This window comes from Cygnus olor, chromosome 24, assembly GCF_009769625.2.
Source record: "Cygnus olor isolate bCygOlo1 chromosome 24, bCygOlo1.pri.v2, whole genome shotgun sequence".
In the NCBI taxonomy this organism is placed as follows: Eukaryota; Metazoa; Chordata; class Aves; order Anseriformes; family Anatidae; genus Cygnus; species Cygnus olor.
In genome coordinates, this window is record NC_049192.1 from 6,735,792 (window position 1) to 6,861,445 (window position 125,654).

The window sequence follows — 125,654 nt, forward strand, 5'->3', positions numbered from 1 at the left end:
GTCAACATCCTGCTCCATCTGCTACACGGGCTGTGAACAGGATTTCAAACTCATTTTCCATCTCTACAGTGGTAAAGAAACTCGGACAGCCTCACGGGGCATGAGCAGTGTTTACAGACAGCGCAGCTGCCGCTTGGGAGCAGGACGGGCAGCGCTCACCCCAGGGTACTCTGATCCTTCATGCACCCGCAATAAAAACCAGAAGAATGATGGAGCCACAGAGGAAAACGTTAAACTCCTGAGAGAGGGAAGATCACAACCCAGGACTGGGTTTTGGGATGACACAGCAATGCTTTTGGATCCTTCTGCCCAGGAATGCTCTTGAACATGGCTGAAACGAGGAGAAATTAAACTGGGGGAAGAGGGCTGTTTCATTAAATATTCATACAAAAAAAGCACTACTCTCCTTAATAAATAACAGAAATGTATTCCTCCTCAATTAATATGCATCACTACTTACTTCTCTAAGGAAGCCAAGCTCTATCCCAGGGACTGAACACTAATGCTTTCTGTCAGCAACCCGTAGCAGCACTTTGAGATTATTTTTCAGTCTTTTTTTCCACTTGTCCTCACAAGGTGATAGTTCTCAGCCTGCATTTTTTCTGAACAGCACAAGCTAAAGACTCATAGGTACAATATTTAAGAAAGAGCATCATGCTAGGAACACAGAAGCAATTTTGCTGCACCAGGTAGTGCTACCCATCCCTGGTGGGCTGTTTGTTTTTGTGTTTTTTGTTTTTGTTTTTGTTTTCTTATCTGGAAGTATAAGCAATACCTCTTGCTGATCTATATTTGGACTGAGATGTTTAAAACCTTGAAAAGAAGAAGACACAGAAACCCCCCTGTAGAAGGAGGTAGGTATCATGAATGTAAGATGAAGACTGGGGGGAAGCAACACAATTTGTACGCCGTATTGCCAGTTTGACAGTTCCCAGGGGATGCTGAGCAGGTGATGATGCTGAGGTCCAAGCCCAGGAGCACTGTAACCTACCCCAAGGCAGAGCCCACACCCAGCTCTCCAGACCCTCACAGATGGGGTCTCAGGATGTTCCTGGGGAAGTCACAGCTGTACCTGAATACGGATCGATGATGTGGGTTACGGTTCAGCTGAGACTCGGTTGCACGTCTCCCCACAGGTCCTTCAGAAAAGGTCTTTGACCGGTTGCTTGCTTGAGCCTTTTACTTTGTGTCTCCTAAATAAGCTACACTGGCTCTCTCCAAATCCTCTCTGATTGCCTGGATCTGCCCTTTCACAAAAGGCCAGCATGCTGCTGCCTGCAACAGCTCTCTGCCCTGACACACATCTGGCAGCTCCGTCTCTCACCTCCCCAGCTACTGTATGGCACTGCCCAACTTCAGTCACTGCTGTTCACAGCTTATGCTAACGGGGCAGGCTGTGAAATGAAGCAGGGGGTGCAGACACACGAGCACTAAGCTGGCTCTGCTGTGTGGACAGTCACGCTCAGGCAGCCAGAGAGGTAACTCCTTCCACAGCACCAGCAAGGTTCAGAGTCTTCATGCCCCGGAAATCAGAGCTGCTTCACATTCACTGATTTCTCCTTAAACCATGCCAAAAACTCTATGAGTGCAACTTGTAGTGCAGCATCATTCCTGCTGGTCACAAATCCCCATCGCTTTGGTCGCAGAGAGTTGACTCTGGTAAACATCAAGCTGGTAAGCCATGTCCAGCAGCACAGGACCATCACAACAAGGTCATTTGCTTGGAACATTAGGAACAAGGGAACATTACAAATAAACAAAACCAAAATGACTTAAAACCTTCTTGAACAGGTCCTGCTCAGGAGTACCTGGAATTGATGGATCCCAAATTTTCACTTCACTGAGCTGCCAAAACCTTGCATCTACTTGAGAGTATGCAATATTACAAAGTCAGAGAACCAAGAGCAATTGTTCTAATCCTGCATTAACAAACATGACTCACCCATTTATTTTCACTGGTATGTTCATGGTTATTTTAAGCTTTGTCTAAAGAATGCCAGCTACTATATAATAACTGGAATAAAAGATGGCAGTGTTTTTATTTTGCTTTACAACTAAAGATTTATTTTTTTCCCTATTAAAAATAAAAAAAATAAAAAAAAAAATTAAATTGGCCTGTAAATTATTGTAAATGCTCTGGCACTGATTTGGTAAAGTAGAACCACGTGAGGAAGTCCCGCCCCCGGGCCAGAGCCACTGATGGGAAAATTGGTGGCCCAGCTGCCACCAGCTCTAAATCTGCCTTTGCACTTCCCCAGGAGTCAGCCTGGCTACTGGAACACCCCAAGCAAATCCCATCTCACAAATGAGGGCTTCCGAGAGAAGGCTTTGGCTTGCAGGATATTTAGTTCACACCCAGCCCCAAAAGCCCTGATGAGCTTCCCCAACCTCACCCTGGCAGGCCATCTGCACAATGCAGAACCTGCTGGTTACACAAATATAGCATCAATTTCAGGGAGGCTTCTGAGTGTAAATATCATATGAGGAATTATCACAGAATCACAGAATGTTAGGGATTGGAAGGGACCTTGAACGGTCATCTAGTCCAATCCCCCTTCCAAAGCAGAAACACCTAGATCAGGTCACACAGGAATGCGTCCAGGTGGGTTTTGAATGTCTGCAGAGAAGGAGACCCCACAACCCCCCTGGGCAGCCCGTTCTGGTGTTCTGTCACCTTCACTGTGAAGAAGTTTTGTCTCATATTTAAGCAGAACCTCCTGTGTTCCAGCTTGCACCCACTGCCCCTTGTCCTATCATTGGGTGTCACCGAGAAGAGCCTGGCTCTGTCCTCCTGACGCTCACCCTTTCCATATTTATACACATTAATGAGGTCACCCCTCAGTTTTCTTCAAGCCAGAGAGACCCAACTCCCCCAGCCTTTCCTCGTGAGGGAGATGCTCCACTCCGTTAATCATCCTTGTGGCTCTGCACTGGACTCTCTGAAGCAGTTCCCTGTCCTTAATTATACACAGTATCCTTGTCTCTCACAGTATCATTCTGGACAAAATGACCACAATACCATTAGATAAAAGCATAAGATGGGTGAACAATTGGCTGACGGGTTGGACCCAAAGGGTTCTTGTAAATGGGCTTACATCAGGATGGTGACCTGTCACTAGCGGGGTTCCCCAGGGCTCCAGTTTAGGACAAGTCCTCTTCAATATTTTCATAAATGATTTGGATGTAGGACTTGAAGGTTTTCTGAGCAAGTTTGTGGACAATACCAAACTGAGTGGAGCTGTTGAGTCCATCGAGGGTGGTGAGGCCTTGCAGAGAGATCTAGACAAATCGGAGAGCTGGACAATCACCAAAAATATGTAGTTTAATAAGAGCAAGTGCCGGATTCTGCACCTGGGAAGGGGCAACCCTGGTTATATGTACAGACTGAGGGACAAGATGCTGGGGAGCGGCCCTGCAGAGGGGGATCTGGGTGGGGGTTTTAGTTGATAGCAAGCTGAATATGAGACAGCTGTGTGCCCTGGCAGCCAGGAGGGCCAACCGTATCCTGGGTTGCATCAAGCACAGCTTCGCTAGTCGGGCAAGGGAAGTCCCACACTGCTCTGCGCTGGTGTGGCCTCACCTCAAGTACTGCACGTGGTTTTGGGCACCACACTATAAGAAAGATATAAAACTGTCAGAGTGTCCAAAGGAGGGCAACAAAAATGGTGAAGAGTCTGGAGGGGAAGATGTAGGAGGAGTGGCTGAAGCCACTTGGTTTGTTCAGCCTGGAGGAGACTGAGGGGAGACCTCATCGTGGTCTACAGCTTCCTCACGAGGGGCGAGGAGGGGCAGGCGCTGATCTCTTCTCTCTGGCGACCAGCAATAGGACCCAAGGGAACAGCCTGAGGCTGCGACAGGGGTGGTTCAGGATGGATATCAGGAAAAGGTTCTTCACCAAGAGGGTGGTTGGGCACAGAACAGGTTCCCCAGGGCAGTGGTCAGGGCACAGAGCCTGCCAGAGTTCAAAAAGTGTTTGGACAATGCTCTCAGACACATGGTCTGATTTTTAGGCTGTTCTTTGGGGACCCAGGATTTGGATTCGATGATCCTCATGGGTTCCTTCCAACTCAGGACACGCTGTGATTCTATGAACAGCATGTGCAGGCTATCTGGGTCCCCATTTCTGTCTGTTCCTAAAAAGAACGCAGTGCTGCTCAGCCCTGGGCCACACCAAGCTGCAAAACCCCTTTTGGTACAATGTCTCCTGCTGCAGCACAGCCGCTGATGCTGTCCCCAGGTCCAGCTGATGCCGGTCTCACCAGGCTCCAGGGGGGTAAGACGAATCCTTGGTGCACTGGATCCATCCTTGCTCAGCTTCCCATTGTGCCAGCCTGTGACCTGGAGCTGATACTTTGCATTGGGCTCGTGTCTGGCCCTGCACTTCCCCATCCCCTCCCATGGTGAGTGAGAGGGTGCAACCGGGGGGTACAACAAAATGGGAAGCTCCTCGGTACACTCTGCCATTTACCCCTGCTGATCAGTGATGGTTTGAATGTCCCAGGACTGCAAGGCAGGATATAGCTCTGCTCCCTCTGTCACAGCATTTTCCAGGACAGTGCAGTGGTGTAAACCACGGTCCCTGCTTGGGAGCTGCTGGAAGCAGGAGACGCAGCACGTTCAGGACAAGAGGGGCTGCACTGCAGGCAAGCAAGGGAACAGCTAGCCACACTACTGTGCCCACCCATCCCTTCTCCACCATCCCGCAAACCTGAGCAAACACCCTCACATCTTCCGCAGCTTTGAGACAGAGAAGATAAAGGATGTTGATTCCTAGGTCTTAGCTAGCACAGTTGTATGTTAACGACCCGAAGATAAGGGAGTAAAAGACTGCATGCATAGATGATGGAACCAGCAAGAACTGGCTTGACTGCTGAAGTCTGTCAAAGACAGGAAAGGTCAGAAGATAAGCAGCGAAGAAGACTTCTGGCTTTCAACAAAAGACCACCAGAGTATCCCGGAGGACCACCCAAGGACTCCAGTACACAGACGAATAGAGGCAGAACCTACTTTAATGATTCTTCGGAGACCTGGTGAATATGCAAGACACTTACGGGAAATGAAATGAATAGGTATTTGTCCCACTAATAGAAGCATACTGACAGTAACACTTGGTGCGCAAGTTAGGTGGAGCTATCCCCCTTGCGCCCGGCGTGTGTGCGCAGCGCTGAAAAAACATACCTGCTTTATAACTATTCCGAGGTTATAAAGTCTGATTTCTGCAAATCAGCTTCATTTCTCCTTCCCCTTCTCCCCCTGCTTGTATCTAGAACAAATCCCCTCTTGTGAGCGGGGATGGAACCCGGTGTCCTCCCCAGGAGACAGGGATGAGGGCAGCTGTTCCTCTGCTCACACAAAATGCACTTTTCATACCGGGGTGCTCACAGCAGGGCTGCTTCAGTTGTTTTTTCTTTCTGCTACATGTTTATGCCAGCTCTTCTGGTGAATCCACAATACACTTCTGCCTCAGAGCAGACCAGAAGGTCCCCAAGAATTTTCCATCAAAGTCGCTGTCAGGCTCCCAGAGCCACATGCGTTCCTCAGCCATTTTCTGCCCTCTTGTGAAGGTCTGCAGAAATCCAGGGCTACAGCAGCACTTGCAGCTCTTGCAAACCCACGCTGCCATGCTAGCTTGTTTCCAGGGCAGAGAGCTGAAGAGGCTGTGTCAGTTGCTAACTCACATCACTAGAGATTTCCTGAGCATGAATGAAGGGTTTCAAGGACCACTATCTCTCCTAAACAAAGAGCCTGGATACCAGTTCTGCAACAGCCTGCACTGTGCTCAACTCTATTTTATTCCATAATTGACCACTTTTTAAAGCCCTGAGCCAGGAGATTCATTCCCCCTTGCACAGCTGGCCTTGTCTGGCACAAAGCTCTCGCTCTCTCCATCCAGCCTAGCCCAGGGCTTCCCAGATATCCTGCGGGAGGAAAGGCTGATCCATCTATTGGCTATAAAGAGTCCAAATGTAGCCATGTGCTCTTCCTACCAACAGCTCCCTGGGCTCACTGGCCAGCACATTGCAGGGTTCATCCCTTCTACCTCTTTTCATGACCTTATTTTGTGTACTGCCTCCACAAGACTCTGGGACTTGGTGGTTTAACCCCAGGTTTAACTTGGAGATGTGGTTGGGAAAGAACAGGGGTGTAGTAAGCAACCTGGTCTCTGCATGTTCCTGCTTACTGAAGATAAAACACTTTGTCCAGAAGGAGCAGGAAACTTTGGCTCTAATACACATTTTGTGCCAGGCTGGGCCACACCAGCATGGCCCAAGTTTCCATTTCAATCCCATATCTCTCACCTTGGCTTGTGTAGGAACAAAAGGGATGTGACTGATCCAGGAACGAGACAGACCATGGGGAGAAAGGGAGGTCTGGTGCCCTGCTGCACACACCCCCTTCCATCCACCTGAAACCTCGCTGCCCCACCATCTGATCTACAAGTGATTTTCTTGTTCAGAGAAAATGCTTTCTTGCACCAACCCTCTGTAAATCTGTATCTGCAACTCCTCCTGCACCTACAGCAGCACTGCCTCTGCTTTACAACAGAGGAAACTGAGGCACAGAGAGGGCTGTGACTGGAAAATACCAATCCCCATTACAGACTACTGCATTAATCCACATGTGCCATCTACAAAAGCCACCCTGAGGCAAACTCCGCACAGCAACTGGTATTCTCCTTCCCAAATGTGTCAGTGACAGATGCCAACAGCTCCCCAGGGCCCCCTTCATCTTCCCTCATACATTTAATGCTCTCATAGATTGTTACCAGTCCCATCAATTACTCAGCTTTGGCATGATGACGCAATATGAGACACAGCACAATCCATTGGCTTTTAAATGCCACAGACGTAAGGAGAACAAACTATTTGGTCTTCTCCAGTTATTTGTCACAGCCATAGCAATACTGTTGCTTCAAATGAAAGGTTTTATTATGGACTGCATGATCGTATGCAATGACAATGACAACACCATGCAAAAGACTTTTTCCTTCCAAGATTCAATTTTATCACTTTTTTTTTTTTTTTTTTTAATCAGAGCCTTAGGCTCTGAACCACAGGTGCTGCCAAAGAGCTGCTTGTATCGACACCGGCACCATCCCAAAAAATGACAATCAGCATGATTCAGTGTGACCAGAGCCATGAGCCAGATGGCACGGCCACCCCACTCCACTCCCCGATGAACACTCATCACCTCACCACCCAACCAGCTCTGACAAGCAAGGCAGGAGGAAGGTCAAACCATCTGCTTGTTCGGAGCTCAGTGCCATATTTTAGTGCGAAACATTTAGAGACTGGAAAGCGGATCTTAGACTTCCTCATTATGTAATTGCTTTAGTCTTGCTTCTACCCAAATTTCCATGAGCTTACAATCACTTTGAGTGATAAAGCTGAACAGCCAAAACAGGAACAGGAAAGCACCCAACACTCATGAGAAGCAGCAGGGCAGTTGTCCCTCCTGGGCTGACGCTTCCTCGGTAAAACATTACGCTACAAGACAAAGCCAGAACTGACTGTATGCCTGGCACAAGAAAAGTACCTGTTTTTCATTATTTAAGTTTCTGAAACCTCTATTGCTAAAATATTTTGAATTCTTCCTACTGTTGCCATCCCCTCCCAATGCAAAGCAGCTGGTGCCTTTCCTTACAAGCAGCTGTATTTCATAAGACTGCAATTACTGCCAAATGTTTGGGGGAACCCTGAGACACACGGGCCCATCTAGTCACGTTTATTAATTCCTCCTGCAAAGCAGGCTTCTTTTTGAAGCCAGCTCTCCCACAGACCTAAGGCTCAGCTTGAGCACTTGACCTGATCCCATGGCTGATACTGCTTAGAGCAGCACAAGTGGACATGACCTTCCAAGCTCTCCCTCATTCTGAGCTTTCCTGCTACCTAAGAAGATTGTCACGGCTAACAGGGAACTAGCGATAGGACTACAGGGAATGGCCTCAAGCTGCGCCGGGGGAAGTTCAGGTGGGAAATGAGGAGACATTTCTTCTCAGAAAGAGCGGTCAGGCGTTGGCACGGGTTGTCCAGGGAGGTGGTGGAGTCACCGTCCCTAGGGGTATTCAAGGAAAGGTTGGGCCTGGTGCTTAGGGACACGGTTTAGTGGGTGACATTGGTGGTGGGAGCAGATGATCTTGGAGGGCTTTTCCAACCTTACCGATTCTGCGATTAGGTACAATTAACTCTGAGAATCGATCTGCAAATCTGCTTGTTCTTTGCCTTCAAGGCAAGCCACTACAAAATCCAGAAAGCAACTACGTGAGAAGGTGGCTTCATTCGCTGCTCAGGCCCTCCAAGCCCCTTGGTGCAGCTGGGAGCCCCCAAGACCCCGCTAACGCCCCGGGCCTGCTGCAGGGCACGTCACTGCCTTCGTTTCCACGGCAACGCGCGCACCCGGCGCCGCTCCAGAGCGAGACCCGGCGCGCGGCGCTGAGCGCGTACAAGAGGCCCCGCCCCCAGCACAAGCCCCGCCCCCTCCCCGTGGCCCCGCAGGTCGCGTCGCTCCCTGACGTCCTTTCGGACGCGCCCGAGGGGGCGGGGCCTTTAGCGCTTCCTTTTGCCCTTTTCCAATATGGCGGGCACGGGCAAAATCCGCCGCACGCATGCGCAGCTCGGGCTCTTTTAAACGCGCGGGGGCGTCGCGTCCCGTCGCGCGCCGGGGCTCGCCACGGGCGTGCTTCCGGCGGCGGGGCCGAGGCGGGGCCTTCCCCCGCCGCCCGCTGTGGCGCCGCGGCCCTGCGGGGCCCTCTGCTTGGTTAAGCCGCGTCGTTTAAAGGTGCTCGGACCCTCCCCCAGGACCTGCAGGCTTCCGCACCTTTGCGCTGGCAGCGCTCTGGAAATTTTAATCGGCGACATCTGACTTCTGGCTGGGCGTTTCTCTTTCCGAAATACGTTACGCGGCTGCGTGCTTGCTGCCCTGGTGGCAAGAGCTGTCCTTGCGGCCGTGGGGCGGGCACATGCGCCGGAGAGGCTGGCTGGCTGCCGCCTTTGTGCGACGGGGCCGGGGCTCTGCCCAGGTGTTCGCTCCTGCCTCGGGAAAGGGGATGGTGTAACTTGACCCTGGCGTTATGCCGTGTCTGGTGCTAAGCTGGCTTGGTGTTGTAGCAGGGTGGTCTGACAGCTCTGGTAAAGCTAAAGAGTCTCTGCTAGCCTGAAGTGGAGTAGTGTTTGCCCTAATTCCCCTTAGGCTGCAGGTAGCGATCTGCTACAAATATACCTGGGCGCTCTCCTTGAAGTCTTCGGTGAACAGCTGTGAGCAGGAAAGCATCTACAGTAGGGAAGACCCCGTATCACCCATGGCAGCGGGCTGTTTTGGCTACACGCATCATGGCCTTTGCCTGTAGCTGTAGGACATCTGTGAAGTCAGTGGTTTTCATCACAATCAGCACGGTTCATCTGTGCCAGCACCCCTGGCTGCTGTAGACAGTGACATCATATCATGTGCCTGGATGAGGTGCTTGTCACATGAGCAAGGGAAGGGTTTCTGTAGCTGATGCTAAATATAGTATAGGCTGGAGTTTTGTATATGACGTTCCTGTTACAAGAAAAAAAAAAAGTATGATGTGGCACCTTCTGGGAGCTGCCAAAGTCACAGAAATAACTGCGGTTTGCAGATGAATGATTGATCTTTTTTCCTTATAATAAAGATCGTCAGTGAACTCTGGCAAAAATGTTGATCACGTCAACTCAAGTAAAATTATGTTTTTGGAAGGAAGATGAGCAGATGGGAGCGTAGTCTCTGGGGCTGGTGTTGGCCTTTTCTGGTGAGTAGGTGGTGTTTCCAGGTCGCCACTGTGTGCTGATACAACACCTGAGCTGGCTGAGAGGTAGGCAAGGTGTATGGGGTGAGCACAGCACGCTCCAGTGAACTGGGAGAAACAATATTTTCCTTCCATTGGCTGATCCAGACCACTGTGAGAGCCGTGTCATTCTATCAAGCTCCTGTCGAGTGTGCTTAGCCAGGGAGGTGCCAAGGAAACTCCTTGATTAATCATTTTTACAGACTTTAGACAAAAAAAAAAGAAAAAAGCCTTCCAGAAAGACTGTCAATTGACTTTTGTCCAGATTTATTTGGCTTTTACATGAGAAGATTTCAACCCAAAATAAAGATATTATCTTGAATTTCTACAGTGATTCCACCCCTACCCCCTTTGCTTTTATCTCCCTTGTATCTGTTGGGAATGTCCAGTTTTCCTGTTCTGGATCCGGCAGCACCACAGATTGCTTCTGATCATTCACAGAAGCAGCAGGGCGATGAGGTTAGGCTTGTTGCGTGTGGAAAAGCAGAGCATAGACCACAGGCAAGACTAATGAATCCTTTGGTGTTGGGACAGTCTCGCTAATGTAAATGGGAATCCAAAGCAAGAATTTGTACCCTTTTGTTCCAGGAACCCTGACCAGAGGATACAGCCTAAACCAATCCCTGCTGACCCCGAGAGAGGAAACGTGCTCCAGACAGCAAGGAGCAGTCTGTCTCTGCTCTGGAGATCTCAGAGTAGCTTTGCTTTTCTGGAAAGCCACATGCCCTCTGCAGCTCATCTTGCAGTCTAAGTTCTTTTTTTCAAGTGCCTGTTGCATCAGCAGCTTCAGGGTTCAAAATGCTCCCAGATCATCCTCCACAGTGTTTGTCCCTTCCAGGGGTCTTCCAACTGTCATGGGGGTTTTTAGATCAGTGATGGGCACTGCTGCAAGTATAGCTTGGTTAGGAAATTTTGGGGGGCGATTTGGCACAGCTTGTCTGAGCTCAGCCCTTCCTAACCTTTGCCTTTTGCCCTGAACATCCTGACCAGCTAAAAGCTTCATTGTCCAGGATGATGAATTTAAAGTAGCTGGACACTGCTGTCTAAGGAGAGTGAATATGTGTCATATATGGCCTACTGAAAAAACATTCAGGATACGGCTTTTCTGTTTTTTCTCAGTGGCAGTCAATGTTTCAGGACATCCAATGGTCTGTGTGGGAAGCAATGCACCTACAGCTCACAGCTAGTTAAATCCTGCAAGGTACAGCAGTACAGGCTCATCTGCTGTGCATTTAATGTATTTGACAAATCATGTGCTAATGCTTAAAGTCTGACAAAGCGCACATCCGATTCAAGTGCTTCGCTGGCCCTCAGAAATGTACAGAAATTACTTCCTCAAAATCTCCTTCCTGAAATGACTTGCACATCAGAAACGATGTATGGGTTAGGAACACCACTGGATTCCCAGAACAGTGCAGCCACAAAGTTACAAGTTTTCGTTACAGAAGATCCGTGAAAGAAACATTTTGCTCTGGCTTCAGTTCCAAAACATGCCACCTTTGGGAGCCAAGATAACATCTTGGCACTCGTCAGCCTGTTCCCTGCTGTGTCCTGACTATAGGTAGGCTGTTGGGTGGGCTTCTAATTAGTTTTAACACCATAGGAAAAAATCCTACTTTGTGTATTGCCACTGTCATTCATGTCATGAATGCACGTTTGTGTCTTCTCCATTTGTCTACCTGAAGAGGAGCTTCAAACTGGCACACCCTGGATGGCTGCTTTGCTCAATGCCAAGCTTGGCTTTGTCCCCAGAGCTGGGATGAAGAGGCAAAGGAGCAAGTTTCGTCTGCTAGGAGCTGTTTCTCACCCCATGCTGAAGACATGGCATGTGCCAAGCAGCGTGAGGGCGTTTGGCCTGGTAAAATACAATGGGCCTAAAACTCAGGAAATCACACAGAGATGTACACAGTTTGCATCCTGTCCTGTTGCCAGGCAAAGAGTGGCCGTGAAGTACCTTCTGCAGTTCCACAGCAGGACTTCTCAATTACCATCAGTCATGTAACAGTAATTCTATCTGGGTCACTGCTATTTATAGGTTACGTGGATTTCGCCTACGTTGACAGCCCCACTGATGAGGTCTGGGTACCTTGCACTCTGACACCCAGGGCTGCGTAAACAGTCTTGAATTTTTCTTTTTACTAATTCTTGCTCTTTTCAAAAGCTACCAATGACAGTCTGAGGTTCTGAAAGACAAGGAGAGGTGGCGGTACCTGCTATTGATGGAGTAAAAAGGTGGAGACTTGACTTTCCTCTACTTTTCCATTGTAAACACTGTTTACTTTGTTCTACAAGACTGGATAGAAGTTAAATGGATCTACAAGATTTCTCAATAATGCAGAAATGCAATTGAGTAAAATGTGGTCTGTGTGGCCTGATTTGTGCATTTGGCTTGTGATTTGAGCAATATACTTGTCTAGCTGTGTTTGTAAAGTAGTGTGGTAATCTATCATATTTCTAGCTCCCTATCCATGCTGCTGACTTAGGGGAGGAGGGCTTGTACCCAGGTCTGGAAGCAATGGCAATGTTAGTGCTTTTGCAAGGCTGGAGCTATTCCCCCACCCTCCACCCTGTCCTAAAGTTGTATGTCACTTTTTCTTAATCTCAGAAGCTTTCTTCACATGGCTCACCAGTGGATTTCAAACTCCAAATCCCTCTTGCATGTGATAAACAGCACCGTCTGGAACTGACTCTTCTCATGGAGGTTACGCTAAAGGGTAGACAGACAATTATTTCCCATACTTTTTTTTTCTCTTTGACTAGGCGTAGAATATATTCCTGTCATCCTGAATTTTCCATTTTTCTTCACTCTTTCCCCTTTGCAGTTCAACACTGGGATCTGCAATGCTCATAAAGGTGTGTACAAGGAGCTTAGTGGCTTGGCTGCTGGGTGGAGCTGGGTGGTGACACACACAGCTCCCATGTGGAATTGAGGCTGGATTAACGCTGTGCCAATGGTGCTCAGACAGGAGTTAAGGGTTTAGTGGAGACAACAGCCCTGTTAGCACCAGCATGACCAGCACAGCTGCTATGCTGACACGAGGGTTGCTTTGCAGTCCCCTTACATAGATCAGGTCTGCACCCAGACACAAAACTAAAAGTACTACATCAACACACAGCAAAAGGAAAACAAACCTCTCCTAGGTGGTTTTGGAAGCTTTTTCACAAAGACATTGGATAGATCTTCATGCATCTTGCGGAGAAACATGTCCAAATTTTGTTATTTGTTGGACAGCTGCCTCTGCTCTTGCCCAGCTTTCAGTGCTGCTTTTCCACACAGTAGTTTCCCAACATGTCACCAAGCTGCAAGACTAAGAAGGCCTTGGTGGATTATTCCTGGGTGGATAATCAATAGATCACCATGTTTGTTGGACTTTTTCACCCTTTTTACTTTCTTATTGACTTACTGCTCTACTGAAACCTCAGCCATTTAGGAGGCAGATTAAGCCAGGACTCATTACATGTACTCTGAATTTTTACCATTTGTGAGCAAACTCAAACCCTAAAATTGTGGAACTAGGAAAACAACTTGAATTGTGATTTATTTCATAATCCAATCACCTTCTGCAAGTTCTCTACTCCATAGGACAGGGTTTGGTAACCTGTGACAAATGGGACAAGACAGTTTTGAGTAGCATCTTGCAAGACACTTGTATACCAGGGAATATTTGCTGCTTCCTACCTACCAATAGTCTGGAAACTTAGGCCAGGACCCCATGGTACCACTCATGCCATTCACCATTTTAGGGAGTCAGCTTTTCTCTCTGGAGGGCTCAGAAATGAGCCTCTGTTGACCCCCGGGCTGCTGCGCTGGAGACATGTGGCCCTCCATACTGCCTGGGGCTTTTACCCGGCAGCTCAGTGCACACCTTTCTTAGAAACGTATTGCAACACAGTTCATTTATTTTAATGAGTGGCCTTAGGTATTAAAAGACATCATCACGTCACACGTTTCTGCCCACTTTTGTTGTTTCAATAGACATTTGTCTTTGAGATCTCTGTCATATATAGAGATAAAAAGACACCAAGAGTGTGGCCAGAAACAGCCAGAAACAGGAGCAGGCTGGGAACAGCCAAGCATCGTCTGGCTTTAGGAGAGACTTGTGAGCCTATCCTGTGCAGCTGCTCTCTTGTGACTTGAGCATTTTGTGTCAGAAGCGGTAATGAAGATAAAGAGAAATGAGAGATCTTTCTCTTTACTGCTGAGAGGCTGCAGTTTCATGCAAGTGTATGAAGCTGGAGTGTTAAAGGCTTTGCAGGAATTGTCACCTGAGATACTGAAATCTGCATCCAAGATCTATGGGGCATCTTCAGGATCGATTTTAGCTGCATCGGTATTGTGCGAGTGTGATATGGGTAAGGGCTATGCGCTTCTATTTATTCTCTGTGTAGAGAGATCAAATGTCTAGATATGCTGGAGCTGCAAAAGATCTTTTTTAGTTGTTATCCTTAATCAGCAATTAATTCCTCAGACTTTTACAGTAGTTAATTCCTCAGAATTTTACTTTGTTTACATCTTTAAGATTGAAAGACATGGAAAAATTAACCAGCACAGAGAAAATACGCAAGGTATAGTTATCAAATAAGTTGTTGAGTCTTATTAATTTGAATTAATGATAAGTCTACCTAATATAAGAAATAAAAATGTCCTGTGTAATGTTTGGGGGTTTTGGTAGATTCATAAAACAGAAGGGAAAGAAAATATTGAATGTGGAGAGGATCAGTATTACTGTCCCATGAATTAAAAATAAATTTATAGTCACAGCTCAGAAATACACTAAGACGTAGAGCAAACAAGATTTTCTTCCATATCTCCAAATTTTATTTTAAGATGGAGGAAATAGAGAGATGGGGTTAGAAAACAAAATACTTCTGCTTTTTGCAATGTTGAAGTTATTGGAAAATCTGGGTCCACACATGAGAGCTTCAGCCCTACTGAAGACAATGGCTCTTTATCAGTATTTAACAGCATGGTGAAATGCCCTTTTTCCAGGTGGAAATACACCTGAGAAAATACATAACTAATAATTGCTTTGTCTTGGCTTTAGATGAGTTGCAGAAGCAGTTCATCAGTGGTGATATATACTGTTTCAAAGGGCTTTTATCCACTCGAGGGAAAATCCTTCACGTCCTAAAGGATGCCTTAAATAAATTTCTGCCTGTGAATGCCCACCAGCTGGTATCTGGGAAACTGCATGTTATCCTCACCCGCGTGCATGACTGGAGAAGCGTGACAGTTTCAGAGTTTGCCACAAAGGAGGACCTCATTCAGGTGAGAGCCTCCCAGGTCCCCCAGGGGAGAGAGGAGGCTGAGTGCGATTTATCTTTGCCCCGCGGGCATCCACGAGGGAAGCCTGGCTCTTTGCTGTGATTTGTCCTCACTGCCCTCTGAAGCTGTGGTGATTTTGCTCAACTGGGCAGCTGAGCTCCACCACAACCGCTGTCTCATTTCCCCTCCTCAAAGAGAAAGGGGGAGCAAATGCAATGAAAAGGGCTCAAGGATTGAGATAAGGACAGGGAGATGACTCAGCAATTATAATTACGGGCAAAACAGACTCATCATAGGGAGATTAATGTAATTTATTACCTACTACTAACAAGCTAGAGCAGTGAGAAATTAAAAACAAATTAAAAACACCTTCCCCCCATCCACTGTCTTTTATATGCTCCCCTTGAGCAGCTCAGGGGAACGGGGAATGGGGCTGCGGTCAGTCCCTAGCACTTCGTTTCTGCCTCTCCTTCTTGGTCCCCTTGCTCCACGTGGGGTCCCTCCCACAGGATGCCATCCTTCCTGAACTGAGCCTGTGGGGGCTGCCCTCAGACAGCAGCTCTTCAAGAACTTCTCCCATATGGATCCGTATCATGGGGTCCATCCCTCAGGAGCAAACTGCTCCAGCACAGGTCCAGCATAGGTGGCCGCTCCCTCCAGATCACCTGCTCCTGCATGGGCTCCTCTCCACGGGCTGCAGCGTGGAGATCTGCTCCGTGTGGGACCCATGGTTGCAGGGGGACAGCCTGCTCCACCAGGGGCCTCTCCACAGGCTGCAGGGGAACTTGCGCTGCGTGCCTGGAGCACCTCCTGCCCTCCTGCTGCACTCACCTTGGTGTCTGCAGGGCTGCTTCTCACTCCTTGCTCTCCCAGCTGCTGTGGTGCAGCAGGTCGTTTTTTTGTTTGGTTGGTTTTGTTTTTGTGTGTGTGTGTGTGTGTGTGTGGTTTTTTTCCCCTTCCTTAAATCTGCTCTCACAGAGGCACAAACAACATCGCTTATTGGCCTGGCTCTGGCCTGCGGGCGGGTCCCTTTGGAGCTGGCTGGAGCAGGCCCTTATCTAACATGAGACAACTTCTGGATTCTTCTCACAGAGGCCACCCCTGCAGCCCCCCACTACCAAAACCTTGCTACATAAACCCAATACAGAAACCAGACAGGGCGGCAAGCTGAAAAAAAATCAAAAATGATCCCTTTTGATTCCTGGCTGAATTATATACAGGCCTGCGTACATGGGAAGCATAGTAAGGTGTTTCACAGGTTACCTTCCTCCTTCTCTGCCCCTGGCTGTGGATATCCTCTGTGGTCTGGTTTGCAACAGCCAGTGGTGCCCAGTGACCAAGCAATGGGTCCCATTTCAGTATCCACAGATGAGCCACTGTCTCCAAAGGCAAGACATTTTCATGGCTCTTTGCCCACCAATGCACTTGTTTTCTCTCCCGTAGGCCCTGTTATGCAGCTGCTTCATCCCTTTGTGTTTTGGCTTTCTCCCTCCTCTGTACCATGGGGTGGTGAGTACTCCAGTGGTCCTGAGATCATGTCCTAGGTCAGGCCAAGGGCCCATCTTGCCTGTGTCCTTCCTCCATTGGTGGCATTAGGTGTGTTTGTACCCGTGTTTGCCACCAAAGTTGCTGAGTGCTGTGCAGAGGGAAGAGCTGAACCCAGGTGCCCCACTGCCTGACTACAGTACAGACCCAAGGGACCTCCTCACAAAAGCAGCTACCCTTAGTCTTTAGGGTTTGTGGTGTCTTTCTGCTACATTTTCCCACTAATCTGTTAAAGAATAAATGTTCAACAGGGAGACAGGATGTGGTGGTTGTAGACCTGGAGCACGTGAAAAGGACAGTGCTCAGGGCTGCTCCCTGGGAGACCTCCACAGCCCCCATCCCTCAGGCCTATTTGTGACTGGGTGGGGAAGAAACGCCATATGCACGTATGTGACACAGCTCTCCCCTCTTGGAGAAGGTGGCTCAGGGTTCCTTCTTTTCTCTCCTAGCGTTACGTTGATGGGGAACTCGGCATGTGGAAGGCCAACTTCACATCCCAGACCATGATCACCGTGTCTGCTTTCGCTGGCGAATATGACATCTGTCCCAAAGATTGCCCAGCTGCCTTCTTCAATTTCCAAATCTCTGATTGTATTTTACAGATATCAAAAAAAAACATCTACCGTTTCCTGTGTATTTTCCAGTGTCCCACAAAGCAAGTGAGCTACTTCTACAGGTACCCAGAGCCATGAGGCCCCTAGAGCTAGCTCATCTGTCCTGACTGCTACCTCCCTCCTGCAGGTTTGTGACCAGTTTTATGACGATGGCTACCAGGACACAGTCAACTTCTTAAAAAACCTGAGTAAGTGGTTGGGAATGAGGAGCAGGTAGGTCAGGTGATTCTCTTACAGTGCTGGTTTTCTGACAGAGGGTAAGGGATATGCTGCTGGCACATATAAAGTGACCGGAAGAGAGACTCCAGCATTTCTGACATTGACAGGATTACTTGAGTCCCATCCTTCTTGTGTCCAATGCTGAAGCTCCCTGTTTACTCCTTCCCCTCTGAAGGTGTTAGGTCACCTCTCTTCTTATGACATGCTGGGAATGGTAGAGTTTTCCAGGGAACAGACATGAGAAGCATGGGCTCTGGTGCCTTGTGTGATGTTAGACTTATCATCCACTGATGCACAAAGCTGATGCAAACAAAAATGTTTGGTGGTCCCTAACCCAGAAACCCAACTCAGATTAGCTATGCACTGTGGTCATCAGTCCTCTTGTTTTCCAGTTGCCTGTGGTCATGCCTCGCATTGCTGAAGTTGACCCATAACCTGTGAGAACTGTCTTCTCTTCCTCCAGGTTTATTTGGTATAAATTATCTTGCTGAGGACTTTACGCTTCCATTGGACAAGGAATTGTGTCAGAAAGGTGAAGGGACCCTGCACAGGAAGCCAGAAGCAAGAATACTTCACTCCAGGGCCACAGACCCTGAGGACATCACCAAAGAGAACATACTAAGCATCCAGACAGCACATGAAGTGGAGGAGGAAGACCCACACCACCCTTTGCAACCATCAGAAAGGTAGAGGACCAACCCTTTTTTTATCCCATCAATTTTCATTAGCTATGTGACACTTGCCCTGGTCTGAAAGGTTATTTGGGTTTTTACAGGCTCCATGAGCTGAAAACATCTGGAAAGGGAGAGATTCCCCTCAGTGGTTATTAGCGAAGCCTTGTACTGAGCTTGTTTTGGGTGATGTTTGAGGGCAGGTACATTTCCCCTGCTTCTCCCTGGCAGACTTCTGACAAATAGCACCTGAACTCCCAGCTGCCCACATTATCATTTCCCCCACAGATGAAGTACAGATCTTAGTCCGTGGCTAGCTCAGAAAGGCCCTTTGGAGGAGTAGCTCTTTCTTATCAGAAAGTGACTTACATTGTGAGGTAATAACTGGTTCTGCCCACACATCATTTAATTAAGGGTAAGGGAAGGAGCAGTATGTCTCAATAGTTAGGGCTGGCTTTGCTATGCCAGTCAAACCAAAATTTCTACTTAGTTATTCCAGCGTGCAAGAAAAGATTTTTAGAGCTGCAGATAAACCTCTGCCTGAGTTGGTTTTAAGCAAAATAAGCCAAGTTTAAACCCAGAACTTCTAGTTTTCTGAAATCCTGTGCAAAAATAATGCTCAATCCCACTTCAGTTTTGACAGGGAAAACTGTTGAACTCTAAACATTTCAAATTCCAGTTTGTATTTTTGTTACTAGCAGAATACAATGAAGTACATGCTAGGGTGCATCATTGCTTTTCCCTTTATTATTTCTTTTGTTTTTTGGAGTCTTCCAGCATTTCCAAGTTTGTCAGTTTAGGGGAAATTACACAGCTTTTCCAACATGGTGGTGATTTAAAATGTTACCACATACACTGAAGAAAAAAATGAAAAAAGATACAAATATAGTGGCTTCTACACCTAGGAGGACCACACCAGATGAGAAATACAGAGGCGGGAAACAGGGCCCTCACCATTCCATATCTAAAAATAAAACCTTGGAAAATGAATGCAAAACCTTAAATGAAAGCAAAAAAGACATTTCATTTGAAAACCAGTGTAAAGTACTGACAACTCAACCTGTGGAAAGAGACCTACTGTGAAAATGCATAATAGTTTGCATGCTTGCTTGTTTATCTCAATCAGCCTGATCTACATGTAGCTTTTGAAAGCAGCAGAGTAGGAAACAGGTTTATTTGGATGTTGGACAGGGTCTGGACAATCAGGGGTTCCTTTGTCTCTAGTTTTGAGGGTAGGAATTAAAATGAGCTTTCCCTAAGCCAGCAGCTGGGCTATAACAGTTTTCACTAACCTAAGATCACCTGTGGTAGGAATCAAGACTTATTTGTTAGGCCAGATAACAACCAAGACATCAGTAAGGGCTCAGTCTCCTGGGGAGAAGTGCCTCAGATTTTTCATGGCTGGGAAGGAAAAGCCCTGATTTAGGTCAGAAAAAGGCTATTTCATTGTCTACGTGTACAACGCTGTAAGGTCATTGGTGTAACTAAATAAGTAAGGGTATAAACCTGCACACAACTCTCAACTGTGCTGATTAAGCCAGAATAGCTCCAAAAGGACTATTGTTTGTGTAAGGCTTGCACAGGAGCAAAGTTCAGGCTAGATTAGTGAGTTAATCACAAACATTTGCCTCTTTATCCATCTGCCCAGCAGGACATTTTGCAAGCCCTTAGTATCTAACATAGAAACAGAGTCAGTCCAAGATAAAACATCTGCAGCAAAAACCCTGAGACACAGGATAGGACACATTTGTTTTGTTTTCGCTCAGTTGCATGGATCAGGCCCCAAGACTTCCCTCCCACTGGATCTAGGGTGGGATCTAGCTTCAGAGAAAGTGCCTACTGCTTGGATTGTGTCCAAACCTTCATCACAGCTACCTTGGGCTTCATATCTCTACGGGATTCAGTGTAGACTAATCCAAGCATCAGAACAGCAATATGGGGACATTATTTTAAGGATTTCAAAACATGCTTATCCTATTACATTGGAGATAACAGGAGGGAAGGAAGCAGCCCTATCAGGTATTTGAATCCAGTTTGTCACAGAAGGGTCAGAAGAGTCAGTCAAATTGACCAATGTGGTTTTACTCCCTTTAGGGATTTGCCAGCTACAGAAGATTGTTCCTAATACATCTGCTACCTTTGACCCCGGTTTATGTTTTAAAGAGAAAAGTGCAACTTGCAACCCAGCCTGCTGACACACACCCAGATGCATTGAAGAGCACACTGGCAACAATGTCACCAGCACAGGCTGGGCCACAGCACTCTTCCTATAGCCCCAGGCCTCATTACCCTACCTTAACAGAGCTGTTTGAGGAGAAATACATAATCTACTGCATGGTTTGAAGGGGGTGCATCTGGCTTTCCCAGCTTGTATTGCCAGGGTCGAAACAAGCTCCTGCATGAGATGATTCAAAGAAATGTCAAACTTTGCCTCTGCCCCTTGCAAAGATTCCTTTGTGCCATTAGCCCCAAGCTTGTGCAGAGCAGACAGCACCAGATGTGCTTGCTTGAAAAGATGAAGGCTTAATAAAGCGTAAAGCAGCTGATATGTATGATGAGTCACTAAATACTTAGGTCCTAACACACCTCTGCAGGCTTGTGGTATGGGAGTTCTGTTTTAGGTGTTCCCTGTAGGCTGTTTTTTGTTAAAAGAAAATTCCTGAAGTTTTGCTAGCTTTGTTTGATGAAGCACCATACCACGTAACTGGGGCAGGTGAGATGCACTTGGTAGTTCAAGCTATGCTCCTGTTCTGTGGCTGAGATTTGCAGACAAACTTAGTGGATTTGGATATCCAGTTCTTGTATGACAGTTTTCTTTGGGGGATTTTAATTCCCATTTGAGAGATACTGTAACTGTCTGAGGCTGACTGAAATGGCCCTATCCTGCTAAAGGGTGGTGGTACTTGCTAGAGAGACCAGGAGCCTGGTAGAAAAGCTGTTGCACAGTGGGGCTGTCTGCCTGCAAGGGAAGGCAGAAGTGCAGTATAAGGTAAAGCAGATGACAGGTTGACCAGCCCTGCTCCTGCCTGAGAGTGGTGTGTGTCTCTGTCCCACCTCCACTTTGACCTGTGGCAGGGTAGATAGTCATAGTTCATGAGCTGGTTTTGAGCATCCCAGCTTTAGCTGAGGGGCTTGAGTTATATAAATCTGTCCAGTATGGAAGGGAGATAGGAACAGGTTTTGATGGATCCAACGAAAACAAGCACCAAGGTTTCTTTTAGCAAGCTCAAAGGTGCACATTGCAGAGAGAGTATTTCCAGGTCATTGATTTCAAGCAGAGATAGCAGAATGTAATTATATTAATCTTTGACTGAGCAGTCATAGTTAGCTTTGAATCTGTTTATATCAGTGCAGCTTTCAGCTATCCCACTCTCAAGCATGCAGTCCCCAGAGCTATTTGTATGAAACTTCCATCTATACTATTTCCCTTTGTGCAATTAAACAAGCTGTTTATTCAAATAAACAGCTTGTGCTGTTGTGCTGTTTACTGCCCATCAGGAACCAACAAATGCGGGAGACTTGGTTGGGGATACAGCCAATCCATCAGCATCTGATGAGCAAAAGGTGTTTGGAATAAGAGTGCTGCCATTTTTTTCTACTTACAGATGAGCAACAAGAGGTGTGTTTGCCTAGATTGTACACTGCTTGTATCAGCAAATGACAGAATGATGAAAAGAACTAATGTATTTGTGAAATGTCAGCTCTCCCTGTGTAATAGATACAGTCTCCAGGACTGCAATGCTTTGAAGAAGGAGAAGGGTTAATCTTTAGGCTTCTCCATCCTTCCTTCTTAATTGATGCAAATTCAGTGTGGTCCAAAGGTGCCCCTACATCCACTGGCAGGAAAAGCAGGCCTCCAAGTGCATTTGGAGCTCAAGAGTAGGTAGTTGGTAAAATAATTTCAGGAAGCGAGATAAAAATGAATTCATGCCCAGTGCTATGCTCCCTAATGCCTTCCCATCTGTGTTTCACTTTGAAAGTTTTTGACACGTTTAAAATGTAACATTTCCTGGCAAATGCCTGTCCTGCAATCTGGATTAAAGAAGGGAGAGGGATGCTTCTGGTGGTCAGTGGCTAGGTAAAACAGTGGCTGGGTCATACATGCATGCAAGTAAAGATGCTGGATCCCTCCTGTGCAGCCTGTGGTTTGGCTGCAGATGCAGCACTGCGGTGCTTTTCCTTGGCCATCATGTTAAAGCTGGTCAGGCCTGGATGGGGAGACTGCAGCAATAACTCTAGAAACAAAATCAGCCCATTTCCCCAAGTGAAAAAGCCATTCCTGTAAAACTCCACAGACAGCAGCCACGCAGCCGTGTGAAATGATCTCTGGTGTCACCCACTGCTTCCTGGGATGGAAAACTACTTGGCGTTGGAAAACCCCAGGGCCCATCCGGGATGGTTACCTATGGGAACAAGTGGGTGGTTAATTGAGCCAGGGTCAGTTAACCAGTATGGACAAAAAACATAAAATAAAAAAATAAAAAACAGGGATGTCTGACATTGAAGGACTGTTTCTTGGATGAGGAATTGCACAGCAATAGCTGCCTGCAGGATAAAATCTTTCTGTGCCAGTCCCTTTCCAGCTGCCTGCAAAGTAACTTGAAAGCAGGCTTTGGGTAGGCACGGCTAAAAAGTCTCTGGCAAGTTAACTGCCTTGAATACTTGAGAGTTCAGTACTAAAATGCCACTTGGGATTTTGGTGGACATGCCTCACGTGTCCTCCTAGGACAGAGCCCAGCATATAAATGTTCTGGAATACATTGTCATAGGGAAGTGGCGCTAGGCTGTTTTGTAGCTTTTTTCAGATGTTACTGAATAAATAGTACAACATCCCAGGGTAAAAAATAGTTACTTTAAAGATGAAGTACCCCAGATTGGAATTTTTAGCAAAACTCAGCTTCAGTGATCTATGGGTGAGCTCCCCTGGGGTTTCCCTGCTCTGCACCCTGCCCTCCCTCTGCCCAGGCATCTCACCCCCTGGCCATGGCTCTCTTAGGCAAGCCAGGCACCACAGTTTGGAGGAGCTTCTGGAACTGTTTTGCCAGGGAGACGATGTCTTCCAGCAGCTTCCACAGCTGCTTCAACCTGCAAAAGCAAAATAAGCAGGTGGAGTTTAAGGTCTGGTAAGTACAGCAAAAGGGGGAGAGTCAACAGCAAATGCACGTGGTGATGCTCTTTTCCATACCCAAGTAATCCTATGCTTGCTGCACCCACTCTCTCAGGGCTTGGCGTCAGAGAATACCAAATCTTCCTGCAGAGGAAGGAGCTGCTGCTAAGTTTACCTTGCAAAGGCAGTGGGTGTGCATCAGCTTGCCCTGGTTCATAGTAAAACAGGGACTTGCTGCCAGCGTGCACTGCCCCAGAGGCTGCTCTTGGTGTTTCCTGTAGAGCTGCCACCTGAAGGATACTACAGCCTGTTACACACCCCAGCACCAGGCTTGTAGGGGTGCCTGTCTGCCCAGAGCTAACCTGGCACTATGTCGCTTCAGCCTCTCTTGCCACTGCTGAAGGCACAACCAGTTGTTTCTCTATCAGTCTCAGCTTTGATGCCTTTATCAAGATGGTCTTACCCCTTCTTGACAAAAGCCGGCAGCTTGTATGGCTGCAAGAGGACCTTTGACAGTGGATCCTGCAGTCTGAACATCTCCTGCTTCTTCCACCGAGCCAGGCCTGCTCCCATGGGTGACAACACCAAAGTAAATAAAGACCAGTCATTAGAAATAACCCAATAAAGGCAACAATTCCTCCCGTCCAGCCACTCTTGCTGCAGCTCAGTCCATATGTACCGAGCCCATGCCGGGATCCAGCTTGAGCCACTCTTACAAAGCCTCTTTGCAATGGCTACTGCAGCTATAGACATATTTACCCTAATAAGAATCTCAGTAATGCCTTAAATATAATATTGAACCCCTTAAAGCGTTTAGTGGCCTCAGCTACCCCCAAAACCCAAGGTCAGCAACCTGAATCCTCTACCTGGAAGGAAGTGTGGCGCCAGGTACTGTGGCACCCATTTGCCCAGGCTGTTCAACATCCCGTTGGGCTGCGGAAAGTCGCTCTTCCCACACATGCTGGCAAAGCGGAAATTGCCGTCAACGTAGTTAAAGCCAAAGGCATCTGTGAGCCATGAAAAGAAAGGGCTGATGTTTGGCCAACCGCATTGGCTATGCGCTGCTGAGCAGGTCGTGCTTCTAGGCTGCCCTTCGGGTCCTGGGGTAATACTTACTGTTCCTGCACAGGAAAAGGGCAGTGTCCTGGTACCCTTGGGAAAAAATGTCGTTCAAGATCTGCAAAGAGAAACACTAGAGGTCACTAAAGAGCTCTCCATTCAGGAGAGAGAGGCAGAATGGATGCAAAGCTGTTTTGCTGTGGAGGGTTGGGAGTGACAATTTGGGACGGAATTTGGGTGGTTTCCAGCCACCAACACACTGGTCCTTTGCAGGCTGTCAAACAAGGCGGGACCCTATCCCAGGCTGGTCACCCATCAGCAGTGTCCACTAAAAATACACTGCAAAAGGAGTGGGGACTGCCCCAAGGCAGTCAGCGTCTGACTCCTTCCCATGAAATCCAATTAATTAATGATGGAGACTGATGTGAACCCTAAAGCTTGGGAAGGCAGATCCAGCACTAATTTGTTTTAACCAAATCAAAGGTAGGACGAGGGCCTGGTGTGCTTACCATGGTGCTAGGCGGAAAGAGGGCATAGCTGATCCTGCACAGGTTTTCTACCGAGATCTGAATGCTGCCATTAAAGATCTGGAAACAGTAGAAGATGGCGGGACAGTCCCGTGGACAGATATCGAGCTCTCCCGTGAATGGGGACACAGTGATCACGGCTTCCTCCAAGCTGGAGACAGGCTGCAGACCTGTGAATCCTCCATCAACGTATCGCTGAAGGGGAAGAGCAGAGGCAGGATTTGCTCCAAGGGTTGCTACAAAGCACGTGTGAGGGCAGCATCACCTCGCCTAGATGCCAGCATCTGCCAGCTCCTTCTGCTGGGTGCCCTGCCCGCAGCACCCAGATGGCTCCCCAGCCAGGTGCTGTATAATCCACAGCACTTCTTAAAATGGAAAAATTATTATTTTAGTTCATAAAGCTTTATAAAGTTGTTAAGAAGTCATACAGGGTCATATAGATTTAAAGTCTTGAATCTCAGGTTTGGTCTTTTTCTGTTGTTACTGTGAGCCCAATCAGTAGGGTGCCCACATTTAATAAGTGTCTGCAAATCCCTGGAGAATTACTCACTGGGCAAGGAAAATGTTATTCATTGTATTCCAAAAGGAACTGGAATTTAATGCTCAGCTTGGTGGGATTTGAGGTTACAAGGACTGCAGCATATCAAATTATAGGCTAGTGAAATACCAGTTCAGAGGAGTCTCATGGAATCATAGAAACACAAGGTTGGAAAGGACCTACAAGATCATCTAGTCCAACCGTCAAGTAGCAACATCACCAGGCTCTGGGCCCTGCACACACTGTACGCTTTGTGTAAAAGCTCTGCAGCATGGGTCAGCTCTGGAGGCCTGGCCACAGGCAGCCATGGACACCCGAGGACTGAGCAGGGCCCATCAGTGCAGATCAACAAGAGCTGAGGAAAGGCCCTGGCTTAAAACCAACTGCAGACCGAGTATCATGGCTTCATGGGCTTTGACACACAAATGGGTCGTGATGCATTAACTGCTCTGTGGTCTGCTGCCACGCTGCATGGAGAACGCGAGGTGCTGTGCTCCTCCTTCACTGAGGCTTAGCAGGAAGCCAGACCAAATCTGTTGACTTCACTGCAGTGTTTCATAGCAAATGAATGCGCACATGGTTGAGGGAGGATCCTCCCACAAACTTTTGATGTTTCATCCATGCAAGTCTGCACTTGAGTGAATGGAGACATCTGTGCTGCAGACAGATCCTGCCCGGGGTGACCGGATTGCGCGTCAAAGTCCCGAGTGTGGGCGTCCTCTCATCCCACTCTGGAGACCTGTGAGGCAAGAAGTAGTTATCCAGGCTCTGTCCATAGGCAAAACATCAGGGGGCTCACCAGATGGCCATTCACCCTAGATAATCATGGGATGGTATGAAGAGCATGCTAAAAGGCTTTATCATCTTCCATTAACAAAAGAAGGTGCCTAGACAGGTACTAGACAACCTCCCTGCTGAGGGGAACATACGGTTTAAACCCAGGAACATACTGCTCCAAGCATATGTTTTCTTGAAAATATCACTCACCACACCTCGGTAGGATGGAGGGATGAACCCACAGTAGATAGGAAGAAAGCAGCTGCAGATGAGAGCCTGGGGGAGGAGACGAATTGCAGAAGTAAATGTTCTTATCAAAGTTGCCCTGAACAAAGGCTGCTCAGCTGGGTGCCTGCAAATTCAGGCTTGACAAACCATCTGGAGCCGGGCTGTCAGCACCACCTGGGCTTTGCATGTGACTGTGCCCAGAAGAAATGTTTCAAGAAGGCCAAAACATCTAATTTCAACAAAGCTTCTCTGGATAAGGGCATACCACTTCACTTCTTATTTTGTAGCTGCCAGCAACATTAAAGTTGTATATCCATATATCACTGTCCAAATGCTGCTACTAGCAGTGGCAAGGTGAAACTTTGGGGTCATTTTTCAGACTTGAGGTTTTTGGACAAAACCAAAACATCCTCACAATGCATTTTCATTCTGCTGGGTGTATAACCATTTTTTACCAATCTCATCAGCTGGGAATGAGTATCTCAGGCTCCTGGGTTCCTCTGGGGCACGCACCACAGGGTGAACACCAGCAGTTCTGCTGTCCTCCACTGGGACAAGCAAGTCCATGATCTCATGGTCAGCTTCATTAAGGTTTTACCCTGGGATTCTTTCCCTGGCAGCCAATTTGCTGGCTAATTAGCTATTTGTGGTTCAGCAACAGAGGCACTTTGTCCAGATATTTCCTCCCAGGAAAGTACTGAGGAAGTTAGAAAAATTACTGCCAACAGGACTTGGCCAAGAAGAGACCTGTTCAGGAAGCCGGGAGGTCTTGTTAGCATTAACAGCACTCTTTGCAAAAGGTCATTAGCACTTAAAGCTGGCCAACATGCCAGCATCAGTTTTTTGAGGCTGGAAATAAACCTTCTTCTCTATAACAGCATGATTTATTCCTGGCTGGCTTTGGACCTAACAGCATCCTTCTCCCTCTCCTCCCTCCCTCCAAGCCTGTTGGAGCTGATGGTGATGGGACCATGGCTTTGGCAGAGCTTCCTGACACTCTTCCTATCTTGGGTAGAAAATAGTGCAGTTAACAGCATCGATGTTTAGGTACTTCCACCCTAAGAGGTGGGTAGAAGTCTTCCTATGGGCATCAGAGGAGGGTCCCGTTACCTGAATGAGCTCCTCCTTCGAGCTGAACTCAGAGACCATGACGTTTTGGCCGTCCACTACCCGCGTGAGTGAGATGTGCAGCCGCCCCGAAGCCACCTGGTAGGAGTCCTCTGGCAGCCTCCGCTGCAAAACAGCCCTGATATTTGCCAGCAAGCTGCACTTGGGAGAGAGAGGGCCCAGGATGGTTTTCCTGGCTTCCTTGGCAGTTGCAAAGAAAAATTCCTTTAGGTCATCTGATACGGGGCGGGGGGGGGGAGGAGGGAAAGACAGAGAAACAGTCAGTATTGCCGCTGCCCCTAGAGTTATATTTTCAATCCTATTTTTAACACTGCACACAGTTTAAGTATTTTATGGATCTGAGCACTATACCCTGGGATGACACTGCTGCTCTAACTGGGGACATGGTGATGAGGTGGAAAGAGGAACTTCACCCCCATGGTGTCCTCAAAGGACAACATGCTACTGAGCACAACCCCATTGGTGACATCCTCATGAGTGCTGAAGAGTGCCTGTCAAGGGTTAGGGACAGGCTCCAAAGTGCCCCAGAAAGGGGGAGGCAGCACAGATGTGGGGTTGTCAGTGCCAGTGTGACTTGCACAACATATCCCTGCTCTGTGCAGGACTTTCCTGCAAGCTGGGCATCCTGTCTGCAGTGTGCTGGGCCTCCCCACCCATCTGAGCCCTGGCGACCTCCCAGCTGGTGTTAAAAGTCGTTGCAGACATTTGCACATCCCAGACGCTGGATCAAAGGAGGAGAACTGCAGAGCCCCAGATGAGGGGGCAGCAGCCAGAGGTTTTGGAAGTAGTGGGAGGAAGAGAGTTTCAGTAAACCCCGTGGTCAGCACTGCTGGACTGATCCTTGGTCTGTTTGATGAAATGGAGAGGTTACCTGGGGGAATAGCCCACCTCAGGCAGCTAAGCTGTGGCCTTGTAAAGCTTTTCCAGCTCCCCAATCCTGCAAAGAATGATCCTTATGCCTGGGCAGGCTCACCAGGACTCTACACTAGCTTTTGTAGGGGCAGAGGTGCTGTCTTGGGAGATTGCTTTAAAAGCACAGACAGACAGACGGTGTCCTGAAGGCAACCGGAGCAACACAGGTATTAAGAGGTGTTATAACAGTTTGAGCGGATGTTTAGGCCATGTGGTGCGATGATTAACTCTCAGTGGGTTCATGTAGGGTCCTCAGGGACAATGAAAGAGCTGGAGACACCCCAGGCACTGCCTGGCTGCTCTGCTCCCTGGCAATGGGGAAAACCTGAACAACCAACCTGTGAGCTGCTGGGCAGGCAGTGATAGCTGGCTGCAGCTCCAGGGGCTCTGGCCAAGGGCATGAGGTTGGTTGGGCTGACCCCCACATGCAGTGCCATCACTGTCCCGCTGCATCAGCTTGCTGGTGACAACCGCGTGTCCAAGAGGTGACTGGTGGGATGGCAGGGGACAGCCTGGCTTGGGGAGCGCTGAGCTCCTCACCCAGCCCAGGCATGCAACTGCATCCACCCCATGAGACACCTCTCCAGGGGCTGAGCACGCCCTTAACCCTCGTTCTGCCCCTCTTCTTGGCTAGAAACTTGGCTACGTTTGGGCCTCATTGCATTTCCCTTATTAGAAACCCAACCAGATACATCACTACTCAAAAGATCTTTTCTTCTTCTGGAGAAGGTGCTTCGGATACAAGATCATCTGAGCATCTCCACTAAGGGGCCAGTGCCCAGCCAGCCCAGTGCAGCAGCCCCCTGTTCCAATGCTGATGCCACTGGTGAGAGCAGCTGGACCGACCTGCACTTGTGGGAGCCCCAGCTCCATCCCATTGCACCAGAGAGGAGAGCACTAGGGCCCTTGCTGATTTGTAGGGAAGTTCATCCCCACATGGGCAGAAAGGTTTCTGACAGAACATAGCCTGTTGTTTTGTCTAAATTTATTTGCCAAGTTCTGAATTATTTTTAGCTCCAGCTGAGTGACTCTAGTGCCCATCAGAGGTTATAAGTGTTTTACATTTCCTCCTTGCTTTCTCTTTTATTATTTTGACCCTAAGAAGAGTGCCTGGACCCTGATCCTCCTGAACATCCATATCGCTTGATGCAGAGGCTGGATCAGCATTCAAAGGTACATCTTGCATACACTAGTTTATATACAGACTGCAATTAGAAACACGGTAAGATGTGATTATTAAAGTGGATTAACTGCTCTGAATTAATTCTACGTGCAGATTTATTGCTAAGGGGGCCTATTTCCACATTGTCTAAAGTGGTTCAGAGTAAAAACCTCTTCTGCAGCAATAAGAGCTCCAGCCAGGAGTGAGGACCGCCGTTCCCCTGGTACATCCTGTCCCACAGATGAGCCTTGGTGCTTTTGCCAGCAGGAAAGCTTCTCTGCTATCTAGAAACAGGCATTGAGCGACATCTTCCCTTGTGCTGGATCAGTTGGTTGGGCTGACCCAAGCAGCATGCAAGTGGGGCTGTTAACCCTACAGACACCCATGTGGCTGCCACTCACATCCCTAAGGATGCTAAGGGGTCTGACCCATGGGGAAAAGGGGGGATATTATGTGGGCATAAGCACGTTATATGTGCATATTATAATATGGCATAAGCTCAGCTGAACTTGCTTTGGGACACTTCTCGGCACTCCCTGGAACTGGCAGCAGAAGGGAAGGAGATCTGCTCCTTCAGCAGGAGCAGGTGGATGAGCCAATGCAATATACAGGTATGTCCAGATTTGCACATGTGGTATCTACCCAACCATCTGAGACAACATTCAGACAGCAATAACTGGCTTTTTCAGCTGACACCACCCAAAATTGCTTCAGGGTGACTGCCAAAAGTGACATCACCTGAGGATTTCTTTTATGCCTTATAAGTGATATGAGTTGCACCAGTAACACATCCCACCTCCCAACAGTGCTTAAGACATCATCACCTCCCGTTCCATTCTGAAATAAAAATTCTGTAGCAAAGAAACCTAGGCGGTCATTGCCTTACCGAGGCTGATGCCACACACAACAGCGGCAGCGATGAGTGAGCCGGCGGATGAGCCATAGACCTTGCAGGCGGATTTGAGCAGCTTGGGAGCCAGCTCCAGGAGGGACTGCACCACCCCAACCTGGTACAGGGCAAGAAAGCCACTGCCTGAAAAGGATAGCGAGAAAGGGGTGCCCGAAGCCCGCAGATCCTCCACAGTCATCTTGAGGTCAAATTTCTAGTTCAATGTCACAAGCCGTCCTTCACCATGTAAACGTCAAGCTCTTATCTCCTCTGCTTTCCTCAGGCTCCTCTCTAGCTGCAGCGGAGTTCAGAAGATGGATTTTTTGCCTTTTTTAATGATAGATCCCAAGGTGTTTACATTCACAAGCTACTTCAGTTGCCTCCTGTGCTAAAACCAGATTTTCCCTGGTCTAAACAGCTCCTGCAATCCTCAAGGATGGCCAGCTCCACTGCTCAGGGCGGAGTCAAGACTTCCCTTTTATAACGAGTGATCCTAAGTCCCGTCAGCGGCCACCTGGAGATGGTCCCCACACTGCTGTGCCACCATGCATCAAAGCAGCCACGCAAATTTTCCTCTTTGCTTCATGCCTTGTTCATCAGGGGTGTTTTTCTAAATTGGATTCACCTTCAATCCTGGCTTAGGCACAGCTCAGTACTGAGTGAGTAAAGGCTTGTATAAGACACTTAAAGCCAGAGGGTGTTACACAAGGAGTGGATGTGGGGTGTTACACAGAGTGCTGTGATAGGTTTGGAAATATCTCTTGTAATTGCTCCCTGTCAGAAACTTTTTGTCTCCGCCTGACTTCTGGATATTCTTTGGCAAGAAACCCAAGGAGCTGGATTTTCTTTTCTCTCCCCCCTGGCTCTGTGCTTTGTAAGGCCCCAGGAGGATCCCTGCAGCAGCGCTGTGCTCCCCAGATCCTGGGATACCGACCCAAAGTGCAACTGCCTTCAGGCTGCCTCCATTAAAAATTAAAAACAGGGAAAAAATGAATAGATTTCTAGTGCCTTTTTTTGCCTTAATAACCTAATGCTGCTGTCAACATGCAGAATAAAAATTGTCATTTTAAATAGATTTATTAAATATTACTAAATAATGCGTCACTTATGTTGTCGAAACACATATGCATAGTGTTTAACGAATAGTACATACGCTACCTTCAAGGTTGTGCGTTTATTATACCCATATGCATAATATGGACATGTACTTAACAGGCATGCTTCAGGAGAGACTTCTCATTCCCTGGGCTGGTGTGAAAGCCTGGCCAAGACACTGCAAGGAAACGGGACTGTCCCAGCATCCAGAGGAGACCTTTGCAATGCTGTTCCCCCCTGAATCTCAAGAACTTTCCTTGTCCTCTCCAGCCACGGCTGAGTCCCCTCTGCCCCACTGGGGGCTGTATGCTGTGTGGTGGTAGCAGAAGCTCTGACCTCAATGTGTAAAATGCTTCTGGATTGGAGTTTTGTTGGTAGCTGCCATCAGCAGATGAGCATCAATTGCAAGTACCCCTGGATCAGTGTCACTGCATGGCCAGGGATGGCCTGGGCCACAGGACAAGAAGCAGCAAGCCACCAGCTCATAAACCTATTGCAACATGATCTGGCCTGTCCCAGCAGTGAACAACTGCTTTGCAAGAGGGTGTTTGCATGTGACCACTTCCTACTGCAGATATACAGTCTTACTGGATTCAGTCTTCTACATCCATTCATTGTCTTTTCTGTGCTTGATTTTTAGCCCCTCGACAAGTGAGTGTCCCACCTGCATGCCCCATCCCATCCTTCCTGCCAGCTCATTCAGCCGTACCATGGCTTTGATCTGTGTGATTCGTGCCTCCAGATCTTGGGAAAGGCAATTTGTTCACTAAAAGGCACTGGCAAATATCTGCCAATAGAAGAAAGGTAAAAAGCATCAGCTCTCACTGCAACTGATCTGAGCACACAAGTGCATCAGAAGTACATAAGTGTTTGCACACTGAAAGAAATTGTTTCCGTATGCTCTGTGAATTAAATCTGACTCTTATGTGCATCAGGCCCCCAGGGAATTAAGCAGGCATCAAACAGGAGAAGCGTGGGATGTTCCTGCTTTGCTCAGTGCTTGCAACTCTTCAGCTGCCAAGCTGTGGAAAGCTGCAAATGATCCCATGCAACATGCAGGAATGTCCAGCACATGGCACAAGGCCAATTTTCCTGTAGGAACTGCACGTGATACAAAATCTCCGGGAGCTCCTCAGGAGTTCAAACGCAGACCCAGCTGACCAGGAGATGTGCTTCCCCCAGGCTCTCCTTTGGGCACCTTGTAATGGTTTCTTCCCTTGTAGCTGCAATGAAGCAACATATTAAATGTCTACATTTTTTCCATTCTGGATGATGAAGGATCTTGAGCCGGATGATGAAGGACCTTGCAGTAGTCACAAAAAAAGTATCTATCTCTGCAAGAAGACATTTCTCCCATATATCTCTCCATGGGGAGATATACAGTGAGTGTGAGAAGGTCCCCAGCAGAGAAAAGGAGTACAGCCTCACACCGAGCCAGGGCCAGTCCAGGAGAGGGGCAGAGGACACGCGGCAGGATGGAAAAGAGGATGAGGGTCCACGCGCAGGGAGGACAGGAGACACCTAGCCTGGCAGGGCAAAGGCAGCCCCCTGAAAGCTGATGGCTCAGACCTGCAAGGACTTCATGCCCAAATGCCCTGGGCTCCCTTTGGCTCAGGAGGAGCCAGGCTTTGGGGGCGCACCTTGGGGTCTGCAGACAAGGGGTGCACAGCCACATCCCAGCATTTCCCACCCCCCCAAGCCTGCAATGAATTATAAGGAAGATCCTCTGGGGGATGGGGGGGGGGAGGCAGGGAGGCATGCAAAATCTGCCCTTACCCATTGCAAATGCTGAGGCCCCAGAAAGCATCCCGGTGGACAGAAGCCTACTTGGCTGGCTGCCATGCTCCCGTGAGATGAAGCCTTGTCATCATCCTCTTAGTGACAGCGAATTTTGTATTAATTGCCTCCTTAAGTGCTAGGCTGATTTTCTAAGCCACCCTCCCCCTCCCAGCACCTGGCAAAGCAGGATTAGCAGGGCCTAACTACTTGGGACAGCGGGGTTCGGGCGTGCTTTCAGGAGAACCCTGTGTGCATGGAGCACCAAAGCCAGCATTTGCCTGGGCAGGATCAGTGCCCAGATGGCCAATGCCCATGATCCCAGGGATTTTCAGGAAAAGCAAATGCCTTAGCTTTTTGAGACCATAGCAGGGAGTTCAGGGTAGGATGAACGTAATACCCAGAATTGGAAACTGTTCAAAACTCCAGGGGTAATAACTTGTCCTGCTCTAATACCTTCTTTAATATCTTCAGTGGCCACAGGCAAGCAGCGTCTGTAATTTTTAACCAAGAGATTAACCAAAGATACCGAAGTCACTTGGGAGAAGAGACCTGGGCTACACAAGCCACTCCTGTCTTTATTCTGCCTTGTCCTTGGTTGGGATTTGGTTATTTGGGACCACAAGCCCGTTGTGCTTGGGGCTGAGAAGGTTTCACTCCTTGTTTGCCTGGCACCACAGCCCCAGCAACCCCAGGAGGAGGAGATTTGGTTCATCTGACATCAGGAAAAGCACAGGAAAAGCGAACGGGAGAGGGAATTCATTTTTCTTGCTGGCATTTTGCCTGGTGGGCACATCCCACATGCAGAGGTGATGTCCTCTGGGAAGCCAGAGTGGATACGAAACCCACTCCTGCTCCACGCAAATACAAACCACACCCGGCCGCGGGTGCAAAGCAAACAGGGGCACTGCAGCTCTTCCCGCCAGCCCCACTGCGTCCCTGATACCAGCTCACCCCAGGCACAGCCTCGGCACCGCCTCAGGTGCTGGGTGCCAGGCAGGTGACAGTCTGCAAACAGGCGAGAGCAGTTTCGGTTTCTCCGGCAGTAAATGTCACCCCAGGCTGGTTCCTGGCCAAAAGGAAACACGGCGCTGGCAACACTGGGCAGCGGGATTTGGCTGCTCTTTGAGATGTTTCCTTCAAAGCTTTGCAAGCAGGGGAATGGGACATGCAAGGCAGAGGGCTGCTTCCCTCTTGCAAGGACTCTGCTTCCCCAGATAGTTCTAGCTGGGGTTTTACAAGGACGGAGAAGAGCAGCTTCCCCAGGAGAGGAGGGTAAGTGGGGGGTGCTGGTGGGAGCCCATGCAGGACCATCCCCCAGCATGGCACTGACCCCAGCCATGGCTATCACCTTCAACCCACCAGAGTGTCCCACCCCTTGCACACTGCCAGCCCCCAAATTTTGTTCCCTTCACCCCAGGATGGGTCTGACCCTAGCATGGAGATGCTGCTGCCATTCCCACCACCCAGAGTACCAGCACTCCTGGCTCCAAGCCAAGTGCACTGCCTTAATCCAGGTTCCTGCTTAGGAGTCTGGGCAAAGATTAACTGGGAACATTCCCCCTGATTAGGGTTTAATCTCTTAGACATTTCACATCTTCTTAGACATCATAGGTGAGACCCCAGCAGCTGTAAATCCCTTAGTCCTCAAGGGAGCTACAATGAGTGCAGTTTCTGGGCCACTTGGAACAAGCTTTACCCAGGTCCTGGTGTCAGATCAATCTGCTTTTGTAATTAAATCCCCTTTTTCTGGAAAGGGAATGGCCACAAATAAACAAAAGGGGAGGAGCACACCATGTATCTGCTGTAAAACTCAAATTATGTCACTCTGAGTGGCTTGAAAGAAGCAGCTCACAACAGCTATAGCAAAGCAAACTTTATTTCATGTATAGCACATCTCCCACAGCCTTTAGACAAGCCTGGCTGTCACATGGGGACCAATTTATTTGCATTCTATGTTTTTGTTTCCTGAACAGGACCCATGGCAGAAGCTACAGAAATTATATTGTACATTCACAGATACGTATAGAAAAGTAGGTAAATAAATACACATACACACACATGAACAAACCACGAGGTTCAACACGTGCATTTATGAGGGCCAAAATGGAAATATAGGGCAATCTCAGACATTTGGGCTTGACAGACTAGGTTGCCCTCAGATCGGCTGGTTTAATCACTTCATGCTACGGTGGCTATTGCCGTGGTTTTCCTTCACAGATTTTAATTTCATGGCTCATGAAATCATACCACATCCAGGCCACCCACAGGGACTGTCCCCCGTCATTAATGTGCACCCTTCGGTTCACAGGCACAGCCGATGTCAGTCCGGGCTCTCGCAATTGTCTGTGCTGAACTTTGTTCTGTCCTGCTGAGACAGAAGGAAACGTCTGTGAGGTCCCATCCCAAACCAAGCCCATGCTACTGTTCTCCTCTATGGGTCAAGGAGGAATTTTCCCTGCACAGTCAAGGAGGAAAGTTGTGGTTATACCAGATCACAGCAATGTTGTGCACTATAGGCACCCCCTGGCTGCAGAGATGCAGCAGGCAGAGAGCAAATCATAGCCTCATAGACCAGCCCAGGTTGGAAGGGACCTCAAAAGATCACTGGATCCAACCTTCTGTGGGGAAAGGAAGCCTCGATGAGATTATCCAGCACCCTGTCCAACAGCACCTTGAAACCCATCAATGACGAGGCCTCCACTACGTCCCTGTGGAGGCTGTGCCACTGACTGGTTGTTCTCACTGAAAATTACTAAATTACTAAAAATTACTTTCGTATAAAAATACAAAACTTCTTCCAGTGCAACTTATACTCATCACCCCTTGTCTTCTCCATGTGACTGCTTGTCAAAAGAGAGCCATCCTACAAAGGTAGTTACATTTCAAGTATTGACATACAGTGATGAGCCCCCCTCACAAGCCTTCTCTTCTCTGGGGTGAAAAGACCCAACTCCTTCATGCTTTCCTCTCAGGGCAGGTTCTCCAGCCCTTTGATCCTCTCCATGGGCCACATTGAAGAAAGACTGTCCTGCAGGACTTCCAGCCTCCAGGAGCCTGTCCCAAAGCCCCTCCACCCCTGCATGGGGCACACGCTGTCCCCACAACCACACTAGCAGCACAGGGCAAAAACCAGCACCCTGTCACCCCCAACAAAATCCATTTTGCCTGCCACCCACTTGCTTTGTCCATCACATTCAAATCCCAGCCCTTGTCCTAACTTGTTGCTGGCAGTTCAACCCCAGCCTCACTTCTCCTCCTTACCTGGAGGATCTTGCTGTAGGACAGGGGTGCAAATGAGTCTTCCAGATAGCGGGTGCCAAAGCCCATGATCCTGTTCACTGCCTGGTTACAGATGCCGGCCACCTTGGCGGTGAGGTGTACTGCAAAGGCAAACTGGATTTCTTGGGGGTTGACGTTGGGCCTGGTGGCTGTCATCTCCTTGCGGACGTAGGCATCAGCCAGGTTCTTGAAGGAGCTGTAGGACATGTCTCTGAAGAACATCTGCAGCCGTGCATCTTCCTTTACCTGTTTAAGAAGCAAACAAATGCACACATTAAGAACAAATAACCTGGTGTGTCATTAGGTTGATGCCTTCACATCTCACTAAGACTGCAGATGGGAGAGGACAGACGGGCAGACACGATCACACCCAGTCGGGGAATTAAGAGGTGCCATTTCCTTGATTTTACTGAGCATTTCCCTGCACCAGGGAAATGTTGCACCATTTTAGAGCAGTGATCAGCCCAAATTCTCCCAGTTCTATCCAGCTGACTGCAGTTCCCCTCTCACCTTCCTGTCCAGCTCATCTCCGGCACTCTGGAGCAGGGCCACGATTTTCCTGATGGCTTCATCTGTAGAAAGAACACGATCACTCCCTTGTTACCTCCAGACCTGTGGCTGATCACCATGCCTGGATGTTCTCAGGGCAGTGCAGCTTTTTAGCCCCTCTGAAAAAACTTCCCAAGCAAAGCGTATCATCCTCCAGCCCTGGAAAACCCATTTCAGCCTATAGCTGAATGCCTTGCTTTCCTCAGTCAGGAAAAACACCCCCCTGCCTTTGAATCTTTCCCTCCCCAGATCAAACCCTGCTGCTGAAAATCCCCACAGTGGGTTCATATGACTCTTTGGGTTGTATTAACTGCTGAGGCGAGACTGAAGCAGGGCTTGGGTCCCATTCAGGCTCCTCATGGGGACAAATCCCATGTTAGTGTTTTCTGTACGTGCAAGGGGCAGCACTCACCAACCCCATCGGCACCGCCCGACCTCGGCAGCTGCTCGCCCCCGCGCTCCCTGCTGCTCTGGCTCTCGCTGCCTTGCACGATCAGCCCAATCTCCTCTGAGACGCGCGTGTAGTAACCATCCGGCTGCTCTGCCTCTGCTGGAAGAAGAACACCTGTTCAGAATCAGGGATTTTTCTTGGCCAAGTCACTAACTGATGGAAAGGGGAACACAGATGCTGCTGGCGTGGTGCCTATGTCCACGCCAGGTCAGCACACGCTACTGTGAACCATGCGCTGTGTTCCCTGAACTGTAGCCGAGCTTCTGCAATGGCCCCAAACCAATCAGGCTTTCACAAAGATTCCCTGGCCAGCTTTTTGGGAAGGGCTCAGCATGGGGATGAGGGTGTCACTGCCACAGCAGCTCCCACCCTTCCCTGCAGCAAAGCAAAAGCAACAGGTGATAGCCCTTAGGTGGTTTCAGATTCGATCTCTGGTTTCAAATGCAGATTTAAACTAAATCACGATATCCCTCATTTGCTACAGGGGGAAAACCTGTGCACAGATAAAAACTGTGTATGGATAAAACCTGCATACAGATAATCACTATGGAGCAGGTTGCAGTAACTGGCTGCACTGATGAGTCCCAGTAATGATGCAAGCTGGTGCACCTCACCCAGGGTGATCTTCAACATGGGCAAATTTGACCTATTCCTGGGGCAGCAAGTCAAGAGTGGAGCCCTGCAAATCCAGCCCCAATGCCCCATAAAGCAACATGTGGGCAATGCTTAGTAAGGATTAGGAACTAGCACTCCACACGCACTGTTGCTTTCCCCCCCCAAAAAAAACTGCTGAGGTCCCATTGGTGAGGGCAAGGGTGGGGGTCCCACCTGGGGGCGCTGGTCCCTGGACATGCCGCAGGGGCAGGCAGCTGGGGCGCTTGGCCCTCGCCCCTGCTTCACCCCGCTCCTCCTCTGCGTGCTTCTTAAAGGAGAAAACCCTCTTGAGGCTGGGTCTCCTCCTGGGGGCTTTGCCCAGTGGTGGGGACAGGCTTGAGTCGGCTCTGGGTCTCCTGGCTCCTTCTGTTTTACTGCTGTAAGGAGTTTTGGCATCTTTTTCCTTTGCTTTCTGTCCTGCATTTTCCTTCTGGTCCTCAGGGCTCTTCTTAAAGAGGAAATTTAAGAAGATTTTGAACCAGGTGCGCTGGGTTTTGCCCTGGGAGGAGATTTTTGTGCTTTTCTTCTTGGTCTCCAGTTCCTCCTTAGAAGCCTCCCCAGGAGCTGACGCTTCACTCTCCTCAAACAGAGCCTGTTCCAGCTCCATCACCTTGGGTGCCTCTTCCTGGTCCTTCTTCAGGCTGAGCTTGGCACATGAATACTTGCAGAAGTCGCTCTCTGACCTTTGCAGCCCGACTGCCTTCCTCCCTCGCCCTCTGGCTCCCTCTTGAAGCCTTTCTTTTGCTGCCTGTGAGTTCTCGCAGCAGCTCAACGAGCGCCTCACATAAATCTCCAGCACCTTCTTGGCCCCCTGCCTGTCCAGTGAGAGGATGGTCCTCGACGGCTGTTGCCCTGCGTCCCATGGCTGCTGCTCTGCAGCCAGAGCCTGCACCTTGCTGTGAAGGAAAACAACATTTTCAGCCTGGTTTTGCGGTCAGGTTGAACATGATGGAAATCATCACTGTTTTGGCTAGGACTGCAATCCAAGAGTGCTTTGGGTGTCCAAGGGTTCTTCTGTTCCACGTAAATGATCAACCCCTTTTATAGTTGTTATCTAAGTGCTCTGCACACTTGAGGTTTTATGATGGGCTATAGACACTGCTAATCAAGGAAGTGAAACTGCATGGAGGGAAGGATAAGCTTAGCAGGTCCCAGAGGGGCTGCCAGGTTTGCATGGGTGTAATCCAGATACCATGCTGCTGCATCTTCCCATTGCAACATATCACCATACTATAACAAAAAAATTAAACAACCTCTAAGCCCAGATCTTTGAGCATCTCCCTTTGAAGCAAGGGCTGCTAAAAAAATAAAACAGGACCAGCCACTCCCATGCTTTGCGCTGGTTCTGCACCCTTCAGAGAACCAGACTCAAACCAGACTTTCCCCTGCTGAGTGGCACACGGAAATCCCACATGCTCAGCCATACAAACGGCCCAGAGCTGGTCAGTGCAGATGAGCACGCATAATTCACAAGCACACCTGCCCACCGCAGGTTGGCCATTTTTTTGGATCAAGAAGACAATTTTCATTAATCCAAGGCAACACCAGAGCCAACCAACCACCCAAGCTAGCACCAGTGATAAATCATTCAAATAGATTTAATCACAGCAGAGCAACAACCCTGTTCTGCTTCGACTGATTCCAGCCCCTTGGCCACATCATTCTTTATTTGCTCTTTTGGTATTTACCTTTCCATCAGTATTTCTGTCCTTCTAGACATATGTCAAGACAAGCTCCGCAGCAGTGGGCACTAAGGGTGTTCAGGCTCCCTTGGGAGCTGCCTATTTTATAGCCAGGCTGGTGACCGGCTGACTCAACCCTATTTTTAGCAGCCACTCAGGAGTGCGGCCAGCACTTCCAGGTGCGTGAGTTTCACCGGAGAGGAAAACAATTTCCTTCTGATAACCAGCAGCAAAACAGCATAAAACATTCATGTCACCTGGCATAAGCACTGGCCTTTGAAACCAGCTATCTGAGCCAGCTGTTTGGTGGATTTCACTTGTTTATTGCTTTTATTTTTCTTGTGTGTGATGGCCTATAAGGGCTTTTCCAGGTTGTTTCTGTAAGGAGAAGCCACAGCTTTTTCAGGGAAATGGAGGCTTAATACAGCAACCAGATCTCCCCACTCACACCCCAGGGAAGCGGACGTCATGGGCTCATGCATGAGTGCAGACACACTGGGGCACAATGCCAACAGGATGTCTCCGAATGCCAACCACGACCAGGCTGCAGTGTCCTTGAAACCCACCCTGGGGTTCTTCAGACAGCCTGCTTGCCTACCCTAAAAAATGAAACAGGATCTGCTTTGTGATCCAAACACTTCACACCCACCTCACTCCCTGTCAGCCTTGTCCAGGGACAGAGCATCTCCTGGGGTGAAGCTGCAAGGCACAGCTCTGCACCTCCAGTATCCACCAGCCCCCAGGACAAAAAAAAATCTTCAGTCTTGGTTGCACCAGATTCACCTGTGCCCGTTGCTCCCTCCTGCAGGCTGCTGCCTGCCATTCTCACTGCTATTTTGCCATCTGATGGCAATATTTCACACTGCAGCTTACAGCAATGGTGCCACACGTGGATGCATTTGCTGGGAGGTGGCAGTGACCTGCGTGACTGCTAGCACTTTGACTTTGGAAAATCCCACGGTGAGATTTCCGTGTGAGCAATGCTTTGTTTTCTCCAACTTTCAGCTAGAGTAATATGCTGTCCTGGTCTAACAGTCTCAATGGTCTTTTTGATAACTGATTCAGCTTGAAATCCAATGGGTCCAGGATTATTCTCCTTAGTTTTCTTTCTACAGACTTTCTGGGCCATAATTTCTTATTGCTTGAAGAGACGCAGCCCACTTCCCTCCTTTTCTCCTTAGCCTACACTGATGATTCAGCCTGACATTCATTAGGAAATACCCGGCTCTATTTTTCAGCATCAACATCTACTGCTGATAAATAATTAATCTGCGCACCAGGAACCCCATGGCATATGACCACAATGGCTGAGAAGGACTTTCACAACCAATTTAGTTTGCTTTTTCTCTGCAACATCCCCATAACAAACAGCCACATCTACTCTGGCAATGGAGCACAGTTTGGCCATCTTCTTTTTGGAGCTGCTGGAGATCATCCAAGGCTGAATCTAAATGCTGGCCCCATTCATAGAGGACTTCTCATGACTAAATGGGGAATCATCACTGACTTACGACCTCTTACAAGCTTTTCGTCTTTGTACCTGCATTCCTGAACACATCCTGGAGATGGGCCACCCAAAGCAACTTTAGGGAAAATATGGACCTGAACTGTGATTCAGGAACCAGACCTTTATGTAAGTTCAGGCCCCTTCTGAGACTTAGGACATGCTCAAAACAAATGGGACAGAGGCATATGAAAGAGATGTTTGCAAGAAATGTGAGACAAATCAAAAGCCCATTCCCAGAATTGACAGGAAAAATCTTAACGTCTGGATCCAAATTTGTCCACTTTTCTCACCAAAACCAGGAGAGAATTATGAATGGTCACATCATGGAGTGTGCAATGCTGGGGTTGGTATGGAGATACAGCAGGAAGGAAACTGGATTATTTACTAGACTAGGATAGGATAGGATAGGATAGGATAGGATAGGAAACAGAACAGAACAGAACAGAACAGAATAGTTCAGCTGGAAGGGACCTACGAAGATCATCTGGTCCAACTGCCTGACCTCTTCAGGGCTAACCAAAAGTTAAAGCATGTTATTAAGGGCACTACCAAAATGCCTCTCAAACACTGTCTGGCATGGGGCATCAACTGCCTTGCCAAGAAGCCTGCTCCGGTGTTTGACTGCCCTCATAGTATAGAAATTTCTCCCAATGTCCAGTCTGAACCTCTCCTGGCACAGCTCTGTGCTGTTCCCCTGCATCCCGCCAGCGCCGACCAGGGAGCAGGGACCGGCGCCTCCCTCTGCGCCTCCCCTCCTCAGGGAGAGGCAGAGAGCACTGAGACTGCCTCTTGGCCTCGTTTTCTCCAGACCAGACAACCCGAATGCCCTCAGCCTCTCGTCACAGCACATGCCTTCCAGCCCTTGTACCAGCCTCATTGCTCTCCCCTGGACACTTTCAAGGACCTTAACATCCTTTCTGTACTGTGCACCCCAAAACTGCACCCAATATTCAAGGTGAGGCTGAACCAACATTAAAATGAGGGAAACTTATTCCTGAGGTGAAACTGCAAGGTGCTGAGGGTTACAATGTGCTCAGGAAATAAACCCCCCAAATTTCTTGGCAACAAGACAAACAGAGGCCACAGCTGGGGAGGCTGAGGCTGGACATCAGAAAGAGCCTCCTCTGCAAGAGTTGTCCCACCTTCACATGGGTACCCCTGAGGGGTGGGGGGATCACCGACCTTGGAGGTCTTCAACATTTGGATAGCCAAAAGCATGGGTGACCCAACCAGGTGTTGGTGGCAGTTGTGTTTTAAGCGTGAGGATGGCCCATAGACCACAAAGGTCCCTTTGAGCCACAACTAACCACCTGGGCACAGAGACGTCTGCAGCTTCGGACCTGAACCAAGAAGTGAGTGTTGAAGGAAGCCACCTCTCCCCACACAGGCCATAGCTGGAAAAAGGACACAGCCAGCACGTGGCACCCTTGTGGCCTCAGTAGAAGCCTCTCAGCCCAGTTGTGCAGTGCCTCTAGCCCAAGAGGTTGGTGGGCACCAAAGCTGGTGTGGGACACCCACCTCTGTGTCACCACCCCTGAACTACAGCCACAGCTGAAGTCTCCGACTCATGTGCACTCTCCCTCCCCACACGCCCACATCGAACAGCCCCAGCACAAGCAGCAGTTACAGGGCTGTTAACCAAAAGGGAGGGGTCCTGTTCCAGGAAAGCAGCGTGCTTACAGTCATCCCACCTCTGCTTATCGCAGGAAGAAGAGCAGCGGCCACATGCTCTAGGATGGACGGACACAAGCAGTTCCTGGAAGCTGAGAAGGAGCTTGTCATTGCAAAAGTGCCCTTTGCTTTTTGCTTTCCAAGATCACTCCAGCATGTTGTGTGCATTTGGCAGCTTCCCAGGTTTTAGAGGAAATCCCCGTCCAAGTCCAACAGGATCCTTAGTCATCACTGGAGGAACAGGTGAAAAGCAGCAACACGCATGCTCCCTGTGAGCACAGCACAAGCACTGGGGTCACCACCAGTTCCAACAAAGCCACCCACACAAGCTTGAGAAGCAATGGGCTGCTCGGGAGTCATCAGGTCTGTTTTCCTAGCAAGAAAGTGGGTGGGATGTCATGTTAGGAGAAAAATCAGGAAAAATGCACCCAGGATAGCTAGGATGGGACAGTTTCCAGGGAACGAAGTCTGCTCTCCTACAAAAGCTGTCCCTCATAGGTGCGCAGACCTTACACTGACTCTCTGCTGGGTTTTACGCCAAGACCTGGTTTTAGCCTTCACTGAGACAAAACACCGCCTCTGTGCAAGGATGTGTGAGCTTCGGGTGCTTCACTACACCTTCCTGGGGTGGTGCACCCCCAGGCAGCAGCTTGGCTGGTGCTGGATGATCTCCAGCCCTTGCTCCTAGCAGAGATTTTGGCATCCCTTCCTAGCTAGCACCTCACAAAGGCAGTGAGGCTAACACTCCTTTACCCCAACAGAGCTTCTCATTTCCTTCTCTGCCATTGTTTGACTTGTGTTTTGCTGACAAGCTACTGAATTTTCTGGAAGTGAAACTTTGCAGGCAGTGTATCTGGAGATGTGTTGTGCTGGAGCAGGGATGTTTTGCCAACCAGCCGCTGCATGTCCCACCACTGTCTCCTGCTGGATGCAACCCACCAGCATCTTCAGGTTTCAGTTAATGGAGATACTTAGGAGGAGTACCACCAGTTTACAGCAAAAAGGGCTGTGGTTTCAGGATGGCAACAAATACCTTTGGTGGAAAACTCAGTCACAAAGCTGTTAGTTCCCAGACCCACTGACAAGCACTCCTGCCCCAAAAATGGTACCAATGCAGCTCCGAGATAGCAGCCTAGACTTGGCAGCCAGAGGAATGATGCAAGGCAGCAGGATTATTTCTGCACTGGTGCAAGACAGGTGTTGGAAGGAACTCACCTTTTCCTAGCATTGTGTTCTGTGGCTGATACTTCACAGTGTGTCTCTGTGCTTGTCCACACAGCTATAAAACACCATGTGTTGGTGCAGTGTTCACCCAAGAGCTGCTGCACCCCATGTTGGGGGCTGCCAAGCTCAGGGACAAACCCAGGTGTCCACAGGAGTCAGTTACTTGCAGTCTGCTCATAGAGCTGGTTTTCTGGGTAAATGGGGGAGGCCTGCATTTCTCAGTTTCAGAACTTCGACCAGAAAGATGCAGTATTTTCAACCATGCAGAGTCACAGGATTGTATCTCCTCAACTGAAAGCAATCTGAAACTATCACTGGATAATTTCAGATTTAAAAATGCATGCACATTGCTCCTTCCAGCACTCAGCAACAATACCTGGGGTTGCAGGTATTCCTGCTTCATTCTCAAAGTAAATAACATGTCTGACAATAAAAGTGATCATGTACATTACTGGCCTGTTTCTTGTCACATTATTTAGTGAGCTAATTACAAAAAGCATTATTAAATGGAGGGAAAGAGTTAAAGGGAGTTAAAACAAGACACAGTGCACAGCCTGAAGTTCCAACCAGGCCTGATCCAGACAGATACTTCAGCACATTCCCACCCTTAATCACAGGAGTGGCTCCACAGGAGGCAGATTACAACGTACAGCATATCTGCAAGGTAAGTCTGATCTCAAATCAAGGGAACATCTCAGATTCAGAGCAGCACGTCCACATTCAGGGCCACCACTTGCTTCTGCAGATGTTCAACCCAGAGCGCATGCTCCGGTGCTCTCTGCTTGGCACATCTCACTGCAACAACCAAGCAGTCTTTAGCAGCAAGTTTGGACCTTAAAGACAAGCATCAAGATTTACAGAACAAAAATATCATGGTCCCTGCTAGAGGAGGAAGAAGCAGTGAGCAGAAGACCAGCACACACATTCACCTGTGCTTTCTGGGCTTGGGGATAGTTTTTGGGTGTGTTTTGCTGGTGAAGCTCCAGAGATGTCACAGCTATGGCTCAGGGCAGGTTTTGAAATCCAGGACCACCTCTGTGGCCTTCTGTCCAGGAGAGCAGGAGATGCTGGTTCTCCCCAGCAGAGAACAAGTCCCTCTGCAAAGCACTGCAAATGCAACCTTCAAAGAATTCCTATGATGAAACCTCCAGTGGGTCTTCTTTGAGATCCTCGTGGTCCTCATTCTCCAGCTGCTCCAGTTTGCTGGATTTCTCATGGACAATCTCCCCAGGAGTCTTCAGAAATCTGAAATCCATTTTAATTGCTTTAAGCGCATGTCCAAACCAGGCTGTAAATGCTGGAGTCCTTGCCCTCACCAGCTGAGCTCTGGAGCTTACTGGAGGGTGTCTGACATCCCCAAGACAGCTCTTGCTTTGCCCTCTGGATGCATGGAGCCCACAGAGGCAAAGCGCAGCACACATCAGCCCAGCACTGGCATTTTAAGCTCAGGATAGTCCCAGAGAAGCAGCCAGCACTGAAAACGGGAGGCTCCTGACTTATTTCCACCTCTTCTATTCAGAGGTGAACTTCAGACCCGATGTCAATGGGGAACGGGAGGGCCATGTCCAGCTCAGATGGGCTCAGGGACATTTCCACCAGCACTAACTGGACCCCACTGAGGACAGCAGATGGAGCTCATCCCTGGGCAGATCGCTGGCCCGCAGGGAGCAGATCAGATGGGATCCGGATCACAAGCATCCCAGCTCCCCACTTGTACAGGACACAGCCTGGATGCAAACCTGCCAGGGTGTTGCATTTGCAGGGGAGGATATAAAGAAAGAAATCAAAAAGTAACCACTGAGGTTTTACAAAATCAAAACCAGCCCAAGCTTTTTATCTCAACATGAAGGCCAGTTCCAGTTCTCAGATAGATGCACACAGCTGCTGTTGGATGCCTGCATGCACAGCAGCATGAGACTGTGCTGGGACCAGCCCTGATTTCCCCTCCAGCACCATAAACCCAGAGGACAGCCCACGTTCCCATGCTTTTCCCCAAACATGCAGCAAAGATGCTTCAACTTCAGCTCAGTTCTGGACCATCAAGAATCCAGAGAGATGAAGCAGCTGCCAACATCTGGAGCCCTGCACCTTCCTATGCCCCATTTACACTGTTTCTCTGATCTGTTTTCTCACCTGAACAGCAGCTTCTGCCCCGGCTCCTTTTTGATGATGTTAAGTTTGTAGTAATGCCTGAGTGCTCGCGACATCTTTTCATACGTCATGTTCATCCGGTTCTGGAAGGAGAAAGAACTGAGGAGGTTGAGTAAAAGCAAGCACCAACACCTGCCTTGAATCTGTCTGCAGGAGGAACAAGTGTGGGACATTCAAGGTGGTTTCTTGCGCATTGCAAGCATTAGCATGGGTCTCTAACCCAAGTTTGCTTCCAGCCCTGCAGCTACCATGATTTGCTTTTCAGAGGGTGATAACATCTCCCCCTTTAATGACCAGGAGGTTGGTGTCCCTCTGTAGCCCTGTGCCTGCTCTCTGTCTCGTCCTCCCCAGTCCCTATGCCATTGGCTGTGAAGACCAGGTCAGGAAGGTGACAAGAAATTCCAGAAATGACAAGTTTGTTCTCAACTGCATTTACCTTGTGGTTCCCCCAGAGCTGGGCAAGTCCATTTGGGTTAACAATGCGGAAGACCCTGGCTTCCTTGTCTTCCCACTTGATGTAGGGCATATAGCGGCTGTCAGAGAGGAGCTGGTATACGTAATCCCACAGTAACCTGCAATCTGAGAGGTGGCACACAAGAAACAGTCACAAAGCTCACACTAAGGCACCTGTGCTCCAGTGGAGGTCGGTCAGCAACAGGACATTAGCAATAATAGTAAATTATGTATACAGTAAACATGTTAGCAATTATAGTAATTACAAGAAGAGCCCAGAGCTCATGTACAGCACTTTTATTGCTTTTCAGGTACTGAGGTACTGAGAGATGCGCGCTGTACTCAGCTTTGGTGAGGCCGCACCTCGAGTACTGTGTTCAGTTTTAGGCCCCTCACTAAAAGAAGGACATCGAGGCCTTGGAACGTGTCCAGAGAAGGGCAACAAAACTGATGAGGGGTCTGGAGCACAAGTCTTATGGGGAGCGGCTGAGAGAGCTGGGGTTGTTTAGTCTGGAGAAGAGGAGGCCCAGGGGAGACTTCATTGCACTCTACAACTTCCTGAAGGGAGGTTGTGTTGAGGAGGGGGTTGGCCTCTTCTCTCAGATAACTAATGATAGGACTCCAGGAAATGGCCACAAATTGTGCCTGGGGAGATTTAGATTAGCTATCAGGAAAAACTTTTTCTCTCAAAGAGTGGTCAGGCTCTGGAATGGCCTACCCAGGGAGGTGGTGGATTCACCATCCCTCGTGGTGTTCAAGAAGTGCCTGGACAAGGTGCTACGAGATATGATTTAATAGCTTAGCGGGTAGTATTGGTGATAGGAGGATGGTTGGACTATATGATCTTATAGGTCCTTTCCAACCTCATGTTTCTATGATTCTATGATTCACACACTGACACATGGAATAAATAGAAGGGAGACAGATGGGCAGACAGGATGAAGCACAGTCTCATTTTCCCAAGGAACGAGGCAAAAAAATCATATTCACCTGCAATTTTCCCATCCACTGGTGCTGACAGGGCTGTAGGAAATGAGCAGATAGAATCTGCCCTGCAGCTGCCCTCAGAGTTGTGATGGGAGAGGTTCAGGGGCTCCTCACAGCTGCGGAATGAGGACAGCTCTGTGTGGCCCAGGCAGGATGAAAGAGCAGCCGGGGCAGCCTCCACACCACAGTCCATCCCTTCAAGAGAAAAACCCATGCTACATTATGGTGGGTCCCAGAAAGTCTTTCAAAGCCCTGAAACAGGCAGGGAGGGCAAGCCTGGGGATGACCTGGGTCAGCTGTCAGTCCAGGCACCAGCCCAGCTGGATAAGGCAGGTGCTAATGAAAGTCCAATGCTTTTCCAAGGCAGAAGCAATAGCAGAATGAGCAGAAGCTCCAGTGAGATTAGAGGAGGTGCCAGGTGCAATGAAGGCAGGACGTACATTCCTTAAAGGAGAAGAAAAGCTAAAATAAAGGAATACACTGGAGCACAAGCATATGGCTGTCTTTGAAACTGACCCCACCCAGCTACTGACCCCACCAAACCAGACCCTAACCTGCTGACAGACTCCCTACCCTGGCCATGGCCTTATGTGGTCACCACAGACTCACCTAGTGACCACCAAACCTAGTTCTGACCTGTAAATTGATCTCAGACCTGCTTGTTCACTGTGAATTTTCTTGATGACCTGGATTTTGTTGGAGCTAGCTGCTATCATCATGTATGTCCTACTTGCCTTGCTTAGGTACAGTGGGATGGGTTCAGCTGGCTGAGCTTCAAACCCCAGATGTGTGCTGATGTGACACCCAAAACGTTCCTGGTAGCTGAGGGAAGGCATTGCTTCATAGACAGCCACCATTCTCCATCATACCTTCCTCTGTGATCCTGGCATCTTGGAAAGGTGAGTTCAGCAAAGGGCTGCACACCAGAGCTCTTCTTTGAGTCTTAATGTACTGGAGTAATTCATATAACACATCACCTGCAGGGAAGGAAAGTGAGCTCAGATGATCTTATTTTATAGTAGGGACTCTCTCATGTAATATTGTTGCTTATATTTCTGCAGTACTTGCAGAGTAAGATATTATTCCCCATCCCAAAGAATTTGCAGTCTATCTAGTTAAAGGAAAGAGCTTTTTCTTTGTCTCCAGCACCCAACTGGCCACACAGAGCTAACACCAGCTCTGCCAGCAACCATTCAGCCCACCTCAGCCTGTGCTGTACTCAGTCCTCATTCACACCCTTCTTCTTCATCTAACCTGAGCTAGGAGCTCGGTATCTGAAGTCGTCTTTGGTAAGGATGCACAGGGCTTTGCCATTCATTTCAAACTTGCTTTCTTCGGTTTGTCGAAGGGAATACTCTTTCTCTGCCCATCTGAGCCAGTGGATGACATCGTCCTTGCTCCACAGTGAGGGCTGGATTCCTGAAACAAGGGGCAGTCCCATCCTCAAAACTGGTGAGGGGCAGTGTGGAACACAAATCTTCTCCATCACCAAACATCCCCTCTAACATGGACCAAAATACCCCAAAGGAAATGAACCTGGAGGATTGGCCCATCTTATATCCCAGCCTAGACAGCAGGGATATAGACAGTGGGATGCCACAGCTGTGCCCTCCATGTCCCACCCTGTGGGAGCTCCCTTGTAAGCAGGGTTGACTTGCCCAAGAGCTACTCACTCAGCCTGCCTGGTAGCCTGAAGATTTCCCCTTCGCTGATGGGTGTGTGTCTGGCCTGGGGTGGTAATGAAGCTGTAACAACCGAGCTGGAAGAACCAACTGTCACCTTACCCTGGGGAAAAGAGATTAAACACATCAGTGGGTGGAAATTCCCAGCTGTCCTGCTTTTGCTTTGGAAAGACCTCCACCATAGCAAACACTGCTCAGGCAGTTTCTATCTGTTTTCCCATAGCACTGTGATGCACTATCTGCAGCTCCTCTATCAGCCCCAGGATGAATCTGGTTGCCCAAGACAGTGTTAGAAGCCAGAGACCCCCTTCCTCTTTCTCCCCTTCCTTTCTTTTTTTAGCAGAAAGACCTGTCCTCATCCCGGCTGCAAGTGTGGGCTCCCAGCCACCCTCTGCCCCGTGGCTGCAGGGAAGCAGAAGATGAAGCCAAGACTGGCAGACCTTCCTCTGATGCTCACCGGATGCCTGCAGTTTTAGGACAGTACTTCGGTTCTTTAGAGTTGCAAAAATAAAGCTTAGGTTTTTGTCTTGAAAATGCCTTATGAACAGATCTCTTATTTTTTTCCCTAGTTGTCATGTGGACATCAGTGGAAATAGCCACCTCATCGGGAGAAAACCGTTCATCTTGCTCTCCTGCTGTCAAGTTCCAGCCCTCTCAGCTGCTCATCAGGGAGCCCCCCAGCCTCTCTGAGAGCTGAGACGCTCCCGGAGCCCTCAGAAATACTCAGCACTGAAGGGAAAGGCAGCCCCAGCACCTCTGCAGGGCTGGGGAGGTGGCATTGCCCCCACGCTGCCCTCACACTTCCATCCGGGAAACTCTGGTCCTGCTTTCAGCCCTGTCTGCATCTTGAAATATTAGTGGCAGCCAAGCAGATAATGTTTCCCCTTAAAAGTCTATTAACATGAATCCCAGCAATTGCCCAGCATCATTCTCTGGAAAATTAACAATTTTGCTTGCAAATGTTATTTTCTGAAGCGGTTGCCTACTCCGGGCACTTCAGTACACCCTCAGGCAGATTTTCAGAGGTGCATAAAGCAGCTGCTTTGTAAAGGAGCTGAGCCCCCCGCAAAACCAGGGGTGGAGAAAATCCCAGTGCGTACTGAAAGCAGGCAGTGGTGCTTGGGCACATCTTAACTGCGAAGCTAGTGACCCCAAAGCAGGAGCATGGGGGACAGGAGCCGAGCGCCCTGTCCCCCCCAGGGCAATGGTGCCTCAGTCACACCAAGGTGCCTGGAACAGCTGGAGATTCCCCAGGTTCTTTCTACTGACAGAGTGCTTCGTATTTTGGCATTGTCAACAGATGACTATGAGGAACTATGTTAACTGCTCAGTCTTTTTATGAGAAAGATGAAAAAGAGCTGAATCACTCCAAAACTTCATCTCAGAGGGTGATGGTGTTTTCCTCACCAGGACAAGCATTAACAATTTTTCTGATAGTGGTGAAATAAATCGCCGCTAGCTGTTGTGTCTGAGCTTTTGGTCTTAGCAAAGCAATAAGTTGTATGATATTATATGAGGAAACCAGAGAAAAGCCAGTGAAGGTTCTGAAGAAGCTTTATAGCAATGCAAACTGTTTCGGATTCATTATAAGCAATAAGCTACAAAAAAAATAAAAGTGAAAGAAATTAGCCATGCATTTTGTCTAGAGCTGCCTGAAAAAGGTATTTTAGTTTTCTCCCATTGGCATCGCTCTATTACAATGAAATTTACTGGAAAAAAATTCAGGTGTTTGATATTTCTCTTGCTCCTAAAGATTTCTAGGGCAGAAGAGACACATTCTTATATTTTATTACTTTGCACCGATTCTTTAATATTGTTGGTTTGGTGGTATTTTTTTTCCTGCTTAGCTGTTTTCAAGCGTATTTCTGAGATGGTATTTGCGTGCTTCGAGAGGAAATATCGTTCTTAGAGGTTTCAAAGCGGGAACCCAGGAGAAGAGTGGTGCAAAGCAGCCCCAGGTGTGCAGGAGCAGTTCCCAGAGCGGTGCCGGCCGGCAGTGACCGAGCGGCTCCGCTGCTCCGGTCTCTGCCCGGTGCGGGGGGGGAGAGGGGGGGTCTCCGCCGGGCCTTCAGGTGCCCCTCAGCCCCAGCGGCGAGCCCGGGGGGAGCGGGGGCTGCGGGCTCTTACCTGCATCCCCGCTGCCGCCGGCTCGCCGCTCCCCGCGGCGGTGCTGGGCGCTGCCCCGGTGCCCCCGCGGCTCGGCGCTGCCCCGGCCCCGACTCCCCCCCGGTGCCCGGCGCGGGCGGGTCGCGCTCCTGCGGCCGCTGCGGCTTCGGCGCGATCTTTCCGGGAAACGAAATCGAAACGAGCCGGAGCGCCGGGAGGCAGGAGAGCGGCGGGGGCAGCGCCCAGGGCCGTGTTCCCCTCCCGCCCCCCCGGGCCATGTCCCCGCCACACCCGGGGGCTCCCACTCCGCCCCGGGAGAAAGTTCGGCTCCTGCCGCTGCCCCTGGGCCAGGCCAGTCCGTGCCGGCCCGTTACCGGCACTGAACAGCGCTGCTGGCAGCAACCGAGTCCCCAGGCTCCCCGTGTCCCTGGGGGCTCCCCGTGTCCCTGTGCCCCCCCCCCCGCGTCCCCGCTCTCGACCCGCAGCACGGCTCCGGGGAGGTCCGGAGGAGGCTTCCGGGACGCCGGGCCAGGGGCAGCTCTCGTTCCCGCTTTTCCCTTCCTCCCCTCGGGGACCGCCTCCGACCTCGGCCGGGCCGGGGTGGGGAGGGGAGGGGAGGGGAGAGGGGCGCGCACCGCCCCGCGTGCACCGGCGGCGGCGGGGACCCGCAGGCGGCCGGGCCCCGCCCTCCAGGCGGCGGAGGGGAGGGAGCGGCCTCGGCGGGGACGCGGTGAGCGGGGCTCGGGGGTGGCGGGTCGGGGGGGCCGCGGAGGGGCCTTCCCGGGTCCCTGTGGGCGCCGAAGGGACCCTCCCGCCCCTCTCGGGGCTTTTGGGGCCGGCTCGCGGGCCCGGCGGAGCCCGGCGCACGGTGGCGGCCTGCGCGTCCCCAGCGGGGCGCTGCTCGCTGGGGGCTGGGGGAGCAGCGGGGCTCCGCTCGCTGGGGCCGCGCCTGGGGCCTGCGGCGGGGGCGGCCGCCGGGGGGCTGAGGGTGCCGGCCCGGCCCTGCCGAGCTGGAGGCCCGCGAGGCCTCCCCCGCGCAGCGCCTCACCGGGCCGGGGCCGCTCCCCGGGGGTAGCGCTGCGTCCCGACTCCGCCACGCGTTAGCCCGTTGCCCAGCGCTGTGTGGGGGCCTCGGGCCGTGCCCGGTGCCCGCTGGTGAAGCCGCTGCCCGTGCTCCCCCTGCGCTCCGGTGCCGGCTGGGCGCGGGGCCGTCGCCCTCGGGTCCCGGGGCTGTAGGCCGGTGCGTTATTGTTCTTGAGGCGTGCTTTTAGGCTTGAGTCTGCCTTCCCTTTCCTCTCTCCTTTTTGGCCCCACAGTGCTCTGAAAGGGAACAGGAGTTTCTGAGGAATGTGGGGTTTTCCCCTGGAAGAGGAGGAGGAGCAGTGGGTGAGATGTCAGCCTGGCTCTGCTTGCGGGCACCTTTTCGTTCTTCTGACTCCCCCCCCTTTAATCCCACTCGCTCTCTCTGTGCTGCCTTCTCAGTGACCTTAAGCTGTTCAGGAAAGGAGTAGCAATAATAATACTGAAATGTTGGACTGGGGGTCTGAGAACATGCATCTGTAGAAAGAGCACTTTGAATTGCTTTGCTAGGGTTGCTGCAAACCCAAATCCCATTCCAGCTGTAGGTTATGCCTTCAAAGAAGAAAATCCCCCTGTGTTCCACGTGTCGTTTTATCCTCACCGCAAAGTCACAATCCTTCTTGCTGGCGTTGCCAGCAATCACAAACCATTAGTAGCAAGGAGGTTGTACCTGGGGAATTAACAGAAAGATATGGTTCTCCCTTTCGAGGTATGTCCGCGTTTACCCCTGTCCCTGAACTGAGAGTCACTGAGACTTTGTGGGTTATAAATACTTATATCCTCAGTTCATAGGAATGTTTTTATTCATGTGAGCATCAAGATAGTGAGTTATTGGGCAAAAAGCTGCAGGTTAGTGTGTAAGCAAAGCTCCTTGTAGGTGTCATTAGTTATTCTTCAGACTGGATTTATTCCTGTTTAGGAAAGCAATCACAGTTCAGTGAAATAAATGGAGTGATGCTGTTTACAACTTGTGTGTATTTGCATCACTTTTACAAAGCAACCTGTGTGTCGATTACTTATACTGGTGCAAATATTTTATGTAATAATATCCACACTAGAGGGTCTTCTATGGTTCTTAGGGTTCAGATGGACCAGTTTATGTAGACTAATCATAAGTGAATCCTGTGTATAAGACTTATACTTATGTCCAGAATTATTTGAGATTATCTTCATGAAGTTAAAAGCAGGTTGAAGTAAGTTATGCTTTAATGGAAATAAGTGTGTGCCGAGTTAGCTAAATTGGTGTTTGTTTCAGGGTATACTTACCTTATTTGCAGCATGTGAAATGTTTTATGATCTTTTTCAGTGCCGTTTTTTGTGCTGCTTGTGTTGAAGGAGATGAGTTTTATGTTTTGGTCTTAAAAAGAATGTCCTTTCAGATAGGAGTTTATGGAGGAACCCTCTTACTTCAGCTCATTTAATCCTAAATCTGATCCTCTCTTGGTCTTTTTGTGGTGTCTTCGTGTTTTGGCATGTTCAGTCTTGCCTCCTCAGAATCCAGAGGTGTCGTAACCATCTGCTTTGAGTTTTCTGTTAAGCATGTTGTAAATGTTTTTCACGTGGCTCTTCAGTCTGTCTTTACAGGTCATGAGAAGTAACAGTAATGCCTGGTTTTATTACTTGATGCTTTCAGCACGAAGTTTGGGGCACGTTAGGATGTGTTTGTTGCTTGAACTCATCTTGAACTCATACCATGTGCCCATGATGGGCAGCCAAGTGTTTGGTTCACAGTATAAGAGCATAATCAAAGGAAGCAGACTATAGTATTGTTTAAAAGTAATGATATTAACTCCATTTTAAAAACCTGAGAAACTCGAAGTAGAAAACTTGGGTGTTGAGAAAGGTAAATAATATTTCAACCATTGTGACGAATTTGCTATAAGACCGGAGTGCTGTATAGCAGTTAACAACACGTTAGTCCCCTTTTGGCAAAAGATGTTATCACATAGAAATATCGGTCAAGAAAGAGGTAGCCATAGTACGGTATTAATAATTACATCACAAAGTTGCAGTCCTGTTATGAAGGTCCCTGCATGATGATAGGCCAAGTCAGCAGCCAAATAGCTTGTGAAAGGAGAGTTGCAGAGCTACCTGAAATAGCATCTTCCCATGCGGTCTACTGTAGCTATGTATCATTGCTAAAAACAGTCTCAGAAACTCTTCCTTTTAGTAGAAAATAAACTACTGTTTAATGAATGCAGAGTGGACCTCCCTAAAACATTAGCTTGGGAACAGACTCAGGGGCTGCTGTGTTCTTCTTACAGATCCCAGAAGAGCGTGTAGAGGGTAGACAGGTAATGAACTCTTTCCAGGAAAAGACAACTGAAAGCCATTGATTTGGATGTTGCACTAGTGGAGAAAAATGTTGGTCACACAAATTCCTTGGGCATGCATTGGCAGCAGGTGGTAGAGGAGCTTTCACATTACCACCTCCCAGAATAGTCCTCATTTCAGATCCAGTGATGGGGACTGGGAATATGTCTACCCCTGTCTCTGCAACAGGCTGTCCATTTTCAAATGTATGTGTAAGGCTGTGGTCAGACATGCCGTTCTGGCTGCTCTTGAGTGAAAAGGTTGCTGTGACTCAGCTCTGCGTCATGGCTCCCAGCCTACTGCAGATGGTAGTCCCCTCACAGGACCATACGACGTGGCTCAGTCAAAAATGCACAAATGAATGTATTGGACAGCAAGGAGATGAGTTGATGTGCAGTTTTGCTGTCATACTTGAGAAGCAGTGATAAACAGATGATTTTGAGATGGTTCACTTTCAATGTACTGTGTAAGGTATTGAAACAAGAGCAGGCTAATTATGCCTGTTAGCTAGTACCGGATGAGCAAGGGGGAAACTGGATTTCTGTTTACTGTCAGTTATAAAGCTGTAGAGAGCTTAGTGCATTAGGGCTGTGCTATATATAAGTATATCCCGTCTGTCTGTCCCTATTACAAAATGTTCTTTGATAAGATCATGGAACGAGCTTCTCTCTCCTCTTAAAAGCTGGTTTTGAAACTCTCGGTTGTCCTCAGAAAATTGTTTAATATGCCATGGCATCTGTATCTGTCTTCGCTTTGCTCTGTTAAGTCATTCCAATATCATTTTGAAGGTGTTGTGAAGATCTATGGGAAATGCCATTTCACCAGTTGTAGAGTGGAGTTAGTGCACTTCAGAAAGATGAAACTGTTATTAATGCAGCACATAGGATCTTGAGTCTCTCACCACATTTGTTTCAGACAGCGTTATCTTCAACTAGGAGACTGTCACAACAGAACTAAAAACAATTCAAATCAAAACCTCTTGTGAACTCAGGCCAGCCAGTTTGACAGTCATGAGACTTAAAGACTTTGCTTATCCCTGGAGCAGTTGGAGCAGTGACAATGAGCGTTCCGGCACCCTCGTGCTGCCCTAGCTGTGTCCCACGGATGGGGCTGGAAGAAGCGTTCACCTGCTGCTGGTGAGTGTGCTGAGACTTCTGCCCATAACTCTGGAGTTTTGCACCAGGCTTACCACCAAGAGGGCCACTTAATGATGGTGGTTTCTAGTAAGTGTCTTGCTTAGTTGACGGACACCTTGAAAACAGGAAACTCATTTCACGTAGCCCGCATTAAGAGCTCTAAAATGTCAAGGTTTTGGTCACTTCTGATCTGGATTGAGTTGAAATCTTTGGGTGAGAGAGATCTTTTTTGTACATTAATAGACCCTTTAATTAGCAGGCTCTGCAGTGAGTCCTATCTTCATCTTAAAGATAAAATCATACGTAAGCTCTGCTATTGGAATAAGATTTATTTTTGAGTCTTTTGGATTCAGCAGAAGAGTAGAATATTCCTCACAAGGACAAACTTTGAAGACTTTCCTTAAAACAAATAATAATAAAAAATTCCTAGCCTTTCTTTTGCTTGTTGTCTTTGAGATAAACACTCTGAAAGCCAGTTGTAAGTTTGGTTACAACATTGATGGGTGGTTTGCTTGTCAAATTAAAAATGGGCAGGAGTGGACTGTTCTGGAATACATTTCAATTTTAGAACTTTTCACTTTCAAGAGCAGCCTTATTCAGTGCCCAAATGGATACCTTTCCTCTGCACGAACACCTCATTATGTGTGTTGAAATAGGCATCGTCTCTGCTTTTTCAATTTTGTATTTTCTGTGGTTATTTTCCTTTTTAAACCTCCACAAAATACATCTATGGTTCCTGGCTAATTTTGCTGAAACATAACACTAGCCAAATATTTTTGTGAAAGTCTTATTAGTCACGTAAGAAAGAATGTAATGGAATATTCTTAGAAAGTGTTTTGACTATGCTTGGTGTGTAAGATATTTATCCAGACGTGTAAACAAAGCAAGAGGTGTCTTGCCAACATCCCATCCTAAACCTCAGTTATTTTGAAATCTTGAGCAAGATGTTTTTCAGCTCTTGGAAACAGGGTATGAAGTCCTCGGCTGACATAAATTGACCGAGTACTAATGATTGGCTTTACCCAGCTGAAATCATGGCCCCCCACTCTTGCATCCCAAAAATAACTCAGGGATGAGCTTTCCTGAAGAGCTGCAATTGTGCTAAATAAAACTCTTCTGTTTGTTTTGGTGTAGGATTGCTTTAGTGTTACTTGCAGTTTACTAATGCAGCCACTCTCTAAAACGTAGGCTTATGTAGATCTGTTTTGCTTTCTGTTGTTGTCTGTGGCTTAATGTGTATTAAACAACTTGCTTGATTCAGTGAACCCAGTTACTTCCACAGACAGCACAGCTACCCTTTGTTTCGCTTGTACCTCTGCTTGCAAGGAGTGTCCTGGCTCTGCAGCTCCATGGTGCGGCAGTAGCTTCAGTGGGTTTATCTGAACTGGTTTCCAGCTGCCTGTCCTGCTGACTGTTGTGGTGAGATACGGCAGTGCCTGCTGGGGTTGCCAGATAATTACCCCAACAGGGATCCCATACCAGCCTGCCTCTTACCAAAGTTAGGTAGAGGATCTCCTGTGCTGGGTTACAATGCTTTGAGTTTTGCCTCATTTCTCAGTGCCGCCCTTGTAGCCTGGTCCTGCTCTTCTCCGCTGGATGCAAGCTGTCCCTGGACCTCTAGTCACAGACCGCGGGCCCTGGTCTGGAGCACCAGGAGAGCACCGGGTGCTTGTGCCGTGGGTAGTGGAGCTGGCTTGCTGGGCCTGCTCCCATTCCCATCTCCATTGTCCAGCCTGATGTCAGGCCTGGAAACAGGCAGGGCTGTGGGTAGATCAGAGCTTATTCAGATATATCAGTAACCACCCAGTTCCTCCAGCTTCAGTACAGACTAACTACTTTTTCAAGGCAGGACGCTTTGAAATTTAATTGCATTTCATTACTCAGTATTTAGTTGGTTTTTTTGTTGTTGTTGTTTGTTGTTTTTATGCTGTGTTCTCTGTCTTTCTGAAATCTCCTTAGTTAATAGCAACTGTAATTGCATTCAACTTTCAAAAATCTGCTATCTTATTAGTTTTCTCAAGCTGCTGCCATCTAATTGGTTAAAAACAAATGGCAGTTGGAGCTGTGGCAGATGAGCTAGGGATGAGTTAGCAGTTAGTTGTTGGGATCTTTTCCAGAGTAGGAAGGTGGAGTTTTAAGCTGCTCACAGCATTTCCAAAATAAGAGTCATAGCAAGTAGGTGCTTTGTGTTATGGGTGATATAGTGAGTAACTTTCTGTGGGAAACTAAAAGCTCAGGAGTGAGGAGAGGAATTTTTCTTTATTCTGAGTATTCTCTCTAGCAGTAAAGCAATCCACTTACATCAAAACTGTTATGTATTTCAAAATATACTGACTGACACACAGGCCAAAAGCAGATAGGGTAATTTAAGCTTTGTGGTGCTGCAGGCTGGATGTTGGGCTGCAATATAGGGTCCTAACACCAAAACTGCAGGTGGTGGCAGCAACTCCAGGTTATGTGCTTCAGGTGCTGCCTGCAGTTCCTGACTCTGCTACAGGCACTGTGCTGGAGGAGACCAGAGGGGGTGATGGTTCAGCCCCTCAGGTATGAGCTGAAGTGTTAGTTTGTACCCTGCTGTGTATCCTCCTTGCTGAGTTTGGGGGTGAACGCTCTAGTACAAGTTGCATTGCTCTCAAGCACTGTGTGCTCTGCGTGGAGTTTCCATAGTGCTGAATTATGACCACCCATCTCACCTTGTGTGGTACAGTGTGCCTTAGTGTCTCGAGGCTGCTGCTCTTTCTTTTCATGTCCCCCAACCTCCTTAATAGAGTACAGGTACTCTATTGCACTTGTATCTAGATAGACTAGATAATTTGATTATAAAGAATTAAATGCTTGCCCCCGAACTAAAAATAATACTGAGTGCATGCAATACATTGTGTATGTATGTACTGTGTAAACATGAGTTACATGGCAAATTAGTGATAACTTACTTTTATTGTGGTGGGTGGTTTTTTGTGTGTAAAATAGCTCTTAAGACGTTTTTCATTAATCAGGTGCCATGTAATGTTCAGACTTGAAAGCTTGTCAGTACGTACACATTGCCTTATCACTGGCATGAGTCAGGATAGAAACAGTTTTGTACTTCATGTTCTATTTCCATCAAAGGTGATATATTATTGATGATGTATACTACAGCTAATTCTGTTCTGTGTAATTGCATTTGGAGCAATTTCTGGGCAATCCAGATAAGTCAGTAACACGTTCTGTTGCTCTTAATGTTAAGATCTAAACTGGTAGAGGGTAACATTTCTAGACCACGTAAATGTCTAATGCTTCTGCAATGCTGTGCATAGACACCAGAGCTGTGAAGGCAGAAGGCACTTGTTTATGGGCACTCATTAGCAGTACATCTACTCAGGCATTGACATATTGAAATGACTTGTTCCCAGTTATTGCAAACTTTATCAGGCCCAGATCTAAGGTCTTCTAAACTGCGGAGTCTTTGTGCACATGGTTACGTACGTATTCAGAAGTTCAGGTAGATGATTCCTTTCTGTCTGTCTAAGAGATGTGTGGCAGATGATTGGCAAGAGAATGTTTAACCATACAGCATCAGGAGTTTAATGAAACTGTACCTTTTCTACCAAATGATTCTTGCAAAAAACAGGCAGAACTGGGAATCTGGAGAGAGAGATTCAAGGTGGGGAGGAGAGTGGGTCCTGAAAGTAGGAGGCATAAAATAAAGCTATTTGTGACCATTTGGATTTTTATATTCAAAGTTTTCATGGATCAGCTGAGGAGGACTTTTAAACTGAAATATTTACGTGAATCAGACATCTGGGCTTTGGGGGAGTGACCGTAGCAGTGCAAACTGTTTAAACTCTGAAGCTTTGCGGTGACTTGGTGCTTCCCTCTATTAAAGAAGGATTTCAGGATATTGGTGCTGGTAGCACTGAGAACATATGAGCCGCCAGTAAGTAAGGAGCTGTGTTGTTTGGGTATTGTCAGAGGGTTTGCTCCAGAATTACAGTAGGAAATGTGGGATGTTGTCTGTTCAGCAGTTCTGACTGTTGCAGGTATGTCGGACTTGGGGTTATAGACTTCAGAAATGCTGTTGTCTTTATGCTTTTTTATATAGCTTATAATTCAGAAGATTTGACTTCTGTGGTGTAGATGTAGGAATTCATGTGAATTTGGGACAAAGTTAGATTTAGCTGCTGAAGAAGAAAAATTGAGAAAGAAAATAGCATTTTAAAATCTTAATGGATAAGGGAGGTCTTGCTTATATACTTTGTTGAAACATGTTTTCTTTTCTTTTTTTGAAACCTTTCTAAGTAGCCCTGCCGAAAATTGTGGAACAGAGAATACAGGGTAAAACTGTTGGCTGCTGTTGTTGCTCCTGTTGAAGATTTTTGTCATGTATTTGTAGCTTTATCTAACACAAGCGAAAACAAAATGTAACTCTGGCGTCATTTGGCCTAAAAACTTATTTAGCACAGTATTATATATGTTAAAAAGGAAACATTTATTTATTATCCTGCTTACGACCTGTTGCAAACATCTTTCACCAGGTTTTTCCCCCTACCCTGGTCAGATCTTCTGCCTAGAAAGGAAGTCTCTGTTGGCATGTCCAGCTTTATTTAAATTGCTGACAGAATTCAGTTGGACAGCACTAGCAAAGCTGTCATTACCATAGTGTTAAGATGTTCTTTATGAGGATCAGCTATCATTTTTCGTATAACTATTTTTAACTGAATAGTGAAAATGGCTTTTATAGGTCACCTGGCCATGCTCTCTAATGCTTGTACCCTTGCACCTCTTGCGGAGGGAAATAGCCCTAGCAAAACATTAACCGGTTGCCTTGTTCAGAAACTGTTTCCTTCTGAGACACCCAGCGGTAGGACACTATTAGATGCTCTTCGTCATTCCAGTTAAGTCTGCTATAGTATAACTTTCCTATTTTGGAAAAGTCTGTAATAGGGTACTACTGCAAGTTAATAAATCTTAGTGAGGTTTCTGCATATATGAGTCCTGCTGCTGATAGTTTGGCAAAAGATACGATGCTGTATGTGTTGGGCACTGGTGTGGCTCAGTGCCATCAGCAATGATGTGAGCTTTCAGCAAGTAAACCAGTCACTTTCAGTTATGGAAGAATATGGCAAACCATGGATCTTATATCAAGGTGTGGACGTGCAGTGTTAAGCCATTAAAACCGTACTGCAGACTGTAGCTTTGAATTGCAATTGTAGAAACAGTAGATTTTTGTGAAGACTCAAGTAAACGGGTAAGACTGTAAACTTTGCTAACAGTGAAGCACTATGCACAGAATAGGAGAAAACAGTCGAGCATTTCATCAGTCTTCTTGCTGTCTCTTGCCAGAATTTGCAGGCTGGCCTGCGTTGCATCAGTCCTGCTGGACGTTATTTTCCATCTATAATTCAAAACCAGATGGAAAATGAGTCCACTATATATTGATAGAGCTATTTCATAACAAGGGAAAAGCCTTTTGTAATGTGTCTGTGCTAGTTCAACCTATAAATCACTCATTTATTGTCTGGTTATGTTTGTACCTGTAGCAGAAAATGAAGTGAAGATCATTAGTAGGAATGAGAAAAGCACGTTAAAGGCTCCAGGTTGTTTTTCTTTCTGATTCAATTTGGTCGAATGCACTTTTATGTTGTTTTCCTATAGTACAGGCATATCTACAGGTGCAAGTGAGTGGGCAACATCAGACCTGCCAAATCTCACATTGCCTTGAGCATTCGTGTATGAGTCAGCCTCACAGGGCAGCAATGGGGGCTCAAGACGATTGTGGCAGCAGAGTCGGTGTCTTTCCAGCTCTGTAATCCAGCGTGCCAGATGCAGCTTGCTGACAGACCTTGGCTCTGACCAGTGAAAGGTGTCAGAGGCTACAGGAGCGCTGGCATTGTGCTGTGGTGGAGAGTCCATGTGGCAGGGTGTGTTCCTCAGGTCTGTGCACTAAGGTACCCTTGCCCAGGGCAGCCAGGTGACCCTGGCTTCCTTGCTTATGTGACACCTTCCCGTGGCACTTTCTGAAAGAGAAGAACTGATCTCATAAACAAGTCTTATACTCAGAAGAGAGGTAGGAAGTGAGGAACCAGGTTTATGCTTGACAACTGAAAAAAAGCTTTTTGGGGAAGAAAAAAAAAAAAAACAGTCACTGAGAGACCTTCAGAATCTGCAGATGTTTAAAGACTATAGAATTTGGCCAAAAGCAGGGAGGACAGATTAAAAGCAGGAGCCAAAAGGGTTGTATGTCAGGGCATAAAAGATAATTAATTTTTGTAATTCATTGGAATTGGTTACAAACCCTTATGTTAGTTGTCCAGAGTTGAAGTGGGGTGTTAGAGAAAATCTTGTCAATTTGGAACCATGCGATGTCTAGAACAAATGGGAAAAAAAACAGAGTTACAATGCACGGCATGTGAGAGAAGATAAACATAGAAATAATAGGACTTTTTTCGTGAAAGAAAAAACACTGGATGCTAATTTGAAATGCTTTATTTAAATTGGAAATTGGCAAGCTAAAACAATACTAAACTGGAAAATCTGTTCCTGTGTGTGCACATGATATAGATGGTTCAATAGCAGTAGCTTCAGGCCTGTTGCAAAGTTTATTTTTGCCAAATTTTTAAGAAGTAACTGATTTTTTTTCACTGTTTATTGTTCCACTAATTGTTAATCGTCATTGCTTTAGAAGAAATGCTTTTCTTGTCATGTAAATTGTGCAATACTGATAATGTGGGTTCATCAACCCCTTTTTTATTTTTGAGTAAGTAAAGAGTTAGTAGGATTGTGTTTATTTTCAATGAACTTGTAAAAGGAAAAGCAGCTTCTTGCAATTTAAACTCTAGATAAGTGTTATACAAATTACATTAAGGATGTTTTAATAGTCAGTTTTCATAGTTACTTTGTCTATTCCAATTTGTTAAAGGTGCTGTGATTCCCTCTTACTGGGAATATAGAAGGGAACAAAGCAGAGCATGAGAATCATAGAATATCCAAGTTGGAAGGTACCCACAAGGATCATTGAGTCCAACTCCTGGGTCCCCAAAGGACCACGCAAAAAATCAGACCATGTGTCTGAGAGCATTGTCCAAATACTTTTTGAACTCTGGCAGGCTCTGTGCCATGAGCACTGCCCTGGGGAGCCTGTTCCAGTGCCCGACCACCCTCTCGGTGAAGAACCTTTTCCTGCTATCCATCCTGAACCACCCCTGTCGCAGCTTCAAGTCGTTCTCTCAGGTCCTGTTGCTGTCCCCAGAGAGCAGAGGTCAGCGCCTGCCCCTCCACTCCTCCTTGTAGACCGTGATGAGGCCTTCCCTCAATCTCCTCCAGGCTGAATATACCAGGTGACTTCAGCTGCTCCTCATACGTCTTCACCATCTTTGTCGCCCTTCTTTGGACACTCTTACAGCTTTATGTCTTTCTTATACTGTGGTGTCCAAAACTGCACACAGTAGTCAAGGTGAGGCCACACCAGTGCAGAGCAGCACAGTCCCTTCCCTCGCCCGGCCGGCAGTGCTGTGCCTGGTGCACCCCAGGGTACGGCTGGCCCTCCTGGCCGCCAAGGCTCTCTGCTGGCTCCTGTGCAAGAAGGGGAGCTCAGTGAAGGCTAGAGCAGGCACAGGCTAGCAGTTTGTCTTTTTTCCTTCCTTTCCATATTTTCTCCATTTTATTTTTTAAAACTCTTAAGAGATTCCCAAGTTAAAGGTGTGGAAATGAACAGGAGCTAGAGCCAAATTTCTTAGGGTTTGACTCTGATCATGCATGAATGATCATGCAATTTCAAGCCCACTGTTTTCAGGGATATACGAGGGATAACCCTCATATTTACAGAATGAGACCCCAGATGTGATCTTAATCTTTAAGAGAGCAGAAACTTACTTTTAGCCTTTCTTAATGACTGGATTATTCTCTCCTGCATGGTCCTCTGGAATGGTTTCTTGCAACTGGGGAATTTTTACTGCCACTGAACTGAGCTGACGAGCAGTACACCTTTCTCTTCCTCATTCTCTCAGGGGAAGTATGCATGTGGTGATCAAAGGCAAACATAACTGTTTTTATGAAAATTAGAAACTTGGACTGCTGCCTCCTTACCAATATGAGTTTTTTTCATAACAAGTGTGATTTTTGGAATTTGGCTAAGTAAAAAAATAAAAATGCATGGGGGACACGAGCAGATCCATCTGAGTGAAGGCAAACGCGAGTTGCGAGTACTACATGAGAGAGGCCGGGTTTACCAACTCAGCTGTGGTACAGGACTGACACAGCATCTGGCCTCCAGATGAGAGCTCTCCCCATTGTGTACAGCACGATGAGGCCTTGGCCCATGGGTCTGTCCTAACGTGAGTATCCCTGTGCTCTGCTACGTCATGGTTGAGACCTACCCGATGCTGACTCGCCAATCCTTATGTACAGGAAATGCTTCTCATTATTTATCCTAATTATGCCAGTGAGGTTTCCTTTTCTTTTTCTCCAGAAGAGGAATTCAGTCATTGCTAACTTGTTTTTCTGCTTTTATGTTTTAAGAAACGTTTTGCATGTTGCAAGGATATGTTTTAAGAAATTGAAGCAAGGCTAAATTTTTCTGAAAAGTGTGCCATTATATTAGAAATACATCTTGTTCTAAACTAGTAGACTGTAGAATTAGGTCAGGCACACCCTGAATATGTGTGTTTCCTGCTTGCTCATATTTCTGATAATTGTATGTGGGAATGTTTTTGTAGATTTAAAGGAGTGTTGTCACCTTAAAAATGAGTTGTTTGGAGTTTTATTTCAGTCATAGTGGTTACGCCGTGGTTTAGTAAGAGTGGAAGATTGCTAACCATCTGATTCACTTGTTCAGTATGGTGGTCATTCTTTGCCATTTTCAAACCACGTGATGAATTAAGGTTACTTGCTTCTACTATTTCTACTGTCTTCTGACTTCTTGTCATGCTAGACGATAGTGAAGCAGTGCTTAAACTGTAAGAAGTTACAGTAATGGTTTTGCTCTTGAACAGAATTTGGCAGCTCAGCTTTTCATGATTTTTTTAATTTGAAGTTTCTGTGAAGTTCCCAAACTGTTTTATAATTGCTCTTTAAAAAAAAAAATAATAAAAACAAATAAAAAACAGGGGTAAGGATAAGGAACGACTCATACAATAAGAGGTTACAATCCAGCAAGTATGTACTGCTGGTTTTATCTTTTGCTTAATGAAATGGTCTGCAACTAAATCGTTGGTTTTTTTTCTTTTCTGGAAATGTTCCTGTATTTGCATTCTTCCTTTGCTCACATCACCTGCATGCCGTTTATGTTGGTCTGAACAAGTTAGTTTAGAGTATTTCACTCCTAATAGCTGGGTGAGAACTACACCTTGGGAAGTACCTTTGGATGTCTGTTTGATTCATTATGGTGGGGAAGGATAATCTTTTGAAGATTTTCCCAGCCTTTTTACATTTTGGTATGCTTCCTTCTTTCTTAAGGATTAAGTAGAACAAGGATCAGTCTCTTTATCTCTGCAAAAGGCTTATAGCATGAGTTGTGTTTGCCACAGATGCTATATCAAATAAAACTTTGTTTCTAATGCCTTTGAAAGAAAAATAAATATCTCTGCCATATTTTTCTCTTGACAAAATTGTTAGCTTTAAACAAGCCCTAATAAAGATGACTTCACCTTGACACTCAGCATGTGGTTTGGAGAACAGAGGTGCTTCTTGGGTTGCACAGCTCATTCTTAACATGGTCTTGTTCTGGAGGGAGGAGAGACCTATGTGCTCCAAGCTAAGCAAAACCGGCACTGGGAGTCAGATGTGAATTTTGATTTTTCATTGTGATGCTGATTTGCTTTCCTAAAAATAAAAATCACAGCCTATTTAGATCTGATCTTCAGTGCTGAACGTGATGCTAGGCTTTTGATGTTTGTGAGTTCCCAGCTCCTAAATCCAGCTGTCTGTGAGTCCTCAGCTCCTCTGCAAAGTGGGCCCTACCTGGCCACTCAAGATCTGAGCATACAATTGAGTTATTGAGAAATGAGCTAAGGAAGTAAGGGTATTTGTTTACTGCTTATCATCAGTTCTGTGGTACCAGCCTATTCACACTTAACATGTGGTAGAAACGTGCGTGGAAACAGACCTCAAAAGAAGATGGCACCCTGAGTATCTGTCCTGCTAACTGGGAGTTAATTGCCTGGGCACAGCCAGGAAGCAAGGATAGTGTCTTAAAAGTTAGAGTAACGCCTGGTTAGCGGGCCTGATGCTCCGGTTGCTCCTGCAGATTGTCTCTTCTTTGTCCTTGTTTTCTCTCATAAAAGACTTCCCTGCAGTGCTTCCCAGGGCTGGTAGGAGGAATAAGCAGATAATATATGTAAAAAGCTTTGAAGATGAATAGTGCTAATAATTATGTATAGGTATTCATTCTCACCCTGGGTAGTTCACCTTGATCGTAGGCATGAAAGGAAACCAGGATATTGTAAGCTGGTCAGGTTTGAGTATGGCCTTTTGAAGTCTATGTACTAGTTTCCCTTCTGGGTTATGAGCATGACTGCAATGTATTTGTCATGCTAAACAACTAGTTTGGGTATTTATTATATCAGCCAGATCCAAGGCATTAAGGAATGCTTCCTTGTTTGCCATAATTCTTCTGACATGTAACATAGGATTTGGACATGCTGAAAGGGGACAGAAGACAGGAGAACAGCATTAGCCGGGCCCAAGTGTGATTATCACCATGGCTGAATATTCATCTCTCTGTAGATTAATGATGAAAATCAGGCTTGATGCTGATGAGAACCACCACAATTGTGAAGAGCATTTGTTTCTGAATCTTCTCTTAGCTTGTGCATCTTTCACTGGTGCTAAAAATAGTGTAGTGGAAAAGAGTGAGGAGAAGGGTGTTAACCAGCGGAGGCTTTTTTTTTTTTCCTAAAATCCTGTTAGGCAGATTAAGCAAAAAAGGGGGAAAACTAAAGTAACGTAGTGTCTACATGTCTACATATCTAATAATACTTGTGTTCAGGTGCCTTAAGCGGAGCTTGTTGGCCGAGCTGCATTGACAAAGTTGTCTTGACAGAAAGAGGCATAAGTACATTTTATGCTTATCGAGTTTGCTTCATAGAGTTCTCACTTCGCAGAGCAAAGTCTGTTCCCAAGCGAGCATGGTGGCATCTCAGTTGTACCAGGGAGCTTGTTTCTGTATGGAAAAGGTGGGAGAAGGGGGACCCAGGATGCTGTTTGCGTTCCTCCGTGTGAGTAGCCAATCTCAAGCGCTGATCACGTGAAGGGCTTTCCCAAGAAGATCCCTTGTCTGTGCTACAAAGACTTTGCATTTCCCCCATCTCAAAACACCTTTGCTTAAGTAAATCAAACTGCAGCTTTTAGAAATGTTTAAGCTTGCAGTACCAGATTTTAAAACATTTTGGTCAAAAAATAGAGCATAATTATGATGTATGCCATTCAGTGAATGTTTCAAACCACAAAACCCACAACATCAGTTGTATAAATAGGTTCATATCTGCAGTCTGGAAAGCTCTGCTTCCTCGCAGTAATTACAATAGGCTGTATAAAATAGAGGAACGGTTTATTTTTTCTGTTGCTTTTGAAATTGTCAATTCTGAAATTGATTTAAAGTCTTTTTTTTTCCTGAGGTTTTGTACAGTTACTTGTTTGTTTTAAATTGGGGGTAGAGGGCCATTTCAAACTTTTTTCTGCATATTCTCTGTTTATTCATTTACGCAGATTGTTCCTTGGACAGTAGGTTTATCCTGTAGTTGTATGAGCGGGACAGTTTGTGCGACGTGCATGCAATTGTTATGGTGGTGTGTTCTGCTTAGATAGTGGGGACTTTATCCTTGTGTGTCCCTTCCATCTCAGGATATTCCATGATTCTGTGACTCCACAAACCCATGGCCCACAAGAGGACTGCTGGCCTTTCTTACTACCTCTTTGCCGCTCTGACACATGAGAGAAGAGGGCAAAAGATTGCAGGGGCTTATTCTCAGCAGGGTTGTGGTGCCCTTTGCTCAGGCAACAGGAGATGGGTTTGTGCATGCGTGAATGCAGGCAAGGCAGCCTTGAGGTTTCTGATGAGACTGCTGAGGGGGCTCCCTGGGGTGCACACAACCACAGCTCGGAAAGTAGTGGGAGAGGTTTTTTTCGGGATGTGATGACAGCCCCGGTCAGTGCTTGGTAATTGGTGAGAGTGGGATAGCGGTGTCATGCAAGCTGTTAAGTTTGCTGGAGCTAACATGAGCCTTGTAGGCTTCTCTTGTTGCTGTTCTTACCAGCCAGGGCCTTTTTAAAAAAAAAAAAAAAAAAGCTTTTCATGTGGTTTTGCTGTTGCCTGAAGTCTTCCTTCTGATGAATATCACATGATGTGTAAGCAACAGATTTTCTAAAAATATACAGATAATAATGCTGACGACTTAGTATTTGCTTTAGGCAACAAGAGGAAGGAATGCTATCCCTTTTAAAATTCCTAATTAAGAATGAAATGCTTTCACAGACTGCAACTAACAGTGGGCTTGAAACTGACCACTGAACTGCTCATACAGTCTTTATCGCCGGTATGTTTTGACCATAAAGCTTGCCAACTCTTATTTATCATTTTGTTTTATTAGACCTGTTTTTTGTCTGGTTTATGTTGAGCCATGTCAGTGCTCTGCCATGCTTTTTAGCTGGCACCTGTGAGCACAGGAGTCTTCAAGCAGCCAAGAAAAAAACAACACGGGAGTTGGGGGAGTGTTACTGGGTAAATTCATTATGAAGAAAATCGGTGTTTTGTGTTTGAGAGAGTGAAAAGAAAACACTCGGAGCCAAGGAAGGAGAGCTATTTCTTGTCCAAGTCAATAGCAGGGGAAAAAAACGTGCAAGGGAGAGAATGAGGGAAAGAGACAGCAGAAGCAATCTGTTAGGAGATACAAAGTAATGGAGTGAAGTGAGAACAGAGCGGAAGAGAGTCTTAAAAACAGGAACAAGAAAGACAAATTTAACTGAAGGGACCAAAACAGTAAAAAGGAAGACGTCTAAGAGCATATTCTGGAGTGATATTTAAGATTCGAATAGCAATGGTTAAAGCGCTGTGTGTATCAGGCAAAGTCAAGGTGCGATATGTATAAGGCTGCTGCAGTTATGGCTGTTCTACTTGATGTTTTATTGTAGGTCTGTATTGGGTTCAGTAGTGGGGGTGAGCCCTATGTGACAGGAGGGGGACAAATCAAGAAAGAGGAAGACGAGATGTCTGGCAGTAGGGAACCTTCTAGCCAAACCTGAATGCCTGAGCTTTTATCTGGGCAACTGTTATAGTCCAGGCTACAGCAAAGTTACAGAGCTTTCTTTTGCTAGTCCTGGGAATTGAGAGATTCATAAATATTTTAAAGAGCTGTAGTTCGCTGGAGTTCAGGCAATGGCCAGTAAGTTACTTGCAGAAACGTGTGTGATCTGAAGACATCAGCGGTTTTAGACTTAAAAGAAAATAAAAATAAAAATATCAAAGGACTATAGGTGAAATAGACCCTTGGTTACTTTAAACCCACCCACCCCCCTTTTTTCCCTCTCTAGGTTAGTGTAGAGGCATGAATAGCATCACAAGCCTCTCCAAAGCTCAGTTAAGGCAGTAGAAGTGCCTTTTGACCCTGAGGACTTTGCTCCCAGTACCAGATACAGGGATTTGAGCTTTGCTGCTTGAGAGCTCCTTCCAAAACTAACAACCTGGTGTTTTCTCTCCTAGCTCTTCTCTTAGGAAACGCAGTCAACACCTAACATCACGGAGGCCCAGCATGAACGTTAACTGTGCTGGTGGGACAGACTGGTCAAGAAATCTGGAGTCCAGCTGCTCTGTGGAAGACGTAACTGCAGCAGACCACGAGTCAGGAAAAAGTAATGTGGTGCTAGGAGGTTATAGCCCATCTGCAGGTCCTAGGACTGAGGGTGAGGATAATGTCTTTACCTTATGCTAATCTTCAAGGGAGGTGTGGTGGGTTTTTTTGTTGTTTTTGTTTTTTTGTGGGGTGTTCAATTTTCAGCTATGTGTTAGTTGTCAGTATTAGGCATACTGTGTTCATGTATTCCTGGCCTTCTTTAATTCCTGTGCTCCTGCTCTTTAGCAATGAAATCCATCTCGATTTTATAAGTAGCATTAAGCATGGGGCAATTCTTTATCCACAATGCAACTCCTGACTCAGTTTGAAAATACAGCCTAGCCTTATGTCATATAACATCATTCTGACAGTTAGTATATTGACATCCTTTGTTATTGTATAATTCGGTTTTCTCATTGCAGTAAGAAGCGTTACTATTAAATGAAGTTCTTCAGTAAAGTATATTTTACTTCTACAGTATTTGTCTCTATCAGGTTTAGATTCTGAATGCCGACATACTGCTTGTCCAGTGAGTCCCCAGATCAGCAACATGTTGTCTGCTTCTGAAGATACACACAACTGTCATTTTCAAGATGGAAGTAAAAGACAGACTGAATATTTTAATATCCAGGAACGCCATGGATGCAGCGCTTTGTCTTCAAGCATCAACTCACAGACGGTGACTCCAGAGAAAGTGACACTTGTGGTAGATGGCACTCGATTTGCAGTGAACCCACAGATTTTCACTGCTCACCCTGATACTATGCTGGGAAGGTAGATGATTTCCACCATTTTCAAGATACCTCAAGAGGGTCAAATGTTTGCTGAAGTGTAATAAACCTGTAATGTTTGTGTTATGATCTCATCTGTATGCACAAGTGAAGCAAGTTTGACCTCATTCAGAACCTGCCTGTTAGTAAGGCCTTGAAGACGTGACCAGATGTAGAGAGAGCGAGTGCCTTGGTAGTTCTCTATATAATGTTTGTGTCTTCAGTCCTCTTCCTTCAAATTGGGCACTTCTAGCTAGACACGGTTTGCTTTTGCCTTCTCCCCAAGTGTTTGCCTTGCTCATAAGTAGTACACCTGTTGACAACTGATAACTTAATCCCTTCCGTAATGGGGAAAAAGATCATGCTTCATCTCCTTCTCCTGCTGTTATCTTTTAGTACTCTCCCACGGAAGAAGTCATTCGGCTCCCTGTAAGACGCATTAGAGATTGGACTCTGTTAATGTAAAAAGAAGCATTTATTTTCTGTATTGCCAGCACCTTCACCCCTATCTCTTGACAGAGAGTCTGGTTCTGTTGGGCTGATGACTCTTGCAGGTTGTAATGTAAAGCAAGCGATCAAAAGGCATGTGACCGTTATCTTGCATATCTCCAGTGAAAGGGCTTTATCCACAGGGAGTTTTCTGACCCAGGGTTGAATGGTCTGTTTCTTTGAGCTGTGACTTGTTCCATGCAATACAGTAGCTATAGCGACAGAGTCCAGCTGTAGCAGGATTTAGCTGAGACAGCTCTTTTGTTTATTTACTATGTAAGAGATTTGAGTATTGGTTTCAAGTTACTGTGTATAGGTGTCACTCCTGGTTTTGTTTAAACTCATTGCACCTATTGGTCTTTAGAAAGAATGAATTTAAATTTACTTGTGCACTTATGTAAACTTATGTATATCTATTCAGAATGTTCGGACCAGGAAGAGAATATAATTTCACCAGGCCAAATGAAAAAGGAGAATATGAAATTGCAGAAGGAATTAGCTCAGCTGTGTTCCGGACTGTGCTGGTAAGATGATGTTTACAGAATAGAGGGGAGGGGGAAAAAAAAAAAAGGCATGATTGATTTGTCACATGTGCAAAGCTGAGCTATCTCCCAGGCAGCTGCATACCCCCAGGGCATATTCTTTTATTACTGTTTTGCATTGTGATTATGAAAAAGAAAAAGTAGTCAGTTTTGGTGTGAGTCAACATCACAGATATTTGCTCATGTTGCCTTTTACTTTTCCCGTGTCATGCCGTTGTAGTTCCCGGGCTCTGTTCTGCCTTTGTAGTACTTATAAGTGCATATTGCATATGAGATGTTATGAAACTCTACGTCACGGGAAGAGTTTTAACTGGAGCTCACAGTTTTCACAGATCCTCTAGCGTCTGACAGAGATGTAGGTATGTTCTCAGACAGGCAGGGCTGTTTCTACTGTTTACAGAGCTATTTACAGTCCCTGAAACTCAACAAACAAAAAGTGTTCATCAACAAAACAAAAAGCTAATTAAAAATGATCAGTTCACACTATGTTTAATTTCCTCACCCAAAACTGTCCTTTTATTTGCAGGATTATTACAAAACCGGAATCATTAACTGTCCTGATGGAATTTCTATCCCAGACCTTAGAGACACATGTGATTATCTCTGCATAAACTTTGACTTCAACACAATCAAATGTCAAGATTTAAGTAAGTATAAAGATAAAATCAGCTCTTATGAGATTATCTGCATGGTGTTGAGCACTATCATACTGATTCAGTGTGGTTCTTACATGCTTTAGTCTAAACATGAGGGTGTGGACTCCGCTAGTATGTGTTGCATTTAAACAGCTTCCTTTTTTTTTTTGTTGTTTCATCAACCAAAAGTGAACTGATTTAATCCTACAGAACACAGACATTTTGCTCAGAAAAGCAAACTGAAATTGTAAAAATTCTTCCCAGCCTCTGTTATGAGAGGAGAGTAGAAGAGCTTGCTGTTACAGCCAAGTAAAATGAAGGCTAAAAGCAGGTTTATAATCCCCATCTAAAACATATCTTTCTGCTTAAATTATTCTCAATTTTCTGATGAATGGGCAGAGTAGGTGTGAAAAACACTGAGGTAGGAAAGCAGTAGAGAGTTTCTAGTTGTGAAGGAATCTGATTGGGAGAAGCTTTTTGGAGGGTATGCTGGGGGGAAAAAAAAAAAGTACTTCTAATGTAGGCAAATTGGTAAAAGGCCCTATGCTGGAATGGGACATAGCACAGGCCTTGGAATTTCCTACTGTTCTGATGAATAATCACAGCCAAGGCAGAAAATGTGCTTTCAAGGTCAGAGATGGTTGCTGGAAATTCAAGTTAAGTATAAAAACTAACTTGTCTCTTATTTCACTTTATTGATTGGACCTTGGTGTTTTTTTATGGTAATGTAGTGGTTCTACAGTATAATTTGCATCCCATTCAAAATGCAGTCTCATATTTGATTTTTTTCCAGTTCTGGAGACTATTGATGCATCTGAACATATGTTGAGGAGTTTCTGTAATGAAGAATGAGGGCTGTGCTCTTGAATGTATTAGGAAACTGTAGGTCTGGAACATACTTTTGTACTGTATGCATATGTATACATGCATGTGTGAAAAAAAAAAAAAAAAGCTCATCATGTGATGTATGTCTTATTAGGTGCTCTGTTACATGAGCTCTCCAATGATGGTGCTCACAAGCAGTTTGACAGCTACCTGGAGGAGCTAATTCTGCCTATAATGGTGGATAGTGCCAGGAAAGGGGAACGTGAATGCCATATCGTCGTGCTGACAGATGAAGACACTGTGGACTGGGATGAAGATCATCCACCTCCAATGGGCGAGGAGTACTCACAAAGTAAGGACTCTACATTGGAGCTGCTGGCTGCTTGTTCAGTTCACACACAGACATATGGCCACTAGGACCCATTGTCTAAACAGTAGTCTTTCTCCAGGAGGAGAGGCTGGCATATGATGTCCTGTTTTGTATGTTCCTTCTGAATTGGCTGCTGCTAGAGTCAGGATACCAATCTGTCTAGCTACAGCTTTGGTTTGAGTGCCTGCAGTTGTAACAGACAGCACTCACTGCATCTTTTGCATTTGTTTACTGCCTCCCCTCCAGCCTTTTGCTGGCTCCCTGGTGACTGAATACTCTTTTCTTTATACACCCATCACCACCTGTCTATCCAGAATGTAATGTGTATCGCTACACTGCCACCAAGGAATCATAGCTAAACCTAGTGATGAGAAGCAGTTACTGGAAACCAGACCTGCTTTTTTGTCACCCCCACAGCTGAGTGTGTAACAGGGTGAAGGTCCTTCCTTGAAGGTTCTAATTACCCTTTTTATTTCTCAAGTCCTTTACAGTTCCAAACTGTACAGATTCTTCAAGTACATTGAGAACCGTGATGTTGCAAAAGCTGTGTTAAAGGAACGGGGCCTCAAAAATATACGCATTGGAATTGAAGGTAAAGTATTTCCTCAGCAAGGGAAACTGTAAAACTGGTGACTGCAGTGTGTAAAGCCTATTTTCCTCCAGGTTTGTGTCAGGGGAGGGCTCCCATGGGGGTTCTCTGCTGTACTGCAGACTGTAATGCGTGGAGGGGTACCAAAAGCTCTCTTTTACTAAGCATTTATTTTTGTAAAATTACTAAAAACTGAGCGTCTTCCTTCACCTCTATCATGTTACACAGAAATTGGCCAGGAGGCTTAAAAGCTAAGGGAAAATATCCTGTACCAGTAAGCCTTGTCTCTTTAGGAAGATAATAAAACTAAAACCTTGCATCCAGCATTCCTGCTGATCCCTTAGAGAGCTTTGAGAATGTTGTGCTACATCCTGGGAGACTGTTGTACTTTCATGCTGTCACCCAGCACTACAAAGGACAGGCAGGTTCTTCTAGGGATCCTTGGCAGAATGAGTACTGGCTACAGGGTTGCAGTTACAGTTAAGAGATTTAGTATTAGATAAAATGTTAGCAAGCAGTGTAGCTTATTATTAGTGTAGCGCAGAATTTCTAAAATTCGTAGTTACAGACATTTCAGTTACCTGGACCAGATCAGGTCAAAATATTATTAACCAGTGTGCGAAACAGTAATCAAAACCTAGACCTAGATTTTACCTAAAAGAACATAAATTACTCAGTCTTCAGATGAAGGAGATGAAGCTGGAGGTGTCCCTGGTCACAGGGGGATCATAGATTGTGCTATCCAGTAGCAGTTTAGGTCTAAGTCCCACGTGCTTGATGCTTCATGATTTTATAGGCCCTATCTCATGAGCTTTTATGCCTTGGTTCCATGACAGGTGTCACCACGTTCTGGCAACCCAGCACCTGGGCTTTGATTACGCTAATGGCTTAATTACCCTGTTAATGGGTGTCCCCATACCCTGGCAGCAGAAAGGGAAAGAGAAAGCAGGGAGGATGATGCATGATCAGCCTGCTTACATGTTACGAATGTTTGTCTTACCATTGGTTATGCTAACTGTATTACCAGGGGTCAGAAGCAGGGGATACGGGTCACATATGCCCACAAAATGGCTAATGCTGTGCAGCCATTGATTTTATGATTAATCACAGTGCTACATCATCTTTTCAGGGGAAAAGAAAGCAGTCTTGTAAGTCACTAGTGGTAAATGTGGAATGTGAGCATTTGTCTACTCAGTTCACCCATGCCCCTGTCATCGCTCCTACGTGGCTGTTCTTATATGATCCTTTAGTGCAACTGACTGGCTGTCTGTGTTTTCAGGATATCCCACCTGTAAAGAGAAGGTGAAAAGGAGGCCTGGCGGTCGGTCGGAAGTGATATACAACTATGTTCAACGGCCGTTCATTCAGATGTCCTGGGAAAAAGAAGAGGGCAAAAGCCGTCATGTTGATTTCCAATGTGTTCGGAGCAAATCTCTAACAAACTTAGTCACTGTGGGTGATGACGTTTCAGAGGACCATGAGGTTATAATGCATCACCCCCCACAGGTAGATGAACTCGATAGGCTAAATGCACCATTCTCCCAAATGGCTGTTAATGATCTACCAGATTAGTCATGGCTCAGGGTGCATAGCGCTGCTTGATGTGGGAATATCTCAGCATAGTTTCATCCCAGGAGATGGAACACAGACTTCTTGCAAGGTGCTTTATTCTTGTTCATCCTCTTACTGTGTTGTCGTATTTCATTTAAAGCATGTTAATAAACATCCACACTCCCTAATATATTTGTGCAATCAAAAGGAACATCTCTTCAAACAAAGAGAAATTGTCATTTGTTTCCACTTAAAAAGCTTCCAGACTGGTAGGTGCTGAATATTTTGCCTAAACTTCTAACAGAAGAACAGAAGTATTTAGAAATGACATGAGAGAGGAAATTCTGGGCCCATCAAGACAAAGCTTTCCTTTACCAATAGGCACTTATGTTTGCTCTCGTGATAATCAGCACCAAACATCAAAGCAAAGTAGATGATACTCTTTCATCAACCAACAGAAATGTTGCATGCTTATGGCAACAAAATACTGAGTGTGTTGGAATCTGTTTACACTGACACCTGGCTTTGAATCCAGCGTATACTACTGTTTTAGGGAAGGATGGAACTAGTTTAATAGGAATATATGCCTGCTCACAGGAATTTCCTGTATATACTTCTGCATAAGATGGAATCACTGTTTTCTGAGAAATTGTGAAATTGATTAAAACAAGGAGACTATACTGAAGGAAAAAGCCAAAATGAAGACTAGTTGATTTTTAGCAACAAAGTCTGTTTAGTAGCCTAAAAGATGTAAGAAGCTTTTGAGAGGTGGCTGTGCATATTAAAGATTTTCAGTTGTATCCCATCCTTGCTAAGACAAAAAAAAAATCCAGTGGAGCTGAGTAAAATCCCTGACAGCATAAACCTTAGTCAAAATTTCCATGGGCTCTCTAAGAAACACTCTACTCACAGGACCTGTTGCACCTTTAAAAGGCCAGCTACTTTCTTCCCAGTTTGGAACTGATCGGACCCTTTTGCAGTCAGGCAGGTAAGAAATATCAGTAGTAAATGAGACTTCAGTAGAAAAAAATGCTGGGAACAACTCTACTCTGCTTCTCCAAATGTGTTATAAGAGTCTGTATTTAAGGCTCTGTTCATTTTAGATTTGAGGCCAATGAAGCTGTGACTGTAAGTATAAACACAATCCAGGATTCTCTGAATCATAGAATGGTTTGGGTTGGAAGGGACCTTAAAGATCATCTAGTTCCAGCCCTCTTGCCATGGGCACAATACCTCCCACTAGACCAGGTTGCTCAAAGCCCCATCCAACCTGGCCTTGAACACTTCCAGGGATGGGGCATCCACAGCTTCTCTGGGCAACTTGTTCCAGTGCCTCACCAGCCTCATATTAAAGAATTTCCTCCTTACACCCAATCTAAACCTACTCTCTTTTAGCTTTAAGCCATTAGCCCTTGTCCTATCCTTACACCCCCTGACAAAGAGTCTCTCCCCAGCTTTCTTGCAGCCCACTGTAGGCACTGGAAGACTGCTGTAAGGTCTCCCCAGAGCCTCCCCTTCTCCAAGCAGAACAAGCCAAACTCCCTCAGCCTTTGTTGGAGAGGTGCTCCAGCACCTTCATCGTCTTGGTGGCCCTCCTCTGGACTTGTTCTAATAGGTCCACGTCCTTCTTATGCTGGGGGCCCCAGAGCTGAAAGCGGGACTCCAGGTGAGGTCTCATGAGAGCAGAGCAGAGGGGGACAATCCCCTCCATCACCCTACTGGCCACGCTGCTTGTGGTGCAGGGTACGGTTGGCTTTCTGGGCTGCAAGCGCACGTTGCTGGCTCTTGTCGAGCTTCTTGTCAACCAACACCCCCAGGTCCTTCTCCCCAGGGCTGCTCTCAATCCATTCTCCACCCAGCCTGTCTGTGTGCTTGGGATTGCCCCGACCCAGGTGCAGGCCTTTGCACTTGGCCTTGTTGAACCTCATGAGGTTTGCCCAGGCCCACCTGTCAGTCCTGTCCAGGTCTCTCTGGATGGCAGCCCTTCCCTCCAGTGTGTTGACCACACCAAGCAGCTTGGTCTCATCAGCAAACTTGCCGAGGGTGCACTCAATCCCACTGTCCATGTCACTGACAAAGATGTTAAACAGTGCCGGTCCCAATACCGACCCCCTGTGGGACACCGCTCGTCACTGGTCTCCACCTGGACATCGAGCTGTTGACCGCAACTCTTTGAGTGCGACCACCCAGCCAGTTCCTTACCCACTGAGTGGTCCAGCCGTCAAGTCCGTATTTCTCGACTTTAGAGACAAAGATATTATGGGGGACAGTGTCAAGTGCTTTGCACAAGTCCAGGTAGGTGATGTCAGTTCCTCTTCCCCTATCCACCAGTGCTGTAACCCCATCGTAGAATGCCACCAGATTTGTAAGGCATGATCTGCCTGTAGTGGAGCCACGTTGGCTGTCGCCTCCTTACTTTCCATGTGCCTTAGCAGAGTTTCCAGGAGGATCTGCTCCATGACCTTGCCAGGCACAGAGGTGAGAATGAGTGGCCTGTCTTTTCCTGGGTCTTCCTTTTTTCCCTTTTTAAAAATGGGTGTTATGTTTCCCCTCTTCCAGTCAATGGGAAGTTCACTGGACTACCACAGCTTCTCAAATACGATGGACAGTGGCTTAGCAACTTCCTCCAGTTCCCTCAGGACCTGTGGTTGTATCGCATCGGGTCCCATGGATTTGTGTACTTTCAGGTTCCTTAGATGGTCGTGAACCTGATCTACACTGGGCAGTTCATCATTCTTTCAGTTCCTGCCTTTGCCTTCTGGGGCCCAGACAATGTGGCTGGAGCTCTTGTTGGTGAAGACTGAGGCAAAATAGTCTTTAGGCCTCAGCCTTCTTCATATTCCAGGTGACCAGGTATCCTGTTTCCTTCAGGAGAGGGCCCACAATTTCCCTAGTCTTCCTTTTATCAGTGATGTACCGGTAGAATCCTTTCTTGTTGCCCTTGAAGTCCCTGGCCAAATTTAATTCTAAATGGGTTTGGGCTTTCCTAACCTGATCCCTGGCTGTTTGGCAATGTTTCAGTAGGCTGGTTTAGCTCAGTTATGCTAAGGCCTAGCTGGTCCTGTTCCTGCAGTATGGAGTTATCTCTGGGCTTGTTTAACTCCCTGAAGAGTGCATGGTGTTCAGCACAACCAGAGCCAAGCTGTCAGGCAAGCAAGCACAGGCCTGTGCTATGCAGCCACCGTTTCTGGAGAGATTTTTACATACCCAAGACAGATTTGTAGCCAACTTTGACAGAGTGCTGGTGCAAAGAAAAATTGAAACCGATTCAAAAAGATCAAGAGGAAGACAGCTCCCATATGTTCAGCACAAATGACTGGTGTTGAAACCTGTGCCACTTATGCACCCAGTCATAATCTGATCATAATTAGCAAAATGGAGGTAGCTATCAGTCTGCCCCTAGAAGTTTAATTTTTGTTGTTGTTGTTGTCAGGGTTACATCAAGCAAGTTTTTCATTATTTGCCACCTGTACAAACTGTAATACTTAGTATTGAAGTTTGTTGTTACTGTTCTGCTTCTACAGCTGTTTTATTTGTTTATTTTCCTCAGTGTAAGAAATGTGAATGCCTTTGTGGTTAAGAGTAACAAAATGATCTCTGCCAAGGCATGTACTTGCTGATACATTTAGTTCCCATTTGTATGGCTATAGGTTCCATTATTTGCAGTGTTTCTGTTGTTAGCTTCTTTCCTAAGTGCAGCAAATAGATTTCTTATTTTCATAAGTGCCTATGGGAAGATTTCCAAAAGTGCTTCAGGCCCTCCTGGGAATCCCAGGGGTTTTGATGCCTGGGTCCGCATGACTACTTTTGAAAAGTCCTGCCCGTGTGTTATTGGAGAAGTGTCCTTCAGTGTCTGCACAGAGGTGGTTTAAGTTATGTGCAATCACTTTCCATTATTGCTGTAATTTGTATTCCTGTAGTAGAGAAAGGAAGATGTGGCACACTAATCATCTAGCTAAGGGCCAGACCAAACCCACTACTTCCTTTAGTAAGTGAGATGTTCCACAAGTTGAGTAAAGGCAGTGCTGTGAGATTGTCGCTCCAACAGTGATGGAGCTTAGCTCCAGGCCCTATGGATTTTTCTTATTTATTTTTTGTGTTTGTTTATTTTTACAGCAGTGTAAGTTTTAAGTAAATGTGTATTGGTATTTACTTGGAGTTTACATTTGTTCTTCTCTAAGGACCTGAATGTGCTTGTTGTCGAGCACTATCCTATACTTCCAGGACTGTGTCAAGGAATCAGAAGCTGATCATCAGACACCTTAGTGCTGTATTCTGCCAAAACAAATTTCACTGTTGTCTGTCCTTGATTCCAGTGTTAGCTAGGCCTGAAGGATTCAGACAGTTTGTTAGAAACAGTGACCCCAGCCACTTAAGTGAAACGAGCCCTTGCCTAAGGGCTAAAGGGTCAGTGTCTTGTAGGAACTTTCTGGTACTGTGTAATCAATTGCACTTATAGTAGGGGATGGAGTGATCTGTCTTCTGTGCAGTGTTTTGCAGACACTCCAAAAATCCCATTCTTTATTGGCTTTTCCAAGTAATTAGAGATGCATTTTAGTTAGTTTGTTTAGTAGAGTGAAGTCCATTGGAACACTGCATCAAGTTGAGGAAATAAGCATTTGCTTTTTGTCCTTTTTTTCACAGTTACACACCATTCAGGTACAACATCATTTGGTCTTATTCTAGATATACTGAAATGTTGACCATGGCATTTATGAACTCCTACAGATGTATGGTTTCTTCTGTGTATTAAAATATAAATTATACATGGCTTTTTAGGCTCTTTTATATGTTGTTTTAAATGTGGAGAAGAATGGGTGTGGGGTAGATCACTAGGTGGTCATGTTTCCTTGCTTCATAAAGTAAATGTGGTTTGTGACCCAGTCTTTGCTGTATATTGAATCATACAGAGCATGGCTGGTTTGGCAGGGACCTCATCCAGCAGCTGCACAGAAGTGTTGCTACCTCTTGTACTGAGAGGGCCTCGAGAAAGTTTACCAACTCGATGTAGTGATGTCCTAAAAGCAGCACAGGTATGAGACGGGTACTTAACCCACAAACTATGCAGCACGTATAAAAGTGCTATTTTGGGTTAATATGCTGTGAAAGGAGCTTTCCAATTCTACCTTGTTCAGGAAAGCAGGAACAGGCCTGCCTTTTATTCCCTTCTTTAGTGTTAGATGTGTTTCAAGAGTTTTTTCAGTAGAGCTTGAGAAAGGAGGTGGAGTTTGTGAATAAGGCCATAGGAAGCCCAGGTGGCATTTCATGGAGTTACTGAGGTAGATAGTAACAAGATCAGCACTTCCCTCTTTAATAGGGTGTTCCCTTACGTCAGCTCTGCATCTTTTGGAAATGCAATCTGCAAACATGGTCTACTGTTGTAGTCTTATGCCCCAACAGTTGAGTCTAAAACCACTTTCAAGTCTGCCAGATAATCAAAAAGAAAGATGCCTTCCCTCAGGATTCCAGTTTGTAAAAAAAAAAAAAAAAAAAAAAATGCTAGCAAAATTGTGTTTACTAAGAGGCTTTTATTTACACACTACAATGTAGAGATTGTTCCATAAAAAGTTGGCTCCTCCAGCATCACACAATACATCTGCCAAGTTTTACAGTGCAATTTGGTAACAGTTTTTAAATATTTACAGAACACTTTTTCAAATTATAGGGTTAAGGCAGAATCAGGGCACAGTGATAAGAAACACAGTGCAGTTTTGTGTTAGGCATGATACAAAGGTGAACTGGCATCAAGACTCAAGTTCTGATTCATTGGAAATACAGATTAGAATTATTCCTAGAAGTCCAGCTAAAAAAAAAAAGGGCAAAAATAAACCAAATAAACCCTGCTTGCAGCTTGAAAAAGAACTAAATACGTCAGACAATATGCATCAATACATAAGCCAGCAGCTAATAAAAATGTTTGGCTAACACACTGGTGAGGGAAGAGGTATACAAAAATCTTAATCTGTTAGCAGTGAAATAAGGATCCTGGAAACAACAGGTTGTTGGTGAATGCCTGTAATAGGAAGCAGGCTTATGATGCAACTGAGATACAACACCTACCACTGGAAAGTGATGTCCAAGGCTTTCAGAGGATTATATGCAGACATCCAACTCCTACTGAAAGACACAGGAATGAGGTACCCAACTGTTGCTTGCACTTCTGAAAAACTTCACCTTTTTACCTCAAAAAAAGTGAACAATCTGAGGTTTCAGAAGACCTTAAAACATGTACACTAAAAATGCAAAATACATATTACTATAAAGGCTTTCACAGCACATTATCACAGCTTACAATTGTATAGTTTCTCTTATCTTTGGTATTTATAAATAAAAATTCCAGTCCCTTTACTAAAGGGCTATAATGCAGCTACTGTCTCAAAATCATTTACTCCTAATCCACAGCAATTTTAAAAGATTTTGCTTTGTTAAGTTTTCAGGCAGTAACTAAGCTGTTGCTTTGTTTTGTTTTTTAAGCATTTCAATATTAATACCTCTCAATTTTCCAGTGGTTTATAAAGCAACATTTTCCAATGGTTAAAAGAAACTGCAGGATAAGGAGAGAGAACAGTTTGAGAAGTAGCTGTCAGCCCTCCATAAAAGATAAAGAGGGTAGAGTAGGGTATTACTGACTAGTTGATAAAAAGCCTGATCCTATAAATCATTACCTCAGTTAGCCCTTATTCATATGAGTAATTGCTACTGACTACAGTATTCCTCGTACTTCTATTAAGGCTACTCTTGCAGTTCAGGTTTTTAGGATCCATGTGGTATCTATCATCTAATTATGGCAATTCATTTAAGTCCTAGGACACACAATAAGCACAAGGAGATGGTTAGGGAGATGATGCTAATGAGTTATCATCCTGTCTTAGCTATATACAGTGCTTTCTGTCCCCCCGAGTCAGTCCTTCATGATGGTACTCAATTCAAAAGACATCTAGGTGAAAATTCCCTTAAAGCACCAAAAAGAATTTCATAACAAACCCTATTTTCTTTAATTTCCTAATCTAGAAAGTTAGGACTAAACATAACTGAAAGCCTTCCTATTACTATGAAACACTGCTCCAGCTTTGTTTTGTTTCTAAACAGCTTTTCTGTCTGTGCTATGCCTTTAGTGTTCAGCACCAATAAAAGTTTTCAAGAATCTTGGTTCAGATTGATAAATGCTTTTAGAAACCTCAAAGTTTTAAAAACGTCTAATTGCAAATTACAGACTAGTACCAGGCAGGCCCAAAGGTTAATGCCATCTGCCACTGGAACTGCAGAGTTAACTACAAGATGGATGCTCATGATAAAAAATTATTATAAAAATTAATCAACATTATAAAAAGCTCAGCTGAGGCAGAATCCTCCCTCCCAAAATGCAGCGATGTTCTCAGAGATGTTTAGGCAAGGAAAGGCACCTTGGGGCTCTCCTGGAGAGCATCCTGATCATAACTGAATGTACTTTTATAAGTTACATTAGACAAAATTCAAAGAAGAACATAGTGGGTCCCACCACTCCCAAAGCTGACCCCATGAGGCACTGTCTCAGAGGACTACAAGGACAGCTGGTTCAGTCATGACAGCAAGAGGAGTTGTAAAGGAAATCAAGGAGGCCTTGGTCAGCAAGACTTATGGAATAATTTAATACTGTTTTGCTCAAAACCAAAAGCAAAAAGGCCACAGAAGACAGTTTTGTCTAAAAAAGATGAAGATGCCAATCTTAAAAGTGGCCAAAAGTTGGCAGCATCAGGATCCAAAAACCTCATGGCTGACCCAGCTGTACCCAGCATGCCTACTACCAATGATCAGGTTAAATGAGTTCTCCTCCCTTTTCTCGGCCCTTATTCCAGATCCACTTGTGTTATTAGCTGTAGTCTTCATTATCTGCATTGCTTATAGATCCATCTTCTCCTACAGCAACATAAAACTGCTGGTGCTTGGTGGAGGAAGTGGCCCGTTTCTCTTATTACTGTATAGGGAAAAAAAAAAGTATTGCGCAATTTTTTTAATCTAGAAAGATATTAAATGGCTTGAGGGTCACTTTTAGTACCAAAAGTAAAGTGCACTGCAACTTGAGGCCACTGCAACAAAATTAAGAAACGCTATTGAAGAGGATTCCACGTAGCATTATAAAAAAAACACTATTACAAACTAAAGTTAAGGCAATACACGTTGTATCTTTCCACTAGATAGTTTACCGGAGAGTTGTCTGCCTCAAGCTGTAATTATTGCTTTATTTCCATTATACTGAAGTCCACCAGGAAAACAGTGCTGGTAGAACTGGCAGACTGAATATGTTACTTAATGCAGGACTGGCAAAATCATCCATATAAACATCACATGCTTTGCAATGTCAAAGTGAAGGCCTTCTCAGATCTCCTGATGGACTGTACAGTCTGGAAAAGAATTTAAAAGGAAAACTCAAAACTCTTGCTCCTGAAGCAGCAAAACATGCTTGCAGCAGAGATGACATTTTGTGGAAGTTTTCAATGGTGCAGAAAGAACAAATCCTTAGTAACAGCCAGTGTGTAACAAAAGAGGGTCTTGAAGTCTTCTCCAAGAGGTGATAGCCCTCAAGTTTTCTTTAAGAAAATGATAAAAAAGATAGAAAGTTCTTTTATGGGTTAAAAAAAACCCAAGGTACAGAAACAAAATTCCATGGTTCAGAAGTTGTCCTAGGTAAAGGTTAATTACTTTCCTGTTTTCATATAGGATGGTATTGCTCCTCGGGCTGTCAGGCCCTCAAAACGCTTGTATGTATAATTGATAAAAACCCAGTCTTTGTTCTTGTAGTCAGTATCTGGATGGTTACTTGTTGCCACTGAAAGACACAGGAAAAACAAATTACTATTTGGAGACTGCAGTTTATTTTCACACAAAACACTGGATGCAGAGTAGGGAAGAATGCTTCTAAAGAAAAAAAAGTATCATAGAGGTAGGCATTCAGTTTCATTCTACAACACCAATCAAAAACTGCAATAACGTGTGTTTTTTAAACACATGGGCAAATGTTTGAATATGCTTGGATATGCAATACAAGGATCCTTAAAGATTTACACCAGAACATATTGTCCCCATCTGTCCCACCCTCTTCCCACCCATATTAACTGTTAAACATACTAGCAAGAATTAGCCAGTGCCAGGAGGTACTTGCAGCACTGGGCTCAAAGGTCCTGCTGAAATCTGAATTTGCTGGGAGCTTTGTTGCTTCTTAGAGATGCCCATTCTCAAATGGCTTCCACTTCCCTCACAAGTCTGCATCCCAACTCCCAGTACCCAAATTAATAGCTTGCACACCCCTGCATCAAAGACTACCAGCTAACAATTTAATCATGCTTAAAAAAATAAAACCAAAACACCCTAGGATCTCACTGGTAGGATTGTGTGATTCTCAGAATAACAGGAATGTCACATTATTCTATTGGAGAAGAGGAAGAATCAAAAGCATTTACCTGTTGGTTTAAGGATATCAGATTCTGGAAATTCATCGAAGTTTGAGGTATCATCAATGCTTTTAATCTCTATCGAAATCGCAGCAGGTCTTTCCCTGCCAATAAGAGCAGATTCAGCATCAAAATTTGAAAGGCAGGAGAAAGCACGATTCATATGCTTCCCACTTCTTAACAGACTCAAAGACAGACGGTACCTAGACCTCCAGCAAGCTTCAGATAAGGCCCAAAATATTCTCAGCCACATCTAGATATGATAAACATCAGTCAAGTTGTTCATTCCTGCTGAACAGGAGGACCAGCAGCTAGTTTTTCTGCAAAGCATCTTACCTTATATGCTCCCAGTCAACCCCTTCAAAGAATGGGTTACTCTTTATTTCCTCCACACCAGATGCACCAATTCTGTGCTCCCATTCACAGCAAAATCTGGGATGGAAGGAAGAATGAAAATGAAGGAAAAATGAAAAATGAAAGCATTCCATCCAGAAAAGGATGGAGCTTTCCAAACTGATACTACTGTGGTTTCCTAACATATACGTGGAAAAGGCTAAGAACTGCCACTTCAGAAACAACACGTGAAGTGTGCTTAGCAACATCATGCCAAATGCTGCAATTAAGATGCAGTATTCCTTCAAAACTGGATAATGTGCCCTTTCTATTTCAGGGCAAGCGTAGATTAGGAGAACACATAAAGTCTGAAAAGCTAGACATTTATATTTTTGTCCTGAGAATGGATAAGTGATTGAAAATACTGGATGTAGAAATAAAAATGAAAGAGTCAGCATGCATTAGGATGTGTGTATGCTCCAGTACACACAATGCCAAAACTCTTGCTATGTTAAAAAGCTGGCTCTGGCAAAAAGAGTAAGTCACTTCCAAGAGAAGCTTGTAGACAAAATAAAAAGCAGAAACGTTCACATTTTGCCAGACTAGCAGCACTTACATGGGTGCTCCTTTTTTAGCATAGTTCAGTCAAGAGTTCCACTGAGAGACAAATGTATTTGATTAGGGAGTTCAGCATTTGATTAATGTGCTTAACTAAATACGTAGCTGTCAATCATTTTTTCCCATGTGAAGAAGGCTATTGAAGCTATAGAACAGTTTGCAAGACAAAATTAGTATTGTATTAACTGGCAAACCATATGAATGGCACCTTAAAATAAGATCCTTTGCTTTATCAGATATTGGAACCTCTGGAGGAAACGTGAGTGTCTCTTTCCAATTCATTACTTTCTTGTACGTTTCTTGAGGAGTCTCAGAACAGAAAGGTGGATAACCTGAAAATAAAAATGCAATCTTGTAAAAAGCAAAAATAATTCTTTTAGTTACTAAAGTCTACACTGCAACAGTCAGAACACTTCTCATAAACTATGCAAGCAGCAGATGCTTTGAGATCCTGATCCCAAACACATAAATACAACTGATATCCTGCACCACGATTCCTCCTAAGAACTTAGGCAATGCCTGTTTCTTACCAATCAACATCTCATACATGATGACCCCAAGTGACCACCAGTCACAAAGCTTGTTGTAGCCTGTCTGCATGAAAACTTCAGGAGCAATGTAATCTGGAGTTCCCACAGTAGAAAAAGCCTGAAACAAATAACATCAGTTACATATCTTTAGAGAAAACTTACTGCTATGGAAGTGGAACTTGAGCAACAATGGTTATTTTGAGAAAGACATCAGATTGTCTGTAAGATCCCTATAAAATAAGATCTGTAAGACCTTATGTCTGTAAGATCACTATAAGATAGTCAAAGTTGATTAAAGGCTTTCTTTCAAAATATGTAAAGAAAAAAAAAAATCAACATGCTCACCTCAAGAAGTCTTAAAATAACAGCAGGGAGATAGGTAAAGGTACCTTTGTCTATATATCTACACACACCTCGAAATGGATCACTAGCTCATTGTTATCTTGCAAATGGCAAAAAACATTAGTTTCAACTAGGAGGCATCAGCTATTAATGTAACAATTACGGCAGCACTATCTCAGGCACAGCTGTTCAGCAGCTGGACGAAGGACAAACAAGAGTTACTCCTCTTTTAAAAAGAAAGAGGTGAGTTTTTACTCCAGCCTTGTTCAAAATTCTGACATGGATTAACGCCTGTTGTTTAACTGTATGTACTGTTCGAAAGCAATAGCTCAGAGATCATTTCAAAACAGGTAAATTGTCACTTACCAACTGCCGTCTATTTCTCTTCCATGTTTCTGCTTTCCGTTTGGAATTCATGTTCTGGAAAGCTAAAGGAGATTGGAATATGGATGAATGAATCCTACCAGTCATCCAACACACATTTTTTACTCCAAATCCATTGCACTACTTAAGAAAATCTCCCTTCCAAGATCAAAAAGTTTGCTGGGGCCCGGACAAACAGCTCATTTTGTATTCAGCTGTGCCAGTAAGGGGTTACAGTCCCCACATGCTCATCAGCATAGACCAACATGCTAACCTGCCTCAGCCTTGCCTTGCTCAGTTTACCTGGCACAAGTTAAAGGTGCATGCAGAGGCAGACCAGAGTGGTCAGCAGCCTCTAGCAAGCAATTGCTAAACTCCAAGTTATTCCTCTTGAAAAAATGACTGAATGTTCAGAGACTACATGCACATTTCTTAATTCAAGTCACACGTGTGATACAACTAGCATCTACGAGTTGCACCAAATTTTCGTTTGAGGTTTACTATGCATGCTAAGAAGGGCTACCTCAGAATCCATCTGAAAAACAAACTTTTGGAAATGAAGCTGTGTGTGTACATTAAAGTAACTGAAATTATTTTTATAAAAGAAGCCTTACAGAAAATCAAAGCTATACTTCAAGATGCAATGTTACTATTACACTCAAACTGCAGTCTTCTATCTTCACATTGAAATGTGTTTTATCAGGCACCAAGAGCAAGTATGCAAATACCCTTCCAAAGCCAAATAACTTACTGAAGTCACTAGGAAGACTATGGTTCAAGTTTCTATAAAACTCTGTTCTGTGGGCTTTCTTTAGTCCAGTGCACAGACCAAAATCTGAAAGTTTCACGTGGCCCTAGAAACAAAAACGCCCAAAATACAAAAACAGTATGAGAATTATCATAGCAAGTAGTTTCATACTTCTTTCCAGTCCCTTTACTTTTCTGTAATAAATAGATGCACTCTTTTGCATTACTCGTTTTAGCATAAGACTGGATACATACACACAGAATCAAGCTATTAGTATTTTCTTCACTACTGTCCAAAGAAAGACTATTTATTAGCACCAATTTACTTCAAGAAGCCTCTGCTCAGGCAAACTGACTGCTGCAGAGTGAAAGTAAATGTCTCCAGAGGGAGCTGTAGTCCCTGGATTGTGCAATGACTGCTAGATAGAAGAAACACCTTGGATCCGTCCCAGGGCATATTGTCACCACACTGATTAGGTGTGATATTTTTTTCCTGTAACTGAAATGTACATCCTTTTTGAAGTCTTGAATTTATCTGTGCCTAGATGTAGACATATTGAATTACAGCACTAATTCCAACAGTGCTGGCTGGTCTGCTGGCTAGCAGAATATAATTATTTACTGTTGGCACTGTTCCAAACAAGCTAGTTTTAAGCAAACTTGTAATGAGCAATAGGACAGCAAAACGATCAAGCTTTCTGTAAACTACCTCCAGTAACCATCTAGAAGCAATCAGGTAACCTGATGAAATAAGTCTTCAGAAATACATCCTGATTCAGAGGAAGATATCTCTGTGTCTCACTAATGCAGCAGTTAGATCCTTCATATTTGATACTATCATCTACCCAGTAACTGGCAAGTGTGAGCATAACAGATGGGAGACCAAAAGGAACCATCTTTGACTAAGAGGGGAGAACTGAAACTGTGTATTTCAAATTGCAGCTGAAATAAACAACAATAGTTTAAACAACTGTCACAAGAGAACTCAGAAGTGTGGTATGAATACAACAGGACGCAGAGGTGGTCTTTACTGGCTCTTCCCCACCACCCCCAGCAATATGGCAAATACGCCTTCAAAGACAAGGAGAAACAGGGCTATGAAAAAAGTACTGTTTTCTTTCACAGTTCTCAACACTAGTTTAGGTCAATATTAAAAATTACAAGACCTATTTACTACTACCAAGCCATTGGCCAATGGTTAGTGCATACCTTGCTATCCAGAAGAAGGTTGTCTGGTTTGATATCTCGATGGATAAAACCCAACTGATGAATAGAATCAATGGCTAGCACAGTCTCAGCTATATAGAACTGTGTCTCTTCTTCTGTTAGTGTGTCTTTTTTCATCAACAGCGTCATCATATCACCTAGAAGCATCAACCCCACCCCAACAGCAAAGGTAAATACAAATGACTTTGTATACAAACACACAAACTCCAATTTCACTGATTTTGAAGGCATTTACAAAGAAAAGAACTAAGCTTTGAAACCCTTGGGAAATCTAAATTGATTTAATATAAAGAAATACATCCAGTTTCCCAGCACTTCCAAGAGTTAAACTTGTATTTTCCTTCATATCACTGTATGTGAAAGGCTTGTATTGTAGTTGCATTACGTTTATTGAGACAGCTAAACAGCACGGAGATGAGATAACTGCATAGAAACATCCCTTAAACGAGTCAGCTGTGGACAGCCACCCTTGACTACACATCTGAATCACTGATTAAAATACATACTTTCAGCTACAGAGCTGTTACAAAAAAACAGACTGTGTTTGTGCAGCGTCATTTCAGAAAGCATTCTTGTTTGTATTCACATACATGTATTACAGGCTTTCAGTACAGCTTAAGCGTTACAGTAGTGTTAGCATTCAAGGACAAACATTCATCCTCTGAAAAAGGACCTTAATTGTTTCTGCTGCAGGCCAGCTAAAAGCAAAGGGTTAGGAAATCAAAAGCTGATGATGGTTCTACAGATAGCTAGCGAAGAGTAAGAATAAGAACTAGCAGGCTATTAAGGCTGCGTCTCAAACATCTGCAGCTAGTACACACAAGCAGACAAGCTAAAGCCTGACCTGAAGACCTTAGTACTCTTAACTCCTAAAAAGAGAAATTTTTAGGAATGTCTTGTATCCTCACAAATGTGCAGTACAAACAGCAGTGTACAGTAACCACACATACGCTAGTCCCAGCCCGCATCTGTAATTAAGAGATTACAAATTCAAAAACAAAAGAAAAGCAGCCTTTTCATTTCATGTGATTACCTCCAGGCAGGAACTCCATGATAAGGTAGAGGTTTAGCTTATCCTGAAAGCTATAGAACATTTTCACAACCCACAAACTGTCTGCCTCCACTAGAATGTCCCGCTCTGCACGAATATGGCCAACCTGTAGATATACATTTGATTAATTATAAGCCTGTGTTTTTATAAGATGCGTTTACTTCACAGACAATTCAAGTATTATATTAAAAAGCATCAAATATTGAAAAGACAACAGCCAAACTTCCGCATGAAGGCAGAAACACCATCTAAGGTTCAACAGTTTCACCCCTAGATATTTTCAGGTAGTAAAATAGGGTAACATTGAAGAACAAATCCAAAAAATATTCTTTTGACAGAAAAAAAGATAAGCTTTCATTAAACTGCTGTATTTTTCTGGACTGTTTCTTCTTCCTTCCCCCGTCCAAATCTGATAAATCCCAATGAGCACCAACTTGACATTAGCCTTGATCAAGATCCAAAAGACCCTTTTACGATCTGAAGCTTCCACTGGAAAGTTTACAGGGGCTTTTGCCTTCATTCACACTTGAATAACTTCTATATTTCTTGTTAGACTTCTGGTGCCATAACGTTAACGTATATAGAAGGGCAAGAATGCACAAACCTCATTTTCTAAAGCAAGAAATCAAGCTAGAGAAATTTAAACTACCAGCCTGAACAACAAGATTCTATACAGAAAGATAACCTACATTTACATTTTTATTCTTTCAACTCTTACAGCATCTAGGTTGTCTTCAAGTCAGAAGTGTACATGTGATACTATGAAAACATTTGTCTTAAAATTAGTTAGATAACAGACCACTCCAAACACGATTTATTACCATGGGAAGATCCAGAAAGAGAAACATATGGTTTATTATATAAGCAGCTTAATTCTATACGAAGAAAATTAAAATTTTTATGAAAATTTCTAACAATTAGATCTCTCAAGAACTAGCTCTTTTCTAAAAAGTTAACTCATCTTTCAAGATAGAGCTTCAGCTTATTCCAACAGATTTAGACTCAAGCACTAATTTAGCGGTGCTGCATAAAGTTCCTGTGCGAGAACACTGCTGTTTGTTTTTTTGAATGAGTACTTCCCGAAATGGAAACCAGTTCCTAATTTTTTGAAACACACAGAGTGCTTCCCAGATTCATCCCAGCGCTGAACAAGAAATGATTGTGTCAGACAATATTCCCACAAGTACTAGCAAAGACAAGCCTTAAAAACAGAAAATGCCATTACTTCATGTACATCGATTGAGTCGGAATTCTAGTTGCCATACCACTTTGATATTTGTATCTGATTCCATAAATCAGAAACACAGTAAACCACCTATTTGATGTCTGTACTGAATCATCTACATGTAATGGTAAAAGCATATGTAACATACTGTTACATATATACGTATCATCATATGTATCATCGTAAACTGATGAGGAGGAACATACAACCATCTTCATGTATCTGATTTCATCTGAGGACTGACCTAGTTCTTGGAAGATTCCTCTGCTTCCCCATGCTTTCAAGTAGAAACTGAGTTCAGTCCTACCTTGCTTCAGTATGAAGAGTCTCTTGGAAGAGAGTTACAATTGCAACTTCCATGAGGACTAAGCACAGCATTAGAGGTTGTTTTTAAAATGCTATTCCAACCATTCAGCAACATATAACAGTATTTATTTATAGCCTGTCACCACTACTATAATCCCATTTATTTGAAAACTATATATTCAAACTTTAGCATTGTTACATGGAAAGGTGTAATAAAATAAATAAGCAAACAGAAAAGGCTTGACCAAACCCACTAGAAGACAGTCCTTATGAGGTCATACAACAATTTGCTGTCCAATTTCCTCCACACAATATGGGGAAAAAATCCACATAATTTTTTAGATAGTAAACCTAGACACCTAGATGCCCATTACTCCTCTCTACACATACATCACAATTATCTCCCAAAGTCACTTAAATTACAGACAGTAGCACCACTAGTTAAGGTGGCTATTCACCTGCTCTTTTTCAAGCATATCAGCTTTACGGAGTATTTTCATTGCATAAACATGCCCCGTATCTTTCTTCTGGACAAGTCGCACCTAGAAAGTATGTAAAAATTTGAGTCAAACGAAGTATTATCACCACACATCTTCACGGTTTTGGGTAGGAAGCCCTTGGCCTCTGTTTCATGAAATCTTATCAGACTATAAGAACAAAAAAGCATTACATAGTGCATGGTAATGGCAAACAAGTTCTCTTAACTGGAAGAGATTAAATCATTGTAACAGAGATGACATTCAGCAACCACGCACCTAAATTAGATGGTCCAAAGCCACTTTCTCCAGAAAAGGCCACCAGAACAGAGCATTGCAAGTGACCCTCCAGCCCCCTCTGTTCTCGAAGACCAGCCCCAGGAGATCAGAATGAAAGTACACTGCCAAACTTGTATTTAGCTTGCCCATCAAGTTCTTTTCAACTGCATTAATGTTCCTTTAAAGCATGTAGTGTTTTTAAACCAGTATTTTGTAGGCATAAAGACATTACCACATCTTAAGCTAAAACTACTCTGCAGTTCCTACAACATTTATCTTTCACTTGTGTGAACTACATAAGATTTTGGCAAATACCAGCGTTATTTGAAAATACTTTTAGTCATCTTTTCTACACTTACCTCTCCAAATGCTCCTCTGCCTATTACTTTTAAAGATTCAAAGTCTTCCAAACCAAGCCTTGTTCTCTTAAGGCGAAGAAATTCTGTTTCTTTTTGTGCATGTGCTGACCTCCTGATTCTCTTCTAAAGTTTATGGAAAAGAAAACAAGGGTGCAGTTAGACTCCATGGAGATCAAAGCAATTCCAAGTAAAAATGCTAGGTGTATAAGCAAATCACTTGCACTACTAAACCATTGAAGTAATTTTCCCATATTAATTACCTCTTCGTCTTTTAAGCCTTCTTCTTCCATCATTTGTTCTAGCTTCTTTTGTCTAAAAGAGACAGAAATTAGAAGAAAGTTGAATCTTTTAACATTTTTTTTAAATCACATGCACATATCCAACACCTTTGGGCTGTGCTTGCTGTGAAAGGAGGATGTAATGCCAGCAAGTAACAGTATATCTGATTCTCCTTTATATATCATTTACAAGACTAATCTTGAATAATCTAGTGTTACTGTTTTACCATTCTAGCCAATTTACCATTCTAGCAATTTAACTTTCTAATTTCAATAATCTAAATCTCCCTTGAGTTTCACGTCTTAATCAAGTATATATTCTCATTGTATAGGAACATAGATCCAGTTCCTGTCTCTCTGATAGCTGGATAAGTCACTTAAGGCCAAAGCCATAATAAATATTGAATCACCAAGGTCTCACTTATTCCAGGGACAATTAGCTATCTAAACAGCTTTGTGGATCTGTACTGAATTTCTCAGCACCTCAGACACATTATATGCAAAATGTTAGTCTCTATTTCATAATACCTGAGATATTCGAAATATTTGGGAAAAGGACACATCAATACATATTCTCCCACCTAAAAGATCAGAAATTATTTGGGAGCAAAGAAAGAAAGGAAATAAAACTTCATGGGGGGAAGAGAGGGAAATGCCTTAAAGGATCATACATTATTATTACCCTGTGGGAACTTTTTCCCAACAGTGATGATCACATTAATAGCTCTGAAACTCCAGAACAATTGGGGTTGTGTTTTTGTTTTTTTCTTCACTCCCCCCACTCCTCTCCTGCTCATATTGTTTTGCACAACATTGCAAGCGTACTAAAATATTCCCTGTCTATATGCAAGTCATCCATTGCAAGATCCTCTTCCGGTCTCCTGCCACTACACAGCTGCTGTGATGTGATAATATTTTGAGCTATTGCTTCAACAATCAGGCACATTTAAATTGCTCTGCCTTTATTTAAGTATCCAGTCATCCAATTTCATACTCAAAACAGTGACTCCAGCAGCAAAAAAAGACTGCTGCTGCAACACCCATAATTAAGTAGCTCAGCATGACTGAGTGATGCTGAAATTCCCCTAAACATCCTTAATAGGCCCTATCTGTGCTTCAGTGAAAATTTTATCAATAGTATTTAAACTCCAAATTGCAGAGCCACAGACACATCAATTTTTTTTTTTTTTTTAAAGAAGTGTACCTTAGTACGTTTGTTCAAATTTTTAGAAGAAAACTGTCATTGAGGTTTTTGGAGTACACACTAACACTCATAATAAAAAAGCAAGAGCTATGCAAAGACAAAGCAAGGAATTAAATCAGTAACATCTTCTGTTTTGATTAGGCCTCAAGCTCTCATTAATTTGAAATTTTGGAGAAAATATGTACACAAGATAGTATTTATTTCTAAATTGCTTCCTCATTTCTGCAGTTATTGTAGTTAGCAGGCAATCCTCTTGGAACAAGTTGGATTTTTGGCAGCAAGTCTGCAGGCAAATAAACACTGAACCTTTCTGAAAATTCTGATTATAGACTACATGGCAAGCTGGAAGCATGCCAGAAGTCCCAGTGCTACAGCTTGAGGGTATTCAGCAAATTAGAGGGTTCCAGCCAAAAGAAAACAAAAATAATATTTCTCAGATAAATTACTTGGCATATTTTGGCCAATATATTTAGAGAGATGTGATAGGTTCTGTTAACTCAGACAAGAAGTAAGCATTAGGTGACAGCTCTTACAGCAATCTTTCATTGCCTTTCAGATTACCTTCCCTTATCAGGCAACTCGGTGACAGTTTATAACCCAAGCTGAAACTGATGCTATAAAATTGATTTTAAATATTATAACCAGGTACGTAAAATGAGAACAGGCAACAGAACAGACACAGACGGGACAAACACTTGTAAATGTTGGCTTTCAGCTTCAGAATTGTATTTGAATGATGCCAAGTATATCTTAGGGTTAGTTTCTACTTAGTCAAATAATCAAACACACTTTAAATAACAAAATAAAAATTGATAACAGTCATATCACTTTTGCATTTGCAAGCACGTTTCAATTTATTTCAGAAGAAACTCCAGCCTAAATTACCGTGGGATTCAGAAATCCAGCAGTTGCCTCTGGATGCTCGTGCCAAGCCACAGCCAGGTAACCCATCTCAGGAGCTTAGGTACAGGCTCAGCAAAGATTTTCTATTTTTGCTCCAGATCCAGACAACTAAACGCAGTTAGTACGTGTGTCTGGCTCATATCCAGGAATGGAAGCAAGAAAGATTTTTACCTCATCTCCCGTTCTTCATGCTGTGCGATGAGATTGCTATAGAAGTTTTCTAATGTCACCTTTGTCATTGTGACTCGCTCCTTGGTGTGGTTGCTCATGGATGAGCACGGTGTTGGGCCTGTCATTGCCATGGCTATTAGGAAAGAAAAACGGAGGAAACATTTGACATAGTAAATGACAAATAACCTTCAAACAAGAGATACAATCAGTTAGGAGATGCTTATTCACAGAGGCCAGAATTATGATTTTAACAAAACACTGGCAGCCCCGTTGCCCAAACGAGGGCTAAACAGGGAAAAGTCTTACAAAAAAAAAGGTACAAGTCAAGCTTCCTGTTTTGAACATTTTTAATCTGAGAGTAAGAGGGAAGGAAGCTTAAGAAACACGATGCCTCAAAAACCACAATTTCAGGCAGCACTGAAAATGTTTATTTCTCCCAATATTTTCTCTCTTTCAGCATTTCTCCAATAAACGCTGAAAGTTCAGAACATCACACCGATCTACGCAATCCAGAAGCTCCCTTTGACCCGTGCAGAAATAAATCCAGCAGTTGCCTGCCAACTCCTTGGCTGTGAAATTCTGATTCAAAATCCTGAAATTCTGATTCAAAACCCTGAAAGCCATCCTGATAACAGAACAACTGAGGAAGGAGAAAAAGGTATTCAGCGGATTTTAAGCACTCTCCCTTTTACTGAATGATTTCATACAGAAACCCAGTAAAACACAGTTGCTGCCTTTGAGCGAGCTGGCGTCAAACAACCCACACTCACCAAAGACCTAGTTTAAGTTCCCTACATTTACAAACCGGATTCTCTCAATAAATGTGTCAGTGTGCCCCTCGCAACTGGCAGCACAGCTTCAGGGCATATTTGACAACCTAACTGCTTTCTAAAACGCAACTACGGTTCAAAGATTCGAAGCATAAAACTACATCTCAGCCTAGTTTCCCTGGCGGCAGCATACCTCCCGGGGAGGTGACCGAGCTGTGTCACCGTTACCAGACAGGTTGGACGCCTCCTGTTTCGCAGTACCGGGGTACCAGGACCGTTTCACGAGCCACCCTTTGCCGTTTACTTTCCACGGCTCCTTGTAAGGCACCGCCGCGAAGCGCCCCCCCCCCGCCGAGCCCCTTCGGCCACGTTGCCCGGGGCGGCGCCGGGCCCGGCCGAGGGGGAGCCGCTGCCGCCGGCGGACAGAGCGCGGAGGCGACCTGACGGGAGGGGGCTGCGGGGACCTCACCCGGGGACGGGGAACACAAGCGAAAGCGAGAGGCTGCAGCGCCGAGCCGAGACAGGTGCCGCGGGCTCGGCGGCACCCGCGGAGAACGGCGGGGCCGGGCGCTCCCGTACGGCGGCTCGGCACCGGGGAGCGGACGAGGCGGCCACCGCCAGCCCGGGACGCGGAGGGCACCCGGGCCCCCGGCCCGCAGCTCGCCCACCCCCAGCCCCATCGGAGGCGGAGGCCCGGGGGGGGGGGGGGGGCCGGCCGCCCTGCTGCCCACCCCCTGCGCGGCAGGGCCCCGGGGGGGGGGCTTCGGGGGGGGGGGGCGGGACGGACACGGAGCACCAGCATGGCAGCAGTGGGCCGACGAGGCGGCGGCGCTTACCGGAGCCCCCCGGGAAGGGGGCGGCGAGACGCTGAACGCGGCGGCAGGATGCCGTCGGCACAGCGACGGCGGGGCGGGGCGGGGCCGGCGGGCGGGGCCGGGGCCAAACGGACCGCGCGCCCCTGGGGAGCGAGCAGCGCCCCAGCTCCGCCGCCGCCGCCCCCCCACCCTGACGGCGACGCGGACGGGCCCAGCTCCGGGGACCCCTAGGGCAGGGCGCATGCGCCACCATCCTCCCGGCCCCGCCCCCGGCCCCGCCCGGCCCCGCCCCGCCCGCTGCCCAAGGGCGGGGGCTGCCGCCAACCCCCCACTCCCCGCCCACGACGCAGGCACGCGGCGGTCTCGGGGGGAGGGGGGAGCGGAGCTCCCCGGCGCTTGCGCGTTGCGCTGTGGGGGCGGGGCGGGGGCGCTGCAGGGGGCTGTCTTTTGCCAGCTCCGGGCGGCGATAAAATCCGCGTATTCTGGTTCCAATCGTTCTTTGAGCCCACCTAGAGGAAAAGCTGCTTCAAGCCATAAGGTGGTAGCCTGTCTGCAGTGCTCATGCAGGCACGGGAGGCCCTGTCCTCCCGCCTCTGCCAAAGGCACCATAACCTGCAGCTTCTATGTGGTGGACGGAAGGTTGTTTTGTCCTTGCCCCCTCAGGGGTGCCATACTTTGCGTCACCATGTGGTGACCACGGGTGAGGCATAACTAGGTATAGGTGCTGGCATCCCAGTGCCTCAGCCTCCTGTAGCTCAGGCCCAGAAAATGGCCATGCAGGCTGAGGGAAGCGCATCTGTGAGGCCAAGTCGGCTGACCTGCGCAGTATGGCAGACAGGACAAGGCCTTTTCCCAGAAGTTATGAGCTTTTCAAAGTCAAGTCGTCTCGGTGTCATTGCCTGACTGAAGTCTCCAACAGTCTGGAGATTTGTTCAGGCGAAAAAGGGCTGCCACGGCCCAGCTCAACAAAACTGTTATTTGGGCAGTACAGTCTGTTTTTCTCTGAACCTGCTTCTGCTCCCAACCCTTGCTTTATCATTAACATCTGAAATTACCCATTTTAGTAATGGTTTGATTGGCCTTGGGGAATCTAATGGGGAGAGCTGTGTGAAACAGCACAATGAAAGAAAGGTGATTCCATATTCATCCCAAATGTGTGGAGATTAACAAAAGATTATTTCATTTTATTTACATTTCTACCAAAAAAAAAAAAAAAAAGCAATTCAGAGGGTGAAAAGGTTTTTATTATTGACAACATCAAGGAGTTCTTGGGGTTTGAATCTATCACTGAGAAATACCCTCTGCACGTGCAGTTGAAGTCCATCAGCAGCAGAGGAATTTCAAGATTTAAAATGGTGTGTATAGTCCCTATGTAATGGAAATGCAGATATATTTGTAACACAATTGACAGATTTCATTTCTGAAAGACTGATTTTGCGGTTAAACTGGACCTTGCTTTGCTTAGGCAGAGCTGGTCACTTTGACATTAAAGGTGAATAGCAAAATAGAATCATGTGCTATCTGTTTCTCCGTCAGGTAATGCAGGTCACATCAAAAAGTTGTTTTTCTGCCCAGAAAATGTAATACGCTGTGGGAGCTCTTAGAGGGGTTTTCACAACGACAGGGAAAAGGTAGAAAGTCTTCAAATTAAAGGCTCAAATACGGAATCTGGAAGCTGATTCTCATCTCTTTCACCAGCAGAAGAAGGTGAATGTCTAGTGCTTAGGCTGGGAATGGTGGGATCAGCTGCCTCTGTGGCCTGGCAAAAGTTTGCCCCCCTGAAGGAAAACATGAAAGATAAGAGAATTCTTAGAACACTCTAAACAATGGAGAAGCAGGAAAAAAATAAACATTTAGACCTAAAGTGTAAGGAAAGTCTTACTACTGCAGAGCAGGGGCAGAACTTCAGGCAGGTGTGAAATAGAAGACTATCTTACTAGGAGATAACTGCTTTCTTAGAAGTCAAAACAGTGAACTGCAAATGAGCCTGTGAACATGCAGATTAATGAGTCAGACTTCCTGCTATGCCTGGGCTGTAGCTTTGGGTCTACAAAGAGCTGCCACAGCCCTAACATACTGGTAACAGACAGACAGGACCCTGATATAGAAAGGAAGATTTCTGGCCTGTTAAAAATCACCCCATCTCACAATCACAGTACTCAAACTGCCTGCTAGGGAGGGAACCCAGTTCCTTAAAAGGCTCTCTGTTCAACACTTAGGAATAATTAATGGAACAAACGGACAACATTTTTCTTTTGCAGTTCACCTTTGCACTAGAGTTTTTCCTTACAATATCACATGTCTAAAGCGATAGACTGAGTTGGACTGAGGCTAGTGGGAAAAGTTCTGTGGCTGGATAATAGGATTTCCCTTTCTGACCAGCTCTTTGATTTGAAGGAGGTCAAAAATGTCTTGTGGATTCCAATTACCCTTTGGGGTCTTCAGATACTGCAGCAAATCCAGCTTCTTCAACAGGGGGAAGCCTTGCTCATTTGCTATCAGTTCAAGCAGTTGTTTCATCAGGCTTGAAGCCTCATCTCTGCCGATGCTGTCGTAGAGATCTGAAGTATCTTGGCTCTTCTGTGAATCCCACATGGCATCTGAAAGTGAAATATCCCTGCTGCTGGCTGTGTGCACACTACCTAGAGCATTGTGGAGCCACATCAGGCGCTTCAGCCCTTGAAATGCCCTCCCTTTGTCATGCATGAGCTGATGCTCCGTCACTGCTCTTTTACTGCAAAGAAAGGAAAAGTTCAGTTAGCAAACAAGCACAGCTGGGTCTAAGCTCCTATTTCAAAGTCACAGCTTTGCATCCATCAATCTTAGATTCTTCCCTAAGCTGAGGAAGGAGCACTGGTGGTGCCTACACAGGATATGGAGGACAGCCTTGAGGCCACATTCACTGCTAGACTGGTCGCGCTGGTGCCCAGAGCCAGCCTGACCCATGCAAAGCGCGCAGAGTGAGCACACCTCCAGGGGCTGGCTCGGACAGCCTGCGAGGCAGCCAGGTAGTTCCTGAAGATGGGAAGCTGAAACGATGTGCGTACAGCCATTCCCAAAAGGTATACTTTGAATCGCCTTTAATATATATATACATATATATATCTCAAAACTGAGGAGACAGTGACAAAATGACCTTAGCAGGCTTAGAGAGCTCCTTGATCTTTCCCAGATTTGAGTTCTTTTCAGAGGTCTAAATACCAGAATAAACTTCCCTTTTCATAGCTGTAATGTTCTAGGATTGTTGAATTTGTCTCTTTCCTTTCGAGCTGTAAGTCAGGAGCAATTTAATTGAAATCAGTGGTGTCCATGAAATTAAAACAAATCCTTATTTTCTTAAGACATACCAAAATTTTTGAGCCAGGGAAGGCAGGCTAATTCTAGGGTGCAAATATTTCTGGATTTCAGACTGTTTAGATGGAGCTCACTGCAGCTATAGGCTTCCACTGCAGATTTGGATCTGAGTGGGAACCTAATTAGGAGATTTTAGTATATGCCATTTCCATGGCTTGCCTTGAACATCCTTGTATGGTTTGTTGCACTGTGTTTAAAAACATCACCAGAAATGTACTTAACATGGTATAACTGATGAATCTAAAAATGTAATTGTTATAAATCTGTACTGCACAAAAGGTAGTAAAATGTTGCAGTATCAAATGCATAGAACTGTTCTTCCACTATGCCTGGAGTAAATGACAGCAGTGAAGAGTACAACCTGTTAAATCAAAGGCAAGCAGTCTGCTAATGATACTAAGTAAAAGGATGATATTGCTTACTTTTCAGTGTCTTGAGATGTCGCAAAACAGGCAAAAAAAATAATTGCCAAAAATGTAACCATCTGCAGAGATCTCTGGGGCAGGAACATTTTCTCTCTTCTTCAAATCTGATCAACAGGACAAGAAGTTGATAGTATGACCAAAAATCTTTCTTTCTCTTGTCATTCGTTCACCTGGCAACATGAATTTCAGCCTTTAAGCACTAGTAAAAGTGGAGCAATATACTATGCTACATCATCCCAGGACCTCCCAGAACATCACAGGTGGACTTGTAACATATACCAGTAAACAGCGAATAGATTTCCTGGTAAATTTCTACATTTCTTTGCTGAGAATCCTAAATATCCTTTCCCCATTTGCAGGCACAAGAGATTATTTCATTTGGAACTGGCAAGAGATCTTCATGATAAAACTTAGCAGAAATGTAACAAAAAGATCAGGATTGCTGCATAAGAAATTTGTCATAAAACAAAAAGAATTTGCGACTGGACCATGCTGATCAAGTTAAAAGCAGTCCTGGGGATTCGGACATTTAATAATGCAACCTTTTCCATGAGCAATGCAAGTATACAAGTGCCGTTACTGACATACAAATCAGCCATTGGGCATGAGGATCACAATAGACTGAAACTTGATTTTTTATTTTATTTTTTTTTTCCATAAAGAAATGGATTTCTAGCTCAGGAGACACAACTACAAAATGTAGAAAGATTATTCTCATCTAAATTAAAACTGTATTAAATTATATATCTGCCTCTGCTGTTGGTATGCCTGTATTTACCCATCTTTTCAACCCTGCTGCTCCTTTAGCATCAGGTCTATCACTAAAATTTCGACACCCTTTACACTAAGGACTGTACCGTGCTTTTAGGATTGGCTTCAGCTTGTCCCTTTAGTCATTTAATAGCATATCCTGTATTAATTTCTGTATCAAAACCTAGATGGACAACAAAACAAAAATTGCAGCATATAAATGTTATGTAAGAATAGTACAGATATGTTCCCATATAATAAGGCTACTCATTTTTTGAATAAATATATTTTTTTTATAGAAGCAGTTTGTGTTAATAAAAAACTCCATCAGCATTTTCCCAAATGAATTTTCTTTATACAAATTTGGATATTAAAATATCAATAACTGGATAAAAAAGCCAGTTATACATTTGGTTGGAAAAATTAAGCTTGTTCTTTGTAAGTCTACTCCACTCCTTTCTGAATAATTTCCTTGGACAATATCAACTTAAACTAGACATTAAAGAAAAATGCATACTAGGTCTAATTAAAATATGTATTAAATACAGATATATACACTTACATACACAGATACATACACGCTTACATGCTGTATGATATTTTAGGCTATGTAAATGTAGAACTCCTGCTCACACACAGTGGTTAAACTATGGTAAAACATTGTGATGAACAGTAAACTATGTAATAACTAAAACACATCTTCAACTTAAAAAGGTAACATCATCTACTTACTGTTGATCTTGTAGAGATTGTGGTGAAGTCCTGATCTGCACAGATGTGTCTACTTGCCAGTCTTCTTGTGATGTTCCAGTTGCTATTACAGCAAGTGCCTTTCATCTTCTTTTATACCTGCCCAGAAACCACAGAAACAATAGAAATGATCACTACAGCACTTTGTGACTAAGACTTTTCCTCTCATGTCAGTGAAATGAGACAGCTCCCTGTTTCCAATGATAATAAATCTTGGATTCTAAAATGTTCAGCTGTAACTAAGGAAAAGATCACAAGCTTGTGGAAAATATCTTACACTTTTGCTGGCTCTCCTGATTTTGTTTGTTTGTTTTTGTTGTTGTTGTTGGTTGGTTGGTTTGTTTTGTTTCTTGAGAACTTTTCATTCTAACACATTGTTACTGTACCCCAAGGTGATGGTAAAGCAATGTTCGAACTTGTTCCACTATTGATCAAGAAAAAGATCTCTGGTATGCAAAAGAGATGACCCTCCTTTGCTGTCCTCATGGACCCATGTATAGGACACTAATATTGCACAGGAGGAATCTAAATCAACAATACTGATGAATTCTGTAATGCAAGTCATCATACAGTTAGCATGACAGGATAATTACTAGCAGAAAATCTGAGGAATTTGTAAATAACATCCCACTAGATTTTAATGCCCAGTACAAATTTCATTTAAATCAACAGATTGTACAGTAAAACATTTGTTTTAAAACTCAGAAAATGAGGAGATAGGTAGAAGACTTATCAACTCATTAAACAATAAAAATGCAAGTAGTAGCTCAGGCAAAAAGCCGAATTCTGATATGATTTGAAACCATGCAACTTAATGAAACGTAAACTTTGATACTCACTTTATGATCTCTATCCAGATAATTTTAATAGAATTTGGATGCTCAGGATGTGGATGGACCAGGCCATTAGGCTGAACCACTAGTCTGTTTAGGACGACCAACCCCAGCCCCAGCCCCTATTTCTCAAAGTGAATGCATTTGTCATCTCTGAGGAAAGAATCCCTGGAAAGACTGAAGAGAAAAGATAATTTGCTTAGTGTTGTTGTAAGCTACCCATTCATTTAACACAGACACAACCTTACCTTCCTGTTAAACTTGGTCTCGGGTGAATGCAAATGCATTGTCTAACAGAGACAGGCCCTGTTAGCAGTGCTCTTGCTACCTCATACTTTCTTGCAGCTTCTGTGGACATTAACTTGCTTTTTGTTATATTCCTCATGACAGCATATTTTGAGCCCCACTATTTCACAGCAATCAAATAACCATTCCCGATTACACGAGTCTGAATTGTTAGAGTGTCACTCATTAAAGAATACGGAGTGTATCACCAATTAAAAATGACATTTGTTAAATGTTGCTAAAGCAGAGGTCTGCTTCTTATCTACTTCTTAGTTTCCAGGGTAGCTTGCAGTTACACTGAATTATCTGTCCATGAAGCCAAAGTTTTAGTTACATCTTCAAGGAGTAATAATAAGCATTGATCAAAGCCATGTCCAAAACATCTGGTCTAATTTATCCCTGAACTTTTCAAGTCTCCATTACATAATGGGCTTTCATTGAACACAGTTACTGACGTCTCAACTAGAAGAACTAATATTGCATTAATCCAAGCAACTGCAGGTAGACCAGAGAAACTGACATGGGATCAGTAAATGGGCACTTGAAGCATTCTATAATGGCCAAAGTGCATTGCCGTGGCTACATGCTTCCATTGGATGTTTCTTTGCACCCAACATCTTACAAGAAGTTAAAGCAACTTTCCAAAACCTCCCTAAGAGGTGTACATGAGGACAGACTGTACTGAAGTAATGACACATCTTTGAGAATCACCTAGTGCAAGGACTTATTGGCTGTCACAACACAGAGGGAACAGATGCTTGCAGGGATTGATTTCCATGGTTTGCAGTATTTCTAAAGAAAACATAGGATGTCTTGATTGCACAGCTTATACCACAGCCACACACATACTTAACATTTCTGACTGTGATGGAAACATTGCTAATTTCACAAGGAGAAATTGTACAAAGAGCAGCATTACTAGGTGAAATATCCAGATGGTATAGATAAATCTCTCCAAGAGCCCTGAGAAGTCTAGTGCAGAAGAGTCCATTTTTACCTGGGAAGCACTCAGCAAAGCCAGCTGATTGGAATTTGTTTACTTTGGGCCTCCCTCAGAGCCATCAAAGGTTTTAGTCCTGGCTTCACAGGCCTTTGCTCCCACCTTCTAGCTTTTCCTGGGCTCAAGGCCTGCTTCACATTCACACTCTGCTGTTTTGTCACCTTTTTCAGTAGGAGCATCTGAGTGAGGAGGACTGTGCAAATTATGGTTTCCTCATGAGTGATTCTTTTGTTTTGCTTTCCAGTCCTTTCCCCAGGGAGCCAGGTGGGGGAGGAAGGGAATATGGCTTGCTGCTCAGCATGAAAGAAAAGGGAAAGAGAAAGCCTGGAGGCCCAGCTGAGGGGGAAGAAAGAAAGGGGTGAAGGAACAGAAAGCAAAGAAAACATGCAAATAGCTTCGTTAGGGCAAGGGGGATCCTCATGCCTGGAATTTTAAAACTTAATGAAACAAAATTGTACTGCCTCAAGAGAGATCCTCTGTAGGGAGATGGACAGAGGAATCTGGTGCATCTTTTCCTTTTGCTATTTTCTATTATTCACCAGCAAAAGAAGACTTGGTGCTTCTCTCATATAAAAATCCACCTTGTTTGCCACCGTCCCCCTCAACTGCTCTTAGCCTACCAGACTAAAATTCGTATGAGCTGTTCAGTGTGGTGTGTGGAAAGAAAGACACCGCCCTGTTGAGAGGAAACTGTTTGACCACACTTGGATGGTAAATATAGTTCCCCTGAGCTGCTGGTGAAACAGCTGCTAATGAATGGCTGCTCTCCCTTCCTGGCCTCTTTAATTGAGAGATGAGAGGAAATAACACCTCACAGCAAACCCGGAGGCCACAGAGATTTTTGCACTTCCACACCCTCATCACTACTGCTGTCACCATTCTTTTGCCCCCGGCAGGAAGGAGCCAGCAGCAGCATCACCTTGGTAACCATTTAAGGGAGATGAAATCCAGTTTCTTGAAACAGCAGGCTCCATCCAAGCCTCCCTTCTTCTCTGGTGGAGGGAAAGGGGAATTTTGTGCAAGCCAGAGAGGTGTAAATAACTGCATTTGCAGGGGGGTAGGCTCCAGGGTCAGCAGGCAGACTATGTGAGCAGTTGTAAATCTCAGCCCCTAACCCACTACGTACTGCATCATCACAGAAAGAGCCCCCATCTTCCAGGGGATTAAAATTAGAGTTGAGCAGCAGTGAGTCAGGCTTACAGATCTAATTTTCCATTTACTGATTTCAAGTCAGACTTACAGAAGTGCCTGAGACTCACGGCTCTATCTGAACATAATATCAAAGGTAATGATATTGTCCTGTAAAATCTGCCCTGGAGCCATGCCTGGGTCTGATTCTTTTTCCTTCTCCCAAAAAAGTTTCCAATATGGAATGTTTTCTGTGTGCAACAAATTCAGGTGAAGCTGAGGCAAAGCCTCCAGTCCCTTGTGCCACTTCTGTAAGACCCGCTGCGCTCTGTGAGCTTAGCCCTGGCTCAAAACGATTGCAGCACACCTGGAGAAGTGCTGGGAACCTCGACAAAGCAAAAACAAAACAAGAGGAGGGGTATCTCCCGGTGCCAAGGGGCCTGCCTCCCATGGTGGGATCTGCCCCTGCCAGCCCCTACAGATGGGAATGCCGCCATCTGGTGCCCTAGTCCTGGTTCAGCTGGGCCAGGTGAGGAGCTGGGCAGGCAGGTGCTGACCCCATGTCAGTGAAGGGCTGTGGCTTAGGGGCAGCCCTAACTCCTGCCAGAGAAGCGAGGGAGCCCTGAGCTTACCTGAGAATCAGCTATCTTGTCTCAAGACCAAACAGACTGATGCTAGAGGGGGTGCCTAGTCATTAATGCCTGTAGGACCAAGAAGGTGTTTCTTAAAGGACCAAATGGGCCAAGAGCTGGTCAAGGTTTCTTATTTCTTTATAGTGGCAGCAAATGGTGTACTGGCCCTGAGGGAGTGGTGTGTCAGTTGTCACGTGCAAAGGTCATAGGGCTCCCAGCAGCAGGTTCTGGGGTCATAATCAAAATCTTGCCCCCAGATGTAAAATATGCAGAAGGAGATGGGACCTCAGCAATGGCAGAAAGTTCACACCTGGGAAGACAGGGATGAAGACTGACCTAAGAGTCTTCAAATAATTGAGACATGTCAATCAAGTAAATGCAATTCTCACCAACTAATTCACAATTGCTGAGTCTAGTGGGCATGCTCTGCCTTTGCACTGGATGATGAGTATGTCTAAGTTTAGGCCTATGATGTATAAATTAAATTGTGGCCTGTTTTTTCACTTTCCCTTTAATGGAGGTCCGACACGCAACTAAAAGCTTTTACAGGAGTATTAATGTGTAAAATTTTATGTTTCAAAAGTGGGGGAATAAGGAACAGGGACATTTACCCTGTAAACGGAAGAGCAGCTGAGGCAAGAATATGCCCGAGAATATGCAAGCTGGTTTTAATATATCTATAGACCAGGCCAGTGTAAGTCACTTATTTTTATTTTTTATTTTTTTAAGAAAATAGCCTTTATCAAAATTAATCTATTGGCAGCATATGAAAATGGGTTGAATTCCACAGGAACTTCACAACAAGCTAGCTCAGGCGTGACTGTGTGTGGCTTTATGGCTGAAGTGAAGGCTTATCCCCTCAGACCAGTTCTCGTTGTGTACATGTAATGACATTTTCTAGCAAAAGACCTTTCTGTAGATACAACCAAACCAGTAAATATGTATTTTTGTTAATGTTATCTAGCTTCACATGAGGAGGAGCTGTAAGATCCTACTGCTGATAGACATATTCTGCTGTAAATACTGTTTGTCTTCCTAAATATCCCTTCCATTTATCTCACATTGGTGAAGTTTCTTCCAACCCATAAAGGCAAGAATATGTTAATTTTCTTATGTGAGATTTAAATCTCAGAAACAATGATAGTACCTCAGATGTAACACCTTACTTCATGTTGGTCTGGTCTTAGATTTTAGTCTGGCCACATTTTAAAATGGAAGACTGTTTCACAGTAATCGTGCAGGTGTTATGTGCCTTCTTTTGGATCCTGTCTTGGCCTGACTGTTTAACGTAGAGCTGATTGTACTGATAAAGTCAATGATCTCTCCTTCCTTTTATAGAAGATCTGATGAATGTAAAAGTTAACATGTATCCTACAACTATTGCACGTGAATCGTACCTTCTTACTGCAAAAACAAGAGAATTGCAATGCAACATGATTTTTCATATACATATGATCTTGGAGTAGGGAAGAAAGTCATGGAAGACAACGTAGCTTTCACAGATGTGTGTATGTGCACTAATATAGTGACACAGAGCAGATTCAGGATTCAGCGGATTTAATCTTTTTTGGGAACAATGAAAATGCTGACTTTGTGCTTTTGAATAACTAAAATGTCGTGCGGCTGTGTTCAAGCATCCTAAAACTGTCTGTGAAAATAGGTTTCTTTTTTTGGCAGAATACGATTGCCTCTGTTCTGACCTCTGTCTTTTGTCATAGATATGTCACAATCTCTTTATAAAGCCAAAAGCAAACTGAAAATGGCAAAGTTATTATGTTGGGATGACATGCTTCTTACTGTATGTGATTTTATAAAGCATAGTGGTGGGCCAAAGCCCATGTAATAAGTGCCTTGAATAGAACAGGTAGTGTGTCCAAGACAAGTGCTGAATACCATGTTTACTTTGCAGGAGGTGAACCTATTCTTGAATAAATCCTTTATTGCCTTTATTGCAGAAACAGTTCTGGTTGGGTTCCTCGTATTATCTGATAGCCCAAAATAAGAGGTGTGTTATCCAAGGAAAGCCCCTGTGGAGCAAGTTATTTTTTAACTCATGTTAAAACTCATGTGGTATGTCTTAGCTACATGCATGAATTCAATAAAGCACATCAACACCACTAACACCCTCTGTGACCAGAATTCCTTGGTTCAAATCCTCTAATTTTCTGCTGAGTGCTAAGTAAGTCACTTCTTTCTTTTGTGCTTCAGTAGACAGAATAAGGTTTACCAAAAAGTATGGCTCAACACTGGTTTGCCCAATGCATTTATTTAAAGCCTCTGCCCTTGGGGAGAAAGGGCTATTAGTGAATTGAACCTTTTTCAAGCATAAAACCCTAATGATTAGGGGAAGATACTAAAAAACATGACTTAAACATTGAGCAAATCCCACCTGGGTCTGAGAGAGCAATCAGGAAAAAAATCTTTTTCCTTTTAGCCAACAAAATAGCCTCCCTGAGTCTGTTGCCATTTCCTTATTTCTCAGGTAAAGATAAGTCTTCCCTCGATAATCAGTTTCTAAAGAGAAATTTGGGGGTGAGAGGAGAGGAAGGCCTCGACAGGAGGGGCGGCCACCGGTCTGCGAGCTCCCGGAGCTCAGGAGAAGCCCGCGGGCGGCCACACGGGCCTGGGCGGCAGCGGGAATAAGTGCGCTGGGCGAGGGTGGGACAAGGAGACCTGTCAATCAGCGTAACTGCGCCTTCTGATTTGCCTCTGGGCGGTGTCATGTGGAAGTGACTGCCTGTATATAAGGGCGGGCGGGGCGGCTGCCAGCCGCCATTTTGTCCAGTGAGGAAAAGCGGAGCGGGAGTGTCGTTGAGGGTCGAGTCGGCTACGAATTTAGCGCGGGCTCCCTTCGCGCGCCCTCCCTCTTAGTATCGGTGAGGACCTTCACCTCGGAGGGCGGGGTGGGAGCGGACCCGCGGTCCCGTCTCCGGCAGGGCGGATGGAAGCTGCGGGGCCCGGTGGCGGCAAACAAAGAGCCGCCGCCATTTTGTAAAGCTGGGCCGCGGGCGGTGGCTACCGCTGCGCTGAGGACGGCCGGGCGGGGATAAGGCGGGTAGGCTACGGATCGTCTCGGAGAGCCCGCTCGCCGCCCTTTCTCCGCGGCTGTGGCCAGCGAGGCGCGGTGTGGCTAGGCGGGAAGCGCCGTGGGGGTGGTGTGGCGCCGTCCCGCCCGCTCCGGCGGAGCGCTGCTTCCCCACGCCGCACACACAGCGCCGAGGAGACGCTGTAGCGGCGTCCGGCGTGGCCTCTGCCGCGAATGGCGCTGCTTCTCGCCCCGGCATATGCAGCTTGCCCCGGCTCCTGCTCGGAGAACAATGGAGCACTGCTCCAGCGCAGCGCTCCCCCTACAGGCCCTGCCCTCGGGGCTGAGGAAGGGGGCGCAGAGAAACATTTCTTTTTGCAGTAGGTGACCATAGAATTAAACTAAAATCCCCGAAATAGTAAACTGCACTCGCGACGACGATATGCAGGCTACCTTCTTTACTTGCTTTTAAACGTGCCTTCACCATCACGTTCACAGAGGCTAATGTTTCTATCCTATCAGATTATGTCATTATTGAAACTTAGGAAAAGCAACTCACTGTGTTATTTCTCCTGCAGATGAATAAATGCTTCCTGGTTGTTAAGTATATGTGAGCTTTTTTCTTTTTTCCTTTTTTTTCTTAGCAATGCATCGTGACTCTTGTCCGCTGGACTGCAAGGTTTATGTGGGTAACCTTGGAAACAATGGCAACAAAACTGAGCTAGAGCGAGCTTTTGGCTACTATGGACCACTGCGCAGTGTATGGGTGGCAAGAAATCCTCCTGGTTTTGCCTTTGTGGAATTTGAAGATCCACGAGATGCAGCTGATGCAGTAAGAGAACTAGATGGAAGGTAAAATGTGCTTCTTGTGTGTTTGGTTTGCCTAATGAAAATAAGAGAAATGGTGGCTTATGGTAGTTTAAAATGGGGAAGCTTCAACTGGCAACCAAGTGCTTGACGCATCTGTTATGCAGTATTTATTTGTGGAGTGCTACAAGAATAGTTTTATTTGATAGTGCAGAAATAGCATTGGGACAGTTAATTTTACATTTTAGAAAGGAACTCTTAGGTTAGACGTGACTTGGACTTAGTGGTCTGCATTAGTTAAATTCAAGATGGTTGTCCAGTAAAGAGGCAAAACTGATCAGAGACACTTCCTAGTTCCTTCTCTGCCTGCCTTAATAGCACAGTGAGCTTCCAGAATTGGCCAGACTTCTTGTCTCTTATGCTGTAGCTACTTTTGTAGACTTTGTATCCTGCATACTTGGCTAAGGTGTATATACAGAATGCTTTTAACCCTTGTTGTCTATTTGTTTTTTCCCCTCTGACTTTCTAGGTATTTTTTTTTTTTTAAGATAGAGCTGTCCCTGGAAATGTAACCAATGTCAACCTCTTTTCCCAGAACCCTCTGTGGGTGTCGTGTCAGAGTTGAGCTCTCCAATGGCGAAAAACGGAGTCGGAACCGTGGTCCACCTCCATCCTGGGGCAGACGTCCTCGAGATGACTATCGCAGAAGAAGTCCTCCTCCTCGTCGCAGGTACCCTAGGTCAAAGTACACTCATAGAGCTGTTGGCATTGTTACTGCTTAGCATCATAGAAGCAGGCATTTTAAAAGCATGTTGATGGATAACTTTCATCTATCTGATCACAATTTGGAGATGCCAAATGCTTTAAAAAAAAAAAAAAAGGGGAGGGCACGAAATCAAGGTGAACATAAGTTGTGTTGAATGTTGGCTTTTGTCCTTAGGTTCACTATGCAAGTTGATAGTCAGCGCCCTCTGTCCTGGATTTGTCCTCATTCCTTCTAAAATCTGCTCATCTTCTAGTCACACTTTCCCTTTCTTCCCCATACTTCAACTTAGGTTGTTCCTTTCTTTATTCCATAATGGCAAAACATGACATACAGCAGCTAAGCATTTTCATGCAGATGTTTCTCCACTTTGTTTGCACAGTTTAAATACTTTGTAAGTAGGCAGCTGTTTAATAGTAGATCAAGTAACAGTTGCTCTAAACATCTAGAATCTTTACACTTTTGCATCAGTTTGAAGTTAAAGCATCATGTGACAATTCTGTCACTTGAGGTTTGCAAACTCAGCTCTAAAATATAGCAGGATTTCTGGTAACTGACCCATTCTTGGACCCAGACTAGCTTGTCTGGTGGTTAAGTCTGCAACGTGGTTTTTACAGGACTGAATTTACCTGTTGCAGGTGAGTGAAGTCCTCACAAGTCAGAGTTTCAAGCTTACCCTTTTGCTGTTGAAAAATAACACATTAGGAATATTTGTTAGCTAATAGATGGTTGTACTGATGGCTTGTTTTTCATTTTTTTATGCTTTTTGGTCCATCTATTAATAAAAATGAACCCGTTACAGAGTCACCATCATGTCTCTTCTCACCACCCTCTGAGTCTGCATTAGCCAGCCAACTAGCCCTTTCAGCGTCATGTGACCAGCGCGCCCCATTCAGCTTGGCTGGTGTCGTTTCACATGACCCAGGCATGGCCAGTCGTCAGGTTGCACCGCCCTTTGGTTCCCGAGCATGCTGTTTTCTCTCAGCCTTCTCTCCAACCTTAACCAAATCGGCAGCAGCCACCTCGACCGCCCACACATTCCCGGCCAATCAGCTCAGCTGTTTATTTACCAAATGTCTTCACAACAACTACAGCAGCAGCCTTCGGCTAACAAAAAAGCAGGAAAAATCCACAACACCCCCTTCGCCAACCAACTAAATACAACGCAACATCTGGCAAAACCTTTTCAGCAAATTCTTCTTGGCAGTCAGTCCGGCAGCCTCACCTCACCATTTCTAGCTTGTTGAAACCAAAAACTAGTAAGTTTTTCCTGCTTATACAGTTTACTGCTGGTTAAAATAAGGAGTAAGCGGCTTATAAGTAATTACTTTTCTCAATCAAAGGCTGGCTGTGCATAATTGAATGGTAACGTACATATGTTGCTTGAGAAAACTTTTAAGGGTGATATGGAAACTCTTACACCGTGAATAACGTAAAACCCAGTATATTTGCATGTGAGATGCCAAACTAAATTTTAATAAAGCTCTAACAAACTTAGCTTTTCCTTGCCAAAAAAATCCTATCACCTTTAAATGGTTTTACTAACAGTTTTCAGAACTTAAAACAATTACTTTTTGGGATGAACTGGGCCGAGCTAAGTTTTTTTTTAAAAAAAAGAAAATAGTCTAAACACACTATGGCATTAAAAATGACAATCACAAATATGCAGTTCTAATGTAGCACTTAATGGCGTTATCAATATTTACACTGAGCGCATTTTCACTTTTTTCCACTTGGTATCTCTTATGTCTTGTCATGGACCTTTTTGGCTTGCATGGGTTCCAAAACATTTGGTCTGTGCTATTTTTTTGGAACCACTTGTGGGACTTTGGTGTGGTGTTCTGGGCAGTGTATTTAGTTGAAATGGAAGTGTTGCATTGGACAACTCTGCTATGAAGCATTCTTAGTTAAAGTGAAATCGTGGTTGGAAATGTGCTGTTCACACTGAGCTTTGTTTTACTGCTTAATCTTTCCATACCTTTTACTGGTTATTCTTGGCACGTTCCCAGGGCCCAACAGTGAGTTTGACAAGTTGGGAAATGCCTCACCCTATTAATGCTAAAAGAATTGATAAAAAGCCTCACATTTCTTTTTACGGTTCTAGATCACCACGAAGGAGAAGCTTTTCTCGTAGCCGCAGCAGGTATGCATAGCATCAATTACTAAGTATTGGACCACTTTGTCCAAGGGATTTAAAAAGAAACAAACAGATCAATGTTTGGATTGTATTAATTTAATAGATATCAAGATAGGCATTAACTCAATATATTGGAGAAATGAATTTTGGTACTGCCATTGCTTGCCTAGTTAATATGATTACATAGCTATGTGAGATTCCAGGGTTATCAATTAAAGTATATTAAGAATGGCAGTAGTAAGTTTTTATGTTATGCAGTTGTCCAGCATCCCTTCTGTTTTTTATGAAGTTTCCATGTTGATAACATTGTTCTCTGGATGCTGTGAGCCACAAATACAGGTGATAAGCAAGAGACTGGCTAGAGACTGCGTTCTGCTGTCATGTACTGCAAAGTGTTAGGTGGTAATGACGCAGTTTGTGCAATTTTTTTCTGTAGTGTGGGATAGTGCATTAGGGTAAAGGATGTTTAAGTACATATTGGTACCCTGTCAGTTATGCTGTGGCGGTGTAACTTGACATCTGACTGAGCAGGTTTAAACTGCTGCAAAGGAATAACTTGTAAACAACAGCTTCATCTGTATTTTATGGCACAAGCCGATTATTCTTACCATAACCTTTGAAAGGTTTTCCCTGGATGAATAGTTGAAAACTAACTTCCTAAAGGGAATGTCTTGAGGTAGCTGTGTAACTACCTAGTTCAGCTTTGTTTTGATGCTACAATCATCTTGTGTTGTAATCTCCAACAGGTCCCTCTCCAGAGACAGAAGAAGAGAGAGATCTCTCTCACGGGAGAGGAATCACAAGCCTTCTCGTTCCTTTTCCAGGTCTCGCAGGTAGGATGAGTTGTATAGTAGGCTTTTTGAGTAGATCAGTAAAAATGGATGTTTCCCTGTCTTAGTAATACTAAGATAAGTTGTGGTGGAGTTAGTTAGCCTGAGGGTTTTTACCTTGAATTAAATGCTATGTTTTAATAAATGGAACGGTATTTTTAAAATGCTTATCTGTAATGCACTGAATTGGGCTGGGAGGTTTGGAACAAAATATGCTGCCCTTGGCACTCAGTAACTAATGTATTTTTTTTTCTTTAGTCGCTCTAGGTCAAATGAGAGGAAATAGGACTTAAAGGAGGAGCTGTGTACAGGAAGTCATTAGATCTGAGGACAGGAGTATGTACAGAACATTGTTTTGTTTTGAAACTTCATAAAGCTTCGTGCATTTTTAAAATGTTTTAGCTGTTGAGCTTTGTTCATTGTATCTTGTAACAGGTGGCAAATGTAAAGATGTGAATCTGTATATGGTTCTAAGCAGATCATATGATTTGTATTATTAATCACTTTTTACAATGTACCCTTATACATAAGTTTTTGTGTTGAATGGTAATCAGTCCTGCATAGATAGAAGAATGTTTCGGGTCTTGACATTCTGCGGTGTATTTTGCTGGGGTTCAGCTTGTGGAAGGAAGCATGCAATGAAGATGTTTGCAGAATGATGGCTGTGATTGGTGTTTGTGTAGAACAAGGTGTAGATGCTTCATAGTACAGTTCTCAGAAGTAATAATGTTGAGCCAGTGGCATGTAAAGGGAATGTCTGAGCTGCAGTTTTATCCAGAGCTTTAGTTCCAACTTCCGTTATCTGGAACTGAGCTACTTAATATGACAAACTTTTAGCTGTAGGGTCAGTTACTTTTGTACTTAATATGACTAGAGTATTTCTTAAATAGATGATAGCTTGACTATCTGTTCCAGAATCTCTCAATAGACCAAATGTACCACAGAACTGACACCTGGAGTGGATGTGTTGAATGTGTAATGGTACATTGTAAAAGTTATGAATTAAACATTTCTTTACTGTACAAGAATTTTCATGTCACTTGTAAACTGTCTTTTTGTGAGATCCTTGGGATTAAAGTTTTGGTTACAACTTGTTGTTCAGTATTTAACTCAAGTACCTGCTATACCTTTGCACTACAGAACATGCACTTGGTTCTTAGAGTTGGATCCTGGTTCCAGTTAAAAGCACTTTGCAGTATGGAGAAAGCCTGTATTCACCACATCTCCTCGTAACACACCTATAACAGTAAGCTGTTAAAAATGCTGTTCAGGTTGTAAAGTGCAGGTCACTGTCTCCATTTAATTTGAAACTGTGACTTTGTTCCATACCGTCTCACATCTCGGATGGGCAGGGCCTATTTTCCTATCCCTTGCCTAAGTGAGCTTAGAAAATGGCAGCTTGACTTCTTGCCTAATGGTGAGTTCTGTAATGCTTACTCAGAAAACTAACTGGAGCTTGAAAAGTTCATAACGTTTTTTTTCTTGCATCCTATATGTGGATTGGTAATAACTTGAGACGCAAATATCAGTTTTGAAGCTGTTGGTCTATTAACAGGCTTTGCATGAAGAGTCTACTCTGTAAAAACCATAGCATGGCTCAAATGTAATGAGAGCTCCCAAACTGCCTAATAGCTCCTTTTTTCTGTATCCAAGAGATGAGCTACATCAGTTCTGATCATGTGCATTTAGATTAAATCCATCCTACCCAACCAACCTTGTGTTTAATTTCCTTCACTTGTATCCACCTGGGGGTAAGATTATGGCAGCAGCTTTGGATTCAAGAGCAACTTTGGATTCAAAGCTGCTAGAAGGAAGTTGTGTTGCTTTGCAGGCTGCCTAGAAAGGACATAGGTGAAAGGGGATTATATATGCAATAAGCAGGTTGTTGTCAGTGGCACCAGATGTGTTGCAAGCTTGGCTCCTGGTGTATGGTGTCTATCCTTTTTATTTTTCTGCAACTACTTAGTACTCTTGTCTAAGAGTTTAATGGAACCACTGGCCCAAACTCATATGAGCATAAGCAGCCTTGTGTTCACAGAAAAGCAGGAAAGATGTGGGTTGTGCAGAAGGCATACACAGGCCTAAAATCACTTCACACGTGGAGGGCAGGAAGCTTAAAAGTTAGATGCATGAGCTCTGCTAATTTTACAGTGTGATTATTCCTATGTGGGGGAGTGCTGCTAGCAGAAAACAACTGCTGCTGATCTAGGTGGAAGTTTAAATGTGACCTGTAATTCTTGATGCAGCGCTTTAAGGGGCGGGTGGTATGGCCTGTTCTGTTCTCTTCCAGGTAAAGTGGAGCTTGTGTATCAGCTGGAGCTCATGGAAAGTGTCAGGCTCCAAGCTGAAGTGGAGCTTTGAGCCTCGAAGGGGCAGGCTGGAGCGGGCTGCTGCCATGCACTGTTGTGATCCCCCGGCAGAGGTCAGGGTGGCCTCGTGGCTGGGTGGCGCTCGTGCCCTGCAGACCGACAGCTACTGATTCAGAATCAAGTTCGGTAGTAAAATGTCAGACCATCTCCTCTGGGGATGTTTGTGTTAGATGAAAGACAGCCAAGGGCTGAGGTGATATCATGTGCCACACACAGCTGTGTTCCCTTTTTTAATATGTGCTTCTACCAGGGCTTCATTCGTGGAAGGGTTGCACCTCTCGTTGCCTGGGCGCCAGTCTCTGCTGGCATCACGCTTCCTCTTGTGGTTAAGTTGGGGGAGGGAACAGCAGGGGACAAGTAGTCTTCAGTAGTTTTAGCTGATGATGAGGAAGGAGGGTAAAAATCTGAAGCCCTGGAGATAGTGTGCACTATGGAGAAGCAGATTGTGGTTTTCACGCGCAAGGGACTGCAGAACTGGGAATAGTTGTCAGTCTCAGGTTGATGACTTCATATTTTACTCATTTGAATGAGGAAGGTGGATCAGGACTATTTGATATCATACTACTGTTTTTATCTAATTAGGTGGGTTTTTTTGACAGGGAACAAAATCAGCAGCTTTTAGAGAAAAATGGGAAACCTATAAAGGCTAAGCTGCGTACAGCCCTTCTAGGGTATAATTAGCACTTATTTTTAATTCAAGAGCGCGTTCTTGAATTTAAGTCTTTCAGTTTGCTTCAGTAACAGGGTAGCCAGACTGGGAACACTATTTACAGGTAGAGAGCATTGTGGCTTGTGTTTAAAAAGCCTGCTTTGAAAATAAATTCACAAGGAAATATTTCCATTCACTTTCTAGTGCCAGGAACATCCCTTGCCTCTCCACAAAGATTACTAAAACCAGGAAGAGCCACTTAAGCAATCTGCCCTGGTGCGAACAGGACAAGCACGCTGTCCAGTGATTCCTAGGTAGAATGGGGTGGCTTGTACCTGGAACCTCTGAGACGATACCACTCCAAAGCTCCAGGATGATGAGGGAATCTGCTACTCTGACCTGTTACAGGGTTGGTTTCATGGTACTCATGCTAACGTGTAAAGCTGTGTTTCTAATTTGGGGAGAGGTTTACAACTCCTTCTTTTGCCTGTCGGAAACATCCTGAGGTTAGTATTATCTGAGTTCCTCAGATGTACATCAGTGCAATATCTAAGCACATCTGGAGGCATTTTAAACTATGTAACTACCCTGTGTTCATGTGTGGTTTGTTCTTTTCTCACGCTGTCCCTATGGAGAGTAGTGTTTACAAATGGTTTTGTTAAGAAAGGGATGTTTTTTTCTTTTTATGTACATGCTGCTTTTTGCTTATGGCAGAGAAGATAATTTTAAGAATGTGTCTTGCACTAAGGAAATGGAGAGGTTAAACACACTTTATTTTAATGGTATCTGTTCCACCAGCCTTCAGATATGTTCTGCTAGCCAGGTTCATGCTTGGGTGAGCAATTGCAGCCTTCTAAAGTAGTAACAGGGATTCTAGTTAGCAAAACTGTTGCAGCTACATTTGGGGAGCTGCTGCAGGTCTCCAAAATGAACATATTTCTAGAGCTGTGCTACTCTGTACTCCAGCCCCACCAAGAACTAAAATATATTCCTGAGAGAAATCACTGGCACGTTTGTACTCTGTTCTTGTATTTCTTGTCGTTTGGAGTCAAAGAAAACATCAGAAAAAATGCACAGTGCCGTTGGGTCATCCTGCAGCAGCTCACATTGCCTTGACTGGCAGGTGAAGCATTTCATCCGTCTGCACTTCTTCGGAGACCTGTCAGCAGAATTCACCAATGGAAGTGAAGAGTACCTAGCAGTTCTGCACTGTTTCTTTTGCTATTAACATGACTTCTTTTCAGACAGATTTCCAGTATTACTCTCTTTGACTTACAGTCCCATCACCACAGGATGTCACAGTGTCCTGTCATCATGTGACATAAATTTCCACAAAGCATCTGAACATTTGACCAACTTTCTCCCATTTCTGCTGGTCTTAATCAGTGTTCCCATACCCGTGTTCAAAATGTGCCCCAAAACCTGGGGTCACAGTCACCATCATGAAATGTCCTACTTTGGTGCTGATGTAGCACAGTGTCGCTTAAATAGAAAAGGGAAAAAAAAAAAGGGAGCGCCAACCCCTTGTGCAAACAATGCCAAAGGGCAATTCCAGTAGCTCAGGTTTGACCTTAGATCCCATGGGGAGAGTACCTGGCATATGAGAGAGACCTGCCGTAAAGGGTCTGTTTCCCTGTCACAGCAATGCAGCTAGCTCCAGTTTCACAACTCAACCTGCCAAAAATAGACAAACTACAGTTTTCACTTGAAAACTATTAAAGTTATTTCATAAAACAATTGCTGAGGTTGAAGCAGAATCCCAACCTGCCGGCCTTTGCAGAAAGCATTCTGAGTTCCTAGAAATACTGTTACTGTATCAGTTTTCTGTTTCATTTCTGAAATCTCAAGCTGTTCTGGGTTGCTGAGGCACTACCATTATATATATCCTGTTCTTGTTGGTCAAACAAATGTGGGCTAAAACAGCAGATCCAGACAAATATAAAATTGACTATGCAACAAGAACGCTATGTTCCCAAGTGATTCATACATCTATTATTTAATAGTTTTAGTAGCTGACATAGCTATTAGTTCAACAAATCTTCACACTGACTCAAGAGGTGTGTTTCTACTTGGTCCTTAAAGTAGGATTGTAGGACCATAGCTGTTTTGCTTTTTTTTTTTTTTTTTTAGGGAGTAAATCCAAAAAGGGAAGTGTCCATCCTCAGCCACATTCTGCCACCACTTTCAGTGGTGTTACTCCACAGCTTCCCTGCGTTATCCTAGGATTAATCCTTGTACAATCAGATTAAGACTGTTCTCCACCTGCCTTGGGCATGCCCATGGTCAACACGCAAATGTGCTGCTGAGTTGTGAAGCAGATGCAGTGCCATACCAGTGCCCGGCGCAAGCAGCCAAGCTGCCAGCCATTGTAGCACCTCTGTCATCGTGCAGCGCCCTGTGATGTGTGCCTTTGTGGGAAAGGCCCTTGGAGAGCTGCAGCTTCTGCATCTGGAGCAGCAGTATCAGGGTGGAGCGGCAGTATCAGGGTGGGGCACCTTGTCACCCTGGGTGTCACTTTTTTAGCCGGCTGTAAGATCACTGCTGCCAGCTGTGAGAGAGGAGCATTATCTCGGCCGTTTGCACAGGCTGCTTTGCTCATGAATATTCAGGAAACTACGTGAGCATGTTGACAGCAGTGTCTGCGAGGAAGCTCTGCTGCTCCACCCAGCGTTTCCCCCACTTCTGGAGACAGATTTGGAGTTCTTGTTTGCTCTAAAATATTTGCAGTCGCTCATTTCTGACTAATACTGACATTATTTGCTGTCACATTAAGGCGCAGTAGGTTGCTGCAGAACGCCGTCCAGCTGGACGCAGTGCTTCCTGGTGCTAGCAAGCGGTGAATTGATAGTCTTTTCATGCATTACTATTATAAGCTTTTTGGGAGGAGGTTTCCACAGCAAGAGATAGGGTTCAGGTGTGGTATGCTGGTGCTCCTGCCAATATTAATTCTTCTAGTTGCCTGGTTAACATGTCCTGCACAGAAACTCACAGTTGAATGTTCACCAGCTTTGGTATCAGGAGTTCCCCTGCAGCATGTCGGTTTGATAGGGACCAGTGAGGTATTTTTTGACCAATTGCATGGATGTTGTCAGGTTTTCATGCTTCCTGTTTCGTAGCCTCTCTTTGTCTCCCTCCTGCTGTCTTTCAGGAATATTACGGTTGTCTATAGATCTTTTGGTCTTCTACAAAGCCCAGGTTTATTACAGCAGGACAGGAAGGGCTCTGGCACAGGGTCACTGCTGGCAGGTAAGTATGGAATATTTTTAACATCTCTGTTGCATTACTGACAGCAGCTTCAAGATTCAGCAAATTTCCTTTCCCTGGTTCAATGTAAATTCTCACAGACAGGGCAGAGAAACTAGTGAGGGAGGCTGAAACAAAAAGGAAAAAGGTTTATATCAGCGCCAGGAAAACCCTCGTTTGCTGGAGATGGGCAGAACTCCGCCATCCCCACCACCAAGCTCAGGCACAGCTTTGTGTGCCCATGCTCAGTACCAAGGCCATCAGAGGCTCAATCTGGGGTGTATTGCTGCTGTATATGATGGACACGTAAAAAGGAAAGTGTAACCAAGCCTTTCCCTGGCGCCAAAGTGGCGGTTGTCGTGTCATTGCCAATAGCTTTATTGGAAGCTGTAAACACACAGCCGTCCTCTCCCATAACCTCTGCTCCGTACAGGACTGTGCAGCTGAGTCACTGTGCAAGACAGCAAGACAGCCATCTGTCTGCCTGTCCATGGTGGATTCCTGAAAGGTGTGACACAAGGGGAGAGATGCTGACACGTGGTGAGATACTACTGAAGAGGATGAGAAAGCTGACACACATCCTCCAGAGCTGTGGCTTGGGGTTCCCGCATGGGCAAGCTCAGGTCGGGGTGTCGAGAGCTATCGAGAGTGGAGCCACTTCTCTCACAGGCGCCGTTCTGTTTGACTGCTTTGGGTGGAGAGTGCTCCACCGAATCAGGGATTGCTTTTAAAGCACACATTGTGAGCAAGCGTTAGTCAACAGCTCTCCATAGTAACATCCTTCTCATGCATGGCTATAAAGGGCCAGATTGTGCTCCTGGTGGATTTCAAGCAAATCCATGGTTTGCACAGAAACGCACCCTCCATTAGCAGCTCTGTGGTACGTGTGTTGTCTGGTGGGAGGAGGTTGCATGGATCACCAGCTTCCCACATCCATGGGCCTGCAGCAGGAGATGCCGAAGGACTGGAGTGGTCCTGGTCATCCTCCCACCCACTGCCACCTTGACGGAAAGCCGTGCTTGTGTGCCAGGAGAAGCTGGCTTGAGACTGGGAATCTGTGAACATTCTGGATTGACCTTTTTCCCTGCAATGATTTTTTCAAAAAGGTAAGTGTTGAAGAGCCAAAAATTGGGCTCTGTCCTGGTATATCTGGGTATAAGCACTCTTGGCAGAGCAAGGCTCTGCTGTTAGCTGTGGCCCGTCTTTGGAGTCCTCTTCATCTAATGGGAACTTCAGACTCTGGAAGCAGCAAGCAGATAACAACTCAAACAAGCCTGAGGTTTGAAGCCAGGTACTCCCTGCTGCCCTTGCAGGATGATGAACAATGAGGCCCTTTGCAGCCAGTTGAAAAAAACAAAAAACAAACAACAACAAAAAAAAAACGAAACAACAACAACAACAACAAAAACCAACAAAAAGTTTCCAAGCTGCTCATGGAAAGTCAGTGAAGCAATTACGTTAATGACTATGAATGAGGCTAAAATCATTCTTGGATGAAAATGAGTGAGGGGCTAAATGAAATGAACAATTCATAGCCTAGCTCCCAGCATATTTCCAGTGTGCAAAAGCCTTGTTTTAGGAACTGTCTCATCCCTCATTTGTGCTTGCTGGGACTCTTATTTCCACTCTGCTGGGTCTGGTGTCTCATCAAAATGCCTTCATAAATGGAGCAAACGAGAGCTGTATATGGCAGGAAAACACTCAATTAACATGATCCAAGTTCTTTTAGGGGCAGAGTTAATCAAGCATTCAGCATTTTGTCATTCTTGTCTTTCTTTCCTGGGAAAATCCTATTAGTATGAAATCACTTAATTGGGCACTTCAAAGAGCTGATGGGAAAACAGCCTTCACCAGGATATAAATGCCATTCAGCTGAACACTGGGTTCATTTAGACTTTTGCTGGAGCGTGAGTGTTTCATTAAGAGCCTTCATATTTCATACTTAAAAGAAAAAAGCTTGTTAGTAGAGATAATAATAATAATAATAATAATAATAATAATAATAATAATAATAATGATAAAATCTTCGAGATTTGAATCTTGTTGAAGCAGGTTTTTAGTGCCTGCATATTCATGGCTTTGTTTACAGCTGAGCATCTTACACCTATACTAAGTGCATATCAAACACTGCTTTTCTGAGCTGGGTGATTTCACACCTGCTTTGGGTATTCTTATGAGTAAAGGATGTTTCATACCCCATGGGAGGTGGGTGACAGCCCCAGCTGATCTTTGGGGTGTTGTGCGGTGCATTTTGCAGGACCGCACACCCAAGCCCAGGAGCTTGTCCTCACTCTCCACGTCACAACCCCTGGCAGAGGGGAGAGGGCTCTTTGGGGCATGCAGGGCTCTTCATGGGGAGATTTGATCAAGGGGCTTTCTTTTAGGTCGTGGAGAAATTGTGAAAGAACAGTTGAGGTGGTCTCAGTTTCCCCATTATCAAGTTGTTTCTGTGGGCAGAAATTTAGGCTTTTGTAGAGCTGGAGTTTATCCTGCCTTGAAGAGTAGCACTGTGTGCCCTAACCTGTCATTGCAAAATTCATCCCAAAAGACCTGAAGGAGGCTCATCTGCCTGGGACTTTTCTGTTTCTTCCAGCTAATTTGGTTGTTCTAACAGGAATATTAAATTTTCTGACAAACCTTGTTTCACTTGCACCTTCAACCATCAGATTTCCAAACCAGCCTCCCGGCTGCTGCTGCTGGGGATGGCTGGGTGAAAAACTCTGGATCACTTGGTTCTTATGATCACCTCTGGCTTTTGCCTTGGTAAATGTTTCCAGGTCAATCACATGCTGATATATTAATGACATTTTGTATTCAGCCTTTATAACATTCTCCCATGTAGGTCTCTAAGTGCATTTAAAGCAGTTAAGAGTAGGGGTTGGACTTGAGCATCTCACCCACCAAGAGGTCCTTTCCTGGCACAACGTTTTGCCAGCTTCGTTCTTCAGTTTGGGGTCAGGATTACTTTAGGCAGATGCCTGTGGCTCAGCAATTCCCAACTTACCCCATTCTCAGTGTTTGAAGCCCAATTTCTTCACCCATCTCAGATTATTCCCCCCTTCCCTCTGCATCCCCCAGCACCAGGGTGCTGCTCACCACATCCCTGGAGAGGACAAAACTCGGTCTCAGAGGAAATGTGCCTGGGCATGCTCCCCTGTCACTGCCTCGGCCATCCCAGCACTGAGCACAGGCTGACTCATGCACCTCTGCCTACTGTGAATAATTATTTGCATATGTCTGAAGCAGCTTCTTCTCTCCTTGACATCTGCTGGGACCTACCTGCAGAGAGCTGTGTGGAGAGGAAAAGCTCCCAAGGATTTCCCATCCCAGATGGCAACAGCCTTTCTGTATTTAAGTGCATTCAGTGGCTTGGAAGAAGGATACTTTGAAGGTTATGAAATGTGCATTAATTTAATATATCAATGTTGCCTTCAGCCCTTAGGATCTGTTTTGCAAGCAAATTGCAAGAAAGGATTCTCCCGTGATCACACCATGGGGGTTTGGGGCAAGTGGGTGAGGCTGGGACAGGAGAGGTGACAGCTCTGATGCTGTGGCTGTAAAAGGACGGTGAGAAGGAAACACTCTGCCTGTCCTCACACCACTCTTGGTCCCCAGTGCTGTGCCTCTGACCTCCTCCTCCTCCTACGTGTTGTTGGGATTGAACATCATGAGTCACCTTTGGGGTTTTCTTTAGTTCCTGTACTGCCTTCTGTATTAATCACACTTTTTTTTCCTTTTTTTCTGATGATGCCACTGCAGACTTGACCATGGACTGTCTGACCCAGACCCTGACGCCGTTTCTCTCCCCACTTCCCATTTCCAACAACCCGCTATGCGTAGGTGTCTACAGCTGCTGTTTTGCTGCCTCCCTTGGGGTGCAGGCTCCACACGGCCAGAGCTCGCGGGTGTAGCTCAGCCACTGATCCCAGCACTGGGACCTGAGGGAGTGAGCCACCCTCATCCTGGGGACCCTAAGCCCATCCCAACAAAACTTCCTGGCCATCATTACAGAGCCATTTGCTAGGTTGGTCCTGGAACATGCCCCTCCAACTGTAGCTGGGGGTATTCACATCAGCCAAGCATGTTGGTTGATTGTCTCACATCAGTTTACTTCTCTAATCCCTCTCTGCAGCATCACTCACTCACTCTTGCATCAGCAGTTGCTGGAGTTTGCTGCAGATCACAAAAGCAAGCCCACTCCTTCATCTGGCAACCAGGTGCTGCTTTAAAAGCTGCCAGCTTTGACAGCCTCATTCTCTTTTTTTTTCCTTTTTTTTCTTCTTTGTATTTTTTTTTCCTTGTATTTGGGAGTCTTTTATGAAAAAGAGCTCACTTAAACAGTGAGCATCCTCTTTGTAAGTGCTTCTCCATCCAAGAGCCCCAAGTGGCAGCTGGAGACTGCACTACTGTGGGAGGATGCACACTGCGCCACTGCTGTGGTTGGGCCGGCGCTGGGCTTCCCTTTGGTGCTGAGCACATCTTCAGCACATCCAGAGGAAGTAAACCAGTGAACTTCAGCTTGAGCAGCACCGGCAGTTGGCAAGGAAATGAGGTGCTGATGCACAGTGAAACGCAGTGTGGGGCTGGAAGCTGCTCCTGCAATCAGGAGCAAAAATCTCATGGGAAAACAACGGGCTTCCCTGCAAGGAAAGGCTGCTCCAGTTTGCCTGTTGTCTCTGTGTATTACAAACAGGAGGACAGGTTGAATTTGTTGTGCTTGTTTTCAGCCTGAAGGGGAGGCTCAAAAAACAGCACTGGAGCCTGTTAAGTTGTGTGTGTGCTGGACAGCAAGCTTCCAGCGGCTCCCACTGAGCCCCAACAACATTAACAGTGGATCAAACTCCGGTGATTTGGCAGCATTTGGGTCCAGCCCCCAGCTATGCCAGGATAGATTTTCTGCAATGTGCAATATTAATTTAGGATGCTTTCACATTCCCAAGAGGCTTGCAGGGACCTTTCCTCCCCATCCCATCCCTGTCCAGAGGGAGCCGACCTGAATACAAATGTCTTGGCCAGGCCCAGTGCTGCAGTGGGGACCAGCACTGGAAAATACTGCTGCAGTGCGTGGCTGCCTCCAGCCAAACATGCCCAAACATAATCTCTGGCTGCTTGGGCTGGGGGGAAGCTGCTGGTCCAGACAGGAAATGCATGGGGTTTTTGCATGCTGAGGGTCCTGCTGCTGGGAAGGCTCAGCCCCCAGCAGCCACCAGCCTGGTGCCCTTGAGGAGTGCCCGCAAATGAGAGCTTGAATCTGGCCTTGTATGCCACTTGAAATCGTGCTGTCATCTTACTGTACCCCAAAGGAGAGTACTATGTTTGCACCCTTGCTGCCCAAATCATCATGTCCAAGGTGCCCGGGCAGCTTATGTCATGCTGACGGGGTGCTGCAGAGCCCGTCCCCGTGCATCACAGGCAAGCTGACCCTGAGGGCAT

General features: G+C 45.3%; 7 protein-coding genes across 19 annotated transcripts; 3 read left to right on the plus strand and 4 right to left on the minus strand.

Moving 5' to 3' along the window:
- Positions 1-13,913: 13,913 nt before the first annotated feature.
- LOC121059396 (omega-hydroxyceramide transacylase-like) lies at positions 13,914-20,334 on the plus strand. Its single transcript, XM_040536192.1, has 7 exons — positions 13,914-14,155; positions 14,848-15,071; positions 16,512-16,577; positions 17,063-17,272; positions 17,355-17,415; positions 17,910-18,132; positions 20,212-20,334. Exons 1-7 carry the CDS (start codon positions 13,963-13,965, stop codon positions 20,240-20,242), a joined length of 1,008 nt encoding a protein of 335 aa, XP_040392126.1. The 5' UTR covers positions 13,914-13,962; the 3' UTR covers positions 20,243-20,334.
- Positions 18,866-31,091, minus strand: PNPLA1 (patatin like phospholipase domain containing 1). Its single transcript, XM_040536191.1, has 9 exons — positions 30,442-31,091; positions 27,464-27,696; positions 26,336-26,401; positions 24,793-25,005; positions 24,341-24,401; positions 24,091-24,231; positions 23,688-23,793; positions 23,092-23,202; positions 18,866-22,520 (listed from the first exon to the last, which is right to left on the minus strand). Exons 1-9 carry the CDS (start codon positions 30,641-30,643, stop codon positions 22,517-22,519), a joined length of 1,137 nt encoding a protein of 378 aa, XP_040392125.1. The 5' UTR covers positions 30,644-31,091; the 3' UTR covers positions 18,866-22,516.
- A 4,087-nt stretch (positions 31,092-35,178) lies between these two features.
- On the minus strand, positions 35,179-52,952 carry ETV7 (ETS variant transcription factor 7). Of its 6 annotated transcripts, none has more exons than XM_040536194.1 (13): positions 51,736-51,753; positions 51,319-51,355; positions 49,600-49,711; positions 49,181-49,345; positions 48,796-48,903; positions 47,930-48,121; positions 46,923-47,065; positions 46,469-46,569; positions 38,426-39,147; positions 37,559-37,696; positions 37,108-37,169; positions 36,580-36,843; positions 35,179-35,683 (listed from the first exon to the last, which is right to left on the minus strand). In XM_040536194.1, the coding sequence occupies exons 4-13, from the start codon at positions 49,242-49,244 to the stop codon at positions 35,639-35,641; spliced, it is 1,839 nt and encodes a 612-aa protein (XP_040392128.1). In that variant the 5' UTR covers positions 49,245-49,345; positions 49,600-49,711; positions 51,319-51,355; positions 51,736-51,753; the 3' UTR covers positions 35,179-35,638. The 6 variants fall into 6 exon arrangements, with proteins under 6 accessions (XP_040392128.1, XP_040392131.1, XP_040392129.1 ...); XM_040536197.1 differs by lacking the exon at positions 51,736-51,753 and adding an exon at positions 52,194-52,318 and having other exon boundaries at positions 35,192-35,686; XM_040536195.1 differs by having other exon boundaries at positions 35,192-35,686; positions 37,559-37,693; positions 51,736-51,759.
- Positions 52,953-53,081: 129 nt separating this feature from the next.
- KCTD20 (potassium channel tetramerization domain containing 20) lies at positions 53,082-76,001 on the plus strand. 8 transcript variants are annotated; one of them, XM_040536204.1, is made up of 8 exons: positions 53,082-53,100; positions 69,916-70,115; positions 70,540-70,819; positions 71,726-71,828; positions 72,373-72,493; positions 73,461-73,658; positions 74,158-74,268; positions 75,545-76,001. In XM_040536204.1, exons 2-8 carry the CDS (start codon positions 69,965-69,967, stop codon positions 75,835-75,837), a joined length of 1,257 nt encoding a protein of 418 aa, XP_040392138.1. In that variant the 5' UTR covers positions 53,082-53,100; positions 69,916-69,964; the 3' UTR covers positions 75,838-76,001. The 8 variants fall into 8 exon arrangements, with proteins under 8 accessions (XP_040392138.1, XP_040392135.1, XP_040392141.1 ...); XM_040536201.1 differs by lacking the exon at positions 53,082-53,100 and adding an exon at positions 54,874-56,243; XM_040536207.1 differs by lacking the exon at positions 53,082-53,100 and adding an exon at positions 56,224-56,243 and having other exon boundaries at positions 70,524-70,819.
- A 5,323-nt stretch (positions 76,002-81,324) lies between these two features.
- On the minus strand, positions 81,325-97,495 carry STK38 (serine/threonine kinase 38). The gene is made up of 14 exons (XM_040536199.1): positions 97,263-97,495; positions 95,657-95,789; positions 93,361-93,412; positions 93,101-93,223; positions 92,445-92,528; positions 90,438-90,561; positions 89,387-89,541; positions 88,182-88,284; positions 87,434-87,495; positions 86,726-86,843; positions 86,404-86,527; positions 85,581-85,676; positions 85,254-85,348; positions 81,325-84,622 (listed from the first exon to the last, which is right to left on the minus strand). The coding sequence occupies exons 1-14, from the start codon at positions 97,492-97,494 to the stop codon at positions 84,492-84,494; spliced, it is 1,632 nt and encodes a 543-aa protein (XP_040392133.1). The 5' UTR covers position 97,495; the 3' UTR covers positions 81,325-84,491.
- A 141-nt stretch (positions 97,496-97,636) lies between these two features.
- On the minus strand, positions 97,637-102,715 carry LOC121059402 (parathyroid hormone 4-like). The gene is made up of 3 exons (XM_040536208.1): positions 101,018-102,715; positions 99,671-99,975; positions 97,637-99,019 (listed from the first exon to the last, which is right to left on the minus strand). Exons 1-3 carry the CDS (start codon positions 101,104-101,106, stop codon positions 98,964-98,966), a joined length of 450 nt encoding a protein of 149 aa, XP_040392142.1. The 5' UTR covers positions 101,107-102,715; the 3' UTR covers positions 97,637-98,963.
- Positions 102,716-109,140: 6,425 nt separating this feature from the next.
- SRSF3 (serine and arginine rich splicing factor 3) lies at positions 109,141-115,050 on the plus strand. The gene is made up of 6 exons (XM_040536209.1): positions 109,141-109,274; positions 110,068-110,275; positions 110,826-110,960; positions 113,098-113,136; positions 113,877-113,963; positions 114,219-115,050. Exons 2-6 carry the CDS (start codon positions 110,070-110,072, stop codon positions 114,244-114,246), a joined length of 495 nt encoding a protein of 164 aa, XP_040392143.1. The 5' UTR covers positions 109,141-109,274; positions 110,068-110,069; the 3' UTR covers positions 114,247-115,050.
- The last annotated feature ends 10,604 nt before the right edge of the window (positions 115,051-125,654 follow it).

What these genes read in the sequence shown, in the direction of transcription:
- LOC121059396 (XM_040536192.1), top strand. Translation starts at nt 13,963, where the DNA reads ATGAAGATAAAGAGAAATGAGAGATCTTTCTCTTTACTGCTGAGAGGC. An exon ending in CTCCTCTGTACCATGGGGTG is followed by an intron (nt 16,578 to 17,062) that starts GTGAGTACTCCA and finishes TTTCTCTCCTAG; the next exon opens with CGTTACGTTGATGGGGAACT. An exon ending in CCTTTGCAACCATCAGAAAG is followed by an intron (nt 18,133 to 20,211) that starts GTAGAGGACCAA and finishes TACTCCCTTTAG; the next exon opens with GGATTTGCCAGCTACAGAAG.
- PNPLA1 (XM_040536191.1), bottom strand. Translation starts at nt 30,643, where the DNA reads ATGACTGTGGAGGATCTGCGGGCTTCGGGCACCCCTTTCTCGCTATCC. An exon ending in GGCGCCACACTTCCTTCCAG is followed by an intron (nt 23,794 to 24,090) that starts GTAGAGGATTCA and finishes TGTCACCCATGG; the next exon opens with GAGCAGGCCTGGCTCGGTGG. An exon ending in CCGGCTTTTGTCAAGAAGGG is followed by an intron (nt 23,203 to 23,687) that starts GTAAGACCATCT and finishes TTGCTTTTGCAG; the next exon opens with GTTGAAGCAGCTGTGGAAGC.
- ETV7 (XM_040536196.1), bottom strand. An exon ending in CAGGCTACCAGGCAGGCTGA is followed by an intron (nt 49,346 to 49,599) that starts GTGAGTAGCTCT and finishes CCCTTGTTTCAG; the next exon opens with GAATCCAGCCCTCACTGTGG. An exon ending in GGGCAGAAGCTGCTGTTCAG is followed by an intron (nt 39,148 to 46,468) that starts GTGAGAAAACAG and finishes TTTCCTTCACAG; the next exon opens with CAAGGTGCAGGCTCTGGCTG.
- KCTD20 (XM_040536201.1), top strand. Translation starts at nt 56,167, where the DNA reads ATGAGCGTTCCGGCACCCTCGTGCTGCCCTAGCTGTGTCCCACGGATG. An exon ending in GAAGCGTTCACCTGCTGCTG is followed by an intron (nt 56,244 to 69,915) that starts GTGAGTGTGCTG and finishes TTTCTCTCCTAG; the next exon opens with CTCTTCTCTTAGGAAACGCA. An exon ending in AATCAAATGTCAAGATTTAA is followed by an intron (nt 72,494 to 73,460) that starts GTAAGTATAAAG and finishes ATGTCTTATTAG; the next exon opens with GTGCTCTGTTACATGAGCTC.
- STK38 (XM_040536199.1), bottom strand. Translation starts at nt 97,494, where the DNA reads ATGGTGGCGCATGCGCCCTGCCCTAGGGGTCCCCGGAGCTGGGCCCGT. An exon ending in CATGTATGAGATGTTGATTG is followed by an intron (nt 86,528 to 86,725) that starts GTAAGAAACAGG and finishes TTTTATTTTCAG; the next exon opens with GTTATCCACCTTTCTGTTCT. An exon ending in TGATATCCTTAAACCAACAG is followed by an intron (nt 84,623 to 85,253) that starts GTAAATGCTTTT and finishes TGTGTCTTTCAG; the next exon opens with TGGCAACAAGTAACCATCCA.
- LOC121059402 (XM_040536208.1), bottom strand. Translation starts at nt 101,106, where the DNA reads ATGTTCCTGCCCCAGAGATCTCTGCAGATGGTTACATTTTTGGCAATT. An exon ending in ACATCTCAAGACACTGAAAA is followed by an intron (nt 99,976 to 101,017) that starts GTAAGCAATATC and finishes CTTTCTTTGCAG; the next exon opens with TAAAAGAGCAGTGACGGAGC. An exon ending in GTATCTGAAGACCCCAAAGG is followed by an intron (nt 99,020 to 99,670) that starts GTAATTGGAATC and finishes GTTTTCCTTCAG; the next exon opens with GGGGGCAAACTTTTGCCAGG.
- SRSF3 (XM_040536209.1), top strand. Translation starts at nt 110,070, where the DNA reads ATGCATCGTGACTCTTGTCCGCTGGACTGCAAGGTTTATGTGGGTAAC. An exon ending in AGTCCTCCTCCTCGTCGCAG is followed by an intron (nt 110,961 to 113,097) that starts GTACCCTAGGTC and finishes TTACGGTTCTAG; the next exon opens with ATCACCACGAAGGAGAAGCT. An exon ending in TCCTTTTCCAGGTCTCGCAG is followed by an intron (nt 113,964 to 114,218) that starts GTAGGATGAGTT and finishes TTTTTTCTTTAG; the next exon opens with TCGCTCTAGGTCAAATGAGA.